The sequence below is a fragment of the Staurois parvus genome, unplaced genomic scaffold (genome assembly GCF_062004578.1).
Source record: "Staurois parvus isolate SC_StPar_1 unplaced genomic scaffold, SC_StPar_1.0 ptg000619l, whole genome shotgun sequence".
NCBI classification, from domain to species: domain Eukaryota; kingdom Metazoa; phylum Chordata; class Amphibia; order Anura; family Ranidae; genus Staurois; species Staurois parvus.
Window position 1 is genome coordinate 1,653,453 of NW_028318415.1, and position 110,361 is coordinate 1,763,813.

The 110,361-nt window shown below is 42.3% G+C and overlaps 2 protein-coding genes and 1 long non-coding RNA gene across 3 annotated transcripts; 1 reads left to right on the plus strand and 2 right to left on the minus strand.

The window, feature by feature from the left end:
• Positions 1 to 8,443: 8,443 nt before the first annotated feature.
• Positions 8,444 to 22,019, minus strand: NANP (N-acetylneuraminic acid phosphatase). Its single transcript, XM_089693268.1, has 3 exons — positions 21,923 to 22,019; positions 12,719 to 12,844; positions 8,444 to 11,174 (listed from the first exon to the last, which is right to left on the minus strand). Exons 2-3 carry the CDS (start codon positions 12,806 to 12,808, stop codon positions 10,539 to 10,541), a joined length of 726 nt encoding a protein of 241 aa, XP_089549394.1. The 5' UTR covers positions 12,809 to 12,844; positions 21,923 to 22,019; the 3' UTR covers positions 8,444 to 10,538.
• A 210-nt stretch (positions 22,020 to 22,229) lies between these two features.
• POLR1B (RNA polymerase I subunit B) lies at positions 22,230 to 69,516 on the plus strand. Its single transcript, XM_089693267.1, has 15 exons — positions 22,230 to 22,500; positions 27,130 to 27,297; positions 30,443 to 30,589; positions 30,843 to 30,975; positions 40,682 to 40,818; positions 46,110 to 46,333; positions 47,041 to 47,212; positions 49,541 to 49,712; positions 50,363 to 50,644; positions 51,684 to 51,817; positions 54,392 to 54,562; positions 56,683 to 56,839; positions 61,979 to 62,175; positions 66,282 to 66,535; positions 68,304 to 69,516. The coding sequence occupies exons 1-15, from the start codon at positions 22,324 to 22,326 to the stop codon at positions 69,184 to 69,186; spliced, it is 3,408 nt and encodes a 1,135-aa protein (XP_089549393.1). The 5' UTR covers positions 22,230 to 22,323; the 3' UTR covers positions 69,187 to 69,516.
• Positions 69,517 to 74,461: 4,945 nt separating this feature from the next.
• On the minus strand, positions 74,462 to 107,333 carry LOC149449419 (uncharacterized). The gene is made up of 3 exons (XR_016315403.1): positions 107,200 to 107,333; positions 104,268 to 104,396; positions 74,462 to 74,922 (listed from the first exon to the last, which is right to left on the minus strand). It is a non-coding gene; the product is annotated as an uncharacterized LOC149449419 (long non-coding RNA).
• Positions 107,334 to 110,361: the final 3,028 nt, after the last annotated feature.

Consider the following 110,361-nt stretch of genomic DNA (forward strand, 5'->3'; position numbering starts at 1 on the left):
ACACACACACACACACACACACATATATATATATATACAGTCAGGTCCATAAATATTGGGACATTGACACAATTCTAACATTTTTGGCTCTATACACCACCACAATGAGTTTGAAATGAAACAAACAAGATGTGCTTTAACTGCAGACTGTCAGCTTTAATTTGAGAGTATTTACATCCAAATCAGATGAACGGTGTAGGAATTACAACAGTTTGCATATGTGCCTCCCACTTGTTAAGGGAGCAAAAGTAATGGGACAATTCGGTTCTCAGCTGTTCCATGGCCAGGTGTGTGTTATTCCCTCATTATCCCAATTACAATGAGCAGATAAAAGGTCCAGAGTTCATTTCAAGTGTGCTATTTGCATTTGGAATCTGTTGCTGTCAACTCTCAAGATGAGATCCAAAGAGCTGTCACTATCAGTGAAGCAAGCCATCATTAGGCTGAAAAAACAAAACAAACCCCTCAGAGAGATAGCAAAAACATTAGGCGTGCCCAAAACAACTGTTTGGAACATTCTTAAAAAGAAGGAACGCACCGGTGAGCTCAGCAACACCAAAAGACCCGGAAGACCACGGAAAACAACTGTGGTGGATGACCAAAGAATTCTTTCCTTGGTGAAGAAAACACCCTTCACAACAGTTGGCCAGATCAAGAACACTCTCCAGGAGGTAGGTGTATGTGTGTCAAAGTCAACAATCAAGAGAAGACTTCACCAGAGTGAATACAGAGGGTTCACCACAAGATGTAAACCATTGGTAAGCCTCAAAAACAGGAAGGCCAGATTAGAGTTTGCCAAATGACATTTAAAAAAGCCTTCACAGTTCTGGAACAACATCCTATGGACAGATGAGACCAAGATCAACTTGTACCAGAGTGATGGGAAGAGAAGAGTATGGAGAAGGAAAGGAACTGCTCATGATCCTAAGCATACCATCTCATCAGTGAAGCATGGTGGTGGTAGTGTCATGGCGTGGGCATGTATGGCTGCCAATGGAACTGGTTCTCTTGTATTTATTGATGATGTGACTGCTGACAAAAGCAGCAGGATGAATTCTGAAGTGTTTCGGGCAATATTATCTGCTCATATTCAGCCAAATGCTTCAGAACTCATTGGACGCCGCTTCACAGTGCAGATGGACAATGACCCAAAGCATACTGCAAAAGCAACCAAAGAGTTTGTTAAGGAAAAGAAGTGGAGTGTTATGCAATAGCCAAGTCAATCACCTGACCTGAATCCGATTGAGCATGCATTTCACTTGCTGAAGACAAAACTGAAGGGAAAATGCCCCAAGAACAAGCAGGAACTGAAGACAGTTGCAGTAGAGGCCTGGCAGAGCATCACCAGGGATGAAACCCAGCGTCTGGTGATGTCTATGCGTTCCAGACTTCAGGCTGTAATTGACTGCAAAGGATTTGCAACCAAGTATTAAAAAGTGAAAGTTTGATCTATGATTATTATTCTGTCCCATTACTTTTGGTCCCTTAACAAGTGGGAGGCACATATGCAAACTGTTGTAATTCCTACACCGTTCACCTGATTTGGATGTAAATACCCTCAAATTAAAGCTGACAGTCTGCAGTTAAAGCACATCTTGTTCGTTTCATTTCAAATCCATTGTGGTGGTGTATAGAGCCATAAATGTTAGAATTGTGTCGATGTCCCAATATTTATGGACCTGACTGTATATATATATATGTTTTTGGGTTTTTTTTAACTTTTAGTAGTAATGGCTGCAATTAGTGACTCATAGCGGGCTATTCTGACACTGGGGGGGAACTGACTTGGTGTCACTGACATCGCCAGTGACACCAACACAGTGATCAGTGCTTAAAAAAAGAAATGCACTGACATTGTACTAATGGCACTGGGCAAGAAGTTCAAGTGCGACTTTCATGTGACTTTGGAGGGTGTACATTGAAATCTATGGTCCTCAAGTTCCATCAAAGTCGGACCAAAGTAGTGCAGGAACTGGTCACCTCTCAGCCTTAACAGGTTCCCGCCCGGCCTATGGCCAGATGGTGGCCTGCAAAACCCCTCATCCCTCCAGGTGGATGCCATATGGCGTCCTTTTGGGCATGCGCAGTTTGCATGCCCGCAGAGCCACACAATCTGTCACCGGCCGTGTACCTCAGATACGGCCGATGACAGATTTGAGTCCTGGCCCCGTTGCCGGTACCATGTGACCTGCTGTGACCAATCACAGCAGGTCACATGACAGTTGTATACAATGGATGGCTTCATTCTAGTTATGTGAAGAAAATTATAAAATTTTAGTTTGGGTATAATGTTGTATGACCACGCAATTGTCATGCAAAGTGTAAGTGCTGAAACCTGAAAAATGGCCTGGGCAGGAAGGGGTTAAAAGTGCCCTGTATGGAAGCGGTTAAAGCCGAACTAAAGGCAAAACTTGTTACTAATTTTGGATAGGAGTTGGGGGAAGTTTTTTCCCATATGTGTCCCATTGGGGAGATTTCCCTTCACTTCCTGTCCCATAGTTAAAACAAGAAGTTAAAGGAAATCCCTTCAAAGTGAGGGAAATCCCTGGTTGTCGTCAGGATCACCAGAACTAGTGCTCTTATTTGAAGATATGTCCTATATTCCTGTTATGAGGACAACCCAATATATTCTTTCACTTTCAGCGATAACAGTAAACATAACAAATAGAGAGCGTGAATCTCCCTAACACCGACAACAATAAAAACCTGATAGGTGTTTTAACTGCTTCCCAACCACCCTATAGCAGAAGTACTGCTACAGGGCGGCGCAAAATCACACATATATATATATATGTGTGATTTTACATTTCCAGGTAGGGTGCATGCGAGTGTCCTACCCGCGCTGCCATTCGTAGCCTCAGCTATCAATCACCGGGTCCTGGCCAGTGATTGCCGAGCATCCCCAACAAGAGGAGAGGGGGGGGGACCTGTTTGTAAACAAACCAGTTGTCTCCCTTCAGGTCCTGAACACTGCTTTGCATAGCCATGTATGTGAAACAGCACACAGGTAACCCTTTGATTGTCCCATGTTAACCCCTTCCTGTCCAGTGCCATTAGTACAGTGTCAGTGCTTTTTATTAGCACTAATCACTGTATTGATGTCACTGGGGATGTCAGTGACATCAAGTCAGTCCCCCCCCCCCCCCCCCAGTGCCAGAATGCCCGCTGCAGTCCTGCTATAAGTTACTGATCTCCGCCGTTACTAGTAAAATAAAAATCACAGTATATATACCATGGTAAAAGCAAAGCAAGCGCACGGATTCACACAAAGCAGCTGGCATAAAAGGATGAACCCCTATATCCTCAAACACATGAAAAAATTTAAAATGCAGTACTATACAATATGATGAAACCAAGGTGCTAATGCATAAATGAATGAATAATTAAAGTGACAATGGTGACGAATTCAAAGTGAGGCGCTGAAATTTAGCGCTAATATGAATAATATTGCATAAGTGTCCCGCAAAATGACAGCGAAAAAGTGATAATTGTAAATAAATATAAAGTAACAATAGTGAACAGTCCAATATAAAATATGGTAAGTCAGATAAAATAGCAAAGAAACCTCCAAGCAATCTCCGTGATGAATAGGTGACAGTGACTCCATGCTAGGAAATGCTGGGTGAATGCACTCACCAGAAGCGCATAATAATATATCCAGCTCCTCCACAACTAGGGAAAACTTCCATCACAAAGATCATGGTATGGAGACAAGATAAACCCCACTGGCTTCTCACAGCATTACAGGGATGACTCCGACACCACCACTGGCCTCTAGCTGCATTACAGGGATGGCTCAGGATCAGGGTTGGACTGACAACTCATGGGGCCCCCAGGCAATAGGATATCATGGGGCCCCTGTGTCCTCACCCACATCCCAAAAAGCCTATGAAAAAGCCAATGAAAGGTACCAGGGGCATCTCATGGGGCTCCCTACTGACCCCGGGCCCTCGGGCAGTGCCAGAGTGCTCAAATGGTCAGTCCGCCCCTGCTCAGGATACCTCTCCACCATGGACAGAGCCAACAGAAATAACATAATCTACATGGGGAAGTCCAAGCTGCCGACAGTGTGTGCCTAGAAGCCGCTGGCCATTGTGTACGGTGTGCCCAGGTGTGGAAGTCCTTCCTACCCCTGTCTTCTTCCTCTGCCCCCCCGTGCTGCACTCTAACATCCCTGGGCTCCTGTCAGGAGGCTCCCCTCTCCGGGTGGGATGTGTGCCAAGCTCCTTGCTGGGGTTTTCCACCTTCCCCATTAGAGGAGCATACCTCGTTGTCATACAGCGCAAGTCGCGCTACAGCTCTGTTGGCGAAACTGTCAAATCGGCCCTGCTACACCCCCTCACAGGCACTTTCAGTTCTGGGGAGGACCTTTGCTTCCCATTGGCTGCTCAGTTCCATGAGGTAGGTGGGAAGAGGTCTGACTGGGGGTATAGGGCTCCGAACTAACTTCTTCCTGAGAGTCTGTACCAGTCACCAGAGGGTAGAAACATGGTCACATGGCAGACTTGGATCTCCAGTAGCCGAAGCGCAAACTTCATTCCTTCCACCATTTGTAAACGCTAAAACTTTCACGTACAACAGTAATTTACACATATTGGGATTTTATTTAGCAAAGACATGTAGCAGAATACATTTTGGCCTAAATTTATGATGAAATTTGATTTTTAAAATTTTTTAAACTGGACATGTTTAATAGCAAAAAGTCAAAAATATTGTTTTTTTTCTCAAAATTGTCAGTCTTATTTTTTTATAGAGCAAAAAATAAAAACCGCACAGGCAATCATATACCACTGAAAGAAAGCTCTATTTGTGGGAAAAAAAGGCCGTAAAGTTCATTTGGGTGCAGCGTTGCATGACCACACAATTGTCAGTTAAAGTAACGCAGTGCCGTACCGCAAAAAATGGCCTGGTCAGGAAGGGGGGTAAATCCTTTGGAGGGCAAGTGGTTAATTTGTTCTCTCTGTTCAAAGCTAAAAAAAATGCTTTGCCTTTAGTTAAACTTAAAAGAGCCTGCCCACTTTCTCTTGCATACATCGTAAGCAAGCTGCTAGTACCAATAATTAAATAAAAAATAATAATATCAATTCATAACCAGAAACAGGGTAGAACTATTTTAGGATACAATGCTCAATACATAGGAAACATATGCATATATTGCATTAACAAATAACATTTTAAAATGCAAAGGAAATAAAAAAATGGTGATATCAGAGAGCCCTATATTCCCACAATGTTTACACTTACTACAAAACCAATGCAACTTGTAAAGGCACAAGAATCTTTCCAGAACCTGGAGTCTATTCTCACATACACTATATTGCCAAAAGGTTAGGGCCGCCTGCCTTTACATGCACATGAACTTTATTGGCATCCCAGTCTTAGTCCATAGGGTTCAATATTGAGTTGGCCATCCCTTTGCAGCTATAACAGCTTTAACTCTGCTGGGAAGGCTGTCCACAATGTTTAGGAGGGTGTCTATGGGAATGTTCGACCATTCTTCCAGAAGCGCAGTTGTGAGGTCAGGCACTGATGCCGGACAAGTTGGGTTTGGAAAGCTATTTCATGATGTGATCTACGCACTGTTGTTGTGCTAATCTGAAGGCCACATCTTCAACTCTTCTGGGAAGACTGTCCACAAGGTTTCTTCCAGAAGCGCATTTGTGAGGCTCTGATAAATCACTTGATCCATTTTCAGCAAAAGGGACCAAGTGATTTATCACACCCTTTAATATGTTCCTCTTATGCTCCCCAAAATGGACTCTAAGTTGGTGAGATGTACGGCAAACATACTGTAGATGAGCCTGGAACTAGGAATATCATCCAATACACCAAAAAACATTTATGGCAGGGGCATTTCCATTAAACCCTGCTACAATTTTTTTTAAGATGACATATGTATTTGCAAACACACATTTTTTTTACTGAACACCCATAGCTCCCCTTCTGCTCCCAAAAAAAAAAAAACAACTGAATTCCTTATTACTCTGCCTAGGCTGGGTTTCAACACTACCGTGCACATTCAGACCCCTTTTTATCTATTAAAAAAACCTAGGTCTTTTGGGAAGGCCTTTGTTCAATATAGTAAAATCCTCTTTTAAAATTCCCCAATTATGGTTAAAAACCTTCTTGATATTTAAAACCCCATTACTAAATTACCCCTTCCTTTTCAAATGTTCAAACCAAATCAAGGAAAACAAGGCTGGTAAGGTCCACTACATGAGTGAATGAGATTTCAAATAGATTATTCTGGCAGTACATTGTGAATTCCTAAAGGGTGCCGTCACTCTTCCCAAATGTCCAATATGTCATATGTTATATATACAGTGAATATAAAAAGTCTACACACCCCTGTTAAAATGTCAGGTCTCTGTGATGTAAAAAAAAGAGACAAAGATAAATCATTTCAGAACTTTACCACCTTTAATGTGACCTATAAACTGAACAACCCAATTGAAAAACAAACTGAAATCTTTTGGGGGGGAAGTAAAAATAAAAAACTAAAATAATGTGGTTGCATAAGTGTGCACACTCTCTTATAACTGGGGATATAGCTGTGTTCAGAATTAAACAATTACATTCAAAATCATGTTAAATAGGAGTCAGTACACACCTGCCATCATTTAAAGTGCCTCTGATTGACCCCAAATAAAGTTCAGCTGTTCTAGTAGGTCTTTCCTGACATTTTCTTAGTCGCATCCCACAGCAAAAACCATGGCCGCAGAGAGCTTCCAAAGCATCAGAGGGATCTCATTGTTAAAAGCTACCAGTCAGGAGAAGGGTGCAGAAATGTTTCTAAGGCATTAGATATACCATGGAACACAATCATCATGAAGTGGAGAAAATATGGTACAACATTGACATTACCAAGAAATAGACGTCTCTCCAAAATTGATGAAAAGACGAGAAGAAAACTGGTCCGGGAGGCTGCCAAGAGGCCTACAGTAACAATAAAAGAGCTGCAGGAATATCTGGCAAGTACTGGCTGTGTGGTACATGTGACAACAATCTCCCGTATTCTTCATATGTTTCGGTTATGGGGTAGAGTGGAAAGATGGAAGCCTTTCCTTACAAAGAAAATCATCCAAGCCCAGCTAAATTTTGTAAAAACACATCTGAAGTCTCCCAAAAGCATGTGGGGAAATGTGTTATGGTCTGATGAAACCAAGGTTGAACTTTTTGGCCATAATTCCAAAAGATAGGTTTGGCGCAAAAACAACACTGCACATCACCAAAAGAACACCATACCCACAGTGAAGCATGGTGGTGGCAGCATCATGCTTTGGGGCTGTTTTTGTTCAGCTGGAACTGGGGCCTTAGGCTTGGCCATACATTATACAATTTTCTTTAGAAAATTGCTTTAGATTTACCAAAAACCATTCAATATGAGGTCAAACCTAAACGACACTTTCTATTCTATCCAATCAGGCAGGCCCTTGCACTACATAGTTGAAGGTAAATCCAAAAGAAATTGGACAGAAAATTGTATAGTGTATGGCTGGGCTAAGTCAAGGTAGAGGGAATTATGAACCGTTCCAAATACCAGTCAATATTGGCACAAAACCTTCAGGCTTCTGCTAGAAAGCTGAACATGAAAAGGAACTTAATCTTTCAGCAGGACAATGACCCAAAGCATACATCCAAATCAACAAAGGAATGGCTTCACCAGAAGAAGATTAAAGTTTTGGAATGGCCCAGCCAGAGCCCAGACCTGAATCTGATAGAAAATCTGTGGGGTGATCTAAAGAGGGCTGTGCACAGGAGAAGCAATCTCACAGATTTGGAGTGTTTACTGTATGCAAGGAAGAGTGAGCAAATATTTCTAAGTCAAAATGTGTAATGCTGATAGACTCATAACCAAAAAGACTGAGTGCTGGAATAAAATTAAAAGATGCTTCAACAAAGTATTAGTTTAAGGGTGTGCACAATTATGCAACCATATTATTTTAGTTTTTTACTTTTACTTCCCTCCACCTAAAAGATTTCAGTTTGTTGTTCAACTGAGTTGTACAGTTTATAGGTTACATTAAAGGTGGAAAAAGTTCTGAAATGATTTATGTTTGTCTCATTTTTTTACATCACAGAAACCTGACATTTTAACAGGGGTGTGTAGACTTTTTATATCCACTGTACCTTGCAGTGAGAGCCAAGTTTGCCCAAACAGATTGTTGTTCAAATATGGAACTGCTCCCAATATCTCAAAAGAGATTGGTATGGCTAGGGGCAAATCTAGCTCTTACCAGTCTATAGTCTATATTACAAATTAATTACAGGACAGAGTGTATTAATTTCTTTTCAAAATAATGCTCTTTTTGAATATATTTCTTGAAACAAAGTGTTTTAAATTTCATTGGTTTGGGCTTTGTAGGGCTCTTTTTATGCCCAAAAAAGACCAGTTTGAAGCAAATGTTTTACACAAACATGTACATAAAACAGACTTTGAATCTTCAGGTTTTATATTAATTTATTAAAACATTACATAGAGCAATATGGTTACAGTAATTTCAAGTATAAGTCCGCGCATATCATAGAACTTAAATTCGAAGTCCACCTTATGCAAAAAATAATAATGCATTATTATTATTATTATTATTATTTTTATTCAGGATTTATATAGAGCTAACAGTTTGAGCAGCACAACAAGACAAATGCACGTATATTTGCGTATATGTGCATTTTTTGCAAATTAACCTACAAAGCATTGCAAACACAATCAGTGGGTCTTGGGTGCAATTCCAGGCTGCCATAGACTCATTCTCCAGCTCTATGGCCATACCAAGGTAGGGACTTTCAGTTAGAGAGCTGCAGGAAGTGTCAATGGACTGACTACGAGTGCAGTGATCACACAAAAATCATGGAATATATTTTCAATGAATGCACTGGATCAGCTGACATTTTTCTAAGAGCCTGGTGTTTAGCTCTAAAGTACATGTGCACCTAAAAATAAAATGGTTTACTTTTGAAGTGATTGATACATGGTAAAAGTGAAAGTATCCCAGCATAAAGGATGCTGTATGTATTAACAAAGCTGTTTGCATTTCATTAGTGCTATAGCAACATCATGGTAAATGCTTGAGAAGTACATAAGAAAGGTCTAAAAGACAAGCCATTTCAAAAATTAATACCGAGACCCGAGTAAGAAATCCTGAAAGTGCATCAGCTGCTTACAATGGATTAGTCACTCCCATTCAGAATCACAAGGCATGATCTAACAAAGGGCTATTCCATGAGGCCCGGTTCACATATGTGCGGGTGGTGCCGCTGCAGATCCACACAAAACTCCGTGCAGCCACACCACCCGCACAGAGGAATGCGGACCCGCGGGCGGTTGCCATTAATTCCAATGGTAAACATCCCGCACTGGAAATCGCAACAGTACTGGGAACCGAGGTTCCCGCGTGGACTGCGTTTTCAGAAGTGCAGGAACTTCTTCCCTGCGTGTCTTTGGGCACGGGAGTCCATTCAAATGAATAGGCTCTCATGCCCTCGCAAATGCAGACCGCGGATATGTGAACCAGGGTAAGAGCAGAAACAGGTAGGACTCTGCAACAAAGTTTGCGCAATTCCATGCACTCAGAGGGGAATGTTTTCTTCTCTTAACAAAAGTAGAGTTATGCTTTAAAGAAATCAACAATGCAAAAAAAAAAAATGTCACTTTGATAGGGAGAAAATCTTCCTACAGATATACATTAGCATTTGTAAGAAGCATTTCAGCCAGCATTTTTAAATAAAATGCACCTGTCCTTTATCACACCTAATAGATGCTGTCAGGTGAAAACCCAAGGCCAGTTTTGGAGAGTTGGAAGGGTTAGAACCAAAACAAAAAGCAGCAGAGAGCGCATATCTCCCTGGTGGGGGATTTATATGTTGAAAAGAATAAAACCAATGTGCTCACATATGTAGAAGTAAACATGGCACATAAATCATTATACAATCCTCCTTGATTCCTCCCTAGTCTCTGCCAAGATGTATGATACAGACTGATGCGGAGAGGGTGCTCTCAGATGACAGCTCTCCAAACAAGCCGCTGCTAAGCAGAACGTGCGGCTACTACTGCGCATGCGCCCGGACCAGCCGGTGCCTCACTTCACACAGATGACCCTGTACGATGACCCTGATGTACAGCTTCCCTTAGATTTTTTTTTTCATTCCCAGTGAGATTTCTGCTCACTTCCTGTCTTCCTGTTCCAGTGACAAGCTTAAAAGGTAGAGAAATTTACAAAAGGCAACATTTAAAACCCGACAAGATTTCTAACCCTTCCACGCTCTATTCAAAACTAAACAAAATAGCTAGAATTGGGCTAAACGAATAAAGTAGGAAGCTCTTCTTCTTGTGCTGACATGGAGAAGTGGATGGCTTCCTACTCAGACACCACAGATTGGCTGTTTCCGTATGTACAGAAAAGAATTGTGACTTGGCTACACTGCTAGAAGATGTCAAACCATTTTGGTCTTCATACTTGGGCCATTCTCTTGTGCAAATATGCCCAGACAGAAAAGCGATTCCCATGTTCTTCAAAAACCTGAAAACCCCCTTAAGACTACTGTAAATTCTGTAAAACCTCAGGTAGTTTATTCACAGAATATATAGTATAATGAGGAGTAGGGCTGGGTTTGCGGTTTATTTGAGGATTCTTATTTAACCAGATGGTTGCCTTCAATCCCGCATTCAGTCCACCTTGAATGTCTGTGTCCAGATTGTCTCCCACCATCACACAATCCTCTGGTTTTACTGACACTAGGTCACAGCAGTGGAGGAAGATAGATGGATCTGGCTTCTCTTCTGAATGTTCTCCTCCCACCACAATGGCATCAAACAGTGCACTAACACCACATGCTTCAATTTTTTCTCTTTGGACCTGCCTCTCTCCATTTGTTAACAGGACCAAGCGCACTGATTTCCGCAGTTCACCTAGCATGTTTCTGGTGCTTTCCGACAAGGTCATAAGTTGAAGACGCTTGGTTTTCCACAATGCATATGATTCATTGGCCAAGTCCTTGTAATCCCCAGGCTTGATTTCCTGCATGGATTTCTCCCAATGCAGTACCCTGAGATTGTCAATGGTCATTTCAGAAGGATCAAACATTTCATGAAGCAGTTTTGCTTGAAACCTATTACATATAATATGTATTTCGTCTTCTTTAAATTCGCTTTTGTCTTTAAGTAATTTAATCACCTGTGCAAAAAAAGACAATCAATTTTAAAAATACAAGTAATATTTCTGCATGCTTGAAAACTTAAAGTGTTTCTAAAACTTTGTTTTTTTTTTTAAATAAAAATAATAAACATGTTATACTTCCCTGTTCTGTGCAATGATTTGAACAGAGCAGCCCTGATCCTCCTCTTTTCAGGTCCCCTGCCAGCGCTTCTGGCTCTTCCTCTTTAGCCAGTTCCCACCATAGGAAGTCACTTCCTATGCAGGCACTCATGTCGGCTCGCTCCCGAGCACCACTACCTGCATCCGTAGACACAGACAGCGAGGCACGGCCCTGCCCCTGCTCCCTCGTCACAGAGTTTGATTGACAGCATCAGTGGCTCCCACTGCTATTAATCTTCCCTGTGAGGGACAGAGCCAGCTCTCATGCACAGCGCTAGATCGCGATGGGGCTCAGGTAAGTATAAGGGGGGCTGGAGGGGATCCCAGACACAGAAGGTTTTTTACTTTAATGCATAGAATGCATTAACGTATGAAAACTTTAAGGCTTTACAACCACTTTAAAGACTAATTCCACGCATCAGTGTGTTATACTAAATTACTTGGACCAGCTTGGACCAATGTAACGATGTATATGACATAACTGGCTGATGCCACTGGAAGCTGGAAATCATTGAACTAGACAGCACTGCTTCAATAATCTCCACTTGCTTCCAAGTCCCATGCTGAGTGGCTAGCCTGAAGCATTGTGAACAAAGGATGTCATCCACTAAGCACAGGCTCTATTCAAAGAATGCTTTACATTTTCTGAGTGAATACAAAACATTCTCTGATTAGATGAAGTGGAGAGTGTGAAGTCACTGCCCTGCCTTGACATCTCATCCAATCACAGAATGCTTTGCATTAATTCCGAAAATGTGAAGTGTTCTTTGAATGGTGCCCGTGCTGAGCCACCAACCTTCTGTGTTTACAATGCAGGAGAGCAGCCACTCGGCATGGGACCAGCAAACAACTGGAGATCACTAAACTTCCAGCAGCACTGGCCAGATAAGGTATGTTCACAGTTCCATAGTCCAAGCTGGACCAATGTAAGCATGTATACCAGGCCAATCCCTGGAGTTATACTTTAAATCTGAACAGGTAAGCAGCTAAACACCCACTTGAAATACATATATGAACACCATTTCATCTATCTATCTATCTATCTATCTAGGTCCTATACCTCTTTAATGCTGGGCAGTTCTTAATATGCTGAGAGCCCCCCTAGGGGCTGTACTTACAGTATATCCTCTCTCTTTGAAGTTGAAGATGTCCTGCATTACTCAACCCCAAAGACTGGGGAAATCTTTGGCCATAAAAGAGACAGAGGCAGAGACAACGCCAACGGAGGTGAGTATTGGAGCCCAGGCTGCATTTCTTGTTTATATACAAGCTGGAGGTTAAATTTAAAAACAAATATCCTGAAGCTGAGCTTTAACTTTTACGCATTAATGCATACAATGGAGATATATAGTTTATGTTGTATTAATTTATATTCACAGAGTATTTCATAAACTAGCATTTACCTCTTCTATTGCTTTCTTGCTGGCTCCAGAAGTGTCAATCAATGTGTTATCCAAATCAAAAAATATGGCTTTAATTCCATGCAACACCATTTCTGAAGAGGTATGGGCACAGGCACCAGGAAGAATCTGACAATAAATAAATTAAATATGCATTACAAGAATTAAGACATGTGGGATACACATATAGAGTGAAGCTGTGAGCTATTTGACTCAGAAGAAAACATTTCACCGACTGTTTGGGATTTCTTGCACTTTTCATCACCAATTGGTGAAAGACTATAAACTTTTAAAAGTGTGGAGCGCTGCTGTGATTAATGTTATACAGATTGCTATTCATTACATATGGGATACACAAGTGAATATTCCTTGCTTCTTAGGTCCTCACTTTTGATTTTTTAGACAGAAAATAAAAAAATGTGCTTGTTACATGGGCATCTTGTTAAGAAAGGAAAAAGTAGACCTTAATCCATGCAATGAGGTATGGCCGTATATTCCAGACTAAGCAGATCTTTACCCCAAGACCTCCTGCACACTACAGCATTTTTAAAATGTAGCCCATTATATACAATGTGCCTTTGCACACAGGTATGTAATGAAGCGCTGTATCCCATATGGAAGAAAAATACATTTGAAATATATTTTTAAAATATTCTTCCCAAAATATATTGCCATAGATTTGAAATGCTACAATTTTGTCTATATTCAATTTTTAAATATATCCTCCAGATTGTTTTTTAACATATAAAAGAGTAATTTTAACATATATTTGTAAATGCATTCCAAAAATGTAGGATTTGTATTTTTAAAGACATACGTTATATTTGAAATGTATTTTTTTAAATATTTTTCATATATTTTGTAATAAAAACACATTTCAACATGCAGTATATATGTATATATTTATTGAAATATATTGAATATGGCCAAAATTGTAGCATTTCAAATATATGGCAATATATTTGGAAAGAATATTTTTAAAATATATTTCAAATCTATTTTTTTTTCAATGTGGGATATTCTTTAGTTAAAAAAAAAAAAAGGAAAATCAGCATTTCTGGTCAGTAATGTATGCTGTGTTCGCGAATGTGAGCATAATAGCATAAATATAAATTAATTTTCCCTAAGAATATATTGTGCATTCAAATGCCCAAAAGCGCATATGCGCACAAATACACTTGAATATGCGCAAATGTCTGAAATTATGTCCAAAAAAGTAAGTCCAACACCAACATTAGCTCCAACACCAGGCGACTCAAAAGCTTAGACAGGTAGGGATGCTGCAATGACAAAGCTTTTCAGATGAACACCTACTATTTACCAAGAGGACTTTAATTAGCAAAGTAAGTTAAAATGCATGATTAAACTAGACATCTACTAACAGCCTCACACACAGAATTGAAGCTATTCTCTTGAGTACCAATGCATTTTTAATAAAATGTAGCAGGTGTCCAACTTTACTATTATGTTGCTTCTTCAAGCTGACCCTGGCAACTTTACCCAAGAATATATCAGGGAATCCTCCCGAAATAATTGTAGCAGCATTTATTGTTGAGGAGTCTGGCCACCCTCATCTGTGTGCTGGGTGATTGGTCTTCTCAATGACCCTCTTTATTAGTTTGATAGGACACCTACAGTCATGGCCAAAAATATTGGCACCCCTGTATTTCTGCGTTTCTGTTTAGGCATTCTCATGTTTATTTCTTTTGTTTGTATTAGTATGACACAAAAAAGTGGAGAAACCTTCGATTTGACCCCATTCACGGCTAAGTATAAAATAAATCCTAATGCCTAAGCACAATTTTGCAACTTAGACATGTGTTAGTAAAACCGTACATATCATCACAACTACTTTGTGTATCTTGGTGAATTATACCTTGTTTTTTTTTCAGGACAAATTGGACTTTCATTTGATGGTAAATGGTTATGGATATCTCCTGATTTTTTCTTTAATTATTATCAAAGGTAAACTGGCCCAAAATAGTAAAATTTTCAATTTAATTGTATATTTCTTGTTACTACCATAGTCTACCACCAAAGAACAACCCAAGATAAATTCACCTGCTACTGATGATCTCAGCGATGCCACATATGTATATGTTATTTGTTGTTTGTACCTGCAGTACAGCCCAGAAACAATCGTGCGCATTTTGCCTTTTTTCTTTTGTCCTACCTAAAACATACTGACACTAACTGACACTGATACTAATTTAAAAAATGTAAAAAAAAAAAAAATCCTGCCCAAAATATACTGACCCTGACCTTTGACCATTATTTGACCCAAAACAATAACCCTGGCACTGACCTAGATCAAACCTTGATCACAGTCTTTTTCTTTATTTTTTCTTTTCTTTTTATTTATTTATTTCAGGTACTTATATAGCACCGCCAATTTATGCAGTGCTTTACATATATATATTGTACATTCACATCAGTCCCTAACCCTTTTTAATATTTATTTTACACGGTTGTCTTTTTTTCTCTCTGAAAGAGAGAGAAAACATAGGGTTGGGCTTCAGAGGTGACCCGGAATCAGGAGTTCCGGATCCCAATCGTTCGTACAAGACCGGGGGCTCACGGCGAGACCCTGGTCACTGTGCTGGGAGCACGCTGTGTTGCATGCTCTCAGTACAAAGGGAGAAACGCAAATATGTGGCCAGACGGCAAAAAGCCCAGTGGAGTGGGGCAGCATATTTGTGTGAGGTCGGTGTCAAGGGGTTAATATTTGATAGCACACCCCTTGGAAAAAATAATTGAAATCCATTGCTTCCTGTAACCATCAAGGAGTTTCTTACACCTCTCTACTGGAATTCTAGACCACTCTTCTTTCACCAACTGCTCCAGGTCTCTCGGATTGGAAGGGTTCCTTTTCCAAACTACTGTTTTGAGATCTCTCCACAGGAGCTCTATGGGATTGAGATCTGGACTCATTGCTGGCCAGTTCAGTACTCTCCAGAGCTTTGTCTGAAACCATTTCTGGGTGCTTTTTGATGTGTGCTTTGGGTCATTCTCTTGCTGTAAGACCCATGACCTCTGACGGAGACCCAACTTTTTGACATAATGCCATGCACACAGTCAAGACATCCAGTACCTTAAGCAGCAAATAAACCCTAAAACATCAGTGAACCTCCACCATTTTTGACTGTAGGGACTGTATTATTTTCTTTAAAGGCCTCATTTCTTTTTCTGAAAACAGTAGAATAATGGACTTTACCTAAAAGCTGTAATTTTTTTTCATCTGCACATTCTCCCAAAAGGGTTTTGGCTTCCTCAGGTAAGTTTTGGCAAACTCCAATCTGTTTTTTTTATGTTTCTGTGTCAGCAGCAGGGGTGTATGTACCACAAGGCAAACAAGGGACTTGCCTAGGGCAACATTTTTCAGGAGGGCAGCACCTTCCCCCAGAAGAAGGGACACGTGCACCATGTAAACCAGGTGGTATCCTAGAGAGGCTGTGGGCTGCTTGATGGTGTATTTAGAGCCTGACTCTTGTTCCCGGGGATGTTCGGAGCTGTGAAGATGAGTGGTGGGGGGCAGGGGTCAATATCAGGCTCTCTCCACGGGAGGGGGTGGTGTTGGTAGGTGTCCGTGGGGGCAGACGATTTTTGTGTTGCCTAGGGCAGCACAAAGCTTAAATACATCACTGGTCAGCAGTGGGGTCCTCCTGGGTCTCCTACCATAGCATCCATTTTCATTTAGATAGTGACATAGCTGACATAGTGACATAGCTGACACAGTTGTACCCTGTCCCTGAAGGTCAGCTTGAATTTGTCTGGAAGTTGATTGAGGTTCTTTAGCCACCATTCGAACAATTCCAATCAAAAATCTGTGTGCGTATCAAACAACCGATTGTTGTACAGATCAATTCAATTATATTTTTTAAACAGATCATTTCTGATGATATTTATAGCCATTACCATATGTTTTGCATCTGTTCACTATTTTAATCAATGATGAATTGCTTGATTATAATTGCTCACGCCTGGATTCATCAAAAATCAATACATGTATGGCCATGCAAAGTTAAGTTTAAAAAAAAAGTAAATGGGGTTCTCTAGAACTGTAGGAGGAGAATGAAGGGAAAATATGACTTGACAGGAGATGGGTTTCAAATGTCTGTGAGTACCTGTGCTGCACAAATTAAACTGTTAGTTTCTCATGTGGGTATTAAAATGACTGCCTAAAATGGAACTAAACTCTCCTATCCTTTTCAGCCAAGGAAGTTGCCATCTTGGCCTTTGTTTGATTTTCAACTGCCATGATGTTGTATCAGTGATGACACCAGTCATTTGATGGTTTGACAGTTTGGTTGAGAGCACAACCAATGTGACAGTTACATTCCTGCCAAGAGTGTAACTTCTTTCTAAAACTGTAAAAATCGATGAGTTTCGTTCCGTGTTAGCCCTGGTTCACCTGATGCGGTGCGGCACATCGTATGTGATTCACACAGCAACCGCACTGCATTCCTGTGCAAATCACATGCGATTTCTGTGCAGTGAAATTTGAGCCATACATTTTCTATGGCTCAGATCGCACCGCACCCACACCAAAAGAGTGCAGGACCATTATTTTTGTCCACACCAGAATTGGATTGCATGGGTATTGACACCCATGCGATCCGATTCTGCACATCACACCGCATTTTGCAAACCGATTTCGGGGTGGTGTTAACTTAACGTACACACCTGCAGCGGTTTGCATGAACGGGGTGCGATTGTGATGCGGTGCAGAAATCGCACAGAATGTGGTTCAAATTCCACACCGCATCAGTGTAAACCAGGGCTTAATGAAGTGTATCCTAAAGTATACGTAAAGGCCAAACTTTCTTATTTTTGGACAGAGTGAAGAGGGATTACAAGACCCATTGCAAGTCACGTTTTCAGTGCTGTCTGTACCCCCGGTAGGAAGATTCACCCTATTTGTCATGTTTACTGTTATCATCAAAATTGAAAGAAAATTCAAAATTTTGGGTTTATCCACAGTACTGTAAGGCTACTTTCACACTGAGGAGTTTTTCAGGTGTTTTTGCATTAAAAAAGCTCCTGAAAAGCTCAAGAAAACTGCTTCCTTATGTATGTGAATGTATATCTATGTACGTTTTCACACTGAGGCGTTGAGCTTGCGTTGCGCTGTAAAAACTCCTGCTTGCAGCATCTTTGTGGAGTTAAAAAATGCCCCATAAATGCCTCTTCCCATTGAAACCAATGGGAAACACCTGAAAAATGCACGAGAAGCGGTTTTGGTGCAGTTTTAAGTCACGTGTCTTTTAAAAAACACGGCAAGAACGTGCTAAAAATGTCTATGCGTTTTTGAGGCGTATCAGTGTGAAAGCTCTATAAGAGGCAATGCACACTAGGGGCAGAAAGAATACCAGAACCTCTGGAAGAAGAAAGCAGCAGAAACGTGATCATAGTGGCTGATATTGCAGAAGAGTTTATGGTGTTTATAGGCATTTGCCTTTACAGGCATTTTTTTTTTCAAAACATTCCCACCCTGCTCATTTTTCAATGTACATTTAAAAATGCAGAAAGCTCCTAAACACCAAATTGATGTGCGCTTATGAGCATTAAGCAGTTTTCCTGCCCAAAAGCTCTTCACAAATGCACTTGTGATTCTTTTTTGCAGCTTTAAAACATTCCTCTGCAAATATGCCTTTAATTGCCTAATTGTGCACGAACAAATAGAGTTGCTTCGGTAGGCTGAAGAAAAAAAAACACCAAATGCCTGTATGAGCAGGCATAGCGGGGAAATTTTCCAATGGGGACACTAGTTCTTGTGACAACAAGAGATTCTCTCACCTTGGAGAGATTTGCTCTTTTGACCATGAGACAGGAACTGAAGGCAAATCTCTCTAATGGGGCAGCACAGTGGCTAAATGGTTTGCACTTCTGCCTGGCAGTACTAGCGTCGCTGGTTCAAATCCCAACCACGACATCACCTGCCTGGAGTTTGCATGTTCTCTCTGTGCTGCGTGTGTTTCCTCCGGTTTCCTCCCACACTCCAAAGACATGCTAATAGGTTAATTGGATCCTGTCTAAATTGTCCCTAGTATGTGTATGTATGAATGTTAGTTAGGGACCTTAGATTGTACACCCCTTGAGGGTTAGGGACTGATGTGAATGTACAATATATATGTAAAGTGCTGCGTAAATTGATGGCGCTATATAAGTACCTGTAATAAATAAATAAATAAATGGGACACAGATGGCAAAATAAAACCTGACCCTACCTTACTCTATCCAAAATGAAAAAAAAGTTTGGCCTTTTTTGTTCTACTCTTAGCCAAAACGTTTTCCAGTTTTGTATACAGTAGAGAATGGTTAAATCTCCTGTCAGTTTTTATTACCATCTGTGCCCCATCACAGGCGCAACAGGAAGCGAGAAGAAATCTCTTCCAAGACTGAAACATTTCTCCATCGGACGATGTTCCCTAAATTCCTGTTCTGCTGACAAGTGAAAACTTTGGGACATGCCATCACTTTCTGCTGCAATGACAATGGTCTTCAGTACAAATTACAGTTGCCACCTCATCCCTTCAAAACCGAACACATTAATTACACAGGTTCTGTAGCTGATTAAGGGGGTAATTAACCACTTTATAACTGCGCTATAGGGGAATGAGGGCTACAGTGCGGTTGTCCAGTTCTGGGAGGGTGTCATATGACGTCCTGACAGAATGCACCCCCAGCAGTGCACACCCCGCACTGTCAGTGATTGTTGTGTCCTACGACACAGCAGATCACAAAGTAAATACAGTTGCCAGTTAACACTTTCAGTTACTTTTTGTTCACTTCCAGTTGCACTTTCCTCAAGCTGTACTGCCGATACCAGCAAATGTCACAGAGGACACCCACACTGATCATCGGGGCACTGATGATCAGTGCCCTGATCATCAGTGCCGCCCACTAGTGCTTAGTAGTGCCACCCACCAGTGCCACTCATCATTGCTGCCCAACAGTGGCATCAGTCAGTGTTGCCCGTCAGTGCCCATCAGTGCTGCCTGTTAGTGCATCATCTGTGCCTCCTCCTTAATGCCCATCAGTGCTGCCTATCCATGCCACCTCATCAGTGCCTATCAGTGCCAATCAGTGCTTCCTCATTAACACACATCAGTGTAGGAGAAAAATTACCAGTTTGTTAAATTTAGAAACAAAGAAAAACTTTTTTTTCAAAATTTATATTCTTTTTTGTTTATAATGCAAAAAATAAAAAGTCCAGTGACGATTAAATAGCACCAAAAGAAAGCTCTAAGAAAGAAAGCTCTTTGTGTGAAAAAAGTGATACAAATGTAATTTGGGTACAATGGTGCATGACCGTGCAATTGTCATTCAAAGTGCGACAGAAAGCTGAAAATTGGCCTGGGCACGAAGGGGATAAAAGTGCCCGGTAGGCAAGTGGTTAAACCAGGGGTGGGCAAACTTTTTGACTTGAGGGCCGCAATGGGTTCATATATTGGACCCGGGGGCCGGACCAAGAGTAGATGAATGATGTCTATGTGTCATCCATAGTAAGTATAGTAATATTCCCCCATAGTAATTAATCCCCCATATAATAATTCATCCCCCATAGTAATTCATCCCCCCTATAGTAATTCATCCCCCATAGTAATTCGTCCCCCATATAGTAATTCGTCCCCCATATAGTAATTCGTCCCCCATATAGTAATTCATCTCCCATAGTAATTCATCCCCCCTATAGTAATTCATCCCCCCTATAGTAATTCATCCCCCCTATAGTAATTCATCCCCCATATTAAGTCCCCAAGTCCCCCCTGTGTCAATTCACTTACCTTTGCTCCGCGCGTTCCTCTCGCCGTATTCCCGCGCCGCTCCGGTGTAGCATGAAAATCTGTCTCCTATGAGGATCTGTCCCCCTCGACGTATCTGCGCATGTGCCAGTTTCAGGCATTAGCAGCCGATCGGCGATCTCCAGCACATGCGCAGATACTTCGAGGGGGACAGATCCTCATAGGAGACAGATTTTCATGCTACACCGGTCTTCAGGGCGGACTGTGAGAGGAGCCTAGCGGGAGCCTAGCTCCGCGGGCCGCATTAAAAGGTCCGCCGGGCCGTATACGGCCCTCGGGCCGTAGTTTGCCCATTGCTGGGTTAAACTCACTTGATGCCTTATCTGCATTAAATCAGCCCCAGAACCTGTGTTAGGACTCATGTACACTGCAGCTCCTAACCTGACATTCAGGAGCTGTTCAGCATTTTTTTCAGCAGCCCCTGAACTCTCCCTAATGTTTTCCTATGTGTCCATGTACACAGTCGTTTACAGGCAGTTGAGTTTACAGTCGTTTATTTGAACGCACCAAACTTGTGTTCAGGATTAGAGTTTACCAGCATTTCAAATGCCAAACACCTGTAAATGCTCTTAACTGTGTTTATAAGTGTTTGCGGTTAGAAGCGTTTTTTAACTGTTCCATTACCAGATGCTGTCCAGAGCCTTTTTTCATCATCAGAAATGCATGCAAAGCGTTTTCCATGTATTAAAATGGACCCGGTACACCAGCGCAGTCAGTTCCAGGTTTTGCGTGAAGGAAAAAATGGTAGAATGTGCCGCACTATGCTCATGATGGGATCCATAGTGAACACAACCAGAAAAGACAAGTGAACACATACTGATCTCTCTGCTTCTGCTCTCTCTATTCATCTCAAAAGTCTGAAATAGTTAATTTTTTACTGTTTTTCAATGCATTCTGGGCATTTGGGAAGGTCTCCTGAAGTTATCTTTTAAACTCACTTCTAAATGCAAACGTGCATAAACGCGGTATGCAAACGCAGATAAACAGATGTTTTTTAACCTACATTTTCCAGCAGTTTCCATCGTTCAGAAGTGTTTTCCAAACGCCCTGTGTACATAAGCCCTAATTAAGGTGTTCGGTTTTAAATGGATGAGGTGACAACCCTTCAAATAGAGTGAAAGATTCTACCCTGCAGGAGCGCAGACAGCATTTAAAACCTTATAGATTGGCTCAACCAGGGAAACAAAAACAGCAACCTCAATGCAAACAGTGATCATGGTGCACGGTAGTTATAGTCAGCCTCCACTAGATGGCACTGTAAAACAAAGAGAAACGCTTTCCTGGTTTTCCCTTATGTCAGCTCACGATTACATGAGGAGAAGCAAAGCATTTCCGCCCTTCCTATGGAGCGGAACAATTACAAATGTGCCCCAGCCTCACAGAAATACACAGAATACCTTACCGCAATGTTATGGAACGAAGTGCCACAAAGTCACTGCCAGCTGGCAGGAAACTGAGGTGTAAATGTAAGAATGACTGGGACTAGCTTCCTGTTTGTTCTATAGGGCACGTTTTAAAGTTATGGTCTACAACAAAATGGCCGCGCCTGAATAGACTTCTTTCCTCTGGTCTTCAATAAGATGGTCGCTGCCCTTAATTACATCACGTAAGTTTGCAGACATATTTGAAAACACATGCTGGCAATGGTACAGGGCGCTTGACAGCTACTCGTCCAGGAAGTGCAAAGATTGGCGGAAGTACGTCAAGGGCAGCATGTGTGCAGGGTTTCCGCCCACTCTGCTTGCACATGTGCTGCTGTGGCTGTAGGTTGTATGTGCAGGGCTGAGTGTTCTTCCTGCCATAATGGACTGGACTCAGAAATGGGACAAACTGCCCAGGGAGCCCAGTCTGAAGAAGCTGACAGCCCCCGGGTATGGAAAGCCTGGGAAGAAGCAGCACCCTCCTCTGCAGGACATCACAAGGGCTCACATCGACTCTTTCAACCAGGCCATGATAGAGGGGCTCTTCCAGGCAGTGCAGGTGAGCAGGCTGTACCTCTCCTGTGTGCTTTCTCTCCATTCATACTAAGGCTCCATGCAGATTAGGCATTTTAATAACGCAGGTAGCGTTGTATAAAGTCACATTAAAAACTTAAGTTTTTTTTTATCATTTAGCCGTGTTTTTCCATATTTCTTTACACAAAAAAATGTTGCTAAAAAAAATACAAAGATGCCAGTTTACTGTGTTTTACTGCATTTTTCAGTAGGGATGCACCGAAATTTTGGCCACTGAAACATATTGGCCGAAAATAACTACTGGCATTTTGCCGATCGGAAAAAATTTAGCCGACACAGGAGACTCTGTACTGCAGATGGGGGGGGGGGGTGTGCCCGTGCCCAGAGGAGGAGAAAGGCAGGAGAGGAGCAGTGTATACAGTGGCTGGCTGTCACTATATGTCATTGTTGGTTTTTAAATGCAATTGTTGGGTTTTTTTTTTTTTCTTCACTATAGTTCAGAGAGTCAGCTAAAAGAAACCGCTTCTTTCCCGAGCTAAAAGAAACAAAGTTTCTTTCCCGAGCTAAAAGAAACAAAGTTTCTTTCCCGAGCTAGAGGAAACAAAGTTTCTTTCCCGAGCTAGAGGAAACAAAGTTTCTTTCCCGAGCTAGAGGAAACAAAGTTTCTTTCCCGAGCTAGAGGAAACAAAGTTTCTTTCCCGAGCTAGAGGAAACAAAGTTTCTTTCCCGAGCTAGAGGAAACAAAGTTTCTTTCCCGAGCTAGAGGAAACAAAGTTTCTTTCCCGAGCTAGAGGAAACAAAGTTTCTTTCCCGAGCTAGAGGAAACCCGGCAATTGCATTTAAAAACTGGCACTGACATAAAGTGACAGCCAGTAAGGTAGCCTCTCTGTATACACTTCTCCCTCACTATATACACTGCTCCACTCCTGCCCTCCGTTCCCCCTCCCCCCTACAAAGATGACCTGTCACTCATGATATCACATAGGGAACTATTGGTCCCCTATGTGATAGCAATAAAATCATAAGTTTAAAAAAAAAAATCTATACATGAAAGTAGAAAAAAAAATATTGGAGCCTCCCCACATACACAGACGGCTCGGATTTTGGCCACATGCATTCTGCATTTTCAGTATCGGCAACAGAATTTGCATTTCGGTGCACCACTATTTTTCAGCATTGGAGCGTTTTTACAGTTAAATAAACTCCTCTAGAAACCCATGAGTTCTGGGTTCTTTTCCAGCCAAAAAATGCCCATGCCAAAAGAACGCTGATTAAAGCCTGTGTGTGCATGGACACATAGGATAACATGCTGGGGAGTTTACTGGGTGTAGAAAAGAAAAATCACCAAAAGCCAAAAACAGCCGCCGTAAAAACGTCCGGTGTGCATGAGGACTAATGGATACTCGTTCTTACAATGGTTCTAATCCAAAAAATGTCCAACTTTCTAATAACTTCAGTCTGTGCTCCTAAATCCCAAACAGAAAATGTAATATACTTCAGTTTACCAATCATTAAATGTGGTGGCTGCATTAGTTTTGGTTTTTTTGGGGGTTTTTTTTGTTTTTTTCCTCTGTTTACACCTGGCCAGCAACAGACCTCCTGTATTACTGTGCTCCCACTGGATAAAGGAGACACAGACACCTTGGACAGCAGCATTGCCAGACTAGGTGAAGGGAAGTGTTTAGATTAGCAGATTTAGATGGCCTTGACTAAAAAATTGAAGCCAAACATCCGGCACTCTTTTTAAGCAGTTAGGCCCTGTTCACGTCTGGCAAATTGGGATCTCGGGCAGATTTGCCATTATTTTGCTTGTGATTCCAGATCGCACTGTCAAAATGTACCTCATATGTTGGCGTGTCATTATTATTATACAGTATATATATATATAGCACCAACAGTTCACTCAGCGCTGTACATTACAATGGGAGACAATACATGAGACAGTACAATAACAATACAATGCGATACACGAGGGGTTCGAGGGCCCTGCTCCTTGGAGCTTACAATCTAGGAAGGAGGGGATAGTGGTACAGGAGGAATAGCTGTGGGGGATGAAGTGGTAGAAAGAGTAGAGGAGATCGGCAATTAGCAGAGGGCAGGGTAGGCTTCCCTGAAGAGATGGGTTTTCAGGGTGCGCCTAAAGGTGAGGAGAGTAGGTGATAGTCTGATAGATTGGGGTAGGGAGTTCCATAGGATGGGTGATGTCCTGGAGGCAGGCATGGGAGGAGGAGACCAGGGAACTAGAGAGAGGTCATGTGAGTAGCGGAGAGTGCGTCTTCGGTGGTATTTGGCTATTAGGTCGGTGATGTAGTTTGGGGCAGAGTTATGGACCGCTTTGTACGTCAGTGTAAGCATTTTGAATTTGATCCGTTGGATAATCGGAAGCCAGTGGAGGGATTGGCAGAGGGGGGTGGTGGAAACAGAGCGGTTGGTAAGGTGGATGAGTCTGGTCGCCGTGTCATTCCTTTTCAATGGCACCTCAAACTCAGCACAGTTTTGTGGCTTGACAGTATCGCAGCAAAAAATCATCGCAAGAAGGTTATCGCTAAAAAGAAGCTCCTGCTCCTTTTTTTGGCGACAAGCTTTGCGTGATGTTGTTTGCCGCATGACAATTTAGGCAAAACCGCACCATGTTTGAATTGCCATTAAAAAGAAATGCTGCCCAGACATGTGCTGCGCTTTGCTATGATTGCAGTACAATTTGAAATTGTGAGCAGAATCACAGTGATTCTGCCTGTGATCCCAAATCGCCAGATGTGAATGGGGGAAAAAAAACAGCAGCTTTTTTTTTTTTTTTATGGTTTCAGGATAAAGGTTTTTATAGAAAAGCTAACCATTATAAGCACCCCTGACATGGTAATGTGGTAGTAAACTCTCATTTTATATTTTTACCTACAGCTAAGCGTATGGTAAGGTAGGTAAAATGTATAATAAAGCTTACCTGTAGGTAAAATGTATCTCCTAGACATGCACCGTTTAGGAGATATTCTAGCGAGCACCAGCCGGTGATGACAGCGGCGCATGTGCTCTGAAGGAAAGGCATACCCATGGAAACACAGATCACTCCCCTGTCAGCACTGACATGCTGCTTTGTATTGCTCTGTAAAACAGCACGTATTTAACACTTTGATCACCCCTTTTTGCCCAGTGTCATTAGTACAGTGTCAGTGCTTTTTATTAGCACTGAGCACTGTATTAGTGTCAATGGGATGTCCGTGTTAGTCAGATCCCCCCCCCCCCCCCAGTGTCATTATGCCCGGCGTAGTCTCACTAAGTTGCTGATCACCGCCATTACTAGTATATAACAAAAAAAATTCCAGTATACATACCGCCATGTAGCAGAATACATTTTGGGCTATATTTATGATGAAATTTTTTTACTGGATATGTTTTATAGCATATAGCAAAAACTTTTTTTCTTTTCAAAATTGTTGGTCCTTTTTTTTTTTTTTTTTTTTTTTGTTTATAGCGCAAAAAAGGAAAACCGCAGAGATAATCAAATGCCACTGAAAGAAAGCTCTATTTGTGGGGGGAAAAAGGACATACATTTCTTTTGGGTGCAGTGTTGAATGACCGCGCAATTGTCAGTTAAAATAACGCAGTGCCGTATTGCAAAAAATGGCCTGGTCAGGAATGGGGTTAAATCTTCTGGTGGCAAGTGGTTAAGGGCTCAATCATATGGGTGCTGACATCTGTCTTGTGTGCTGTGCCACCAGGTTGGGTGTTTGCATCCACCTCTATAGGCTGTCTGTGAACAGCTCAGAAGTGGATGCAGGCACAGCAGCTGCACAAACACAGCCACATGTCAAAATTTGACAAGTGCAGGAGCTGGTACACGGATCCGAATGAACACTGCAGTCTGCATTCGGATCTGTGCACCCACTCTTGCACACATGCCAAATTTTGACATGCGGCCAGGTTCATGCAGCCTCTGTGTGTCTGTAGGCTGTCTATCTATTTCAGATGTATTAGGAATTTTGTATGTTATGTTGTTTGTGTGAACTATTAGTGATTTTAGTGTATTTTTATAGAAAATATTGTTTGATAAACATTTTGCACAACTATTCCATACAGTAAAAAAAATAGCAGCACCATTTTTTTTTTTCATTCAGTGGGTCCTGTGCTCTCAGAAAAGGTATGGTGTGTGTGTGTTGTTTTTGTTTGTTTTTTAGACCTGGGTTCAGTTTGTCTTTAAGACAGCCTATTACCTTGTAGAAGTCATCCAAGTGATCTTGGATGCTGAAAAAGTCAGTTTGTTTCAAGTGATTCTATAGCTATTTGTTTTGACCAAAGTTGGAAATGGGTAAAACACACTATTTTATTGGTGTCTGAGTCCCACTGTGGAGATTTCACATCACTTTCTGTCCTGGAGGCACAACAGGAAGTGAAAGGAAATCCCCTGTTTGCTGTTACCTGAAAAGGTGTCCACGTTGAAAGTATTTCCCTTGCCATCCTTCTCAATGGCAAAAGTTACCAGGAAAAATAGTGGAGACACTGGCAGCAGTGGGAAAAAAAAACTGGCAGAGGTTCTAAACTCTTTCTTACTTTTATCTAGAAAGTAAGTGGGGAGGGGGAAAAAAGATTTTAGATATGTTTATAGTTGAAGTTGAATACTTTGTATATATCCTAAGCTCTTTCCCAACTTCTCTTTTAGGCCATGAAACCAATGGAATTTAGTTTTAAAAATGCTCGTGTATCATTTAAAATTGTGGATGCAGTTATCAGTCAACCCATGGTACCTAAGGGAAGTCTCTGTAAGGATCCAAAGATTTACCCGGCTGAATGTAGAGGACGAAGGTGCACCTACCATGGAAGGCTGACTGTGAGTATACATAAGCAGGGTTCTTTATATTTTAGGAATCAAACATTTGCAGACAAGCCGCCATCAGCAAATACATTGTACTAATGTTTAAATATTAGACAACTGGTATTTATGTCAAAATATAGATTTCCAATAATCACATCTGAAATACTATAGAGACAGTGTGGGCTGGGTATAAAACTTCGCCAAATAGAACAACTTGACTTTTATCAGCTCAGAACCAGACCTATAGATATAATATATCTATCTAATCTATCTCAATAATTTTATTAGATAAAAACACATATGAAAAATTGACATAAAAACAAAAAGTTCCACCCCCCCCAAAAGTAACCTGGGGTGGACAAGCCCTGAGTTATATAGAACTCTCAATCGACTGAAAGTATAAGCACTAATCACATATTGTCAGATTAGATATCCAGAATTAGTAAAGTATTGGTATAGTAGTGCTCTTTCAGTTGTGACTGTTGCTTTCTGAAGAGTAGTCCACATTCAGATTGCTCTTCAGAGAACATTTGACAGGTAGTGAGGAGACTTTGTATCACCTCCTTACTGCCTCTGTTAGCCCGATAAACCCAGCATTTGCACACGGGTTGCGTTGAGTAGGTGGCAGAAATTTCTTTTTTTTTTCCCTGCAGTGTGATGTAAAACATCGCAGGCACGGCATATGCACTGCACCCCCTCTGATATTTTTCAGCATTCAGGGTTGCAGTAAAAACGTGTCCCAGACACTTTTTTTTTTTTTTTTTTTTTTATCATCCCCAAATACAAATGTAACTGAAGCCTTAGTCCCGCCAGCAAAATTCCACATATTCCTATTGAGTGTGCCAGTTAAATCCCTCTAATGCAGCTTCTTGGGATGGTGTAGCATTGATATTGCAGTCATCCTGAATTCCGAGCTACCACTCTTTTGTTGGCTGTGCCATACCTACCACCATCCACTTGCAAGCATTTAAGTCTGAGTTCACGTGTACAAAAAAAAAACCGTTTATGCAGGTGAGGGTTTCTATAGGTAAAAATAAACTGCAGCTTTGACCAAAGTTGAATAATCCCCTTGTTTTAGGTGTAGTCCATTTACATACCTCCTCACTAATGAATTGCAATCATGGAAAGTCTGTCTCAATCAGTGAGCGATTTATTTGCAATGTTTGGAGCTAGTGACAGAAGCTCCATCTTCAGTAGCCACTCATGTTATCCAGCGCATCTCCTGATCTATACAGTTATGCCCATATATATTTGGGCACAGGTACAATTTTATTTTTTTGGTTTGGTATTTACCAAAACTATTGTAGCTTGACTCCCTCTGTGTGAGTGTAGTATTCCCCCCCCCCCTCCCCCCTTGCTTTGAATGCATCTTATCTCTAGCCTTTTTTTTTTTTTTTTTCTCTTTCATCTCTTCTAACATTCTGCTAACTTTGTGAGTAGTACTGCTTAGACCTTGAAGAAGGGGACATTCCCCGAAAGCTTGTCCTCAAAATTGTATGTTAGTGCAAATAAAAAAAGTATCCCGGACAGTACTCAATTGTTTCTGTATTTACCAAAACATATTCAAGCTATAGTTATGTAATGGATATGGGCTGAAAGTGCACACTCTCAGGTTTAGTTTGAGGGTATGTACATCCAAATTGGAGGAAGGGTTTATAAATTACAACTCTTAAGAGTAGCCATCACCCCTTTTTCAAGGGACCAAAAGTAATTGGACAGTTGAATATAATCTTAAATTGTTCATTTTTAATATTTTGTTGAGAATCCTTTACTGGCAATGACTGCTCGAAGTCTGGAACCCATGGACATTACCAAAGACTGGGTTTCCTCTTTTCTGACGCTTTGCCAGGGTCTAACTGCAGCTGTCTTCAGTTCTTGTTTGTGGGTCTTTCTGCCTTTTAGCTTTGCCTTCAGCAAGTGAAATGCATGCTCATTTGGGTTGAGATCAGGTGACTGTTTCGGCCATTGCAGAATATTCCACTTCTTTTCCTTCAAAATCTACTGGGTTGCTTTTTGAGTGTGTTTTGGATCATTGTCCATCTGTACTGTGAAGCGCCATCCAATCAACTTTGCTAAATCTGGGCTGACAATATATCTCTAAACACTGCAGAATTCATCCGGCTGCTTCTGTCTTCTGTCACATCATCAATAAACACCAATGACCCAGTGCCACTGGAAGCCATGCATGCCCATGCCATCACACTGCCTCCACCATGTTTTACAGATGATGCTGTGTGCTTTGGTTAATGAGCTGTTCCAAGCCTTTTCCACAATATTTTTCTTCCAGTCATTCTGGCACAGATTAATCTTAGTTTCATTCATCCAAAGAATGCTTTTCCAGAACTGGTCTGGCTTTTTTTAGATGTTTTTTGGCAAAGTCTAATCTGGCTTTTCCATTCTTCAGGCTTATGAATGGTTTGCACCTTGTGGTGAACCCTCTGTATTTGTTCTCGTGAAGTCTTCTCTTGATTGTACACTTTTGAAAATGATACGCCCACCTCCTGGAGAGTATCCTTCACTTGTCTGGATGTTGTGAATGGGCTTTTCTTTACCATAGAGAGGAACCTACGATCATCCACCACTGTTGTCTTCCGTGGACGTTCATGCCTTTTTATGTTGCTGCGAATGTATGTTCCTCAGAATGTACCAAACTGTTGATTTGGCCACGCCTAAGGTTGCTGCTAGGCCTACAATAGCCTGTTTCACTTGCATGGACAGCTCCTTTGAATGCATGATGTAGGTTCACAGCAATAGATTCCAAATGCAAATGCCACGGTTAAAATCAACGCCAGACCTTTTACCTGCTTAATTGATGAAGAAATAAAGGAGTAGCCCACACCTGGCCATGAAACAGCTTTTGATTCAATTGTCCAATTACTTTTGGTCCCTTGAAAAAAGGGAGGATCGCTACTCTTAAGAGATGTAATTCCTAAACCATTCCTCCAATTTGAATGTACATACCCTCAAATAAACCTGAAAGTGTGCATTTTCAGCACATATACATTTTATAACTATAGCTTGAATATGTTTTGGTAAATACCTGGAAAAGAAAAACTAAAATAGTACCTGTGTCCAAATATATATGGACCTAAGTAAGTGTGTGTGATTTCATCAAATGTCAACAGAAAATGTTGTAATGGGATGTTTTTTGCTATTACAGGCGGATATAAGTTGGTCTGTGAATGATGTTCCCAGTGGTGTCATCAAGCAATTCCTTGGCTATGTTCCTATCATGGTAAAATCCAAGCTTTGTAACTTACATGGCCTTTCACCAAAGCAGCTTGTGCAGCATCATGAGGAGGAACAGGTAAGGATTTTATCTTGGACAAGTATTATGTTGGACAGCCCTGTAGTACCATACCACAACCTGTTGCGGTACCACCCAATTCAGTTGCATAGTGGCCGTGGCATGTGTTACATCTCTGTCCAGCAGCCTTTTTTTTAATTATCACAGATATGAGTTTTGACACCTGTTTTCTTGCACTGGTATGTAATTGTCGCATACATCAAAGGTGATTGTTCATTCATTCTGAATTGAATCGCATTATCTATTTTCATAGGAAATGGGTGGCTATTTTATAATCAATGGGATAGAAAAGGTGATTCGGATGTTAATTATGCCAAGAAGAAATTTTCCCATTGCAATGATTCGCCCCAAGTGGAAAAGTAGAGGTCCCGGTTATACCCAGTATGGTAATTGGTTTTTCTCTTACATTTTTCACTGTAATGTTGTTGTTTTTAATCAGAATAGGCTACCCTCATTTCAGACTTTGTAAGAGCTCATTAACATTATGACAATGCAACACTCTACATTAGGCAGCACATTCAAAATGAATAAGCTGCAATGCACATGAAGGGAATTATAAAAAGTGTTTTGAGACTTTCTCAGATGGAGCAGTTGCCTAGAGCAGCCTTTCTCAGGGCTTGAGGAGTGCCTTGGCAAAATGTTTAAAAATTGATCGAAACTGTATGCAAGCCAGCAGGTGGAGCACGCCTGCCTTTTAGTCACACTGAGCCACAGGTTTTCATTGTGCACCATTACAACCTTCTAGCTGCCGGTGTCCTGACAACCAATGACATCAGTTGATAAGGAGGATGTCAGCTGCCTGCACAGCATCCTTGTTTGACCCTCCCCTGCCCCTCTCCATCAGTGCTGGGGTCACATTAGCTCAGTGATGGAGAAAAAATGAGGGAGAAGAGAAACACTGGAATACTACTCGGTACCAGTGTGCAAGAGTGTATTTGCTTTGGAAAAATCAATCGCTTTTACTGTTGGGTGTCCTACATGTGTGGATGTTGCTGCTTTATTAAAAAAAAAAACTATTAGTTTTTCACATTTTAGAATGGAGTGCCTCGGGACTGTCCATAATTTTAAAGGGTGCCTTGACTGAAAAAAGGTTGAGAAACGCTAGCCTAGAGTATCCAATCAGATTTTACAGTTTCTAAGCTGTGTGGGGGAAAAAAATGAAAGCTAGAAGTTGATAGGTTGCTTTGGGCGGTTGCAGCAGTTGAACCAGATGGCACATTTTATTCTTGCCATTGTGTGTTGGGGTGCCATTGAAAATTAAGGCATGGCGTGCTACCACAGTGGCCTGGTTTGAATGCCCCCTTAAAACGCCCTTAAATGCTTCCTTAAAATGGAAGTATTTGTCAAGATCGTGAGCAGCAACCAGGATGGCTGCTTCCTAAATTAACTCCTCGGCCGCCGGACACATCGGCCGATTTTCACTCCTCAGGGGGGGTCCCTCTGTTTCCTCCCTGGCCCCCTGTCTCTCCAGTGCCCTGATGGGCAAAAAAACGCTGGCCGCCCGTGCCTCCAGCTCCCGGCAGGCTGCTCCGGAGTTTGCGGCCTACCCGCCGGCGATCGCGGCTGAAGCCGGGGCCTCGATTTTGGGCCGGCCGCCGCGGACTTCCAGGACCCCGGCCGCGAGTTCGCGGCTCTCCCCCGGGACCTCAGATGGAGCCCCAGCCGCGATTTTGGGTCCCCCGCTGTCACCATCCATGGGTGGGTCGGACCCTGGCAGTGTGGAGGACCTGGCACCAGAGCCATCCCTGCAGTCTCCCATCCCATCTCTGCGGGATGCTGAGCTCCTGCGCCGATTCAAATGTATGCTGCAGTCGGAGTTGTCCTCCGCTACCTCCAAGCTGGCCGACCGTCTTTCGCAGGAGATTCGCGAGTTGGGCAACCGGACGAACGACCTCGAAGATAAGATGGACGCTGCGGTCACGGTCATAGAGAATCACGAGCAGGATTTGTGCGACCTCAAGAAAGAATTGGCGGACGCGCTGCTACGGCTTGAGGATTTCGAGAATCGTTCCCGCCGTGGCAATCTGCGGTTAAGGGGTATCCCGGAAACGGTCACGGATCTTACTTCCACTGCTACAGCTCTGTTTCAGGAGCTGACACCAGCTATTCCCATTGACCGGCTTGAATTTGACCGCATCCATCGTGCGTTGGGCCCCAGACGACCGGATGGGCCCCCGAGGGACATTATCATCAAATTTACGTATTACCGCACTAAGGAAACTATTCTCTTGGCGGCCAGAAACAACCTTGACCTCAGCTTCCAGGGGCATCACTACCAGCTCTTTGCGGACCTCTCTCAGACCACTCTTCAGAAACGACGCCAATTGAAGCCCTTCACTTCGGTCCTAGTGAACCACAGTATCAAATACGCTTGGGGCTTCCCGTTTCGCCTCACCTTCACCTACCAGGGCCGCAGTCATTCTGTGGCTACGCCGGAGGAGGCCCATTCTCTCCTGGAATCCTTACACCTTCTTTCGCCTGAGGCTGCGGATCAGAGCCTGGCACATTCATCAGGATCCCCGGCAAGGCCGCTTCTTCCAAGCCGCATCTGGGAGCGGTCGTCCAATAGGAAGAGGGCCCTCCCTCAGACCCCTTCACGATCAAGTCCTTCCTGTTCTTCTCCGGGCTGAAGATGTGTCTTGGACTTCCCATGTATCATCTCACTGATGGACTTCCTTGACGGGACCGTGAGTTTGGCCCTTAGGGCTCCCCCAGTTTGTCAGCATTACGGGTTGGGACTGATATAGTGTGCCCCCTTGGGTTCCTTCCCTGGTTGGGGGGGGGTCTCCTCATGGACTCAAGAATTATGACTTTCTGCTGTTGCAGCCTATTTTGGGCCTGGGAGATGGTATTCCAGTTTTTGTTGGTAGCACGGAGTGAGGGCTCCCTCTGGTTTCGGGGTGGGAGGTTGATCTGGTAGGCCCGGCTGGGTGGGAGGGGGTTGGCCCCATGGTTCTCTGGGTTGCTATGGGGAGGTCATCACGGTTGCCTAGCTCCTGGGACCTTTAGTTTTATTGCTTTGGTACCCCGTTCTATTGTGTTTATTGCCTTATTGCCCTTTTGCCCCCTGGGGACTTATGTTTCTGATGTTTCCATTTGCAGCCATGTGTCCGGTGGTAGAGCCACCCCTAACTGGTATCCTTCATTTGTAGGATGCACGTCACCATTGGCGTGACACGATTGCACTATTGTATATTCTTTTTGTGTCCTTTTCCTTCTTTCTTTCTTTGTTTTTTTTTTCTTCTTTGGTTTTTTTTTGTTTTTGTTTTCTGCAGGGTTCTGGGATGCCACGGTCCGATCGCCATTGGGAGCGGAAATTGCTAGCTGCTTTATGGTTTGTTCTGCTGAGCGTGTTGCTCTGATGCCGCCATGGCCTCGCCCCTTTTGAAAATTCATTCGCAAAATGTTCAAGGCTTCAATTCGCCTCAGAAGCGGGCTAAAGTTTTTCATCACCTCAAATCGCAACAAATTGACGTGGTATGTTTACAAGAGACCAGGTTTTCTCAGTCCTCCGCCCCACGTTATCTTTCACCTCACTATCCCACCTTTTACACGGCCTCGGCTCCTGAGAAGCGTCGGGGTGTCCTGATCGCTTTTAAATGCAATCTCCCCTTTGTCTGTGCTAGGAATATAGCGGACCCCACGGGCAGGTATCTGCTTCTGCAAGGCACCCTCTGGGACCAGGAGGTTACTTTTGTCTCTTACTACGCGCCTAATCGTTTTCAGGATAAATTCTTTTCACATCTTTGCACCATTGTTTCCCGACACTCTAAGGGTCTCCTTGTTGTTTTGGGGGATTCGAATGTTACTTTGGATTCCGCAATGGATAGGCGCTGCGCACGGGGGGCGGCCCCTTCTCATGACTTGGCGCTGGAGGAACGTATGCGCTCTCTCCTGCGGACAGCGGGGCTGGCGGACGTCTGGAGGGAGCTTCACCCAACGGAACGGGACTTTACATTCTATTCCAGTCCTCATGATAGTTTTTGTAGAATTGATCATATATTTATGCAGGTTCAGCAGCTTCCCTTGGTCAGGCGGATAACTATTCCCTCCTCGCCTTGGTCGGATCACGATCCCTTGGTACTTCTCCTTGCCCTCTCTGGGTCAGAACGGCGCCCTTTTCATTGGCGCATCAATGATTCTTTATTGACCACTCAGGCTACCTGCCAACAAATAGAATTTTTTTTACGAACATACTTTACGGAAAACGCGGGATCGGTCTCCTCTGCAGTGCCCCTATGGGAGGCGCATAAGGCCACGGTGCGGGGTCATGTTATACAGCTGGCGGCGGTCCGGAAGCGGGAGCGGGAGCGCCGACTTTTGGAGCTTCATTCTCTCCTGGCCTCTGCGGATGCGCGTTGGAAGTCATCTCCATCCGCGGCCCATAAACGCGCTCGGGACGCTCTGGCGGCAGAGTTGGACTTACTTGCCTCTTCGGAGGCAAAACGGGCCCTGCGCTGGACCAAACACAAATTTTATTCCTGTGCTAATAAGCCGGGCCCGATGCTGGCCAGGAAACTCAATTCTGTGGGGAAACCCCATAAACCGATTCGACTGCGACTTCCTACAGGTGGCTGTACTTCTAATCCCCAGCAGATTGTTTCCCGTTTCTCAGACTTCCTTTCACGCCTCTACGCTAAACCAGATCCCTTCCCCGTGGCTCAGGCAGAGGCATTTTTTCAAGATCTCCGACTTCCTGGGTTATCCGAGGCGGCACAGGTGGCACTCAACGCCGGTGTCACTGTACCAGAAGTGCTCCAAGCTATCAAATCTTTACGGTCCACCGCGGCCCCAGGTCCCGACGGCTTTTCCGGTCTTTATTATAAGAAATTCTCAGCCTTGTTGGCGCCCTTTTTGGCTGAGTATTTTAATGCGTTACGACAGGGCTCCTCGCCCTCTCCAGATGCGCTTAGAGCGCATATCGCCATGATTCCTAAGACGACTGATGATGTACAGGAACCGCAAGCCTTCCGGCCTATTTCTCTTCTTAATGAAGACCTGAAGATACTGGGCAAGATCCTTAGTTTTCGCATCAATAAATATTTGCGTAGCCTGGTCCACAGGGACCAGGTGGGGTTCGTCCCCGGGAGGCAGGCGGGTGATAACGTCCGTAAGGTGGTCCATCTTATACATTTTCTGCAACAACGGAAAATCCCAGGATTCTTACTGTGTTTAGACATTTATAAAGCTTTTGATTCTCTATCCTGGGAATACCTGCGGTTTGTGCTGTCTCGTTGGGGTTTTGGGGATTCTATTCTTTCTTGGATCCAGGCCTTGTATTCTTCTCCTTCGGCCTCCGTCAAATACGCTGGGTACTTTTCAGATCCCTTTCCTATGGGGCGAGGGACAAGACAGGGTTGTCCCCTGTCCCCAGCGCTCTTTGTCCTGGCGCTTGAGCCGCTGGCTTTAGCGCTTCGGACCGATTGCAATGTATCGGGGGTTCCTTACGCAGGACAGGAATTCAAACTGAATCTTTTTGCGGATGATGCCCTCCTGACTCTTACTAACCCCCTGACGACGCTTCCTAATTTGCAACAGGTTCTTGAGCGCTTCTCCTTGATTTCGGGTCTCCGTATCAATTTGGATAAGACTATAGCCCTCAATATTACTTTGGCTTCGGATTTGGTTTCGCGCCTACAATCCCACTTCCCTTACAAATGGGCTTCCTCTTCTCTTGAATACTTAGGCGTTCGCTTGACCCCCACTTATGACTCCTTGTTTGCTGCAAATTATTATCCATTGCTTAGCTCTCTATCCTCTCTTATGCATTCTTGGCAATTTCCGCACCTGTCTTGGATAGGACGGGTTAATTCGGTGAAAATGACCATCTTGCCGAAATTGTTGTATTATTTTCGCACACTCCCGGTGCGGGTTCCCCCTCATTTTCTTAGGTTGCTTCAGGCGAAGTTAATGCGTTTTATCTGGGCCGATAAGCACCCCAGAGTATCCAAAAGTACGCTTTTTGCCCATAGACTTCAGGGTGGTCTTGGGGTGCCTAATGTGACTAAGTATTATCAAGCGAGCCAGATTGCCCCGCTGTCTATGTTGCACGCCTCTTCCGACGTCCCCCTCTGGGTCCTGTTGGAACTACCTAATTGTGCCCCTATCGCACTGTCGACGCTTCTATGGCTTCCCCCTGCCCTGCGCCCTATGGCACTGAGTCCGATGTTACTTCATGGCCTACAAGTTTGGGACTCGGTACGTTATTCTGGTGGTCTGATGTCACCTTTTCTGCCTTTGCTACCTATTATTAACAACCCTCTTTTCCCGCCGGGTTTGGATCACCCAGGGGCGTTTTCTTGGTGGGTGACTAATGGTTTTTCGCAGGTGCGACACTTTTTGATTTTTCGGTCCTTTCCCACCTGGGACTCTCTTCGGGAGTCCCGGAATATCCCCCCAGCGGAATTTTTTCGATATCTTCAATTGCGACACTGGCTGCTCTCGCTGCGGGGTACTTCTGCGTTCCCGTACCAGAAATCTGCCTTTGAACAGCTTTGCCAACAGCGTCCGGGCGCTCCGGGCCTTATATCCCTTCTTTATGCAGCTCTGAACAGACGCTCATCGCATACTTCTCTTTCATATGTTGTTCAGTGGGAGCGCGACCTGGGAGTGGCTGTGGATCCGGAGGACTGGAATAAGGCCTGGTCACTCATAGCTAAATGCTCATTTAATACGACCACACTGGAGGCAGCCTATAAGGTTTTGTTTCGTTGGTACTGGGTTCCGGCTCGGTTGGCCCGGGCTAACCCTGCCTGTAGTGATCGATGTTTTCGGGGTTGTGGTCATCGTGGTGATGTATTGCATATCTGGTGGTCATGCCCGAGACTGTTTCGTTTTTGGTCTCGTGTATTTGGCCTCCTTTTCACTTTGTTCCATCTCTCCATACGCCGGGATGTTCAGTATGCTTTGCTTCATTGCCCCATACCGGGCCTCTTGGCTCACCAGCAGAAGTTGGCTTCCTATCTGTTTTTATCGGCCAATAGAACAATTGCTCAGGCCTGGAGGAGTCCGTTTGTCCCTCTTCAGGGGGTGAGGGATCGTATGACCACTATGATGCTCAACGAACAGATGTCGAGTATCCGCAATGACTCCCAACGTAAATTTTTGAAAATATGGGAGCCGTGGTTGCAATATGCCCTTCCCTCACTCTCCCCGGCTAGTCTGGGGATGTAATGGCGTTCGGTGTTGGCGCTCTTGAATCCCTGCTCTTTGCCCCCCCCCCCCCCCTTTTTTTTTTTTTTTTTTTTTTTCTTTCTTTTCCTTTTTCTCTCTCTCTCTGTTTTTGGTGTGACTAGGACAGCTGCATTTAGTTGTTATAATCAGTTACATTAATGTTTTGTAACTTATGTGCCTTTGATAGCCCCTGCGTGGGCGTACCTTTTGCCCTGTTGGCATTAGAGCATTGTTTTTCCCCTTTTTTTTTTTTTTTTTTTTTTTTTTTTTTTTTATTATTTGGCATTTTGTTTATCTGTGCAATTGATAGCCCCTGCGTGGGCGTGTTTTACTGCCTCTGTTTATACTGTTTAAAAAATTTAATAAAAACCATTGAAATAGAAAATGGAAGTATTTAGCAGTCTAGTACTTTATCTACAAAGTTAGACAAACTAGTAAAATGCATGAAGTGCCAGAAACTCCAGTTCATAAAATACTATTAGAACATTAGATGATAATGCTAGAAAGTGTTTGCACAAAGATGGAGGCCAGCTGTATTATTCATGCATGTTGTGGTCCAGACTTTACAATTGCATAAATAAATTTAACTCAACATTGAAGAAAATATATATTATGTTGTTTTTTCTTCCAGGACCGCACGAGGCTCCACCTACCTAAAACAGAACACCCATTCACATTCTGTAAAAAGAGCATTGTCATAGTTGAGTTTCCTCCAACCTAACAGGAACATTGATATGGTTTAATTTCCATTAGGCCCATCACATTAGTTGCATGGACTCCCACTATATGCTCTCTAGGATTTCAGTAACAGTGGATTTGCATATGTGGGCTTTTTTCCTTCCCCCCCCCCCCCCCCCCCCAAGGTCTCTCCCGTGCCTGAGGAGAAGCAACTATCTCTGTGGCTAAATTATATAATAGTGTAGCACTAATAAATATATAAATAAAAATACATATACCATAAATATAGATAAACAAATCTAAAGTGATCTGATCCAATCGGGATCTACTTTGTGACACATAAACACGTGATATGAACAACGTGAAATATCAAAATGGTCCTAAAAATGGACCCCGCGTGGTGAAAACTTAAATAACACCAATAACAAGCCCTCAAAATCCCTAATTGGGATCAATAAATAGAAAACACAGACTAGTGCAAACAACCGTGAATCCCAAAATTAGGGATAATCAAAGTGACAGGTGCTTAAAAACGCAACACTCAATCAAAGACCATAAGTAAATAAAATTTAACACAAGTGTACCAATATATAAATAAAGTGAAATAAATATCAAAATGTTCATTAAAAAAGTCCACAAAATATTATATAAAACTTGATCCATTGAAAAAGATTCATGCAGGTGATGAGGTGAATGTGCGTTCACAACAACGGTGAAATCCTCAAATTGCTAAATTGCCCCCTCACCTCCTTACTACGACCCACTGTGCCAGCGTGCTTTCGGGATCACTCCAGGATCCTTCACAGGCAGTAACTCGTCACTGGATGGTATCTATAAGAAATCCCCTCAATGGTGGCACTTACACATCTCAGGTCCCCTCCAGACACAGGTAACCGCACCAAAGCTCAATCTCCCATCCAGATCATATTAATAGAGGAAAGAAGATCCTCCATAGTGTAATATGATTTATTGTAAATAAAGCATAAAAAATGCCAATTGCCTGCTCGCGAATTTCCAGTATATCATAAGCCTTTAAACCTCATGCTATGGGTGTACCTCTACATGGGTTTCAGGTGTGCCAAGATGGCATCCACCACAGAACTACGTCACCGCGTACCGGAACTATGTCACCGTGTACCTACCCGTTGCCTCGCGTTAGTTACGTGACTTCCTCAGGGTACAAGGTATCCCTGTGGCTGCAGAGGCTCTAGTGGAGCCTTCTTTACTCTCATTTGGTCAGGTTCTGAGTTCTCCCTTGTGTTGCCTTTGGAGGTATGGGGTGTTGTAAATATGAATAAATAACTAATAAAATTATTCATATTGTGGAAACCATATACAGATATGTGCGCATAGAACGCAATTACCTAAAAGTGAATATCAAGTCAGTCAACCTCTGCTCTTTTCCAGAGAGTGTAGTCTTTATTGGATATGGGCAACACATGACAAGTCCAACAGAGTAGTAAAATTATATACTAACAGAATGCTTAAGTCTTGGGAGGCTTTATCCATCTCCCACCTGAGTGTGGGCTAGATAAAGATATTCATGTACTGCAGTGTATTGGGGGAATCGCTAGGTATGTGCATCGATTAAATATGTAGTCTTAATGTGACTTGTAGTTGCTTGTATTCCAGATACAACCTGGTTATCTTCAAGTCTAGTGACTGAAGCTGTACCTATTATGGGTTACACGTATCTACTATACACCCCAGTTGGTGTACTCAACCTTGGCCTTCTGGCACCAAAACCATATAATATGAGGTCAAACCTGAACACTTTCAATTTGTATGCAATCAGGCAGGCCCTTGCAGTACATAGTTGAAGGTAAACCTAAAGGACAATGAATATGAAAACTGTATAATGTGTGGCCAGCTTTAGCCTTGTAGAATTGGCCTTCAAATCGTAGCCTAATAGTTGTGTGGTGTTTTTGGTTTTTCTTTTGTCCTCTAAGATGATGAAGATGATTGGGGGAAAAACCGAGTTGGTAACTCTGTTTCTGTGAATCTCCTAGGACATCAGGGATTTCTACCCTTTGTTCTGTATTGTATTGTTTTGTCATGTTGTTCCATCAGTTGCTGTCAGTTCTTGATAAATCCTGAGATGACTATGTGATTGTGCTCTTTTTATTCATTGTTGATGATTGTTGTGTTTCCTATTAAGATAAGTTAAGCCTCTCGTGCTGTCCTTGAAGGTTCCTGAAAATTGAGTTACCATGCCATGATTATTTATTTTTTTATATATAGGTATATCAATGCGTTGTGTCAGAGATGAACACACAGCTGTCAATATGAATCTACATTATTTAGAGAGTGGCTCCATAATGGTGAATTTCATTTATCAGAAAGAACTCTTCTTCATTCCTCTTGGCTTTGCACTGAAGGTCAGTTTTTCTGGTATTAGATTACTTTTATTAGAATAATATCTCTGCTTACTTATACTGGGAGAAGAGGCGTTTGGATGAAACCTGGCAATAAGGCTGCACTCACACTTGAGCTAAGAGCAACTCTGTCTCATAAGAAGCTCATGTAGTTTAAAGCGAAAATATTTAAACATGGGCACCATTGATTATAATGGACATACTAATGTCAAGCATTAAAGTGTTACTAAACCCACAGCAGTAAAATCAGTCTGTATATGCAGTAAAGCATGCATGTTATACTTACTGTGGAACCTAAGGGGTTAATCCTCTGCATTGTGTAAAAAAGGCGGTTTGATTCTGACTGCTCTGTTCCTCCCCCTTGTTCAAGTGTCCACCTCATATCTCCTAATAAGACAGACTGAACCACAGGCATTTTGCACATGCTCAGTTTGGTGTATATTGCTAGAGGTTTTTTTTTTTTTTTTTTTGGAGAGTGCATTTGATCAGCAGAGGGCCAATCGGCGCTGGTCATATAGAGGTCAGGGGTTTAGCATCCTCATAGAGGAGAATGAAATCTCCTGCAAGCTGTAACCAGTGCTCAGCTGGACAAAATAATTGCATTTCCATGTTCTGTGTACTGTGGGAGACCAGATATAGTGGATGCAGGGTCCTGGGTTTAGTAACACTTCAAAGTGCTTTTGGAGAAGCTTTGAATTGCTCAGGTGTGAACATGGCCTAACCTGTGTGAAGCAAAAAATTTAATACCGTTCTCTATACAGCATGCCAATGGATTTTATCCATGGGTTTACTGTGCAGTGAATGTTATGCCATCTAATAACATTGATGTCACTTTTTTGTCACCATGTAGAAGGAAAAATATAGTTTATAACTCCTTGCATGCATCACAATATAACCTCTAAACGGCACGCTGTGCGCCGAGAACTCTGTGTATCGGGGGTCCCCAACCCCCGGGCTGTGGACTGGTACCGGTCCCCGGCTTGTCAGACACCAGGCCACACTGCCACACAAAGGAGAGAGGTTGTTTATTTACATAGTGACTCTTGCTGCTATGTCTGATCCTGTGAGCCGGGTCACCTTCTGTGAGATCAGCGCATCATCGGCGCATTAGATTCTCATTGGAGGGGAACACTATTGTGAACTGCACATGTGCCGATTGTAGGTTTCCCTCCTTGAGAATATAATGCCAGCTGCCTGAGTCAGTATCGTTGGGGTTTTTTTTTTTTTTGTGTTAGAAATCCAAACCTTCAATACCATTTTAATATGGAAGTGCAAGTTTGTAAAAACAGGAAGATATTATTATTATTATTTATTTATTTTAATTTTTAAAACTGGAAAAAAGTTGCTTACTAAAAATACAGTATACTTTGAGGATTATTTATAAATTTGTTTTTTACACAAGAATTATACAACTTTTTTTCCAGGATTTACACATTTCTGATATTGAATCCATTTAGAGAAATGTTTGAATCTTGAGTACATAAAAATATTCAACTTTTCTTGTAAAAAGGTTTGTGACAGACTTACTTTAAAAAGCTGTAAGTAAAAAAAGAAATACTTGTTTTTTAACATTGCAAGCTGTATGTTGTTCTGGCTCTACCATCTAGTCAGTTACTAATTTAGGAATAGTTCAGACTTGTTTCAGGTTAATGAGTCATTTGGCCTAGACTGCCCTAGAAAGTACATTTTTAAAAAGTCAGCAGTGGCAATTTTGCTTGTTTGTGTACTCATAAAATTCCTTTAATGAACAAACACACCTTCCTTTTTTTTTTTTTTTTTCTAGCTAAGTTGACACATCTCTTTTCTGTTCTGCTGTGTATAAACAGGGTATTCTATCTACCACTATGTCCAGTCCAGAATTTTTTAAATGGGCTTCCATGTAGGAACCCCAAAGCTGAACACCAGGCAGATATGGGGTGGGGAGAGAATGATCCACTTTGGGCTGCATTGTTTAGCTAGGGGGCAACGGAATACAAATTATTCCTTGCATAAGCAAGCTTTTCCCTCTCCATGCAACCGATCCCCTCAAGCTACTCCACTTTTTTGCCCAGCCAGGAGGACCCTGCTGTATGGGTACACCAACAGCAGCCTGGAGCTGGGCTTTAAAAGTATTTAAGTATTGTTGAATTCTATTAGTTTCTATTAGTTTCAATACCTGTATTTAACTGGGTGTCAGAATCTTGTAATTCAGGGCTGCATCAGGGCCATTCAGGTGTTCTATGGATGCATGTATTAATGGGAGAGGAGTAAACAAAAAATTAGCTCCTCACTATCCTTATTCTAAAAACCCTTCCCATATATATATATATATATATATATATATATATATATATATATATATATATATATATATATATATATATATATATATATATATATATATATATATATATATATATATATATATATATAATTAGTCAGGGCACCCTCTAAAATTATGGACAGTCCCAAGGCACCCTTTAAAATTATGGACTGTCATGAGGCACCCCATTCTAAAATGTAGAAAACTATTCTAGTAGTTTTATTTTGATGATGTCATTGGTTTTCAGGATGCCGGTGGCTAAAAGGTTGTAATGAAAACCCGTGGCTTTGTGTAACTAAAAGGCAGACTTGTTCCACCCACTGGCTTGTATACACGTTTTGGGCAGTGTTTAGACATTTTGCTAAGGCACCCGTGAAGAAACCTCAAGGCACTCCAGGGTTTGGCAGGGATGTGTAAATTTCAGAACTTGATGGCAACATTACAAATCCTTTAAAGTGATTCTGAAGATGATTTTTTTTTTTTTTTTTTTACTTTAATATATTCTATGCATTAAGGTAAAAAACTTTCATTTCCTCACTAAATACTTACTCTCTCTCCTCTTACTGCTCTCACAGGTTTGGTTGAGAGCAACGGCAGCCATTAGCTCCTGCTGCTGTTGGTCAAATCCTGTGGAGAGGGAGTGGGGGACTGTGCCAAGCCATGCTATATTTGTCTATGGATGCACACAACCCAGCTTGGGTGGCTTCCTATGGGGCACACGGAGAAGAGGAGTGGAGAGCACTGACAGGGGAATCCAGAAGAGGAGATAAGGGGCTGCTCTGTGCCCTGCATGAAGTCATTAAATATAACGTGTTTTTATTTCAGTTTAAAAAATTAAATTTAACTTTCTAACTACTTTAAGTAGAATAGCTCCTATGTATGTTCAGATTTTTTTAACTGTGCATAGTTAACGACACAGAATGTGACCATTTCTTAGTTTTCTCTAAATTGTAACAAGATTGTTTTCAGATTGTTAGCTCAGGAATGACTAGTACCCTATATGATAATTTTTCTTGGTAAAGTCTTTAATAGGACCACTGGATTGGCCAATGTGATGCCAATATTTAAAAAGGGGTCAAAATCTTTACCAAATAATTATAGACCTGTTAGTTTAACTTCTATAGTTGGGAAAATACTGGAGAGTTTAATAAAAGACCACATAGATGAGTTCTTGCTGGAAAAAAATATTCATGGATTCATGAAAGACAGAAGTTGTCAAACAAATCTGATTTCTTTTTATGAGGAGGTAAGCAAAACCTTGGACAGAGGGGTGGTGGTGGACTTGGTATACTTGGATTTTGCAAAAGCTCTTTACACCGTTCCCCACACACAGCTAATGTGTAAGGTAAAGTCTACAGGCTTGGAAAAATCCATATGTAAATGGATAGAAAACTGGCTAAAAGATGGTATTCAGAGAGTAGTGGTTAATGATTCATACTCTGAATGGTCTAGGGTTGTCAGTGGTGTACCCCAAGGTTCAGTGTTGGGACCCTTACTTTTTAGTATTTAAAACAATATAGGGTCTGGGAGTAAAAATACAGTTTCAGTCTTTGCAGATGACATCAAGCTGTGCAGTGGAATAACGTCCTAATAGGATGTCTCCAACTTACAAGCCGACCTCAATGCACTGTATAATTGGGCAACTGTGGCAAATGAGGTTCAATGTTGATAAATGTAAGGTTATGCACTTAGGGGCTAAGAATATGCATGCATCATACATACTGGGGGGGGGGGGTACAACTGGGGGAATCAATGGTGAAGGATCTGGGGGTTCTGGTAGATCACAAGCTTAATAATGGCATGCAATGCCAAGCTGCAGTTTCTAAAGCGAGCAAAATCCTCTTTTATTAAGAGGTATAGACTCCAGAGAGAGAGAGAGAGAGAGATCATTTTACCCCTGTACAAATCATTAGTAATACCTCATCTGGAATATGCAGTTCAGTTTTGGGCACCAATTCACAAAAAGAACATTGGGGAACTTGAGAAAGTACAGAGAAGGGCAACCAAACTATTAAGAGGCATGGAGGAGCTCGGCTATGAGGAAAGATTAGAGGAACTGAATTTATTCTCTCTTGAGAAGAGGAGATTAAGGGGGGATATGATCCAAATGTATGAATACATTAGTGGTTCATATAGTGAACTCGGTGTAGTTATTCACCCTGAGTTCATCACAGAGGACAAGGGGGCACTCTTTACGTCTGGAGGAAAAGAAATTTAATCCCCAAGCAAAGGTTCTTCTCAGTAAGAGGTGTGAGAATGTGGAATAGACTCCCTCAAGTGTTGGTTTTGGCCAGCTCAGTGGATTATTTTAAAAAAAGTCCTGGATTCTTTGCTAGATACACAGAATATAACTGGATACTAACATTTAAAGGTAAAGTCGATCCAGGGAATATCCAATTGGGGGGGGGGGGGGGATCAGGAAGGAATTTTTTCCCCCTGCAGGAGCAAATTGGATCATGGTTTGCTGGGTTTTTTTTGCCTCTGGATCAACTGTGGGTGTAGAGTTTTTTATAACTTTTTTTTTTTTTTTTTTTTTTTTTTTTTAAATGGTTGAACTGGATGGACTTTTTTGTCTCTTTGCAGCCAGACTAACTGTGTAACTATTTCATTGAAAATTACACAGCACATCAACAAAACAAAGTCTGCCTGTTTTGATGGTTTTTTTTTTTTTTTTCCAAAACCATCCATTTGACATCTTGATTACTTGTCTGTTGTAATCTTTTTGTGAGTCACGTTGTAAGACTGCAGTGCTATCATTCAGATGCTATGACCGTTTGTGCCATAATAAGAGTACCTCCTAGATGCCAGCAAATGAAATGTAATCCTGACCAATTTCACACAGACATTCTGTTGCTGTTTTGCCTTTTTCATTTAATTATTGGATGAATAATTGCAATTACATTTTTCCATATAATGAACAAGAAGTGAAGGGAGAGGATCTCACAGAAGTAAAACTGAAGGATTCTAACATTGTTCTTTTTGTTTTTTCCAGGCACTTGTTAACTTCTCAGATTATCAGATATTCTCAGAGTTGATTAAAGGCAAGGAGGAAAACTCCTTTTACAGAGACTGCATCACCCAGATGCTCAGAGCCGTGATGGAGGAAGGCTGTCACAGTCAACAAGAAGTTCTCAAGTATCTTGGCGAGCGATTCCGTGTTAAGTTCTACCTCCCAGACTGGTATACTGATGAGCAAGCGGCAGAGTTCCTTCTAGAGTAAGAGATACTTGTAACTAAAGGGAAGGCTCACCATTTACCATGAACATTCAAATATTTTATAGTTATGATTTGGGTTCTTTCTATTTTCATATTTGTACATGTAGCACTGCAAACATTTTTATACAGAATGGGCAGAGTAAATTTAGGATCTATGTGCATTTTAGAATAAATGGAACTATATTAAAGTGTTACTAAACCCAGGACCCTGCATCCACTATATCTGGTCTTCTACAATACACACAACATGGAAGTGCAATTATTTTAGTAAATATAAACTGCTAAATACCTTTTCTCCTCAGCAGTTAGAGCAGTCTTGTGACTTCTATCTGTGTCCAGACCACCACTAGCTAAAGCTTGTAGGAGGAGTTTTCTTTATCCTCCTAGGAGGATGGAAATTCCCTAACATCTGGATAATGCTGGTTGGCCCTGTGCTGATTAAATTACTCGCCGGCGCCAAGTGATTACTGACAATCGCCGATGGGGAGGAAGACTTTTTTCTTTACAGTAAACATAGATCCATGTATGGCCAACTTAATTGTTTGAGTTATCTTTAAATCACGTGAGGACTAGAATATCCCTTTTCAAAGACTATACAGGCATTTTATGGGTTAGTAATTGTTATAAGTAACATCATTTTGCAATGTCAAACTCATTTTATGATTGCAATGTGCTAAACACGATCTGTTTTTTACATGATTTTCCAGACAGTGCATTTGCATACACCTTAAATCCAACTTAGAAAAATTCCACATTCTGTGCTATATGACTCGAAAGCTTTTTACTTTTGCCAAGGAAGAGTGTATGGAGGAGAATCCCGACAGCTTAATGACTCATGAGGTTTTGACTCCAGGACAACTGCTTCTCATGTTTTTAAAGGTTTGTTAGTGGCTTTTAAAATGGGAAGCTTATTAATGTTCAAAGGATTGTTAAAATGCAAATCTGTCATTCTTCAACTTCACACTATCCAGTGCCAATAAAGGGCAAAGCAACAGATTCACTTTAAAGCTGGCCCAGGCAACTGCTGACATTTAAAGCAGAGCTAAAAGTATTAATACTCACCTGTCCAACAATCCCGCACTGTCCTCTTCTTTTGAGTGCCAATTCATGGGCCGTTTCATTGACCGGCACAGGATGACGTCAGTCCTGCACATGCAACTAATCGTCCCAGTACTTGGAGACTAGCATGACGCTGTAAGCTGAGCTGTGAATGCTCAGCTCAGTTTACAGCTCTGGTGAAGACAGCAGGCAGGTTGGAGCGTTTTATTGCAGAAAAGACATTGCATGTTTTTTCTGAACTAAAAGTTTGCCTGTTTACTGCTTTTTACAGCGGAACATTCAATCCACTTTCATTGTCCCTTGATGCCCCAAAAGCGGCTTTCTATAAGCTTGGTGTTTTGTATTGTACCTTACGTTCTGCTGCATACTTTCTCATTATACCCATGTGATGGCAGCAGTGCCTGAGCACATAATACACCCAGTTCATAATCCACACTTTATTAACCAGTTTTATGACCGCACTTTACGCAAAAGATGGCTATAATGCAGTCGTCCAGTTCTGGGTGGGAGTCTATAAGACGTCCTCCCAGAATGCTTCCCGTGTGCCCCATGGGGCGCATTGCTGTGTGATTGCTTTGCCCTTCATACACAGCTGATCACAGATTGCGTTAAAGGGCCAATCACAGCGGCTCTTTACCATGTGATCTGCTGTGTCCAATCACAGCTGATCACATAGTAAATAGACTTGGCGGTTATTGGCAGTCCTTTCCTCATGTGGTGACAGTGAAGAGGAGAGCCGGAAACTGGCAATTGTGATAGGGGACGTTTACACTGATAATCAGAGCACTGATCATCAGTGCAGAGCAATCAGTGCTGCCTGTCAGTGCCACCTATCAGAGCAGCCTCATCAGTGCACATCAGTGACGTAGAAAAATTTACTTATTTGCAAAATTTTATAACAGAAACTAAGCAAGCTCTGTTTGTATGGAAAAAAAAAAGATAAAAATTTCACATGGGTACACAGTGTTGCATGATGGTGCAATTGTCATTCACAGTGCAACGGCGCTGAAAATTGGCATGGACAGTGAGGGGGTGAAAGTGGTTAAACACTACAGTTTAGGGGAAGTATTTTGAGGGACAGAGAATATCCCCTTCAACCACAAGTGTAAACTAATCCTAAAGCCTTGTACACACAATGAGAATATCGGACTAAAAATACAGCTTTCGGAACAATCATCGAATCATCTGATCGTTAGTACACAGCTTTTGAGAGCCGATCACAGCAGTGCATGTGAAAATATCTGAAGGGACAGTAGCACAAAAACAAACGAACGATTTTCATTTAATCCTTACAGTATTTGCCTGTATAAAATAATGACCAAGACTGCACATGCTCAGAATCGAAAGAATACATTATAGTACAATATAATACATTACATCACTTCTGAAGTCGTATTCTATCTTACGAAAATGTTTGTAACTTTAGTGACCTAATCATTTTCAATATGAGACTAGCATGCAAAAAAAAAACCTGACGCTCATTCATTTGATATTATCAACATGTGAACTAGGCTTAAGACTTGTAAAAACCTTTTTTTTGTTTTGATACACCTAGGATATATTTAGCTGATTTAATGTGCAGTTGGGCTTTAAAGCACTACTAAACCCAGGGCCCTGCATTCACTATAATTGATCTCCCACAGTACACAAAACATAGAAATGCAATTATTTTAGTAAATGTCAACTGCTAAATACCTTTTCTCATGAGCAGTTAAAGCAGTTTTGTGACTTCTGTCAGTGTCCAGTCGAGCACTTTTCAAAACTTGTAGAAGTTTTCATTCTGCTTTGGGAGGATGCAGGACCCCTGACCTCTGGACGGTGCTGATTGGCCCTGTGCTGAGCACATGCACTTTCCCAAGAAAAAAAAAAAAACCTCTCTAGCAATACACACCAAACTGAGCTTGTGTAGAATGTCTCCACACTGTATTATCGGGATAAGGGTGGTACTGGAAGAAGGGGAGGATCAGAGAACTCAGGATCAAACAGTGTTTTTACACAGTGCAGAGGATTAACCCCTTAGGTTCCACTGTGAGTATAACAAGCATGCTTTACTGCATACAGACTGATTGTACTGTTGTGGGTTTAGTAACACTTTAACTAAAACCAGTGTAATGTGATTTTTTTTTTTTTTTTTTTCTCTAAATATAGGAAAAGATGGAAGGTTGTCTTGTTGCTGCCAAACTCAACTTGGACAAGAGAGCTCAGAAACCCAATCTAGTTCTAAGCACAGAGTCCATCATGAAAATATTTGGTAGCACAACTGATCTCACGCGGGTCTGCGAATATCTGCTCGCTACAGGAAATCTTCGATCTAAAACTGGTAAGCTGAGGCTAATCTTGTAGAGAAAGCTGGTTGAAAACTACAATGCTGAGCTGGGTTTATTTTACTTCTTTAATTCAATGGGTTCTGTAGGGGACATAGTGTAAAATCATATCCATTTAAATTTCCAATAACTGCATTTCTACATCCTATTGCTTGTAGCATGGATAACACCACAGAATACTGCCAGAATTGGCAGAATAATATTGCTGGACTTGTATGCAGTGCCTCTGGATGTTTTTAAAATGTTTTGTAAGGGCCACTGGCAAATGAGGGGGGAAAAATGGGGCAAAAGGGGAGTAATTCTGTCTCTAGGATCTGCACTGGGGAGATCTTCATCTGGGGTTATGCATTGTGTTGTGCAGGCTGTTATCCAGAGGAATTGTGTTATCCTGAAGTCCTCTGATCTTCCCCTGAAAGATGCAGTTGGGTCTTTAATGGCCATAGTGTCGCTCGCCCTAGCAAACTATTGAGCAAAAATAGAAAGGGTCTTCTACTTCCAATTACTTGGAATATAGACCTTGGAAGCATAAGATAATTGTCTTCTTATATTTCTTCCTGAGCAGAGGAGCCAAATGTAATGTTTTTTAACTAAATTTTGCTGAATGTGTACTTTTTTGTTTATCTTCCCGTCTGTCTTTCTTTCTAAGGTCTTGGTATACTCCAGGCTTCTGGTCTGTCGGTAGTTGCAGACAAGTTGAACTTCATTCGGTATCTTTCACACTTCCGCTGTGTGCACAGAGGTGCTGCCTTTGCCAAGATGAGAACCACAACTGTTCGTCGTCTCCTGCCAGAATCTTGGGGTTTTCTATGTCCTGTACACACACCTGATGGCGAGCCCTGTGGGCTAATGAATCACATGACTGTGACATGTGAAATTGTGACACAGACCTCCATCAATGCTCACATGCAGGTTTTGTTATGCACATTAGGCAAGTATTGATCTACTTTCAAGTTTTGCCTATATTGTATTTTGTGAAGGCATCTGATGCCTTTTCTCTGTCAATGAATACAAAGCTCCTTCCTCCTGGCTTAATTTTGTTCCGGGAGTGGGGTGGGAAATTCTCTTCCCGCTGCCAGAACACAGTTCTGTATACTGCATGTGACTGATGCTACTTTTTTACAGCACAGACAGCCACTGCAATTGTTAATTAACCACTTGCCGTCCGGCCGCCCTCTATAAACGGCCAGGGGCGGGCTGCCATTCATTTTGGACTGTGCGTGCTCCCTGGGAGCGCGCAGCACCACGATCCCGTGCCCGCTGTGTCCTCCGGACACAGTGGAACGCTGATCGTCGTACGGGACCTCTGTGCGAGGTCCCGATCATGTGATCACTGATTGGCCAATCAGTGATCACATGAAGAGTAGTAAGCAAGATGTCACTTCTGACATCATTGCTTACTACGTGTCAAATCTGTGAATGATCAGAGGTCACATGGTCACCATAGTGACACTGTACTGCTAGGGTGACAGTATGGAGGGGAAAAAAATAAATAATGATATAAAAATGTAAAATGTTTTTAAAAATTATAATTTTTCGTTCTAAACTAATTTGGGTTATTTTATTTTTTTACTAAAAAGATAACTGAATACATTTTGGCCAAGATGTATGATGAAATTTATTTGCAAAATTTTATAAGAAAAACACTTTTTTCAACATTTTTGGATTTTTTCATTTATAGAGCAAAAAAAATAAAAATCCCAGTGGTGAATAAATACCACCAAAATAAAGTTTTTTATCTGTCTCAAAAAAATGCTAAAAATTCATATGGGTACAGTGTTGCATGACCGCACAATTGTCATTCAAAGTGTGATAGCGCTGAAAGCTGAAAATTGGCCTGGACAGGAAGGGGGTAAAAGTGTTCGGACTTGAAGTGGTTAAGTAAATATATAGTTTGGACCAGCTTGGTCCAAATGAACTGTTTAAAATTAAGTGGAACATGGAGATCAGCTTTATTCTTTCTTCTTTAGGTGTCACTCCTGTTGATGGAATTCCAGGAAAGCCCTTAGCGGATTGCTACCAGGTTATGCTAGATGGTGCCATGGTGGGCTGGATAGACCAAGACTTGACTCCGAATCTTGTCAGTACTCTAAGAACTTTTAAGGTATGTTTTTTTTTTTTTCCTTATATAAATAACATAATGTGACTAAACAACCTAGTATTTATTCACTAGTAGCGCTGTGAAAAAAAGATATTCACATAAAGCAATATCGGTCAAAAAATTAAATGTATAAATGCACAAGTGTCCTTCAACACACCAAGTGTTTCTAAAAGGATAGGTTCACCTTTTGCTAAAAAATAATTCACTTTTTTTTGCAGATAAAAAATTGTGCATTTATTATATTTTGTTGCAGGAGCCTGTAAACCATTGCACAGTCATCAACAGATCGCTGGTGCCATGCAGGTCTCCTGCAGACCTGTTATATCTGCTTGCCCATACGGGATGTACGGGCAAGCAGATATACTGACAGGAAGAATTAATAAACTACCACAGTGCTCTCCAGCGCCGTGGAAGTTCATTGAGAGCTACAAGCCGACAGCCACTAAGGCTGTCGGGACTTGTAGTTTCTCATTCACAGAGGACTGAATGACGCAGATGGGCAGGCAGAGCGGGGAGGAGCGGAGTCTTGTCTATTCATAACATGTTACACCCTGAATATGGGTGTAACGTAACATGTTATGAAAGGTGAACTTATCCTTTTAAATGAAGGTTCCCAAAGTCTTAACATAAGTGAACGTATGTGACCAGTCCAAACATTCTGCTTAAATTTAAAGTGACAAGTCTACTCTTGTATCCTCTTCCACTAAACCACACCATGGATGTACATCCAGTGACTTCACCCCAGTCCATTGTGACTCACCAGATAAAATTGCCATATTTAAGGTAGGCAATATCTGCATTAATGTCGTATCCATGCATTGTGTTCTGACTGTGTATATTGGGTACACTGCGTGTCTGTACTGTATATGCTCTAGGTGCATGTTTTTCTGTAGGGGAGCAAAGTTTAGCAGGGTATAATACCGACTTTCCTTTTTTTTTTTTTTTTTTTTTTTTTTTTTTTCTTTTTTCAAGATTAATAGGCATCAACAGCAACTTTTCAACTGCTTCAGAGGAATGTGGTGACTGCCACTGCTGATCTTTCCTTCTGAAAATGTCCTGGTCTTACATTTTTGAGTCACAGTCCTTGAACAAGTTTTCCTATAACAAATCCTGAATTCTCTTTTGACACGTATTCGCTGCATACTTCTTCTTCTCTGTCAAAGTGGTTGTAAAGGCTGAAGATTTTTTACCTTCATGCATTCTATGCAAAAAAAAAAAACTATTGTGTGCAGCAGTGCCCCCAGCCCTCTCAATACTTACCTGAGCCCCAACGAGATCTAGCGATGTGCACGACAGCCTCGGCTGTCCCGAGTCTCTGCCTCATTGGCTGAGACAGCAAGCAGGAGCCATTGGCTCCCGCTGCAGTCATTCACAGCCCATCAGCCAATGAGAGGGGGAGGCAGGGCCATGCTGCGGCTCAGTGTGTGAATACATACAGTGGTTGCCCTCATAGCAAGCTGCTTGCTATGGGGGCACCCAACAGAAAGGAGGGGCTATGAGAGCCTGCGGTTGACCCGAGAAGAAGAGGATCCAGGTTGCTCTGTGCCAAACCACTACACACAGCATGCAAGTATAGACATGTTTGTTATTTTGCAAAATAAAATAAAAAAAATTAACCTTTAGTATCGCTTTAAGAAATATTTAAAGCCATATTAATGTATTAATAATGTATGCACAACAAGAGAATCATTGGCAGTCCATAATTTTCTCTTTTGACAGGTGCACTTTAACCACTTGCCTACCGGGCACTTATACCCCCTTCCTTACCAGGCCAATTTTCAGCTTTCAGCGCTGTCGCACTTTGAATGACAATTGCGCGGTCATGCAACATTGTACCCGTAATGAAATTTTTATAAATTTTTTTTCACATAAATAGAGCTTTCTTTTGGCAGTATTTTCTCACCACTGGGTGTTTTTATTTTTTACGCTATGAACATTAAAAGAGCAAAAAATTTTAAAAAGTTGTTTTTGTTTCTATTATAAAATTTTGCAAACCAGTAATTTTTCTCCTTCACTGATGTGCGTTGATGGGGTGGCACTGCTGAGCACCGATCATCCGTGCCCTGATGATTGGTGCCGATCCCTCCTCTGACAACTGCCGGTTCTCGGCAGTACTTTCCTCACGCTGTCACAGCGTGAGGAAAGTGCAGCTGATAACCGGCAATTGCATTTCCCGGTGATCAATGTGTCATTGGACACGGCTGATCACATGATAAAAGGCTGCTGTGATTGGCCTTTTACCACATCGTATGATCAGCTGTGTCCGTAGGACATAGCGATCACGGAGATCACCAGGGGCGCGCAGGAGAGTGCGTTCTGGGAGGAAGTCATATGTCGCCCTCCCAGAACTGGCCGGCCGCAGTGAAGCCGTCATTCGGCTATCTGTGGTCAGCTAGTGGTTAAGAAAGGTATGTAGAGTTGATTCCCCGAAATGCAAATAAAACATTTTTGTATACCTGTTTTAACAATTTCTCATTTTATTATCATGTAATGTAAACAGAGTCCGTTTTACCTAACAGTAAATGATGGCCTTTGTGCTATTTATTACAGCTTTGGTTCATTTTGTTTCAATAATAGGTAACCCAGGAAAAAAAGATTCCACCCTGGACAGAAATAGTGCTGATTCCAATGACTGGGAAGGCCAGTCTATATCCTGGACTTTTTATCTTTACCACTCCTTGTAGAATGGTTCGTCCTGTCAGGAATCTAGCTGTTGGGAAAGCAGAGCTTATAGGAACATTAGAACAGGTATGTAGAGGACTCGATTAATATACCAAAGTAAAAAGTGTTCACATATGTGATTAAAATAAAACGCTACTAAAGTGTCCCTTGCATCAACTACTGTATGTTTTTCATGTTTGGCGTTTCCAATACTGCTCATGACAGTGCCTTCATCTTCGTTTCTTATCATAAGAGAAGTGCTGACTTTGTTCAGATCTCACTGAGGCTCACACATGGCCCAAACGGAGTATGTGTATCAATATGGCCTCAGACAGCTCTCCTCCACAGACTATGCCCCCTGGTGCATTTCACTCCACCCACCGGGGCTTAGTCATAGAGGATGTAACGGGAGTCACTTTCGGTGGGGGGCCCATGGAACCCAGCTCACTTTGGAGAGGTGGGGAGACCCCTGTCTCAGCTCCCCATATCCCTCTTATGTTTATATCACCCTGTGCCTGTTAAGGGTACAGGGTGATCTGTCCTAATATTGTGTGGGCTTTGTCTCAGACTGTGTAGACATGTTTAGGAGATGGGTGGGGTTTGTTGATTGTTTAATGTTATGTGGCTGCATCCCATTTTTCTATTGCTTCTGACTTGGGAGCAAACTATTATGGGATGTATGTGTTTGTGTATTAGCTTAGTGGGGGGGTGTCTCCAGCAGCCCTCCCTCCTGATGGGACTGTCTGCTGGTGTGAAGTTTGAATACCTGTGTGTCTCTTGTTACTAAATGTAGGTTGCCCTGCCCTATGTCATTATGCAGGGAGGGGGGATTGTCCCCTGAGTGTATATATCTTGTATCTGTGTTCAAATAAAGAGTTTTAGTCTTGTATGGTCGACTGTGGTGTCTCTTGTCGGTGTTTGGATGGGAAAGCGGTATTCTAACGGAAGTACTCACGCTCAGTCTGGGTCGGTTATGTTTCAGAGCACCTCTATGATTAAGCCTTGGTGGGCGGGGCAAAACGTCCCATATTGACAGACATACTCTGGTCGTGACGGTGTGTGGCTTTCTTCTAATACAAGGGCCGTCACTGGTGGATGAATGAGTTCACCCCCATCTCTGAGGACCAGAGAGATCGGTTCTCCCCTTGCAGCACTCCAAGTTCTATCTGAGATCACCGAGGCTCAGTTATACTTCTTGGGCTAAGTCCCAGCATCTGTGCTAAAGCGTTTATGCAAATTTTAACTCTGTATACTTTAACCAGCCAGTTATAAAGTCTTCACCCTCTCGCGACCAGTTCCTCTGTCACCACTAACTATGACATGCCAATGTAAAAATTCCTTGTACTCTCACACAGATCTTCCCACTGCTCCTGCCCATTGCTCTAATAGAACATAGCTCTGATCAGATTGATCACTCTCAGAGAAGAGAATATTTCTTTCTGCAGTTTTGACAGTGTTCTTGCAAAATACAGAAAGCATTGAAGGACTCTGCATAAGGAATAAGTATGGGTCCTTTTCTAAGACCCTTTGAAGGTTTGTTAGACATTTTGGGGTGTATGCATATTAAAAAAAATTTATTTACATGGAGCTTTTGAAAGGTTGTTTTTTATGTAGGAATATATGAACTGCTGTTATTGTAATTGAAGTAGTGTTAAACCTAAAACCAATAATGTAATATATTGCAGCTTACAAATCGATGTGGTAGCTGCATTAGTTTTTCTTTTTTTTTTAAGACTTTTTTTCTCTCTGTTTTCACCTGATGATCTGGCCAGTAACACACCTCCTGAATTAGAGTGCCTCCACTTTAAATGAATGAGTACAGAGGTCACATTGGGACAGCAGCATTGTCTGTTTGCGGGGAGGGGAATATTAGATGTACTAGAAGATTTACTAACAAACTGAAGCCAAACTCCATCTAATACTTTATAAGCAGTTAAAGCAATAGATGTTTTCCTTTTGGGATAAAGGTTTTACATAAAAGCTGCCCATTGTAGGCACCCCTGTCCGTAGTAAATGGTTTGTGTCAGCCCCCTAACTGCTACATCTGCAGAACTGCTTTTTCTGTTTAACAATGACTTACTAGCCAGATCACCAGGTGAAAGTAAAATGTCACATCTAAGAATTGGTAAGCTGCAATATTATTTTTTCTTTTGTATCCTGTAAAACCACTTGAATTTTAACTTTGACATGTTGTGTATTTTTTCCAGGTCTTTTTAAACATAGCAATATATGAAGGCGAAATTGTACCTGGTGTCACCACTCATCAGGAGCTCTTTCCACACAGTCTGATGAGTGTGGTAGCTAACTTCATTCCCTTCTCTGACCACAACCAGAGCCCCAGGAACATGTACCAATGCCAGATGGGTAAGGCTATTTCTGTGCATGTATTAGAAAACAAATCGTGTACTGTTGCCTACCATGAACTGACAAAGTGCAACCCTAACAGCACAAAATCTGCTCTGATATGCAGTTTTACTTCTCTTTTACGGAATATACTTAGTACAATCACTGATACATTAAACAATCCAAAATGTGACTTTTACTGCATAGACAGGTTATCCTGTAGATCCAATCAGAAAGAGGGATGCTGACCGCTCCCGCATGGATCTGATTCTGTGCTTATGGTCAGAATCTATAAAACTGGCAAGATCACCTGATATTTGCTAATAAATTACATTAACAGCAATAGAAGGGACATGTATAGCATCCTTTTATTAGGAAAAAAAAAGAATGCATTACTTGAGTATTTGTTTTAGGCCCTGTTCACACATACTGCATTGACCTGCATTTTACTGCACTGGAAGAATGCAGGTCTCCACAAAGAAAAGTAGAAAACAATTGCTTTATATGGGTCCTGTTCACACCACAATGCTGCCATTATGTGCATTGTTAAAATGCTACATGTATGCATTTTAACGGAATGCAATGCTTGTATATGCACGTTAACGCAGTGTAAATCTATTGTACATAAAAAAAAACATTTTATTAATTTCTCCCTTACAAGGACCCATAGCAATTTAACAAACATAAAAAAGCCTGTCAGCACATGCTAACACATGGTTCAACAAACATAAACATGCACACCAAGCAATATTTCACATATGCACAGACCCTTACGGGTTACATAAACTTTTAAATGAGATAGATATACACACACGTGTGTGTGTGTGTGTGTGTGTGTGTGTGTGTGTGTACACAGGAAGTATATGTGTGGTTTTTGTTGTGTGTTTTTGTTTTTTTTGTTTTTTTACTAAAATAAAAAATGTTATACATACTTCCTCTGTATATTGCACAGAGCGACCCTTGCCTTCGCATAGCTGTGTGCTGTCAGACAGTGTGCCCCTATGTGATATACATAATCTTTTAGTGAAAGTTTAAAAAAAAAAGCCCTTAAACCCCACCCCCACATACACACAAACCTGAATGCACCCATCAGGGCACCTACGTGTGAAAACTGTCTCTTGGGATAGACAATTTACCTATCTTAGCACATGCTGAAATGAGAGCAATACAGTAATACCTCAGTTTACGAATTTAATTCTGCAGGATAGCGAAAAATTCATTTACTGAAACGCCGTTTCCCATAGGAATGCATTGAAAACCAATTAATCTATTCCGAAGGTCAGAAAAAAGTAAACGCTACTAAAATACCGTCATGCGGTATTTTAGTAGTGACAACCATGTGTTAATGTTTCAGCTGTCAGTGGGGTTCCCACTCGTATGGATTTTGAGGGGAAATCCTACGCCAAAATAAAAAAAAAGGTGTGGGGGTCCCCCCAAAATCCATACCAGACCCTTATCTGAGCATGCAGCCCAGCAGTTTGGGAAAGGGGGGGCGAGTGCCCCCCTCCTGAACCATACCAGGTCACCGGCCCTCAACATGGGGAGTTGATGAGGGCAAGGGCCTCTTCCCCACAACCCTAGCTGGTGGTTGTGGGTGTTTGCGGGCAGGGGGCTTATCAAAATCCCCCCCCCCCCCTAAAAAAACTAAAATGTCCCCCACAGTAGATCCAACATCAATCAAGATGCCCGTCGACCCGAGATGAGAATGAAAAAAAAAAGGCTCCACTTCCAATGATTGCAAAACGCACCACCCCCCCCCCCCCCATGTTGAGGGCAGGTAGCCTGGTATGGTTCAGGAGGGGGGCGCTCGCTCCTCCTTTCCCGACCTGCTGGGCTGCATGCTCAGATAAGGGTCTGCTATAGATTTTGGGGGGACCCCCACAGCTTTTTTTTATTTATTTTTTTAATTTTGGCGTGGGAGTTCGCCTCAAAATCCATACCAGATCCGATACCGGATGGTATCTGTATTTGGCGTGGGAGTTCGCCTCAAAATCCATACCAGATCAGATACCCTTCGGATCTGGTATGGATGGTAGGGGGGACCCCACTCGTTTTTTTTTTTTTTTGTTTTTGTTTTTTTTTTTTTTTTTTATTTATTATGGTGCCGGGTTTTTAAATGTAATTACCACTTTATTTTATTTTTTTCTTTACTATAGCTCAGAAATTCAGCTGTCACTTTCCTCCCAGCTAAAAGAGCTTTCATTTAGTTTATTTCCTTTTAGTTTCTTAAAAGAAACAAGTTTCCTTTAACCACTTGAGCCCCAGAGGATTTACCCCCCTTAATGACCAGGCCTTTTTTTGCTGTTTGGCGCTGCACTAATTCAAATGATAATTGCGCGGTCATGCAATGCTGTACCCAAACGAAATTTACGTCCTTTTTTTCACACAAATAGAGCTTTCTTTTGGTGATATTTGATCACCTGTGCGCTTTTTATTTTTTGCGCTATAAACAAACCACGAAAATTTTGAAAAAAAAACAATATTTTCTACTTTCAGCTATAAAAAATATATCGTAAACTCAAAGTTAGTCATAAATTTAAGCCAAAATGTATTCTGCTACATGTTTTTGGTTAAAAAAAATCCTGTGCATTAGCGGGCAAACTGGTGCTATCTATCGGAAGTCACCAGTGACACTAATACAGTGATCAGTAAAAATCTGTTCACTGATCAATGACACTGGTGACAGGGCAGTGAAGGGGTCAACTCGGGGGGGGGGGGGGGCGATCAAGGGGTTAAATGGGATTACTGGTGTACTGGCGGGCAATCTGGCGCTATCTGGGAGGGGTGCTAACACTATCGGAAGTCGCCAGCGACACTGATACAGTGATCGGTACAAATCGGTTCACTGATCAGTGACACTGGTGACAGGGCAGTGAAGGGGTTAACTGGGGGGGAGATTAAGGGGTTAAACGGGATTACTTGTCTACTGGCGGGCAATCTGGCGCTATCTGGGAGGGGCGCTAATACTATCGGAAGTCGCCAGCGACACTGATACAGTGATCAGTAAAAATTGGTTCACTGATCAGTGACACTGGTGACAGGGCAGTGAAGGGGTTAACTGGGGGGGGAGGAGGAAGGGCGGCGATCAGGGGGTTAAATGTGTCCTAGGTGTGTTCTAACTGTTAGTGTAGTGCTTTGTACTCACTTTTACTGTGTCTTCTTCTCTGTCTGGAACGGAATGTGTCCAGGCAGAGAAGAATTACATCATATCCTGCCCTGTGTAAATGTCAACACAGGACAGGATAGGACAGGGACCGATCTTCTGATTTCAGCCATACATCACTGGCTGAAATCTAATGATTGATCCCTCCGGGATCGAATCGTGTCACCTGTGGGTCGGCGGGAGCGCGCGCGCCCCCTACCCGCGAAAGTGTCGGGAGCGCGGAGCCCATTTTAAAACGTGCTTTTGTGCTCCACTGCCGCCCTGCACACGTATATATACAGTGGCAGGGTGGCAAGTGGTTAACTCCGGGGAAAGTGACAGCTAATTCTGTGAGCTATAGTGAAGAAGAAAAAAAAGGCAGCAATTGCATTAAAAAATCGGCGTTTATAAAGCGAGGTATTACTATATTTCTAGGGCTATTATTTGTAGTGAACCTTAAAATATTGACCAGTAGGGGCTTTTGAAGCCTTGCCTATGGAAAATAGGGTGCTGAAGCATTTTGTGGGCAGATGCACAAATTTAAAGTTTGACTTGAGTATTAACTTGGCGCAACTTCACTTTTTCTATTTTGCCAACAAATTGGGTAATATATTGTTTGTGTGCCCCAAAATAATTTTTTACTGAAATTATTGTACTTGTGTGGCAAAAAAATTGGAACTCCCATTTTATTTTTCATGGCATCTGCTTCCAGAAAAGCAAAATGGTTAAAATACAGAGAAAAAGGTCCATCCTACCAATATCAACAAAATTTAGAAATCATATAATGCCAACCTGGGTCTGACACTCTGCTGAGGAAGCAGTTCTGCCATAATATGCAATAATTGGTATTACAGGTATTGATGAAATGTTGATATTTTATCAATAAGGCCCCATTCACTCTCGATTTACATTCAATGCGATTCTGCCTGCGATTCCAAATCGCGGTAACACACTCCACATGCGTTTGTGTGCCATTCATTAATGGCACTCCAAACACGGCGCAACTCTGCCCTGATTTTCACGTAACAGAATCACTTGGAAATTGTGGCATAACACGCCTTTAAAAAAATCATACACAGCTTGTCGTCCAAAAAGCAGCAGGAGCTTCCTTTAGGTGAGAAATGTGCATCGGGCAGCCTATTGAAGTGAATGGGTTACCCTATGCGTGACAGGCGGAAACATGTGTAAATCGCATTTAGACTATTGCGAGCAGGAACTCATTTAATTGGGGCTATTTGCAATTTAAATTATGACTTTATTAAATAGAACAGCTGTGAAGGTGTTGCTACGCAGCTGAACAAATGAATGTCTGCTTTATTTCTGTAGCACTAGGGGTAGATTTAGACATGCTTTTAAATCTTCCTAGTCTCTGAAGCCTGATCCTCCTTTTGAATCGTGCTGCAGAGACTGACAGGCGATGAGGAAGCGGGGCATTTGTGGTACTTCCCCATTTGCTAGACTGTTGACTACATGTCAGGTGAACTTTGCAGCAGACGCAAAGTGAAGCATTATGGCCGCAACATGCAAACACCTGTGTTAGCTGCCTATTGCAGGCTCAACTGCGCATATTTGCCACCCTCACCAACTGCAGGTCTAAATGAGGCCTTAGTTATTTACATTCCTTCTCTGTATGTAGTTCAGAGATGTTCTTACAATCACACATAAATAAACCCTGGAATTCCTGTTTCACTCAAAGTCAAATGTGTCACTACTTGGTACCGTTACATTGTACTTTTTGTCTAAGAGCCAAACCACAGATTTCAGATCCTTTGTACACTGCATGTGTGCAATGACACATGTATTGTGTTTTTTTCTTTTTTTTTTTTCTTTTTTAAGAAGTCTGCATTTGCATGCATCATTCAATATTCTGCCCTAAACAATGAGGTTTTAGAAAGCTTCTGTTTTATTACGCCACGCCCTAGTAGCTGTATATAGAGCTATTTGTGTCAACAATAAATTCTTTTTAGGATGCCCAGTTTCTCAAAATACTTCTCCAGTTGTTATGCTTCTTTTTCCAGGTAAACAGACTATGGGCTTTCCACTCATGACCTACCAGGATCGCTCCGACAATAAGCTATATCGCCTGCAAACCCCACAGAGCCCGCTGGTGCGTCCCTCTATGTATGATTACTTTGACATGGACAATTATCCTGTTGGCACTAATGCTATTGTTGCCGTCATTTCATACACCGGATACGATATGGAAGACGCTATGGTATGTTAAATTTTATACAGAAGTCCTCTTTCAACCATAGTCATTGGTGTAACATGAACGTACATATAAACAAATTGCTGTTTGGATGATAAGATGTATTTTTTATGCTTTTTTTTTTCTTATCTTTTGACAACTGGGCTATAGCCAAATATCAGCTACAGCACGGTTGTGCCGCCCTGGGAGGGCGACATATGGCGTTCTCCCAGAACGCGCCCTCCAGCATGCCCCCAGTGGCGCACAACCTCCGTGATCTCTGTGTCCTATGGACACCACTGATCACGTGATGTGGTAAAAGGCCAGTCACAGCAGCCTTTTACCACATGATCTTGTAGACTTCACCTCCGCAACATCTCCAAGATACGCCCGTTCTTAACCTTGGAAACCACTAAGCAACCTATTCACTCCCTTGTTATCTCTCGCCTTGACTATTGTAACTCCCTCCTCATTGGCCTACTTCATCGCAGGCTATCCCCTCTTCAGTCTATCATGAATGCTGCCGCCAGACTCATCCACCTTACTAACCGTTCCATATCTGCCATCCTTCTCTGCCAATCCCTCCACTGGCTTCCCATTGCCCAATGGATAAAATTCAAAGAATTAATAATTATTATTATTACAGGTGCTTACATAGCGCTGTTAATTTACGCAGCGCTTTACATATATATTGTACATTCACATCAGTTCGTACCCTTCAAGGGGCGTACAATCTAAGGTCCCTAACTCACATTCATACAGTGAGTGTGGGAGGAAACTGGAGTACCCAGAGGAAACCCACGCAGGCACAGGGAGAACATGCAAACACCAGGCAGGTGGTGCCATGGTTGGGATTCGAACCGATGACCCTTGTACTGCCAGGCGGAAGTGCTAACCATTTAGCCACTGCGCTGCCCACAATAACATATAAAGCCATTTATAACTCTGCCCCAAATGACATCACCGATCTTGTCTCCAAATATCACCCAAACCGTCTTCTCCGCTCCTAGCATGACCTCCTGCTCTCTAGCTTCCTTGTCTCCTCCTCCCATGCTTGTCTCTAGGACTTCTCCAGAGCTTCTCCATCCTCTGGAACTCTCTACCCCAATTTATCAGACTATTGCCTGCTCAGCTCACTTTTAAGCGATCTCTGAAAACCTATCTCTTCAGGGAAGCCTATCCTGCCCTCAGCTAATAATGGAATCCTCTACTCCTCCTACCAGTCCATCTCCCACAGTTACTACCTTTTGTACCACTAGCCCCTCCCTCTTAGATGTAAGCTCCAAGTAGCAGAGCCCTCCTAACCCTCTTGTATTGAACTGTATTGTTGCTGTATTGTCTCCCGTTATATTGTAAAGAGCTGAGCAAACTGTTGGCGCTATATACATCCTGAATTATAATAATAATAAGAATCAGTTGTGTCCAATGACACAGCAGATCACTGGGTAAATGCAGTTACCAGTGGTCAGCTGCACTTTCCTCACGCTGTTACAGCAAGAGGAAAGTACTGCCAAAAACTGGCAGTTGTCAGAAAACAGTTTGGCACTGATCATCAGTGCCACCCACCTGTGGCTAGCAGTGCCACCCATCAGTGCTGCCCAGCAGTGCCTTCAGTCAGTGCCACTCATCAGTGCTGCCTATCAGTGAAGCCTCATCAATGCACATCAGTAAAGGTGAAAAATGACTGTACCTGTTTACAATATTTTATAATAGAAACAAACGTTTTTTGTGTTTGTTTTTTTGTGTGTATAGCACAAAAAAATATAACACCCAGTGTCGATTACCACCAAAAGAAAGCTGTGTGAATAAAATGATAAAAATTTCATATGGGTACAGTGTTGCATGTCCGTTCAATTGTCATTCAAAGTGCGACAGCGCTGAAAATCGGCCTGGGCAGGAAGGGGGTATAAGTGCCCAGTAGGAAAGGGGTTAAAATCAATTGTTTACTCCATATGGAAAACCTTTCTAAGTAGTAACACAGAGGGGTATCTTGTTTTTTTTTTTGTTTGTTTTTTTTTTATTTTTGGCTGCATACAATAAAGCTTCAGTATTTATGGGTTTGCAAAGCTTTCAGTGAGCTTTGTCTAAATACAATATCTGAGGGTTGTATTTGAAAGATCTTAATTAAAGGATAAGTTCACCTTTTCAAGAAAAAAATAATAAATGCACATATTTGTGCAGGTTGAAAATTGTGCATTTATTTTGTCCTGCAGGAGCCTGGAAAGCATTGCACCCATGATCAGTGGAGCATGGGTGCAATGGTCAGGCTTCTGCAGATAAGTCATGCAGCCTTCAGCCCATACTTTCATACGGCTGTCTGTGGAAAGTTTCTGGGCTTGTGAATGAACTATGAAAGCGCCATCAGCGTATTCAGAACTACAAGCCTTCTGCCGTGGTGGCTGACCATAGTTGTAGTCTATCCATTCACTAGAAACTGAATAAATGATGCCACTGTGTGGGCAGTGCCCTGCGTAGCCACACTGTTTTTAAATTGTGACTATGGGTATTGGGAGAAGATCCTCCGCCAGCTGTCACTCTGAGGGGGAACTGGCAGCAAGAGCTGGAACATGTTACATGTTCCACCTAAATAATAGCATATTCCAAAAGGTGAATTTTAAAGCGAAAATAAACTCCCAAAATTATTCACCTCCACCTTCTAGTGATGCGATTGTAACATCCCTCTCTGGCTGCTGTCATCTTTTCCCTGGGTGCAACTTGGTGTACATTCAATAGAAGACTCCAAGCAGGCATGTAAAAGTTGCACTAGTGTGAACGGAGCCTCTAGGCTCAAGAGTCGTCCATTCAGATTTGAAAGCGTAATCAAGTGTGTACTACTCTGACTGCTAAATTAAGGAAGAACATTATCTTTGAAACCTTTTGAACTAAGAGCATATCTGTAAAATCCTATCATTTTTAAGGTCATATCTCATCTATCACTAAGATCAACGACCTTTTACATTTGTTACATCTCAACTATTTGTAATATCACCTCATTTTGATATGTCCATTACCCTTTATTATGTTCATTATTAGTGTGGTACTGCAAACATAGATTCTAGGTTACAATCATGTCCATACACACTGAGGGTGAATGGCTGAACTTGTTAGTGGCTTGGATTAGTTTCATAATCAAGCTCTGTTAGCAGTTTGTCCTAATTATTTGCTTCTTCATGTACAGAATGTTAGGAAAATTAATGGTTTGCTAAAAGTAGTAATAAGATCTGACAAAAGTGTGGACACCTAAAGTCTGCTCCAATAAAACTGTAGAAGAGAAAATAAGAAACCTAGTTATCAATAGCGGCCAGTCTGATTTCTCCTTTTTGATTTAAATGGAAATGCAGAATTAGAGGAGAAGTGTGGGTTTTCTTTTTTTTTTATCCTATTCCCTGTGAGCTGCTTATACATAAAAATCTTTCCAGCCCTCTGAGATGTGCACCCTTTTCTGTTAAAATCAAGGTAAATACTTTTGGGGGTGGTTTTAGTCTTAGGATTCTTACACCAACAATCTTGTTTGGATCCACCTTCTTTCCTTCTGTGTTTGATGTTGGCTCTGGGTTTTCATATCTCCTCCTCCTCCCCACTCACTTCTTCCCTCTCAGAAAAAATAGAGCTCACAGCTGTCTTTATCTGGGAACTTTACATATCAGAACTGCAGCTACCCAATGTGCAGATAGGTGTCTGTAAGAGAATGGATCTGAGCTGTGTGTTGTGTGAGAGGCGGAGGGGGAAAGCAGGCAGCCCAGAGCCAACATCAGTCAAACACAGGAGAAGCAAAGAAGGTGGATCCAGACAAGATTGTCGGCATAAGAATCCTGAGAAGACTGAAGCCCCTCCCACAGGTATTTTACCTTGATTTTAACAGGGTGCACTTCTCAAAGGGCTGTAAAGATTTCTAGTAGCTCACAGGGAACAGGATAAAGCTAAAAAAAAACAAAAAAAAAACTGATGCTTCTCTTTTAAAGTTGGTCCCTGCATTCTACTATCACAGTCAAAAAGCTCACAAGTCCCCAAAGCATTGTGTATTTCGACTGTGACAGCTGTATCTATTTCTAAATATGTTAAGTTTTTGGTGTCTCAGTGATAACTTTTTGAGTTTAGATTCAAAAGTATTTTGTTTTCATTTTGTTTTTCAGATTTTAAACAAGTCATCATGGGAGAGAGGATTTGCCCATGGCAGTGTGTACAAAACAGAATTTATAGATCTTTCACAAAAAATTAGAAGTAGTGAGGACAATTTTGTGTTTGGCATCAAACCAGGTGATGAACGGGTGATGGGAAAACTGGATGAGGATGGCCTACCACCAGTGGGAGCTGTTCTGAAATTTGGAGACCCATTCTATAGTTATATCAATCAAAGTACTAGAGAGAACTTCACTGTATATTATAAGTAAGTAATTACTAAGTAAATTCTCTTTTTATCCCCTCGTCCAATATTAAATTGAGGTCAGATACCACTATCCACTCTCCAATGCACATCGCAATGGCCTATACTTTGGATTGTGCATCTTATGAATGCCATGTAATGTAGATCTTTTGATGTTCCACAAACATCTCGCTACTTAAAGTGTATGTAAACCCCTAACAATGAATTTCCTTTTTTTTTATTAGTTTCCTTTTTGAGCTTTTAAATGTATACTTGAAAGTGTTTTGTTATTGGTTTTAATAGGTAAAAACTTTCTTGTATTAGTTGAAGTCTAGTTAGCCCTTAGTTTTCCCCTTGCACTACAAAACACCTCCCTTCTGCGTACAGAACAGCGGTAGGTGATCTGTAGTCTGGTAAATTACAACTGGGCAGTGCTTATGCCATCATATGTGATTTAAATTTGGTAAATGCTCTGTGGTGTCAGCCCAATACAGAAGATTTGTAGGGTCTTTAAAGGGGTAAAACATTGGTGATGTAGTGAATGTTGTGGGGGTTTTTTTTTTCTCTCCTGCCCTGAGGTGTACTGTACACAGTGCAGTGAAAACTGACTGAAGACAAGACTGGTTTTAGAGGCCATCTGACTGAGCTCTCCTCCTGGCTTTTTTTTTTTCATCACACTGAATGGTGTTCCACTTCAGTGCTGTGTGAAGTGAAGTGATGTGTAGTGCCCATTTGTAAAGCACACTGCTGTACTCTATAACTGTGCTGTTTGTTTTTTTTGTTTTGTTTTGTTTTAAAGCAGCAGCTTGGTGGCATTAAGGCAGTATCACTGCTTTATAAATGGAGGCCTAAAGCCTTCTATGGCTGTTTCTGTACCCTCTGAAAAGCAATACACATTGCAGTTCAATTGACAGGAGGCTCAGGGACTATAGGTCTCCTCATGTGGATGCCAGTTTTAAAGTGGTTCTAAAGGCAGACGTGGTGGGTTTTTTTTTTTTTTTTTCACCTTAATGTATTCTATGCAGCCCTCTCCCCCCGCCCCTCCTAAATACTCACCTGAGCCTGATTTCAATCCAGTGATGTACGCAAGAGCAGAAACTCTTGACTCTCTCTCCTCGTTGAACAGAGAGGCAGAAGCCATTGGCTCCTGCTGCTGTCAGTCACAGCCAGTGAGAAGAGAGCATTGGGGGATAAGGGGGCATGGGCTGACCAAGCCATGCTTTGTGTGTTGGTGGACACACAGCCAGTTTAGAAGCAAGCCCACATGGGTGTCTCTATTGCAAGTGGCTTGCGATGGGGGCATTTGGCAGTGGGGAGGAGCCAGAAGTGCTGGCAGGCAACCCAAGAAGAGATGGATTGGGGATTCCCTGCTCTGCAATGGTTTTGTAGAGAGCAGTATGACATGTTTGTTATTTTAAAGGTGGGAAAAAAAAACCTTCTAGGTTTAGAATCGCTTTTGAAACCTTTTGAAAGCCTGTATAACTGGGCTGCAACTGCCTGCATTACACACTGCTGCATAATGGCTCCATGCATTTGAATGTGTTATAGAATTTTCACAGCACCACAACTGCAGCACTATATACTTACATTGTTGCTGGCCATGTTAACTTGTAGCTTGAGGGATGGTAAAACTGTAGCTTAACTGCCTATTTTTAATTCCCCTTGCCTGTCCATGTAAATGAGGCCTTACTATTGAAGTTATCGTTTAATATCCAAGTAATGTTTATATTGTTAAGTTGCTAGTTGCTGTGCCTTGGTAGCTTGTTTAAATTTTGTTTGTGTCTTGTTTCAGGAGCAAAGAAGACTGTGTTGTGGACAACATAAAGGTTTGCAGCAATGACTTGGGCATAGGAAAGTTTAAATCTGTTTGCATCACCATGAGGGTGCCACGCAACCCAACCATTGGAGATAAATTTGCCAGCCGGCATGGCCAGAAGGGAATTCTCAGTAGACTCTGGCCATCGGAGGATATGCCATTCACTGAAAGTGGAATGGTGCCAGACATTCTGTTCAACCCACACGGTTTCCCATCAAGAATGACCATTGGGATGTTGATAGAGAGCATGGCTGGTAAATCAGCAGCCTTGCATGGCTTGTGCCATGATGCCACACCTTTTACCTTCTCTGAAGAAAATTCAGCTCTGGAATATTTTGGTGAGATGTTAAAGGCAGCTGGCTATAACTACTATGGCACAGAGAAATTGTACAGTGGTATTAGTGGGGAAGAGCTAGAGGCAGACATTTTCATTGGTGTGGTCTACTACCAGCGACTGCGCCACATGGTTTCTGACAAGTTCCAAGTAAGGACAACAGGAGCTCGAGACAAGGTGACCAACCAACCTGTTGGTGGCAGGAACATACAGGGAGGTATACGTTTTGGAGAGATGGAACGCGATGCCTTGCTGGCTCATGGTACCTCCTTCTTGCTCCATGATAGACTTTTTAACTGTTCTGATAGGTCTGAGGCTCACGTGTGTGTAGAATGTGGCAGCCTCCTGTCCCCTTACCTGGAGAAGCCTCCCCCATCCTGGTCATCCATGCGGAACAGACAGCACTACTGTGCGATCTGCGATCGTTCTGATACAATTGACACTGTGTCTGTGCCTTACGTTTTTCGATACTTTGTGGCCGAATTAGCAGCAATGAACATCAATGTTAAACTAAATGTGACTTAATGACAGATATTATGCTAAGTGCCTTGTTTTGCAGTCAAACGCAGTCTGTGCCTTGAGGAAAAACTGGTGAACTCAAATTTAAGAAATGTCTAATACAGTATATGCCTTTGGAAAATTATTTCTGTTCAGTGAAAATGGAAAAACAAAAATACTTCATTTTATTAAGTATTTTTTATTTGCCAATTTCATAATTTGGACATGGCAGGGGGTGGCAGTCTAATTAAAGAAAGTAAGTAGAACTAAAGATGTGCTGTAATATACAACAGTAAAATGTTTTTCTAAAATAATTTGAGGTATCTTGTTGAAGATTAAATGTGGCCACACATGTTACATTTTGTGTCCTATTTTATAGACTTCTAAAGTTGCTCATACGTATTATGATTTTGATTTGCCACTTAACTCAGCAACCACATCATATGGGGGCATTCTCTATTTAAGTATATTAGTTATTAGTAAAATCTTATAACACAAGCTTATGGTATATTTTACCACCTTGTGTCTATAGGTAAAAACAGTGTAGTTGCTATTTTCTAAAAACCCAGGATACCAAGTTTACAACCTAACCTGGAAGTCTGGTGCTAGTGCTTATTATCCCATTGGGTAAATGTAATAAAACTTGACTTTCCAAAGTAGTCTTCCAGGACAGCTTCACTTGAGAGATGGGCTCCTCCTAAAAGGACACACCTGATCCACATTTTTTTAAAGGTCCCTGCACTCCCTCAGTGCCTCTGTTTGTGTTTCCTCTGGACAGTAGGGACCCATCTTTTGTTTGTGCAAGGTGGCCCTGCTGGAGGCATTTCCTGCAGAGGGAGTGGACAGCAATAAGGTAGGGCTCTATGGGTCTGTTTTTGCTCTGACCTTGCTTGATTTGAGGCATTTTGGCTGGGGGCACTCTTGTGGCGTTATGGTTTGCTCTGTAGCACCCCTTTTGGGATTCCTTTTGCCTCTCTGATGCTTGTGTTAGTGACCGAGTCCCTTTAGTCATGGGGTATGTGCCCACGTCCCTACTGGTGACTGTGCTCTCTCCACAGGCTGGGACCCAGGAAGAGGAAAGGAGAAGGAGGAGGAAGTACCCACTGAAGTTAAAAAAAAAAAAAAAAAAAAAAAAAAAAAAAAAGGGGCATCATGTAGAAAGAGGCTATCCAGCTCTTGCCCCAAAGCACTTTTTCAAGTCTGCATTGAGAAATTGGTAAAGAAAGTGTTGGGGCCACTTATCAAAGGTTTCTTAGAATCCATGAAAAAGGAAAGTGACTTGGCAAGAATCTACTCAGATGGAGCCTTTGCCTAGCACTTCAAGCACAGGTATACCTTTCCTTCTCTCTGAAATCAGGAGGAAATGCAAGCAATGGGCTTCGGAGGACCTGGAGGAAGAGTCCACTAACATGTCTGATTCTGAAGAAGGAGAATTGGAAAGGGAAGATCCAAAAACACAGATTTCTATTCCTTCTGAAGAAACAGAAGCTCTCCTGAGAGTTCTATATGACACATTTGAACTACAGGAAGAACAAGCCCTTTCACTCCACAATCACAACCCCCCCACAAAAAACAAAATTGGCAGACTTGATGGATTTTGATCTTTTTCTGCCATCATTTTTCTGTTTCTCTGTGGGAAACTGTCCAAAACAGGACACCTGTTTTCGAAAATTTGGACAAGAACAAAATTGAAGAAGGTAAATGAGAAGATAAAGCTCATGAAGTTTTGCATTGAGTCAGTCTATACTGTAAGAGATGTCCCCAGGAATCTCCATGGTTTCCCTAGAACCAAAGGATGCATACCTTCATATTACCATAAAGAAATTCCATAGATTTGCTCTGAAGGGGCTGATGAAGACTTCTTTCAACTCAACGCTCTGCCTTTTGGGTTTTCCTCAGCCCCGCAGATTTTTACAATGGTGGTTGCAGAGGCCACTGAGGACACCGGACATTAGATTTATTTGCCACCAAGAAAAACGCAAAAGTGAGTGTGGTTTTTTTTTTTTGTTTTTGTTTTTTTTGTGTTTTTTTTTCTTCCCCCAGAAAAAGACCTTTTTAAGCTTGGGCACAAATTCCCTAGCCCAATCATGGGAAGGAGAACTGCTTTATGCTTTTCCACCATTTTGATTAGTTCCATGAGTCCTACAGAAGCTAAACTCCACACAATCAAAGATCATCCTGATCACTCATTTTTGGCTCAATCCTAAAAAAGCTAAGCATAACAGATCCTTGGATACTACCTCCGACACAGGATCTCCTGTCCCAAGGAAAATACCATCACCCTTGAAAAGAGAATCCAGCTTTAGTAGCGATCAAAAAGACCTATTAGAAAAGGTTGTGGCTGCCATCCTAAACAGTCGCAAAAGCACCACAAACACCATCTACAATAAAATTTTGGACTGTTTTCTCACTGGTAGGCAGACAACAATATGGATCATGCACCTACTGTCAATAAAAATTTTGGAATTCTTGCAAGCAGGCACAGTTAAATTAATGGTTGGCATGATTGAGGTACAGGTAGCAATCAATTTTTTTCTTGAAAGGAAATTTGTGTAAGACATTCATTTTAAAAGATTTTTGAGAGCGATTGCAAGAAAAAGGCAGAAGCCCAAATCTTGGAATTTGGGTACGGTATTGTAAAGCTTTTGGCATGAACCTTTTGAGCTGCTGCAAGAATGTTCATTAAGATTTTTAAGACAGTGTTATTGGTAGCTTTGGTCTCGGCACGCATGGTTCTTGAGTTACAAACCCTGTCTGCCAGATAACCGTATCGTAACATTTTGATAGACAGTCATAAGTTATTCACACTCTGAGCCTTCATATTTTTATTTTTTTTTACCTAAAGTAGCAACAGACTTCCACAGATCCTAAGAAAGCATTATCCATTCTTTCTGCGGAAATCCTAAATGTGACAAAGAGGGAATACAATAAGATCGATGTTGGAAGAAGCCTCATCTTATATCAAACGAACAAAGGCGTGGAGAACTCCCTTTTAGCCTTTGTTTGGTGGCCCTAGGAATAGCTTGTCAGCATCTAAGGAAACAATAGCGAGTTGGCTGAAAGAAAGCATTACAGCTCCCTCCTAGGTAGGTAGGGGGAGCTGGATGATTATTTTTTAGTTAGAGGTGGAGTAGCTGCTAGGAGGAATAGTCAGAGGAGCTCAAATTTTGCTTACAGCTGAGACCCTCTGCAGACCAGCTCTCTGGAACTTCCGCCTGATCTATGATGAGTGGCTGGTCTGCACTCTTAGGGGATCCTGACCAATTCCCAAGGAGGAGGCTTGGCATGGGGTCAGGATAGCCCTTAAGAGTGGCTGAACCTGCTCAACAGGAGAGTTAAGGTGGAAGATGGAGAAGTGAGAGGCTGGAGAGCAGGAGCCCAGATGGGAAGGGGCTCACCTTCAGGCAGGGAAACATGGAAGCGCAGGACCTCATCGGCCCCCAGAGCGAGGACCACCTATGCAGCAGGGAAGGAGCGGCTCAGCAGAAGGCCTGAGAGCAGCTACCAACCCAGCAGCTCATAGGAGGAAGACTGAGTCAGTAGATCTGCATTCCCTGAGCTGGCCAGTAAGGAGAAGGAGCACTCTGGTGGGAACTGGATTAGCTACTTAAACGGAACTGTCTTCTTTTAAACTGACAGGCACTGGATTTCACACAGAACAGCTGGATAAGAAGTATGTTTGTGAAGCTTTCCTGGAAAGTCAAAAATTAGAAAAAACTGTGTTTATTAAATACCACCAAAAGAAAGATGTCTGTTGCAAAAAATGCTAAACGTTTTATTTGGGTAGTGTTGTATAACCACGCAAATGTCATTCAAAGTGCAACAGCACTGAAAGCTGAAAATTGACTTGGGCTGGAAGGGGGTGAAAGTGCCCAGTACTGAAGTGGTTAGGATGTCTTCATTTGTTAATCATAGATCACAGGGTACCTCTTGTTCATGATTTCTTATGCTTCAACCTTCAGGGCACTGTGCACTGGCCAAAAAAGGCAGAAAATCCCTGCCCAGGCATAACCCCACCCGGTCCAGCTAAGACACCTTTTTTAACTAGTGTCCTTTTGGTGATGGATGTGCCTACTGATCCCTCTTTTGAAGATCTCCTTTCTTGGGCTTAGCTAAAAAGAATGTGGTATGGAGACATTAGGGCTGATTTAATAAAGGTAAATAAACTGTGTACTTTCCAAGTACAGTTGAACTCTGCAAGGGCATTTGCTCCAGAGCTTAGTAAATGAGGTGATGCTTCAGTTTGCAAAGAAAACCCAATATAAGGCAAGCAAAATGAAACAGAAAATGCATATTTGCTTGCATATGATTGGATGATGCAAGTCAGCATAGCTTTCGTTCACTTGGGCTCTTTCAGATTTGCTTCTTCCATTCTGCTTTATGGCCACTGGCTATGATGGCATAGTCATTGAAAACCAAACCCTGAGATCCAGGAAGGTGTACTACTGTGCATGGAAACCCTTTCACCTGCTGTGAAGCTCACAAATTTCATATGCAGCAATATGTTGTGCAGCACATTTTGGGTTTTCCCAATCTGTTGTAGAAATGTCTTTGGCTTTAAATCAGTATTGAACCGCAGGGCAGTCACATGGTGCAAAATTACCATGTGATTTCCCTGTGGCTGCATTTTTAAAATGGTGCGGGCACACTTTTTATTTTTTCTGCAGGAAATGTAAGGCACAGCAGCCTATTCAAATAAATGGACTGCTGCTCCCGCGCAAACCCCACTTAAATGTGAACTTAGCCTAATACCTCTTTTAAGTACCAACAAGGGGCAGATCTCAGCCTTGAACATTTTACTTCACATATCTGCTGTGTCCTATTCTTTTGTAAAAGTCTGTGTGCCCCTCCACCCCAAATCCTCATCTCTGTGGGACCTTCACTTAATCTTGGAGTTGGCCACACTTCAAGGATAAAGTAGTGTTGAGGCCTTGGTGCCCCCCCCCCTTTTGTTTTTCCCCATGACGCTTTCTTTGTTCCACCTGAATCAGGGTGCATAGAGAATTAGGACATAAAGCTGTCTGACTTTCACTGTGTTGCCTACTCCTCATGTTGAGTGCTTTAGGACATCCCATGTATCCCAAGTAGTTATGAATAAGAAGTAACCAGTATCCAGTGATGTATGATTAAGAAATTAGGATTTTTGGTGTACTTGTAAAATCCTTTGCTTGGAAAATCTCACAGGACAAAGGGATTCCTCCCCTTTTGTCTCTTCCTTAATGCCTATTGCAAAACCTAGGCTTCGCTGAGATGGAAGGGGATATGCCTGGGTGGGAATTTCCTTCTTTTTTTTTGGCCAGTGTCCGTTCACCTGAAGGTGGCAGCATAACCAAGGTAGTCATGAATAGTAAGTACCTAGTGCCCTGAAATGTACTCGAGGAAAAAGATTTTAAAGGTAAACCAAATATCATCATTTTCCCATCTGTAACAGAATTACGGAATATTAGTTTGGATAAAAACAAAGTAATTTTTTTTTTTCTACATGAGTTCTATAAAATGAATAGTTTTAACTGTATATACCATTTATTTGTTTGATGTTCTTGCACCTCCATTGTTTTGCCTTAATTGTCTCTTAACAAGCCTTGCACTTATGACATTCAAACAGCTTTCCTTGGTGAACGTTGCATGGTCTTGTTGCTTTTTCAAAGTGGAATTACGTAGCACAGGGTCCTTTTGAAGGCTCTTTGGAATACATTAATTGACAGTAGTGAGGAAGGAGAACTCCATCTCAGTGGGGTTTGTGAATTGGTGATACCAGACGTTCTGCAATGAATGAAAAAAAAATATGTATTATGCTTCATAGTCTTCCCCCTATGTATGCTAAGCTCTGCTGCTTGCTATCTGTAGAGGGATGAGCAAAACGCAAGCATCGGACATTCCAAAGCACTGCAAGTTATTTCTATTCCAAGGGCAAGTGAAAGTGTGCCAACCACCTATGTGTGCCAGTCATTTTAAAGAGTGAGTGCCTTTTCTACATGCATGAGTCTTACTGAAAAGAAAACTTTGGTGTTTATAATCAGGATTTGCATCACTTATTGTCTCTTTTAAGGAAAACCTTTTCTGAGCAAAATATGGAGGCTCCCATTGCTGATTTCTCCTGGAAATGCTGGCTACCGCACTGTCACACTTATAGTCTGGCTTCAGTACTTTTAAAGTGTATTTCCAATTTTGCAGCCAAATTGGGATAATGCCTACTTTATATGTGTTACTTGACCCCATTCGCATAGCATAATTTATAAAATTGTGTAAAAGTGATCACCATGTTTTAGTGAAGTTTAAATGGTCCATTTGGACCAATCTGGTGTAAATAAACGATTACCTTCACTACTAGATGTAAGTGATGTTTAAACTGTATATAGCCTAAGTTATGTGTAGTATACAGGGATGTTTTCTAGCAGCTGGACTAAAACTTCCTATACCATTCTTGGAACTAAATGGAGTCGAGCTGAGCACTGATCAGCCATGCACAGGGAGATTTGTATTCTATGAATGAATACAAGGTTTTCCTAGATTGGCTGAGGCGGGTGGATGACATCAGTCTCCGACTCACCCATTCAGAGGAAGCTTTGTATTCATTTATAAAATTCAAAGCGGCCTGTAGGTGGCTGAGCAGCGCTCATCCCAACTAGAAGTTACCAGGCTTATATTTGAATTGTATTCAATTTACAATGTATACTTTTAAAATTTAGCGCTGAAACTAAACTCAGAACATAGTCTAAGGTGGGTATTCATGTGTGATAACGCACCACAGGTCCTACACTTTAGAGCTCTTGAAGGTGCTCGGTGCTTCCTACTGTCCTTTTGCCACAAGGATTCGTGCAGGACGGTCTACACACAGGTTCCTGCGTTCTCCTGGACACACTTGCCCTATATTCCACACCCTACTCTGAGTACGCCATAGGGGAACAGCCTCACCAATCGCTATAGCAAAGAACAGGTGAAAGGGAACCATGGCAAGATTTTTGCTAACATTCACTACAAAGGCCTGAACAACACAACCTCAGAGTGATGATGCACTCCTTGCATTCTAGTACTGGTCTGCACACGATCCTAGCTCTATTCAGTCACGAAACATGAGGCCTACTTGACCAAAGCATATTTCTCTGCATCTTTGTCTCAGTTCTTCAGCCAAATAACAGTAGTGATACAGTCATCTCTATCCAGGCCTCAAACACACCAGGCCTGTTTTTCTACTCCCCAGACTGCAGTATAATTGAAGAGGAAACTACACACAACATGCTTGCTAAAGTGGCAAAGCTCACTGCTGCTGTCCACAAAAGCCTTGGCATTCAGATTGACTTTTATCTCGCATGCCCCTTTCGGTACAAATAGACCTGCAAAATCTTCTAAGACATTCCCTGTTATGAACAAATAGAATGTGCACTCTATAACGATTGGATCACACCAGAAAGGATTTTCATTCCTCCTAATATCTCTGTTGAACTCTACCCCCTGGAAAAAGAGTTCACTGAAAATTGGCCTATTCCTGTAGCTGATCCTGCCATCTAAGTCTTCTACAAGCATCTCACTATACCTAAACTAAAAATAGGGTGCAGCGCTAGTATCAAATGAATATATAAAAGTGCTAAAATAATAATGAAGAATAATAGCTCATTCAGCTCCTAAACTTATAAAGTGGTGATAGTGCAAAAAAATTCCAAATCGTGACATAGGTGTTTAAACATATGTAAATATATTGAATATAAATATACAGTGCATAACACAGACCACTTAAAGTGATAGGTGAAAGTCCAATAGATTGAACATGGGATCATGGAGGATTTCAAATAGGTATTCCAATTGCTTATTCCAGAGTGGTAGATGGTGTGACCGATAAGTAAATTGCGCACTCACCAGATGCGCGATTTCATCAGGTTAGCCAGATCATCCACTATAATGATAGCCAGGTTCCTGTTCCCTTCAGGGTCCTCCAATTAGTACCAGCAAACGTCAGGTTTTCTCTAAGGCTCTGTGAATGGTTAGACTCACAGAGAGCCCAAAAAAGGATGCCACATAGCGTGATACTGTAAAACCAGAGGATTTGTTTATTGCCAAATCAAGGTGCAAGAACAGGAAAAACAGACTGACCATGTGTATCCAAGATGGCCACCAGTGGCAGTGTGACGTCAAGACGCTGTAGCTCCTCCCTGACGCGTTTCATGCTCTAGCACATAGTCATAGGGGGGCCCATCTCTCAAGTGAAGCTGTCCTGGAAGACTACTTTGGAAAGTAAAGTTTTATTAAATTTACCCAATGGGATAAAAAGCACTAGCACCAGACTTCCAGGTTAGGTTCTAAACTTGGTATCCTGGGTTTTTAGAAAATGGCAACTACGCTGTTTTTACCTATAGATACCAGGTGGTAAAATATAAAAGATAATTCATTACAATGGCCAGAATACATTTTTGTTCTCGCCAATGAAAAGAATTATTGCCCATGAACTTGACGCTTGTAAATGTGCCTAAACGCTTGTAAAAGCGGTAGACATTTTGACAAGTGTCAGGCGTTTTTTTCTGCCAAAACGCTGCTGCCAAGAGAAGTGTTTTTAAAAACGTCCTGTGTACATGAGGCCTTATAATCATCAATAGCTGCTGCACCAGCAGGGTTCTAATGAGGAAATTGGAAAGCTCTGCATCCCTTTAGACATGATTTCCCTTTGGGAGTATCTAGCCAAAAATGACATTTTTGTTGCAGAGGAAGCCAAAAATTGATTTGTAGCCTAGTGCAAACTTTGGAAAAATCAGTAAGCCAATCACTCAAGCAGGAAATTACAATTCCAGGGGGCAATCTGTACACCATCTGTACAAAACACCTTCAGGTAGCCATATTGCATTTTAAAAAAATTACAGTACTTCAAATTGAAAAGGAAAGGTAATTTTTAATAATGTTAAATTACAATATGACTTTATGACTTGTCGCAGTTGTGAAGTCGGTGTATAAAGTTTGCAAATAATGTTAATGCTACAAATTTAGGCCAGACAGAATTCTGCTACATTTCTTTGGTGAAAATAACCTAAATAAAATCAGTGTTTATTATTTAATCTGTAGGAAAGTTAGAGTCCACAAACAATTTTTTTGTTATTTTTTTATATTTGTTCTTTTTTACGATTTTTTTTTTATTTTAACACACTGTGACCAGAGCAATATAATGTTACCCCATACTAACATTGTACTACTCTAGGGAAGATATCAGGATTTATGTTTTATTTTTATTTTTTTACACATTATGATTGCTTATGCTAGTGACTTCCACTGGCATAAGGAACCATTTTTACTGAATGAAATTGATTCATTCAATGTTTCTATTGTAGTTATCTTTCATTGCCCACAGCTAATCACATGGTACAGATGGGCTGTGATTGGCCCTGTCTGTACCATGTGATTACTGTGACCAATAACAGAGATTAACACAATAGTGCACTATGGATGGCATGAATGAATGCCATCCATTGTTCAAAATTGTCATGCGACCTGCTGTGATTGGTCACAGCAATCACATGGCACTGGCCGTGGCTGGTACACTGGTCATCACCCAGGAGGTGACAGATCTCACCCAAGCATGCCCTGTTCCTGTGAATGTCCTGCCCAGCTGTCATTTGACTATAGGCTGAGTGGGAAGTGGTTAAAGTCTACCAACACTCGATGGATAAGAACCATGATCACCAGAGCTTTACACTCTAAAGGACAAATCTTGCGCGCTCATTCAACCAGATCAGTAGAAGTTTCCTGAGCTTTCCAGCACCAAATCTCTGTAGTCCAGCTTTGTAAGGCCATCATCTGATCCTCTGTTGATACATTTTCAAACTTTAACCAGGTAGATTTCCAATCCTCTGCGGATGCAGCTTTTGGCTGCAAGGTTTTGGCATCGGCACTCTGAAGCTGGGTAATTTGATCATTTTTGTTGTTAGGCCTGTTGGAACAGTTATTGTCCTGATTTTGGCTCAACTTTGTCAATCATTGGTGCACCTCTTATGTTGAAATGGACTGGAGACATCACCACTTCTGACTATTTTGGTTGTAGAATTTGAATAAAGAAGTTTTGTCCACATAATAAAGGTGTTACCAATTCCAAAGTTCTCAAGTACCTTTCGCAAATAGGACCACTTAAAGCTGTCATGGCCTTGACCGCATCTAAATAAAAGTACTTGTTCGTATTTTCAGTGTTGCTCTGGATATTAGGGAAATTACATCTGGGATTGACAGATTATTTTCTGGGGCATAAATCCAGCCTGGTCCCATTAAAATATAGAAGCAATGGCTGTACTCTGTTTTCTAGCAAGCAATTGAGCCAGTATTTTAATATCAGTTGTAAGGTAGATAGGGTAGAGAAAACCAGGGATAATGATGTCTCTTCAGACACCATCTGAGAGATGCTGTCATTTATATTTGAGGTTATATAATTGTAGAGGATTGGTGTTGAAGTATATCTGCATACTGCCTTTAAAGCTCCATAGGTAGTAAAAGAGGCATAAAGGAAGTCTTTTCTGATCCTGAGAAAATGTTGGAAAGAGAATAGCTTGTAAGTATTGAGTTAAGGAAGGAGGAGACACTGTATATTTGGAACTATACAGTGCAGCACTATATTGCCAAAAGTTTTGGGATACCTACCTTTACACGCACATGAACTTTAATGGCATCCCAGTCTTAGTCCGGAGGGTTCAATATTAAGTCGTTATTTGTGCCTCCACATCCCCCCACCCCCCTGCAGTTCAGGTCCTTCTGTGTGCCCCCCTTTCACCTGCTGTCCAGGCCCCCCTGTGTGCGCTTCCCCCATGGCACTGCTGCTTCCTTCTCCCTCCTGCTGGCAGCTGCTAAGGGCACACGGGTAATTTCCAGATGGGGAGCTGGTAAATATGTCAAATTTACCATCCCTTTTCTTTCCTGAATGAACACAGTGATCAATTGGTACCGATGCCTCCTGTGTCCATTCATCACTGAAACATAGTAAACTGTGTTTACTATGCCTCAATTTGTAAATGAACAGGAAGCTTTCCTATTCACTGATCTGTGCATTTGAGACTGAAGAGAGAAACTGAGGAATCTGTTCTCATTCCCTTTCTCTGTCTCAAAAGTGAGACATCCGGGTTCTGTTTAGACCCCTGATATTTCACCAAAGCCCCCCCCCCCCCCAACAGGGCAGTTAATTTAAAAAAAATAAAGTTCTTAAAATATTTGTTTGGCTAATTAAATGATGGGTTTGTTCACATGTGTTTTGCTCGCTGAGGAGCGGTCTGTATTTGGATTGCTCATCAGAGAGCATTTGACAGACGTTGAGGAGGCATATTGGTTCCTTACTGCCTGCTTTAACCCCGCACTAGCATACCGCAACCACATGCTTTGCACATGGTTGCAGGGCACTTGCAGAGCAGCCCTAATCACTTGAATGGGTCTTGTTTGACAGGGGTATAATTTCTGCCATGGCTGTGAATCACAGTATCGCGGCCATGGCATATGTACACCCCGTAGCCACCAATCAGTGATTTTTACATCTGTCAGTAAGGGGCTTATTCACTAAAGCTGGAGAGTGCAAAATCAGAAACCTTTTTTCAGGCAGTTTAATGTTGGCTCAGCAAGTGTAAGAAAGAACCCCTTGACACCTTGAGGCAGCACCAGCAGCCACATATCCAGGCAGAGTTTGGAGCCAGTTTGGATTATTTTTAAATAAAACCAGGCTAGAGCCGGCAACCGCCTTTGCCGACCCTGCACCTCTAACTTTGGCTGCAGAGTGATCTCAACTGTGTTCCACCTGTCGCCTCTCTGCATGAATAGGTAGTTGGAACCCAGTGCTTGTCTGGATGCTACAACTCCTGAACCCTGTGCCCATGACCCCACATGCCCCGCAGCTACACTACAATCTTCTCCCGAGTAACCTATCCTGCAGTTCTCTATCAGGTACTGTCAAGGAGGGGGATTTGGGGGTGGGAGTAGAGCGCTGTGCTGGGGGAGGGGGCAATTTATGGGAAAAGAATGCACCCCTGAACCCTGTACTCTGTATGCAGCACATCCCTGAACCATGCACTCTGCTCTGTACTTAATGCAGTATAGTATTTAATGCCCCTTGAAGACACACTGTTAGTGCATAAGGTGATACTACTGCCTCCTAAATGTAATTTTTTGTTGTTTGTTTTTTTGTTGTTTTCCAGCCAAATTTGCATTGAAATACTGGTGTCGCAACTGCAAGCCAACCATTGAGCTCAATGGGCAAATTTGACAGGCGATGCTGTCTGTGAAACTTGACATGTCGAGTTAAGATTGCCGCATTATAAAGCTACGCATTGAAGCCATGGTAATGTGTACTCACCCAATCCCTGGAGAGGTGTGCTCAGTAGGTAGTTGGAGAGCCTTTGAATAGTCTGAAGCCTGAGGCCGCAGTGCAGTGTTCCTGGGTCCAACGCTGCTGGAGGAGACTCCTGAGCAGGGGACTTTGCACCTGAGGCAAAATACTAGAAGTGAAAGATATTAAGAGCCCAGCTAGGTTTAGCTGGGGGGACTATTCACAAGCTTAAGTCCAAGGATCAAGTTGGGTCTGGAGAAGGTCACTGTAGAGAGCCAGGAGGAAGTTGGTGAGAGAGAACCCAGCTGTCCCATGGTGGTATGGTCTACATCCTTCTCACTAGAAAGCGACTGGTGGATACCAACAGGGGGCAAACAATAATTTTGTGGCTATGAGTAAATGACCCCATTGTTGAAAAGTTAGTGAGAGTGTGCAGCTGGTAATCTCTGGCAGAGGTACTAGTCACCGTCAGGATAGAGATCCTGTGGCACATTTTTTTTTCCATATAGTGCAGCCAGAAAGTTAACGCGTCCTCAAGTTGTTTAGTTCTTCAGTTTATTGGCGTATCCCTCACCTTATCCATACTTCAAACTTCCCAATAAAAACAAACAAAAAGAAAACCCTAGATTGTTCCTTGGAGACAGTGAAAGGATGAGGAAAATGCTGTGTGCCTGTCTGTGTGTGCTGTAAGTGGGGAAATAGGAATAAGTTCACCAGTGGCTCTTCCGGGGGTGCGCTGCAAAAAAAATAGAGCAGCTCCAGCTGCAATAATCACCTTTTTTCTCTGGTGCTGTCCCTCTCACTAGAATTATCTCTTCAGGGATGCTCTGCTGCTCTTCTCTTCTTCTAGGTTGACTGGCATCCAGTAGCATTGTCTGTACTTAGAAAGGGGTCTCTATCCATCGCTTTTACAGCTAAATTATTTACACATAATAAACAGTACCATAATAGTATTATGCGCCTTGGAAATCTATAGTTATACAGTATGCATTTGTCAAGTTAATTCCAATCCATTTGCTCCTCAGTGAAACTATCTACCTGATAAATTATAAATCTTTTATTACATAGGACATGTTAGTTAAACACAGTCTGCTATTTGCAGAACATCTTCGTCCTCTTGACATTGCTGCCTTTTAGAAAAGGTTTAATAGTAATAATCTATATCTTGACAGGAATAACTTCCTGGAGATGCTCCAAATCTTCTATTAGGCTGCCCATTTCCTGACACTTCTCAAAAGCTGTTTTGTGTCATGCCAGACAATGTCATAAAGGATTTTGCCTTACTGACCTGACAGCAGACGTGGAACATCTTCCACTCAGGTAGTCCCTGCTATAAAATATGACAATTTGTTCAGTGGTAAAAACAATATTTATATAAGGTGTATCATAATGAAGATAAGGTAAGCAGATGACAAGTGATAGAACTCTTCCGTTTCATTGACGCAATGTTTATTGTTCTTCATAAGGGAAACCGAGTTTATATTAGGTCAGGGTTGTCTAACTAGATTGTGTTTTAAAGTTTTGAGCCCATTTAAAATATTATTCCCCATAAAATGATGATTACAATAGAGATGAGCTCAAAACAAGCTTAAAGTTGGCTCATGAATCTTTATCAGGGTCTTTTGTGTTGTGTATTGTAGAGAAAAGTTAAAGTATACATATAACCATCTCTTCAATTAAATCCAATTACTGGAACCGATCCCCTGTATGGCTCTCTGCAGCAACTAAAATCTGGCTTCTTCCCTCATCTTCTTGCTGGCTTTCAGCAGCTGTGGGAGGGGGCAATTACTGGAACCGATCCCCTGTATGGCTCTCTGCAGCAACTAAAATCTGGCTTCTTCCCTCATCTTCTTGCTGGCTTTCAGCAGCTGTGGGAGGGGGCAATTACTTGAACCGATCCCCTGTATGGCTCTCTGCAGCAACTAAAAGCTAGCTTCTTCCCTCTCCTTCTTGCTGGCTTTTAGCTGCTGCTGGGGGAGCCATACAGGGGATCAGTTCCAGTAATTGCCCCGGACACACCTATCACCCTCCCTGTGCTTTAAACATTTCCCCCTGCTGCCCAGGCCTCCTTGTGTGCCTCCTCCCCCGCAGTGATGCCAGCTTCCCTCCTCTCCTTCATACCAGCAGCAGCAAGTGCAAAATAGCATCCTTCAGGATGGAGAGTGGGGAAAAGGTCCTCTAAATATGTCACATTTACCAGCCCCTTCCTTTCCTGAATGAACACAATGAGGTATTGCTACTGATTACTCACTGTGTTCATTCATTACTGAAGCCTAGTAAACTGTTTTTTTTGTTTTTTTTTTTGTTTTTTTTTATTTGAGGGGAGTCCCGTCAGGTTGGCTGTCTGGGGCACCATTATTATTATTATTATTATTAGAATACAGTATTTATATAGCGCCAAAAGGTTTGCTCAGCGCTGTACATTATAGTGGGGGACAGTACATGAGACAATACAGTAACAAAACAATACATGAGGAGTTCGACGGCCCTGCTCTTTCGAGCTTACAATCTAGGAGAGAGGGTATAGTGGTACAGGAGAAAGTGGCTGTGGGGGATGGAGTGGTAGGAGGAGTGGACGAGATCGGCTGTTAGGTGAGAGTGAGGTAGGCTTCCCTGAAGAGATGGGTTTTCAGGGTGCGCCTAATGGTGAGGAGGATAGGTGACAGTCTGATGGATTGGGGTAGTGAGTTCCAGAGGATGGGGGAAATCCTGGAGAAGTCCTGCAGAGGAGGGAGGAGGAGACCAGGGAGCTAGAAAGTAGGAGGTCTTGTGAGGAGCGAAGAGTCCGGGTTGGGTGGTATTTGGGTATCAGGTCGGTGAGGTAGTTTGGGGCAGCGTTATGAATGGCTTTGTATGTCAATGTTAGTAGTTTGAATTTAATGCATTGGGCAATCGGAAGCCAGAATGACAGAGGGGGTGACAGAAGCGGAGCGGTTGGTAAGGTGGATGAGTCTGGCCGCTGAGTTCAGGATAGACTGAAGCGGGGATAGCCTGTGTTGGGGTAGGCCAGTGAGAAGGGAGTTGCAGTAGTCCAGACGTGAGATAATAAGGGAGTGAACGAGTTGTTTAGTAGTGTCTGGGGTTGGAAGGACAGGTTTGAGTGAGATAATAAGGGACGTGAGATAATAAGGGAGTGAGCGAGTTGTTTAGTAGTGTCTGGGGTTAGGAACGTACGTATTTTGGAGATGTTGCGGAGGTGGAGCCTGCATAAGTTTGCCAGCGATTGGACATGGGGTTGGAAGGACAGGTTTGAGACTAGATTGACACCTAGGACTTTGGCTTGGGGGGGTGGGACTGATGGTGGCGTTCTTGGTCGTGAAGGAAAGGATTGGGGGGGGGGGCGCGGGCTGGGGGGAAAATTAGGAGCTCGGTTTTGGAAAGGTTCAATTTGAGGAAATGGAGCGACATCCAGTCTGTCGTTCAGTAGGTGGGTGATACGGGCGGAGACTGAAGGGGTGAGGGGTGGAGAGGTAAATTTGCGTGTCATTGGCGTAGAGGTGATAGTTGAAGCCGTGGGAGTGTATCAGTTTTCTGAGGGAGGAGGTGTAGATGGAGAAGAGAAGGGGCCCGAGGACAGAGGCTTGGGGGACCCCAACAGCGAGGGGAGGTGGTAGTGTTATAGGTAACGTTGAAGGAGTGTTGGGATAGATAGAGGAGAGCCAGGAGACAGCGGAGTCTCTGATGCCGAGGGAGTGTAGTTTATTGAGCAGGGGGTGGTCAACTGTGTCGAAGGCGTAGGAGGACTGAGTAGTGGCCATTAGCTTTGGCAGTTAGCAGGTTTTGAGTAGGGCGGTTTCAGTGGAGTGTAGGGGACGGAAGCCAGACTGTAGTGGATCGAGGAGGTTGTTGTCAGTGAGGTGGGAGCTTAGGCGATTGTAGACTAAGCGCTCAAGGAGCTTGGATGTAAATGGCAGCAGGGAGATGGGTCTAAGGTTGTTCAGGTCAGTGCTTTAGGGGGGAGGGGAATGCGCCAGAGGTAGAGATTGAAGATGTGGGTGAGGGAGCGTAGGATGGAGGAGGAGGGTGGCCGGAGGAGTTGTGTGGGGACAGGGTCAAGGGGGCAAGTGGTGAGGTGGGCTTCTGAGAAGACCTTAGTGACGACCTCAGTGGTAGCAAGGCTGAAGGAGCGGAGTGTTGGGGAGGTTATAGTGTGTGGGATGCTAGGTGTGGTGGGGGACAGAGAGGTTGCGAGGTCAGAGGAGGGGAGAGTTGATGGGGTTATCGTGGGAGCAGGGGCGGACTGACCATTTGGAAACTCGGGCACTGCCCGAGAGCCCGGGGTCAGTGGGGGGGCCCCATGAGATGCCTCTGGTACCTTTTTCATAGGCGTTTTTGAGTTTGGGCAAGGACACGGTCCCCATGAGTTGTCAGTCCGGCCCTGAGTGGGAGGGAGGCTAGGTGGGGAGGTAGATTGAGCATTGGCGATGTCCTTACGGATTGCGTCAATCTTGTTTTGGAAGTGATTGGCAATCTTGTGGGCGGTGAGTGAGGTACTGGGTGGAGGTGGGGGGGGGGGGGGGCAAGAGTAGGGAGTTGAAAGTGGAGAAGAGCCAGCGAGGACAGGTAGAGAGGGTGTTGATGAGGGTTACGAAGTAGGCTTGTTTGGCGGCATGGAGGGAGGAGGTGTAGGTGAGGAAGGTGGATTTGTAGAGGGAGAACGCTCGAGGGGATCTGGTTTTGTGCCATAATCGTTCCAGCGCGCGACTGCGTCGTTTAAGATTTTTAGTGTGGTCGTTCTGCCAGGGTTGAAGCGGTTGGGGTCTAATGCTACGTGTGGTTAGGGGTGCTAAGAAGTCTAAGGCAGCTGACAGCGATTTATTATACGCAGTAGTGTCCAGGTCAAGGCATGACAGTGGAAGGATACTGTCGTACAGACGGTCAGCTGCAGAGTGGAGAGGGGCCGGGTTCAGGCAGCGGAGGTTATGGCTGGTGATCGTTTGACATTTGGGGGGGAGGTGTTAGAGGACGGGGAGACGGAGAACATATTGAAGTTGTGGTCAGAGAGAGGGAAAGGGGTGTTTGTGAGGTCGTAGAGGGTGCAGAGGTAAGCGAAAACGAGGTCCAGTGTGTTCCCGTCGGTGTGGGTGGAGGATTGTGTGCACTGTGTGACTGCAAAAGAAGAGGTTAAGTGGAGGAGTTGGGATGTAGCCGGGTTGTTGACGTTGATCGGGATATTGAAGTCACCAAGGATGATGGTGGGTAGCTCAGAGGAGAGGAAGAAGGGTAGCCAGGTGGAAAAGTCGTCGAGGAAGCGGGATACGGGTCCAGGAGGCCGATGGATTACTGCAATCCTCAGAGGGGTGGGAGAGAAGCCGGATGCAGTGGGCCTCGAAGGAGGAGAAGGATAGAGAGGGGGGGTTTGGGAGGACCTTGAAGGTGCTCAGTGGTGATAAGAGCATGCCGACCCCACCACCTCTACGACCGCTCAGTCTGGGTGAATGGGAATAGACAAGACCTCCATAGGAGAATGCCGCAGGGGAGGTGGAGTCAGTGGCTTGGATCCAGGTTCCGGTGACCGCTAGGAGGTTGAGGGAGTGGGAGATAAAGAGGTCATGGATGGCGTTGAGCTTGTTGCAAACCGGGCGTTCAGGAGTTCAACCGAGAGTGGAGGGGTGGATGCGGGGAGGAGGGGGACAGGTATAAGGTTGAGGGGGTTGCGGTGATTTGAGGGAGTGGGAGGGTGCCTAGTGGGTGAGTGAGGTGGTGAGGGGCCAGGGTTCGGGGAGATGTCCCCGGCGGTTAGGAGAAGAAGGGTGAGAGAGGTGGCATGGGAGCGGGATGTGCAAGAGCATGTGGGTCGGTGGTAGAGTGGAGTTTCAGGAGGAGGTGGTGAGATGGAAGTAGTGAGGGTGTGATGTATAGTTGTTTTGGGGGAGTAGGGGGGTAGAGGGAGGAGATTTTGGGAATGGAGGAGAGGTGTACGAGGAGGAGGAGTACAGGTGGCATATTAGGAGGGTGAGCGGAGTGCTGGTCAATTGAGGGAGGTGAAAGGTTTCACATCAGGGCGTATTGATGTGGAGAGTTTGTCGCAAAGTGGCGGAGGCTGAGTCGGGTCTCGTAGCCGGGTTCATCTGTGGGAGGAGAGGGAGAGTGGTGGGCAGCTGGGTCAACTGCTGGCTAGTCGCGGCGGTCTGTGGGTGCTGTAGGGCACGGCGTCTGTAGGTATCTCTGCCTGTGAGCTATTAGGCACCATAGTTGCAGCAGAGTGCATATTCTTGCAATGTCGGGGGACTGTTGCTCAGTCCTGGATTACTGTGAGCCTTCTACACAGGTGTGTAAATGAGGCTGGGCTCATAGGAAATGGGCTTAAATAGAAGGGGACATTTATCAGGCAAATTGACGACATAATGAGTTGCAAATCCAGCTGCATCTCTTCAGCAAAGTTTCTGCAACGGTTTATTACCTATGCATCTGCATTCCTGGGCAGCTAAGCAGGAAAGTTTGTAAAGTTCAAAGACAGATTTTGTTTTTTTTCTTTCAAGAAGGACAGATTTCCGCTTTAAACAGATGCAATTAAGAAGTGGTCAGGGTCAGTTTCACTTTTTTGCAGCTTTAGAGCAGTCAAAGGAGGAATGTATTTTTCAAGCTGTAACCTTGTCCTAAGTTTCACTATGTGTCTGTGTGTTTCAGTGTTCCGGTTTAGTATTGCTTTGTCTTGCCACAGGATTGGTAAATAAACCCCAGAGTGTTGTTCTGCCTGAATGTTCCTCCGCCACTGAATCAAGGAGGACGTTGGGGCAGCTCTGAAGCATACAGAAGGTAAGAGAACATTGGTACCATTTGTAAGGAAAAATGTCTTATTAACTGGCATCCAGTTTTCTTAAACTAGTTTCATATTCTGTAAACGGAACTACCTTATATGGTATCCCTCAGCTATTTGCAGTTTGTTCTTCACGTAAATATATTGATAAGAATGGAATGTTTCATTGGTCATCCTACGATTAAGCAACGCCTACGGAGTTCTGTATAACCGTTCTTGTCTTGATCTTGCATTAAACTTTCAGAGATTGAGCTTGTCTGGAGCTTTATTTCTCCCAGGCCTGAGGGTGAAAATAACGAGTACAGGGGCTAAAGACATAAGCATATTCCTATCGCCATTTTGTTTTAAACTGAAGGAACTTATAAATAAAAAAGAAAAGAAAACACGCGAAAAAAAACCTGGAGTTCCGCTTGAAGGCGGATGCAAGTGAATACAGCTGTTGTCTAGGACCTTTTTTTGTTTTAATCAGGTCATTAGGCTTACAGCGTAGTATTATTTCTAGCTCACTCAGAGGTTTTTGGCAAGAACATGTGAAGCGGTGAGAAAGTTTATTTGCTTTTTGTTACCAATAATAATACAGGGCCGAGCCTGCAAGTGATGGAAACACTTTACTAAGCAAACACAAATGAGAGGTTACATACTGTAAATTGGCAGCTAGTCTCAATACATAATTATCATTGTGTGATATCACAGTCGCTAAAGGTAAGCTTTTTTTTTTTTTGTCACATTCTAAAGGCCAGAGGACAGAATACCTTTTAACCCCCCCACCCCCACTATAACAAATGGAAAGAAGAAAACAATATTCTGTATTGTATTAGTTAATTCAGAAGACATTGACTTTTGCCCAATTACCTGCTGTACTTTTTCCAATTCAGTCAGTCTTAAAAGAGAAGTATGGCCAAAGAAGCTTTGGCCATACTTCTAAGACTGACCAAATTGGCAAAAGTACAATTGGCAACGTACTTCTGTTGTGGGCTTACTTTCCTTCTCCTGTGATGAAGTCAGTTGATAGCAGGCTTTAGCCTGCTATCAGCTGATAGGGCAGAGCTGCGCAATCAACTCTTGTCTACTTGAAACTTAGGTATTCTTCCTGGAGAAGGGTGATACACTTTCTGCTGAAGGGCAATAAAAGTGTCCAGGCAGAGTGCCTGACTGGCTGTCTGTTTTAAATGTCATTTCTCCAAGATTCCGTTAACATCTGTTTTTTCTTTTTTTTTTTTTTTTTTTGCTTTTTCTTTTTTTTAACGGAAGAAAATGGAACGGATGAAAAATCTGATATAAACGGACAAAAAAAATGGATGTGACATACAGTCTGTTTTTGGATCTGTGTTTGCATTGGTAAAGGATGGAAAAAAACTGATGGAAACTGATGTGAATTGATCCAGTTTTTCTTTAAAAAAAAAAAACTGAACTGCTGAAAAAAAAACGGAATGCCCATGTGAAACGATCCTTCTGTGGACTGTGAGCAAGATCCAAAAGGTCTTTTAGGCCAGGCTAAGTGTTCTCTGACATGAGTACTAGTACACCTAGGAATGAAAGTAACATCTGTAATGTGCCCAGCTGAGAAGAGCTATATAATGGAACATGGAAAGAGAAACTGGTATAATAAAGAAATCACTTGGATAGACAGAGGCTGAATGCTGGTCATTTAGTATACGTGGAGAAGTGGTCCCAATCGTGTGGCACTCCAAAGGAGTGAGTCACTGCAAAGTAAAATGACTTTAAAGATATGTGCTGGCATTCCGCACCCAAATGACTGCTACAGAATGTCTGTTCCTGTGTATGGCATTCCATGCTGAAGAGTTCTGGCAGGAAGTGTAGCAAGTAAATGAATAACCCCCCCCCCCCCCCCAGTAATTCTATTACTAGACTGCAGCTAGAGGGAGCTCTACAGATTTGAAGTGTGACTTCAGGAGACTAACAACCAATAAGCTCACATTAAACTCGGAACAAGCAAGTAAGCAACGTGTTCTGTTCTCCTCGAAAGAGGTTAGTCACACTTGGTGTATGCTATCTTTGTTCAGTTTGTTTTGACATTCATTTTCTCTGTTTAGTATCCAATATGTTATCAATGGTAACTCTCTAATACAAACTGATGCACTTTTTCATGTGATCTGTGCTGCCACTATAAATAAAGAAACAGAAATGGATCACATTGCACAGATAATTAGACACATTAAACTTGGGATGATAAAGTGAGCAACATGTGTTGTCTGTTCTCTTGATTCAGATACTACAGGCTGCATCTTTGTCATATCTCGAACTTGGATCATCGATAATATGTCAGTGTGATGTTGGATGTCATGGCCATCTTGGAAAACTGTAAAGTACACAAAAATATGTTCTTTGTGTGGACATTCCTATATCCAAATATTAAGGCCGACGACCAGGGATGTTGTGAGCGGGCCTACAGTCAGGTCCATAAATATTGGGACATCGACACAATTCTAACATTTTTGGCTCTATACACCACCACAACAGATTTGAAATGAAACAAACAAGATGTGCTTTAACTGCAGACTCTCAGCTTTAATTTGAGGGTATTTACATCCAAATCAGGTGAACGGTGTAGGAATTACAGCAGTTTGCATATGTGCCTCCCACTTGTTAAGGGACCAAAAGTAATGGGACAATTGGCTTCTCAGCTATTCCATGGCCAGGTGTGTGTTATTCCCTCATTATCCCAATTACAATGAGCAGATAAAAGGTTCAGAGTTCATTTCAAGTGTGCTATTTGCATTTGGAATCTGTTGCTGTCAACTCTCAAGATGAGATCCAAAAAGCTGTCACTATCAGTGAAGCAAGCCATCATTAGGCTGAAAAAACAAAACAAACCCATCAGAGAGATAGCAAAAACATTAGGCGTGGCCAAAACTGTTTGGAACATTCTTAAAAAGAAGGAACGCACTGGTGAGCTCAGCAACCCCAAAAGACCCGGAAGAGCACGGAAAACAACTGTGGTGGATGACCGAAGAATTCTTTCCCTGGTGAAGAAATCACCCTTCACAACAGTTGGCCAGATCAAGAACACTCTCCAGGAGGTAGGTGTATTTTATGTCAAAGTCAACAATCAAGAAAAGACTTCACCAGAGTGAATACAGAGGGTCCACCACAAGACGTAAACCATTGGTAAACCTGAAAAACAGGAAGGCCAGATTAGAGTTTGCCAAACGACATGTAAAAAAGCCTTCACAGTTCTGGAACAACATCCTATGGACAGATGAGACCAAGATCAACTTGTACCAGAGTGATGGGAAGAGAAGAGTATGGAGAAGGAAAGGAACTGCTTATGATCCTAAGCATACCACCTCATCAGTGAAGCATGGTGGTGGTAGTGTCATGGCGTGGGCATGTATGGCTGCCAATGGAACTGGTTCTCTTGTATTTATTGATGATGTGACTGCTGACAAAAGCAGCAGGATGAATTCTGAAGTGTTACGGGCAATATTATCTGCTCATATTCAGCCAAATGCTTCACAACTCATTGGACGCCGCTTCAGAGTGCAGATGGACAATGACCCAAAGCATACTGCAAAAGCAACCAAAGAGTATTTTAAGGGAAAGAAGTGGAATGTTATGCAATGGCCAAGTCAATCACCTGACCTGAATCCGATTGAGCATGCATTTCACTTGCTGAAGACAAAACTGAAGGGAAAATGCCCCAAGAAGAAGCAGGAACTGAAGACAGTTGCAGTAGAGGCCTGGCAGAGCATCACCAGGGATGAAACCCAGCGTCTGGTGATGTCTATGCGTTCCAGACTTCAGGCTGTAATTGACTGCAAAGGATTTGCAACCAAGTATTAAAAAGTGAAAGTTTGATTTATGATTAGTATTCTGTCCCATTACTTTTGGTCCCTTAACAAGTGGGAGGCACATATGCAAACTGTTGTAATTCCTACACCGTTCACCTGATTTGGATGTATATACCCTCAAATTAAAGCTGACAGTCTGCAGTTAAAGCACATCTTGTTTGTTTCATTTCAAATCCATTGTGGTGGTGTATAGAGACAAAAATTTTAGAATTGTGTCAATGTCCCAATATTTATGGACCTGACTGTATGCCTAGGAATTTGGCAGAATATAGCAAAGGCATCCAGCTACCAGCAAGTGGGTTGTTGTCCTAGCCCAGAAGAAGCAGGGAGGGGACTGGTACAATTTGGCATCAACATCTAGCCAGTTATAAGTCCCCCTTACATAAGCTTGAACAACTAAGCACTAGTCAAGCTATACATTTCAATTCAGAATGTGTAAGTATTAGGGGTATAAAAACGCAGAAGTGAGCGCTATAAGTAGAACAGCTGGGACACCAAAAAAGGTACCAAAAAACCTCCCAAGATCAAAATGCAAAAAAAAGGTGCAGCGCTAAATATGAATAACCAGCAATATGAATCATGTGATGAATACCATATGAATAAATCAGCAATATGAATCCTAAATAATCCCAACAAGTGACAGATCATACAATAAAGTGAAAATTAGTGCATAAAGTGCCAAAAATCCACAGAAATTGGTAGATGTGAAGTCTTAATGTAAGATCTCGGGTTAGGAGTGATCCTTTCCTGAATCTTGTGAAAATCAAATAATAGAATTGCACACTCACCAGATGCGCAATTACATTGCGCATTTGAGAACACAATTTCTCAGGTCAGCTGGGTCATCTAATGGGGCATCTATAACCTGGTATGGATTACTCCCTGGATAAACCGTAGATGGCAGCAGCTTCCTTCTCCTTGTCAAGAGACTCCTGTGGGTGGTTAGACTCATCAAGAGCCCAAGAAAAGGATGCCACATAGCGTGATACTGCTTCAAAGGTATTTATTATCCAGTCACAGGTGAACATAGAAAGCAACCAAAAACAAACTGACCATGTGTGTAGATAAGATGGCCTCCGGACCAGCAATGTAATTGCGCATCTGGTGAGTGTGAAATTCTGTTATTTGATTTTCACCAGAAGATTCAGGAAAGGATCACTCCTAACCCGAGGTCTCACATTAAGACTTCACGTCTACCAATTTATGTGGACTTTTGGCACTTTATGCACTAATTTTCACTTTATTGTATGATCTGTCACTTGTTCGGATTATTTGATTCATATTGCTGATTTATTCATATGATTTTCATCGCATGAGTCATATTGCTGGTTATTCATATTTAGCGCTGCACCTTTATTTTGCATTTTTATTAAGGGTAACTTACTGGAATACAAAGTTACATTTATGTTTAATTAAAAAGGAGCATTACCCTGAAAGCTGTGCCAAAAAGGCAGGCTGAGGGCAAATCACTAGTCACCCTTGTTGCCTTGTGTTTCCCTGCTGCTGATCCTTCCCATTAGTTACCTGGGTTGACTTACTAAAACTGGAGCACTCAGTATCTGGTTCAGCTGTGCATGGTAGCCAATCAACTACTAATGTCAGCTTGTTCAGTTAAGCTTTGACAAAACCTGGAAACTAATTGGTTTCTGTGCAGAGCTGCACCAGATTTTGTACTCTTCACGGTTAGTAAATCGACACCACCATGCTTTATTTTGTACTATGTCTCTCTGTGGAGGTGTCCATCCTGGTAGAGGCAGGGCTTTGCTTCCTCATGTCATCATTCTCTAGCAAGTGAGCAGCACATGAGTGACATCACCAAATCTGCTGAGACTACACTGCAGATAAAAAGCTATGAGGCTGAAGGCACGGGATTGCCTATGTACACTCACTTACCAGGAACTGTATTGCTATTTTTATAATAGGAATTCAAAAGAGAGGTTACATTTTTAGAGTAGTGCTTAGGCACAATTAGGAGTTCTTCACTTTTCAGTTCAGTTTCACTTTAAATGTGAAAATATTTATCATTCAATGGTATTCCTGGGTACTGCTCAGTGCCTACTTGTTCCAAAATATTTTTGGTGTGTGTGAATCTTTTTCCCTCTCTACATACCAATTATTTGCAAATAATTAAATGCTTCAATCTCCATTCCTTGAACTACAATGGAGTTTTAAAAGGCAAATGTACACCTGCTACTAAGTCTAAATTTTTAACTCATTGCAAATGTTTTCCATTATCCAGAAAGTCCAGCTAATATACCCACCTATCCTAGATTACACCATATTACCAAGGAACCTCATAAGAGGAATGGCAGAATCAGAAGGTTTAAAATGATTGTAAAGACACTTATTTTCATTAAAATAAAAAATGATGCTATAATTACTTGCTTTGGATCTGTCCCTTATTTCTGCTTCTGGAATCCCCCACCGGCACTGTTCACTCCTCCTTTCCCTTGGGTGCTCCCTTAGCAAGCTGGGGCCCCATGTGGGCTCGCTCCCAAGTTGGGCTGTGTGAATCCATAGACACACACAGCGTAGCACGACCACGCCCCCTACTCCCTCCATACAGAATTTGACTGACAGCAGTAGGAGCCTATGGCTTCTGCTGCTCTGAGTGTCCTGTGAGACCAGGAAGCTATGGGATCAGTGCTACTGGTAGGACAGTGCTGCTATGAGAGAGGAGTCAGGTAAGTCTTTAGAGATTGGCGGGGGGGGGGGAATCAAGTAGTGGGGGGTTTTGTACCTTAATACAGACAATACATTAATGTAAAAAAAAAACCAAAAAACTTTATATATGTCAGGAACCCCAAGCTTTCCATCCTCCATCACGAAGTACATCCTAATACTACACCTGCGTAGAAAAATTAAAGTGGAATATAGCCAAAACCAAAAATGTAATGTATTGCATTACTAATAATTAGATGTGGTGGCTGCATTGGTTTTTTTCTTTTAGGCCTCTTGCACACTGCTGCCTAAAAAGTCTTGGTTTTCAGATGTACAGCATTTTTTCTGACATAAAATACAGCCCATTGTTTTCATTGTGCCTGTGCACCCAGGCATGTAGTCCTGTGTATTGATTTTGTAAAAAAAAAAAAAAATCTATGTTGCCAGTTAGTATTTTGGCTCACTGAGGACATTAGATGTTCTGACCAGGAGAAGAAGACATCAATCTAATCAGGGAATGGACACGCACGCACATAAGTCCCCATGTGCTCCTTCTGCGCCCCCCCCAATGGGTGTGTCATTTACCTATCGTTGGTAGAATGTGCAAGGCTGGGACTTGCCATGGTTATTGTTTGTGAGGATGGCTTTGATCATAGGGGCTCCATGTTCTGCCTAGTGTCCAGACCATTCTGGGCCTGGTGTCACCCAGGTGTAATCTGCGCTCCATGCACCCCTCTAGCGACGCCACTGCAAATATGCGCAAATAAGTCCAATATTAATACCTGAAATTATGTCCAGAAATGCTGATGTTCAAACATCAGTACCATGCAAGAGGCCTTAGGCTTTTTCCCCTCTGTTTTCACCTGTGATCTGGCAAGTAACACACCTTATGTATTAGAGTGCTCTTACCCTGGAAGAATGAGCACAAAGGGAACATTTGGACAGCAGCATTGTCAGTCTGGGGAAGGGAGTGTTAGCTGTACCAGCAGATTTAAATACACTAACAAACCTGAAGTCAAACTCCAGCTAATACTTTAAGCAGTTAAAGCAACAATTTTTTTCTTTTGAGATAAGTTTTACATAAAAGCTGATCATTGTAAGCACCCCATTTAGTGGTAGATGATTTGTCTCATCCCTGTAAGGGCTCGTTCACACTTGGCTGTTTTGCCAACGCTTGCCAAACGCCCCTATAGCGTTTGGCAAGCGTTGGTCCGGCGTTTGCGGAGCGTTTTTAACGCTCGGCAAACGCTCCGCAAACGCCGCATGCGTGGTTTAGCGGCGGTTGCTAGGCGTTTGCCAAGCGTTAATAATGCCCCACAAATGCCTATAATGCAGTTTGAGTGGTGTTACCGCTCCGCAAACACCCCGCAACCGCGTCGCAACTGCACCGCAAACGCCGGCCGGGCGTTTGCGGAGCGGCACCATAGACGAGAATAGGAGGCTTCAACGCCTCCTGACTCGTCCAGAGGCGTCCGTTTTGCCGCGACGCAACGCAAACGCTCCCGTTAGAACAGCACCATGTGCTGTAATGTGCAGAATTGGCAGAGGCGTTTGGGAAGCGGTAAAAACGCTTCTCAAACGCCTCTCTGCCGCCTGCACACAAGGCTAGTGTGAACGTAGCCTAACTGATAAATCCGGAAGAGAGCGTGTTCTGTTGAAAACCAACAGACTTACTGGCTGGATCACCCAGCAAAGAATTGAAGAAAGCTTAAAAAAGAAAACCAATGCAGCCACTACATCTAAGAATTGGCAAGTCTCAATATAATCAACATTTGCTTCTGCGTTTAATACTGTTTTAAGATTTCAGCATACGATTTACTGTAACGTGTTCCTGCTTGCTGGTTTGAAATAATTTGGGCAATCGACTTTATCAAGACTTCCTAAATAAAAAGGTAAAACCACTGACTATGTCTCCTCTGTTCTGTGTGTTCAATACTGTAGTCATTATCAGGAGTGGACTGACAACTCATGGGGCCCCGGGCAATAGGGGAACATGGGGCAATAGGGGAAAGGTACCAGGGGCATCTCATGGGGCCCCCTACTGACCCCGGGCCCTCGGGCAGTGCCCGAGTTTCCAAAATGGTCAGTCCGCCCCTGGTCATTACATACCCATCTGTATAAATCTTAGTCCTATCCTACGATTATATGCTTTGGCTGCATATGCAAATATGGCTTGTGTGCTTTACATGTCAAGGCGGCTTTTTAGTACCTGTCCAGCAATGGTAAGATCCGTGGCTTATGATGACTGATTTCCCAAGCCAGGTATGTGTTGGTTTGTCAAAGATAAACTTCAGACAATAAAATAAAAATAAAATCATGCAGTTATGTAATCATATAAAACTAATGTATTATTTAAAGTAGAACTATAGGCAAAATGTTGTTTTTTTTTCATTTTGGATGGAGTAAGGGAAGATTATAATCCTTGTCAGATTTTTTTTTTTATCCCAAACTGTGTCTCAGATGTTGGGGAGATTTACCTCCAGTTCCTGTTCTCTACAAAACAAGAGAGGCAATCCCTGCAAATTAAGGAGATCTATTGGGCCCCCCCCCCCCCCCCCCCGATCACCAGGACTACAGTCCCCATTGGAGGATATCCTCTCTATTGCTGTTCTGGGGAAAACCAAAATTTTGTTTTTCTCTTACTTTCACCATTGATGATAATGGTAAACAGGACAAATAGGCTGAGACTTTCCTACTGGTGGGCTGAGACAGCAATAAAAACATAACAGGTGTTCAAATCCATCTCTGCTCTATCCAAAACTAGAAAAAAAAAGTTTTGCCTTTAGGTATACTTTAAAGCAGACCTCACACCGTCCTCTTCCTCTTAAAAAGCCGCCAACGCAGTTTAAAAGTATATATAATTTAAAAATCAGTGCTATTTACAAGTTTACACAGATTTATGAAATGATCATTATACACTAATAAATTCTTACTCCTACAGGTATTAAAGTGCAAAAAATTATAATGATGCTTGTAAACAAACACCTCCTTAATAACTTAAATAGCAAATTAAAATGGATTGACACATTAAAATAGTGCATACAGCCTATGAATCCTATAAATGTGCAATAAACAAACTGTGAATGCTTTCTTATAATAGATCAATGCATTCAGTAGCACAATTAACCTCATGAACACACATGGCATGTCAACCATGTAGATGCAACTAAAAAGTGCAAATGTGCAAAATCCCCAAATAGTATTATCCAAATCCAGTGAAAAACAGTGTACATTATTCACACTGTAACCACTTGCCTCCTGAGGATTTACCCCCCCCCCCCCTTCCTGACAAGGCTATTTTTTGTGATACAGTGCTGCGTTACTTTAATTTACAATTGCGTGGTCATGCAACGCTGCACCCAAATGAAATTGATGTCCTTTTTTCCCACAAATGGAGCTTTCTTTCTGTGGTATTTGATCACCTCTGCGTTTTTAAGTTTTTTGCACTATAAACAAAAAGACTGACAATTTTCAGGAAAAAAAACAATATTTTTGACTTTTTGCTATTAAACCTGTTCAGTAAAAAAAAATAAAATTTCATCATAAATTTACGCCAAAATGGATTCTGCTACATGTCTTTGCTAAAAAAAAGAAAAATCCCAATACTTACAAATTATTGGTTTACGTGAAAGTTATAGCGTTTACCAAATGGCGGTGTATATATGTATGTGTGTGTGTGTGTGTGTATATATATATATATGTGTATGTGTATGTGTATGTGTATGTGTGTGTGTATGTGTGTGTATATATATATATATATATATATATATATATATATATATATATATATATATATATATATATATATAGAGAGAGAGAGATTTTTTTTTTTCTAGTAATGGTGGCAATCAGCGACTTATAGCAGGACTGCAGCAGGCATTCGGACACTGGGGGGAACTGACTTGGTGTCACTAACATCCCCAGTGACGCCAATACAGTGATCAGTGCTAATAAAAAGCACTGACACTGTACTAATGGCACAGGGCAGGAAGGGGTTAACATGTGGGGCGATCAAAGGGTTGACTGTGTGCTGTTTTACTATGGGGGCTGTGTGTGTGTTTCACTGCAAGCACACTGCTTTGTATGGCTCTGCTATGCAGAGCCATACAAAGCAGTGTGCAGGTGCTGACGGGAGAAATCTGTATTGTTTACATACAGGTCTCACCTCCATCGGAAATCCTCGGAAATTGACGGGTGCTGACAGCCAAGGCCGCTAATGGTGGCCCCTACCCGGAACCGCAAAATCACATGTATATATACGTGATTTTGTGCACCCATGCCACCCTGTAGCAGTATTTCTGCTATAGGGTGGCGTGGAAGTGGTTACAAAATGACTGTGCCAAAGGAAAGCAAGGTCTTCTTAGTGATGCACTCACCAGATGAGCCGACCCCTTGTTTAGTGGGTCAATACTTGTTCTAATATTCAAACTCAAATCACCCTATTTTGACTCCTCTGTTCACTCCTCCTTTCCCTTGGGTGCTCCCTTAGCAAGCTGGGGCCCCATGTGGGCTCGCTCCCAAGTTGGGCTGTGTGAATCCATAGACACACACAGCGTAGCACGACCACGCCCCCTACTCCCTCCATACAGAATTTGACTGACAGCAGTAGGAGCCTATGGCTTCTGCTGCTCTGAGTGTCCTGTGAGACCAGGAAGCTATGGGATCAGTGCTACTGGTAGGACAGTGCTGCTATGAGAGAGGAGTCAGGTAAGTCTTTAGAGATTGGCGGGGGGGGGGGAATCAAGTAGTGGGGGGTTTTGTACCTTAATACAGACAATACATTAATGTAAAAAAAAAACCAAAAAACTTTATATATGTCAGGAACCCCAAGCTTTCCATCCTCCATCACGAAGTACATCCTAATACTACACCTGCGTAGAAAAATTAAAGTGGAATATAGCCAAAACCAAAAATGTAATGTATTGCATTACTAATAATTAGATGTGGTGGCTGCATTGGTTTTTTTCTTTTAGGCCTCTTGCACACTGCTGCCTAAAAAGTCTTGGTTTTCAGATGTACAGCATTTTTTCTGACATAAAATACAGCCCATTGTTTTCATTGTGCCTGTGCACCCAGGCATGTAGTCCTGTGTATTGATTTTGTAAAAAAAAAAAAAAATCTATGTTGCCAGTTAGTATTTTGGCTCACTGAGGACATTAGATGTTCTGACCAGGAGAAGAAGACATCAATCTAATCAGGGAATGGACACGCACGCACATAAGTCCCCATGTGCTCCTTCTGCGCCCCCCCCAATGGGTGTGTCATTTACCTATCGTTGGTAGAATGTGCAAGGCTGGGACTTGCCATGGTTATTGTTTGTGAGGATGGCTTTGATCATAGGGGCTCCATGTTCTGCCTAGTGTCCAGACCATTCTGGGCCTGGTGTCACCCAGGTGTAATCTGCGCTCCATGCACCCCTCTAGCGACGCCACTGCAAATATGCGCAAATAAGTCCAATATTAATACCTGAAATTATGTCCAGAAATGCTGATGTTCAAACATCAGTACCATGCAAGAGGCCTTAGGCTTTTTCCCCTCTGTTTTCACCTGTGATCTGGCAAGTAACACACCTTATGTATTAGAGTGCTCTTACCCTGGAAGAATGAGCACAAAGGGAACATTTGGACAGCAGCATTGTCAGTCTGGGGAAGGGAGTGTTAGCTGTACCAGCAGATTTAAATACACTAACAAACCTGAAGTCAAACTCCAGCTAATACTTTAAGCAGTTAAAGCAACAATTTTTTTCTTTTGAGATAAGTTTTACATAAAAGCTGATCATTGTAAGCACCCCATTTAGTGGTAGATGATTTGTCTCATCCCTGTAAGGGCTCGTTCACACTTGGCTGTTTTGCCAACGCTTGCCAAACGCCCCTATAGCGTTTGGCAAGCGTTGGTCCGGCGTTTGCGGAGCGTTTTTAACGCTCGGCAAACGCTCCGCAAACGCCGCATGCGTGGTTTAGCGGCGGTTGCTAGGCGTTTGCCAAGCGTTAATAATGCCCCACAAATGCCTATAATGCAGTTTGAGTGGTGTTACCGCTCCGCAAACACCCCGCAACCGCGTCGCAACTGCACCGCAAACGCCGGCCGGGCGTTTGCGGAGCGGCACCATAGACGAGAATAGGAGGCTTCAACGCCTCCTGACTCGTCCAGAGGCGTCCGTTTTGCCGCGACGCAACGCAAACGCTCCCGTTAGAACAGCACCATGTGCTGTAATGTGCAGAATTGGCAGAGGCGTTTGGGAAGCGGTAAAAACGCTTCTCAAACGCCTCTCTGCCGCCTGCACACAAGGCTAGTGTGAACGTAGCCTAACTGATAAATCCGGAAGAGAGCGTGTTCTGTTGAAAACCAACAGACTTACTGGCTGGATCACCCAGCAAAGAATTGAAGAAAGCTTAAAAAAGAAAACCAATGCAGCCACTACATCTAAGAATTGGCAAGTCTCAATATAATCAACATTTGCTTCTGCGTTTAATACTGTTTTAAGATTTCAGCATACGATTTACTGTAACGTGTTCCTGCTTGCTGGTTTGAAATAATTTGGGCAATCGACTTTATCAAGACTTCCTAAATAAAAAGGTAAAACCACTGACTATGTCTCCTCTGTTCTGTGTGTTCAATACTGTAGTCATTATCAGGAGTGGACTGACAACTCATGGGGCCCCGGGCAATAGGGGAACATGGGGCAATAGGGGAAAGGTACCAGGGGCATCTCATGGGGCCCCCTACTGACCCCGGGCCCTCGGGCAGTGCCCGAGTTTCCAAAATGGTCAGTCCGCCCCTGGTCATTACATACCCATCTGTATAAATCTTAGTCCTATCCTACGATTATATGCTTTGGCTGCATATGCAAATATGGCTTGTGTGCTTTACATGTCAAGGCGGCTTTTTAGTACCTGTCCAGCAATGGTAAGATCCGTGGCTTATGATGACTGATTTCCCAAGCCAGGTATGTGTTGGTTTGTCAAAGATAAACTTCAGACAATAAAATAAAAATAAAATCATGCAGTTATGTAATCATATAAAACTAATGTATTATTTAAAGTAGAACTATAGGCAAAATGTTGTTTTTTTTTCATTTTGGATGGAGTAAGGGAAGATTATAATCCTTGTCAGATTTTTTTTTTTATCCCAAACTGTGTCTCAGATGTTGGGGAGATTTACCTCCAGTTCCTGTTCTCTACAAAACAAGAGAGGCAATCCCTGCAAATTAAGGAGATCTATTGGGCCCCCCCCCCCCCCCCCCCGATCACCAGGACTACAGTCCCCATTGGAGGATATCCTCTCTATTGCTGTTCTGGGGAAAACCAAAATTTTGTTTTTCTCTTACTTTCACCATTGATGATAATGGTAAACAGGACAAATAGGCTGAGACTTTCCTACTGGTGGGCTGAGACAGCAATAAAAACATAACAGGTGTTCAAATCCATCTCTGCTCTATCCAAAACTAGAAAAAAAAAGTTTTGCCTTTAGGTATACTTTAAAGCAGACCTCACACCGTCCTCTTCCTCTTAAAAAGCCGCCAACGCAGTTTAAAAGTATATATAATTTAAAAATCAGTGCTATTTACAAGTTTACACAGATTTATGAAATGATCATTATACACTAATAAATTCTTACTCCTACAGGTATTAAAGTGCAAAAAATTATAATGATGCTTGTAAACAAACACCTCCTTAATAACTTAAATAGCAAATTAAAATGGATTGACACATTAAAATAGTGCATACAGCCTATGAATCCTATAAATGTGCAATAAACAAACTGTGAATGCTTTCTTATAATAGATCAATGCATTCAGTAGCACAATTAACCTCATGAACACACATGGCATGTCAACCATGTAGATGCAACTAAAAAGTGCAAATGTGCAAAATCCCCAAATAGTATTATCCAAATCCAGTGAAAAACAGTGTACATTATTCACACTGTAACCACTTGCCTCCTGAGGATTTACCCCCCCCCCCCCTTCCTGACAAGGCTATTTTTTGTGATACAGTGCTGCGTTACTTTAATTTACAATTGCGTGGTCATGCAACGCTGCACCCAAATGAAATTGATGTCCTTTTTTCCCACAAATGGAGCTTTCTTTCTGTGGTATTTGATCACCTCTGCGTTTTTAAGTTTTTTGCACTATAAACAAAAAGACTGACAATTTTCAGGAAAAAAAACAATATTTTTGACTTTTTGCTATTAAACCTGTTCAGTAAAAAAAAATAAAATTTCATCATAAATTTACGCCAAAATGGATTCTGCTACATGTCTTTGCTAAAAAAAAGAAAAATCCCAATACTTACAAATTATTGGTTTACGTGAAAGTTATAGCGTTTACCAAATGGCGGTGTATATATGTATGTGTGTGTGTGTGTGTGTATATATATATATATATATATGTGTATGTGTATGTGTATGTGTGTGTGTATATGTGTGTATATATATATATATATATATATATATATATATATATATATATAGAGAGAGAGAGAGATTTTTTTTTTTCTAGTAATGGTGGCAATCAGCGACTTATAGCAGGACTGCAGCAGGCATTCGGACACTGGGGGGAACTGACTTGGTGTCACTAACATCCCCAGTGACGCCAATACAGTGATCAGTGCTAATAAAAAGCACTGACACTGTACTAATGGCACAGGGCAGGAAGGGGTTAACATGTGGGGCGATCAAAGGGTTGACTGTGTGCTGTTTTACTATGGGGGCTGTGTGTGTGTTTCACTGCAAGCACACTGCTTTGTATGGCTCTGCTATGCAGAGCCATACAAAGCAGTGTGCAGGTGCTGACGGGAGAAATCTGTATTGTTTACATACAGGTCTCACCTCCATCGGAAATCCTCGGAAATTGACGGGTGCTGACAGCCAAGGCCGCTAATGGTGGCCCCTACCCGGAACCGCAAAATCACATGTATATATACGTGATTTTGTGCACCCATGCCACCCTGTAGCAGTATTTCTGCTATAGGGTGGCGTGGAAGTGGTTACAAAATGACTGTGCCAAAGGAAAGCAAGGTCTTCTTAGTGATGCACTCACCAGATGAGCCGACCCCTTGTTTAGTGGGTCAATACTTGTTCTAATATTCAAACTCAAATCACCCTATTTTGACTCCTCTCTCAATTTCCAGTGCATACACATTAAGGCAAAGACTCCCAAACTCGAATCCCCTTTCTTTAAATCTCTCAACACTCCCAGTGGAAACATATAATGTAGAGCACAAGTGTCAAACTGGCGGCTCTCCAAGTCCCATGAGGCATTGCAAGATTGACAGTTACAAGCATGACTCCCAAAGGCAGAGGTATGATGGGACTTGTAGTTTCACGACAGCTGGTGGGCCTCCAGTTTGACACCCCTGATGTAGAGACAAAAGAAATCTTCTATCCCATAAAACCATTTATTAAGTAAAAAAAAAAACATGACATGGCAGCCAGGATGACCCACCTATTTTACAGTAAAAGAGTGCAGCTCCACTAGCTGTTCCTGCCTTTGATGTGAGCTTGCATATTTAGCAAGTGGATGTGACCCTGACCTTGTTCAACACATTTCATCATCCACAAACGTCATCACAATTTGTGTGGCCTCTGTGCCTGCGCTTACCTTATGGCAACGTTTCTCAAGTTCCATGGACCCATAACGTTCCTCCAGAGGTTGCTAGCAGTTCCCTGAGCAATGAGCAAATTCTGACTCCGATAAGTTCCCACTGACACCATTGATTTTGTTAGTTATCTGTAAGGGATTAATGTGGTGATTGGACGCGGACAACCATTTTGTTAAAGATCTACCATCTTGTATCATACTCTGCAAATATCATTCTCTCTCCCTCCAGCCCCCCTCCCCTTGCAAGGAATGTGGTCTGTGTGTGCTGAGTGCACAGGGCACAGCTGGATACGCTTCATGGTTGTAAACCCAATTAGCTGGTCCCATGATGTCTGTCAGACTCTTGCCTTGGCCTGGTCGTAAAGCTATAAATCAGTCAGTCACTGGACATGAAAAGCATTCCAGAGTGGCAGTAAAACGTACATCCCCCTTGAAACCACTTTTTCAAACAAATTCATAAATCCCGACAGGAACAAGGTACAATAAAACAAAGCATATTCAGATAGGTCAGTTTAATATGAGTCACCTTACACCCCTATGTGGCACCTACACGAGAGTAGAAAACAATATGTCTTTATCTGGAACGGTAAGATATGTCATATTTGATGTCTGGACGTTCAGGATAATATTCTGCATATTAATATACCAGTGGCAAGGCTGCTACATGTACCTAGTGAAGGTTATTGGCCAGGGTATAAACTCGTGAGGGATTTGGTCCTAGCCTGGGTCTCCACCTAAACCCCCTCCCCAAATGAGGCGATTTGGCCCTTGGCTTCAGTAGACACCCCCTGCTGGGACACTAGAAAACAGGCTGTCATGCCTGGAGCGAATGATGGAGAGATTCTCCCTTTTAACATCAGGAACCAACTTTAGGAGAAAAAGTACCCTTTTGTTCAGGACACTTGAACTCTGCTTAACCCAAGGACTTCTGCAGGTATCCTACCTTCTTAAACGTCTTTCTTTATCTCTCTGTTGTGTTTTTCCTCTCAATATTTTTATTGCACCATTTTGACCTTTTTAGTACTAAATCCTATTTTAGGAAAAGTGTTGAACTGTTTCTAAAGCTCTTTAATGCAAACTAAGGATCCCTGTCTCTGAAGAGTGCTACTGTGTTTTCAAACCTCTGGATACATCTGTCTGTGGTGACAGTGTGTATACAGATACTTATTCAAACATCATAATGTTACTGCTAAGATTTGTGAGTTTCCTCCTTCTCTGTAAAAAGGTGGTGGTGGCAGTGTGAAGGGTTAATTGCATAATTAACCTGACCCAGTAACAATCGCTCTCAGGCTGCTGGTACCTAGATTGGGGTCCAGTGAGCTGGAAAATCTTTGTGTAGGGTGCAGCTGAGAGTGGCATTGTTACGCAAGTGGTAGCGCGGTTTTAGATTGGCTAGTCCTTCGGACACAAGTTGGTGAGAAGGGGTGGGGTCTGACGCTGTGTCCGTCACAATTAATTATTCCTAATGTCCACAAATGTAAGGAACATTCTTCCCACTAACCATCACACTAATGTATCATGAGTTGTAGATATAGTCATTTTTAGCAGGGTTTCCCTGAGTCCAGAAAAGTATTTCAAGGATTCCTCTATGTTGAAAAGGTTGAGAGAGGCTGCTTTATGGGGTACTCCTGCTAACTCTTCCCTCGACCTATTGCAAACAAATCAATTGTCCTTTATTTCCCTGAGGCTGCTATATAAAAACTACCAACAGTTAGACCCCGCTTGCAAATTATAACAGAACAAGAATGTAGAGATGTGCTGGTTGCTTTAAATCTTAAACAGCAGTTGCAAAGCATTTTTTTTCTTTTCTCTCTTTGTGAGTGACAGACAGGAAAAGCAGGACTGTGCTCTAATTGGTTGTTGCTATAGCTGAGAAGGATCCACCCATAGCAGCACTGTTGCAGCTGAACTTATGATTGGCTGTGGAGGAAAGGAGAGAGGAAAAAGGAAGAAGCACATGTGGGGAGGCAGATATTTTCAGGGGACTGCATGGAGCAAGGGCTCCTGGTGTAAAGTCAAAGAGTCTCACTCTTTGTGCTGCTAGAGCCCATGGGATGGGCTGGGAGTGTGTAGCAGAGAAATTGTTGCAGGAGGACAGTGTGCAAACTAAGGATTTTCCTGCCTGACACTCAGGATTACAGCCACTCAAGTGCATGTCTCTCAAAGTCTGGAGCTGCTGAAAGAGAGAGGATTTCTACTGCTGTCTAATGCTATCTAGAGGACAATCCAGAAACAGCGAGTATTCTGTGATGAAAGGGGATTTTGATATTGCTGCATTTTCTGTTCATCTCTGGAGAATGGTCATTAGAAAGCCTGCTCTCTAATTCTCAGAGTGACACAGATCTTGGAAAGCCCAAGCTGCTAAGAATTAGCTATTCCTGCTGCTGATTGATGAGAGAACTCTGTCACTGTATATTACTGGTTTGTCTCCTCAAGACTTGTGCTGTGGCTGAAGAGTGTGTTTAGTTCCAAGTCCCCACAGAAGCTTGCTGCTTTGAATATACTGAGCAAGTGTCAGTATATCAGGATTTCACCTGTATGGTAAAGATCTTGTTGAAGTGTTGTGTTTCTTCTATTGCAATGTTCACTGAAAGATTCTGCTTAAAGGAGACTGTGCTATCCTGCTACCCCTGGATTACAAATACTCTCCCATGCAGAGTGAGCGCTCTTCCATTGATTAAAGGGCCCCGACGTTGAGAGACTTTAAGTTTTATCCCACTGATCAGTGGTTAGGTAGGACATTTCTGCTCTAGATAGTACTGCTATAACAAATGTCAATAAGCTGCTAAATCTCATTAACAGTTATTGTTTCATGTGTCAATGTCACCCTAGTCAATGTGATATTAGTATGTTTTGGAGTTTTTGGTGAGTGAATTGTGACTTCTTACTAACTGTGTTATGCAAAGTGGTATCTGTGTTTTATGTACATTACCTGTGTTAAATCAGCTAGTTCTTTTTCCGGGTTTGTCTCCTTCAATAAAACCCATATAAAATATTCTCAGAGTGTCGAAGTGTTCTGGGTATAATCAGAGGTGTCACCAGATTCAGGTGGGAGCTGAACCTATATATCTAGCCAAGCATCACCCAAGGGTGTGCTACAAGAAGAAAAAAAAAGTGAAAAGTACAGAATATTACATTTAGCAGAAGCCATCTGGGGCATTTAAAATAAATTAAAAGAATTTAAAAGTATTTTGTGAAACCATATGGTTTAGATCTCATGCATGCGTAGTACAAGATCTGGCAACATCACCCGAGCAGGGAGCGCCATCTAATTAAACAGGATGATTTGATATCGGCATGTAGACCTGCATGCAGCACTGATTTTGCCTATTGGAGGGGATGGGTCCACTTTAATGCATGGATTGTCAATATGTGCATTTACCTTGATATTATTCTCCTGTAATCTTGATTACAACAGCACTCAGTCTGTGAAAGAAAGCAGCACTAGGAGCCATTCAGGATGTTTGCATTACTCATTTGCTGAAATAGAACATGCAGACAGAATTGTAGAGCAGTGCAAACGGAAGAATTGCCTAATTGATGTGCTACTGTTTAACCGCTTTCCCGCCGCCCTATAGCAGAAATACTGCTACAGGGCAGCAGGGCTGCGCAAAATCACGAATATATACGTGATTTTGCATTTCCGGGTAGGGGGCATGTGTGAGCCCTACCCATACTGCTATTGGCGGCCTTAGCTGTCGATCACTGGGTCCCGGCCGGTGATTCCAAGCTGGCACACAGCGATAGCCGAGTACCAATGATGGGGGAGAGACCGGTATGTAAACAATAAAGCTCTCTCCCCTGTTAGCGCCTGTACGTTGCTTTGTATGGCTGTGCATAGCAGAGCCATACAAAGCAATATGCTTACACAGTAAAGCACACAGTTAACCCATTGATCACCACAGATGTTAACTCCTTCCTGCCTAGTGCCATTAGTACAGTGTCAGTGCTTTTTATTCGCCATGATCACTGTAGTGGTGTCACTGGGGATGTCAGTGACAGTTCCCCCCCCCGGTATCATAATGCCCGCCGCAGTCCTGCTATATGTTGCTAATCGCCGCCATTACTAGTATAGAAATAAATAAATTCCAGTATCTATACCGCCATTTGTAGAAGCTATAACTTTCACATAAACCAATTAATTTACATGTATTGGGATTTTTTTTTAGCAAAGACATGCAGCAGAATACATTTTGGCCTAAATTTATGACAAATTTAGATTTTTAAAAAAATTTTATTAGACATGTTTCACAGCAAAAAAATCAAAAATATATATTTTTTTTTTTCAAAATTGTCGGCCTTTTTTTTGTTTATAGCACAAAAAATAAAAACCGCAGAAGCGATCAAATACCACCGAAAGAAAGCTCTATTTTTATCAAAGACATAGAATACATTTTGGCCTAAATTTATGACTAAATTCGATTTTTATAATTTTTTTACTGGACATGTTTAATAGCAAAAAGTCAAATATAGTTTTTGTTTTTTTTTTTTCTCAAAATTGTCGTTATTTTTTCGTTTATAGCGCAAAAAATTAAAAATGCACAGGCGATCAACTACCACCAAAAGAAAGCTCCACTTGTGGAAAAAAAAGAACATTTTCATTTGGGTGCAGCATTGCATGATCGCGCAATTGTTAGTTAAAATAACAGAGCGCCATATTGCAAAACATGGCCTGGTCAGGAAGGTGGGTAAATCCTCTGGAAGGCAAGTGGTTAATAACTGTCCATCCATTTGTCTGGGGGGTGTTTTTAACCAAGCTGTGCTGCTGCTGCTGGAACCTAGGCTGATGACCTGGCTGTGTCCTCTGGCAGGGTTTACTGGAGCACAGACCTGGATGTAAAAATGTTAGAATTGCAGATACTGTACTTTAACAGCTAAGACAGATTCTATATTTGTATTTCAAATCTATATTTCCTACCTGTCTGGAGTTAAGCTTTAAATGGAATAAAACATATTCTGTAGTTAGGTTAATATGTTAATAAATAGCCGCTAATTTGTGTGCATGACCAGCTTAGTTTTTTTACTTTTTACAGAGGGTGATATTTAATTGCCCAGATCCACATCACTTAAAATTCGCTTTTAAGTCAATACTCATGTTCTGTTCTTCTCTGTTCACTTGATGGATCCACCAAGTGCATGTTCCATGAAATGTCACATCTCTCTAATTATAATAACTTTCAAGAGCACAGAGCTGTTTAATTTCCTACCATACCCAACAGATCAAATAATTAGCTGTAAAGAACCTAGATACTGGGAAGTGTCCTCTGCATGTTGGAATATATTGAAGATGTACAGGTAATCCAGTTAGTTTTTCCAAGTAACAGAGGTCAGAACAAACTATTATTCAAGCAATAGTGTGGATGTGTTTACATCCATTAGATAAAGGAATATGAGTGTTCTTATGACACTGGGTCTTGGGCAGGGCTGACCTAGGATGGAAAAATGATGTGAAAATAGTGGACAAGTCAGATTTTCAATACATAAATTTCCGTGTTGATACTAAAAGCATATTCCAGTTAAACATGAATATTTAACATTTAAATTAACTCTGTATGCCAGACTTCAGCCTGCTGGCCAGATCCCTCTATTATATATATTGGTGCACTCATCATCTGGAAGTAAATTTGAGCTGGTAAGGATGCATTTGTTGCTTCATACAGCACCTTCTCTTTCTGAACCCTTGGAATCACACCTGCTTCCACTGATGCATGAGAAGGAAGCTTTTGTCTGCCCCTTTAAACCCTGCGTGTCAGATGGCTGGTGATATGTTGTCATGTCATCCATTAACTACTTGTCTACAGGGCACTTATACCCCCTTCCTGCCCAGGCCAGTTTTCAGCGCTGTCGCACTTTGAATGACAATTGCACAGTCATGCAACACTGCACCCATTTGAAATTTTTATCATATTTTTGAGACAGATAGACCTTTCTTTTGGTAGTATTTAATCACCCAGGGTTTTTTATTTTTGCTAAACAAACCAAGAACAACTGAAAATTTTGTAAGGGGATTTTCACTTAGTTTAGTGAATGTTCTGAAATTTCACTTTGCAAAGAAAACCGCAATTCTGCATGCACATGGCTGGATCTGTGTATA

Coding starts and splice junctions, on each gene's coding strand:
- NANP (XM_089693268.1), bottom strand. CDS start 12,808: ATGGTGTTGCATGGAATTAAAGCCATATTTTTTGATTTGGATAACACA. Junction 11,175..12,718: donor GCAAGAAAGCAATAGAAGAG/GTAAATGCTAGT, acceptor TTTTTTGCACAG/GTGATTAAATTACTTAAAGA.
- POLR1B (XM_089693267.1), top strand. CDS start 22,324: ATGGACTGGACTCAGAAATGGGACAAACTGCCCAGGGAGCCCAGTCTG. Junction 30,590..30,842: donor AGCATCATGAGGAGGAACAG/GTAAGGATTTTA, acceptor CTATTTTCATAG/GAAATGGGTGGCTATTTTAT. Junction 51,818..54,391: donor GTACTCTAAGAACTTTTAAG/GTATGTTTTTTT, acceptor TTTCAATAATAG/GTAACCCAGGAAAAAAAGAT.